The 127,696-nt window shown below is 36.3% G+C and overlaps 2 protein-coding genes and 1 long non-coding RNA gene across 9 annotated transcripts; 1 reads left to right on the top strand and 2 right to left on the bottom strand.

Moving 5' to 3' along the window:
* Window positions 1–26,147: 26,147 nt before the first annotated feature.
* LOC131160628 (uncharacterized) lies at window positions 26,148–29,301 on the bottom strand. Its single transcript, XR_009138113.1, has 2 exons — window positions 28,223–29,301; window positions 26,148–26,620 (listed from the first exon to the last, which is right to left on the bottom strand). It is a non-coding gene; the product is annotated as an uncharacterized LOC131160628 (long non-coding RNA).
* Window positions 29,302–29,979: 678 nt separating this feature from the next.
* Window positions 29,980–111,599, bottom strand: LOC131160625 (DNA repair protein XRCC2 homolog). Of its 7 annotated transcripts, none has more exons than XR_009138111.1 (11): window positions 110,517–111,599; window positions 86,935–87,082; window positions 82,060–82,223; window positions 77,524–77,594; window positions 62,009–62,071; window positions 47,911–48,044; window positions 41,882–41,949; window positions 33,154–33,190; window positions 32,940–33,040; window positions 32,763–32,836; window positions 29,980–30,185 (listed from the first exon to the last, which is right to left on the bottom strand). XR_009138111.1 is itself a non-coding variant. In XM_058116471.1 (11 exons), exons 1-10 carry the CDS (start codon window positions 110,691–110,693, stop codon window positions 32,816–32,818), a joined length of 984 nt encoding a protein of 327 aa, XP_057972454.1. In that variant the 5' UTR covers window positions 110,694–111,599; the 3' UTR covers window positions 29,980–30,185; window positions 32,782–32,815. The 7 variants fall into 7 exon arrangements, 3 of the variants coding, with proteins under 3 accessions (XP_057972454.1, XP_057972453.1, XP_057972455.1); XR_009138109.1 differs by having other exon boundaries at window positions 41,882–41,997; window positions 110,517–110,693; XM_058116471.1 differs by having other exon boundaries at window positions 32,782–32,836.
* On the top strand, window positions 111,408–111,700 carry LOC131160626 (large ribosomal subunit protein eL39-like). The gene has a single exon (XM_058116473.1). It carries the CDS (start codon window positions 111,408–111,410, stop codon window positions 111,537–111,539), a length of 132 nt encoding a protein of 43 aa, XP_057972456.1. The 3' UTR covers window positions 111,540–111,700.
* Window positions 111,701–127,696: the final 15,996 nt, after the last annotated feature.

The raw sequence follows: 127,696 nt of genomic DNA, 5'->3' as shown, positions 1-127,696 counted from the left end.
ATCATCTCTACTTTGTTTGGAAAATTGTTTATTTCGTTAAAACTGTATTATTGAGGTGACCATAATCCATATTTGCATAAACTGTATACTTGAATTTGTAAACGACATGATTTTCTTTAAACCAAATAAGTGTGGTATGTATGGGTGTATGTATTTGTTCCAGGTATTTGTAAAACAGTTATGTGGCGGCTAATTACCGTACGCTGAAATGTATAAGAACGTGAGTTCCAAAATGATTCCAGGGATTTGTAAAACATTCATGTATTGGTTAACTACCGTGGGCGAGACTGGCCGGCTCTATATCCGGGGTGTGAAATATCACCAGTATGTTCCAGCTGGTCACCAAAGGGTGTGTTCTACACCGTATGTAGCAATGTAATCACTATTGGGCCTAGGTCGTTGCAGCGTAGTTGTGCATGAGGCAATGTAATCGTTGTGAGACTAGGTGACCTTGTGTAGTTGCGTATGTAGCAATGTGATCACTGTGGGCCTGAGTCGTCGCTTTATAGTTGCGTGTGTAGCAATGTAATCACTGTGAGACTAGGTGACCTTGTGTAGTTTCATATGGAGCAATGTAATCACTATTGGGCCTCGGGCATCGCAGCATAGTTGCGTATGTAGCAATGTAATCGCTGTGAGACGAGGTGACCTTGTGTAGTTGCGAACTAGTGTGACGACACTGACAGTATGTTGTGGGTATCGTATGTACTAGAATGGTTTTTTGTGAAAATACTGGAACTGTATGGAACTGTATGTATATGTATGAAACTGTATGGAAATGTTTCGAACTGTACGGTTAGTGTTATGAAGTATGTAAAATAACACTGGTATGTCACACACTGATATAACCTGCTTTCTTCCTTACTGAGAGGTGTCTCATCCCGAATGTACGTACAATGTTTTTCAGGTCCCTCAAGTAGCCGTAAGTAGCATCCTAGTATCTGGGAGCAAGGGTGTCGTAGCTACTACTAGTACCTACTAGGTACGAGTTTTGGTATCCAGGTTGTTGGGATAGTTTTGTGGACACCTGGAGTATGTGTTGTAATTATGGGAATGTATATCCTAGTTTGTATAGATTATAGTATGATACTGTTTATGTATAAAAAACTATATTCCGCTGTGTATTATGGATGAGTATGGATGTTTGTATGTATGTATGTGGGCATCCGTTCACCCCACGGGGTCGGACCCTCTATTTGTATTGTATCATGTATGTTTAAATTGATATAGAGACAGGTTAGGTTACTCAAATTCACACCTAGGACCCACCTACGGGTTCGGGCCATGACAGCTTGGTATTAGAGCTAACCAGGTTTTTAGGTCTTGTAGACTTAGTTAGGAGTATTGATGTGTACATACCAGAGTATAGGATGTAGGAAATGGGTAGTGTTGGTCGAGGGTCGTTCTGTTACCAGATTGGGATTTGTCGGCAGTATTCCGTGTTTTTCCTGGAATGACGATTCCAGTAAAGGCAGGGCGGACCATTGATGGATTCGTGTCGTTGTGACAGGACAGGCTTAGACCAGTGAGAGTAGTAGTTGACATGATTAGGTCTATGATTGTGTTAACTGTGTACGATATAGGGATTCTAACCGATTCCTATTCTGTTTTTAGAATGAAGCCCAAGGATAATAACTTGGAGAGTGGCTCCGAGGAGACGGCGAGTGATGAGTCTCCTTCTGTGTCTCGTGGTTTAGCGAAACAGGTGATCCGAGAGATTGGGCGGAGTATTAGGAGACGCGAGAGCTCTCCTACTGATGCGGGGTGTACCTTCAAGAGGTTCACATGCATGCACCCTCCGACATTTACGGGAGGACCAGATCCGATAGTGGCGGAGGACTGGGTTGAGAAGACCAAGAGGATTTTGGAAGTTCTCCACTGCACTGAGAAGCGGAAGGTTTTGTACGCTACCTTCCAGTTGACTGAGGAGGCAGGGCGATGGTGGACGACGGTGAGTCTGCTTGAGAAGCAGAGAGCGGATCCATCTGGTATGACGTGGGGCCATTTCAAAGAGGTATTTTTTTAGAGATACTTTCCGGCCTCCACTCGGGATGCAAAGGCCGACGAGTTTTCGGGCCTAATACAGGGGACTTTGACGATGCAAAAGTAGGCTGCCAGATTTATCAAGTTTTCTCGATTTGCGCCATACTTGGTTCCGAAATGAGCATGAGAAGTCTCAGAGGTTTGAGAGGGGTCTGAGGAAAGACATCCGCCGTCTTGTGGGGATGCTACAGATCCATGAGTTCTCTGTCCTAGTGGATAAAACCACCATAGTTGAGACTGACCTTCAGGGAGATGAGGTAGTGCAGGTTCAGGGGAAGAGGCCAGTATCTTCTGGCCCTCAGAGTGGTCCTCGACAGAGTTAGTGGAAGACGAAGAAGAATTACAGCTCTGGTTATCGGCGGAACACCAAGTGGCCGAGTTCTCAGGGGGATCCATCCTCCGCACCGTGCGCCAAGTGTCGTAAATGGCACGATGGCGAGTGTAAGCCATTTTGGAGTGTTTGCTATAATTGTGGCAAGTCAGGTCACATGGCGAAGAGCTGTCAAGAACAGAGGAGGATTATGCCTGCACAGAGCCAGAACCGTGGGAGTAATCAGATGCTTCGAGGGAACTACCAGGCAACCATGGATCCGGCGAGAGTATATTCACTTATTCCAGCAGATGCAGAACACGCTGGGAACGTGATGACATGTACCATGTTATTGCTTTCAAATAGAGCTGTTGTTTTATTTGATTCGAGGGCAACCCATTCATTCATATCTACTAGTTTTGTGAAGTTGTGTGAGGCGAAAACCTGTGTAATGAATGAAATGTTGTCTGTGATTACAACGACTGGGAGTGTAACGATTTGTAGTAAGATATTAGGAAACTGCCCAATGGTGATTCAGGAGAGACTGCTACAGGTGAATCTTGTAGTATACGACATGTCGGGTTTCGACGTCATACTGGGAATGGATTGGTTGTTCTCCAGTTATGCGGTGATTGACTTTCGGAAGAAGGTAGTGGTGTTCAGACCTCCTGGGAAGCAGGAGTATGAGTTTGTAGGATCGTGTGTGCGTTCGGTGCCACAGATTCTATTAGCATTACAGGCGAGGAGGTTCCTCTTGGATGGTTGTTAAGGATTACCTAGCCTGCGTGAAGGAGAAATGAGTTGAGACTCGAGGATATTTGGGTGGTCAATGAGTTTTCGGATGTGTTTTCTAAAAAATTACCCGATTTACCACTAGATCGGGAGGTGGAGTTTGCGATAGAGTTGCTGCCTGGTAAGGCACCGATCTCTAAAGCTCCGTACCGGATGACTCCAGCAGAACTTCAAGAGTTGAAGGAGCAGTTGCAGGAATTACTGGACAGGGGATTCATTCGACCTAGTGTTTCGCCTTGGGGAGCTCCAGTATTATTTGTAAAGAAGAAGGTCGGGTCGATGCGGATGTGCATTGATTACCGTGAGATTAACAAAGTGACGGTGAAGAACCGTTACCCTTTGCCTCGTATAGATGATCTCTTTGACCAGTTGGAGGGACATGTCTTTTCAAAGATCGACCTATGGTCAGGGTATCATCAGGTAAGGGTTAGATCTAAGGATATAGCTAAGACTGTTTTTCGAACCAGATATGGCCACTATGAATTCTTGGTTATGTCGTTTGGGTTGACCAATGCACCGACAGTGTTCATGGATCTGATGAACAGGGTGTTCCATGAGTACCTAGATCGATTCGTAGTGGTATTCATTGATGACATTCTGGTATACTCGAGGAGTACGGAAGAGCATGTGTAACATTTGAGGTTAGTGTTACAGACTCTGCGGGAGAAGAAGTTGTATGCTAAGTTGAAGAAATGTGAGTTCTGGTTGAATTAGGTCGCGTTCTTAGGCCATGTGGTGTCTTGGGGCGGTATCTCCATTGATCCCAGTAAGATTGAAGCTGTGGTCGACTGCGGGCGGTTTCACCCCCTTCTTCGTCAATCGTGTTAGAGGTCTAGACAATTTAGAGAAACCCTCTACGAACCAACGATAATAACTCGCGATGGAGCTACGTATAACTGGCTATCGTATTCTCTAGAGTATGTATGTATGTATCGTAACAGGGCTACGTATAAATGGCCGCCGTATTCTCAGAGTATGTATGCATGTAGTAGTATGAATGTGTTTGTAATGAGAGATTGCAAATTTCGAGGACGAAAGTTTTTTGTAAGGAGGGGAGGTTGGAAGAACCCGAACCATGATATAAGGGTTAATTATGTAAAATAGGGGTAAACATGGAATTTCACAGATTTCGTCGACGAGGCCTTAATTCGTCAACGAAGGTTGAAGGCTTCTCGTTGACGAAATTCAGAAGCTCGTCGACGAATGAATGCCGAGAGGTCCAGGAAAATTTGAAATATCTGGCTCGTTGACGAGGTTGCCGATTCGTCGACGAGGCTGCCGATTCATCGACGAGGCTAGTGGAGAATTCGTCGATGAGGACCCCAATTCGTCGACGAATCTACTCGGGTCAAAGGCCTATAAAAGATATTTTTGGGTTGCTTTGGGGCTAAGTTTTCCCAAAACTCTCTCTCTCTCTCTAGTTTTCTTTGCTGATCGTTGCCCAGTTCATAATTCCAAAGTTACTATGAGGATTAGTGAAGGATTCTCTACGTTTCTAGCGGATCGAAATCTCATTTCAAGCGATTTCGGGTTTCGGGCTAAAATCAAGGTAAGACTCGGTTTTCATTTTTGATTCAGTATATGTGCAGTAGTACGGATTGTAAGCATGTACTGTACTGTGGTTTGTAGGTTTTAGAGTCTCCGTTCATAGTTTTGAGGACTGTAGAGTTCGTAGTTGGAATTCGGGTTAAGGTAAGGGGATTCAGTTTATATCAGTTTATTTTCGAAATCATGATCGGTAAGCTTGTAGGCTACAATCGTATGTATGTTTTGGCTACTTATTTAGGAAAATATATCGAGTAAAAATACGGGATTTTTGGGTTACAGTTTTTGGGAAAATTGGGGATTTTCGGGTTTCATCTCTACTTTTTTTGGAAAACTGTTGGTTTCATTAAAACTGAATTATTGAGGTGACCGTAATCCATATTTGCATAAACTGTATACTTGAATTTGTAAACGATATGATTTGCCCTAAACCAAATAAGTGTGGTATGTATGGGTGTATGTATTTGTTCTAGGTATTTGTAAAACAGCTATGTGGCGGCTAATTACCATACGCTGAAATGTATAGGAACGTGAGTTCCAAAATGATTCCAGGGATTTGTAAAATAGTCATGTATCGGTTAACTACCGTGGGCGAGAGTAGCCGGCTCTATATCCGGGGTGTGAAATATCACCAGTATGTTCTGGCTGGTCACCGAAGGGTGTGTTCTACACCGTATGTAGCAATGTAATCACTATTGGGCCTAGGTCGTCGTAGCGTAGTTGTGCATGCGGCAATGTAATCGTTGTGAGACTAGGTGACCTTGTGTAGTTGCGTATGTAGCAATGTAATCACTATGGGCCTGAGTCGTCGCTTCGTAGTTGTGTGTGTAGCAATGTAATCGCTGTGAGACTAGCTGACCTTGTGTAGTTGTGTATGGAGCAATGTAATCACTATTGGGCCTCAAGCGTCGCAGCGTAGTTGCGTATGTAGCAATGTAATTGCTGTGAGACGAGGTGACCTTGTGTAGTTGCGAACTAGTGTGACGACACTAATCGTATGTTTTGGATATCGTATGTACTGGAATGGTTTTTGTGAAAATACTGGAACTGTATGGAACTGTATGCATATGTATGAAACTGTATGGAAATGTTTCGAACCGTATCGTATCTTTTATAGTTTCATGAAGTATGTAAAATAACACTGATATAACCTGCTTTCTTCCTTACTGAGAGGTGTCTTATCCTGAATATACGTACAATGTTTTTTAGGTCCCTCAAGTAGCCGTAAATAGCATCCTAGCGTCTGGGAGCAAGGGTGTCGTAGCTACTGCTAGTACCTACTAGGTACGAGCTTTGGTATCCAGGTTGTCGGGAAAGTTTTGTGGACACCTGGAGTATATGTTGTAATTATGAGAATGTATATCCTAGTTTGTATAGACTCTGGTATGATATTGTTTATGTATAAAAGATTGTATTCCGCTGTGTATTATGGATGAGTATGGATGTTTGTATGTATGTATATGGGCATCCATTCACCCCACGGGTTCGAACCCTCTATTTGTGTTGTATCATGTACATTTAAATTGATACAGAGACAAGTTAGGTTACTCAAATTCACACCTGGGACCCACCTGCGGGTTCGGGGTGTGACAGGTTGTGCGACCCGTAGACTAGACTTAACACTGGCTGGCCTACCAGGTTAAGTCAAACATAACATAACTACGCACAATTGCTCACCCAACCTAGTCTGCTCATCCTACTATACCGACAACCTCTAGGGGTCAGTAACACAGTGGGTATCCTACTACACCACCTACACTTCCGGGCTAATCAGCCACCGACCCACACTTCCTGAACAGTGTGGTTGCACTGTCAGCTATACCTTAACTAGTCCGCCCAACCTACTCACTGACAACCTCTGGGGTCGACACTCAGTAGGTATCCTACTACACCGATCTAAATAACTAGCTATGATACCGTGCTCTTAATATACGCAATCATCCGGGTTCTATTACTAGATAATACATTTAACATAATATATCCCTGTTTGTAAATGACATTTTCATATTTCTGCAATAAAATCTGGCTTTTACATATTTTCTAAATAGAAACTTCATTTCATAATTTCTGAATAAATCATCATAATAAAACCGTTCACGGCATCTACGCCGGCTATCATATCTCAGCATTTGTGCCAGCTATCATTTCTCAGCATATGCACTGGCTATCATATCTTAATATACTGAAAATATCATTAACATATGTACTGTCTATGATCTTCTAAAAATTATTGAAAAAATCATGCATATTCTTTAAAATAATTACTTTTTTAACATACTGATATTATATTAAATTTATAGTCATGCCACACGAGTGAGTTCTACTCTGGATAATACTATAACATACTATAAAATCTATTTTCTCTTTTCAACATTAGTATTCCCAAAAATATATTAATCATTAGTATTCCCAAAAATATAGTAGTTCATAAATAATTTTCTGAAATACCTGACTTAATCTATTCCCTTACCTGATTCCTGCGAAGCCTGTTAAAAGCACTGAATCACGCCTATGGCGTTCAAAACTCCAAACCTTGAAATCACATTTATCCCAGTTCACTTAACTCAAACCCCAATATATTAACATCTAACACATTTTATGGGTTCTGAAATTCCAAATAAGCACCCTAAAATTATTTACTTACCCAACCTGATTTTGGGATGGTGCCTAAAGTTCTCAAACCAAAATTATGTTTCAGCTAAGTTGTAGAGAATCTCCCAAGGATTATCATGGTAACTTCTAATCGTCAAAATAGGGAAAATCGAGGCTGGAATCGTCGAGAGAAGGTAGAGAAACCATAGGTAGAGTGAGAAAGAGAGAGAGGGAAAGTTTTCCTCGCTAAAAATGTGATTTTTGCATAAATATATATATATATATAGAAAACTGGCCACGTGGCTTCGTCGACGAGACACATGGACTCGTCGACGAATCGTAGAAGGGAGTTCGTCAACAAACCCATGAACCTCATCGCCGAACCTGAAAGTTCTGAAACCCTGCTCTCTGTATCTCTTCTCAAACCAATTTTCCCTAGGAGTGGTACCTACGCCACTCCCACGACAAATCCGCTCCAGTAGAAATGTCGGTGGCAAAGTTAGAAATCCAACGGTACCTTCAATTATCTGATCGACCGAATATTGGCCGAGAAAATGAGGAGAGTGGGAGAGGAGACAAGGAGAGTACACACAGAGAGGAAGAGAGAGAGAGAGAGAGAGAGAGAGAGAGAGAGAGTGACGTTCTACTTATTTCCTAATAAAGATTTCTTCCTCAAGAAGATTTGGTATGAATATATATATACATGCACATCACTTAATTCAATTTTTTTCCATATCATTTATTTAATTACTTTAATTAAATAATTAATTTAATTTATTATTTTTTTAATTAATTAATTAATTCTTTTAATTAATTTATTATTATTATTATTATTATTATTATTATTATTTTAAATCACTACATCCTCCTATAATAATTATTTTTGGGGCATTACAATGACTGTGGGGGAATATACGACTAAGTTCGTTGAATTGTCGTATTTTGCTTCGTTCCTGATCTTGAACGAGGCGAGGAAAGTCAGAAAGTTTGAAAAAGGCATGAAACGAAGGGTTTATGAGCTTGTAGTACGGTTCTAGGTCCAGAACTTTTATGACTTGGTAGATAAGGCTTCGGTGTTGGAGAAAAGCATTCAGAGCGGTACAGAGCCGACAGGTCAGAGGAAGAGGTCTGCACCTTCCAGTTTTCAAGCTGAGGGTAGTCAGGGATTGTGGAAGAGAGAGAAGGATATTGTGGACCCGAGATAGGAGACGGGACATCAGGGTTATTCTGGTTATCAGGATAATCTGTCTTACTTTTTATGTCAAAGATGTAATAAGAGGCATAGGGGTGAATGTCGGATCGGGAGTCCTAACTCCTATAGGTGCAGTAAACCAGGGCACATTAGGAGGAACTATCATGAACTGTTGCCTATTGCACCTACACCAAACCAAATTAAGGGAAATCAGCAAGTACCCCAAGGTGGAGGTGGTCCGGCACATGTGTATACCATGATCCTAGACGAGGCAGATAAAGCCAAGGGAGCAAGTATGAGTTTATGTTTAAAATAATGAAGATTTTATTTTATTGTAGTTAATATAGAATTTCAAATTATGGTATATATTGAATGGTATGAGATATAGTGAGTTAACAATTGTAGGAATGTGGAAATGAATAATTAGCAAAATTTCAAAATAATTAGGAAAGATAATAAATAGAATAGATGTTTGGGTCCTATCTCATTTTTGATAATGACAAATACAAGGAATTTAATGTTTGCCGATTTTGTGTGTAGGATCAATTAGCAAAATCATATGGTGGCACATGATGACTCAAAGGAAAAATGAAGACCCAAAGTGTTTTAATTTTTGTAATTTATATTCAATTCATCGAGTCCGTATTAATTATCTATCGGTCTGTAATAATTAATGCATGGTAGGGACTATAAGCTCAAGACCATAGATGGAACTCAGGAATCGGTCGACTGATGCCGGATTTTTGGGACTAATTAAAAAGCTCAAAGACCATAGACTGACTTTAGGTCCCAAATTATCACATGAAAAGTCCTCTATAACTTAGAAATAAGAACTATGTGAAAAGGGGTGACTTTAAATAGAAATCTGGACTTAATTGCACAAGTTAGTGTGTTCGGTCAACCAAACCCTAACATACAAAATAACTTCAGTCGACCGAACTTCCCCAAGTCAACAGTTGACCATTTGGTCGATTGAACCAAAACATACTAAGACCTTCGGTCGACCGAACATCCCTAGGGTCAAAAGTTTGACCATTTGGTCGACCGTCCTTAAAATGAACATCAACGCCCTGGTCAACCAAACTAGCATGTGGGGAAATCCCAACGCCCTAGTCGACCAAACTTGAAGTTGAAAAATGGCCTAGTTGACCGAACATCCAAATTTGGTCAACCGACCTTAGCTTGGTCAACCAAACCTCGGAGGTTCAAAAATCGCCTCAAGTCTGGTCGACCAACTCCTCAATTCAAAAACACCCTGGTCGACCAAACCTTAAAAATGATCGACCGAACCTCTCGGGTTGCTCAAATTTTAGTGAGATTAAAATGGGGTTATTTTTTATTAACCATACTCAATCTTTTCTAAAATTCCATTTATGTCCCCCAACGTTTTTTTTTTTTGGTCTATATATATGGGTTCATTTGCAAAGATTAAGCCAAGATTAGGGAGTTTGATTAAGAAATTTTTTCTCTGAATTTTTGCGAGCCCTTTCTTCATACACAACCCATATACTCTTCCATTGATCATTCCTTTGAAAAATAATCTTGAGTGAGTGTATCCTACATCATCCTACATAGCTCACCATTGCTAAAACTCTTATTGTTGTGATTGTGTGATTGCTTTTCGATTGAGAGTTTAGCCCAAAGTCCCCCCCCCCCCCGATTTAATCAATAAATCCATTGTGTGGGGAAAACTTGGTAGCTTGTGAGTCTTAGCATTTGTATTGCAAGACTCCTAAGCTTGTATTGTGATTTATGAAGCAAAATATTTTTTACAATCTTATACTCAAATATCTCTTGTGCATAATATTTTCCAAAAATCATTTTTGAGATATTTGATCATTATATTAGAAATCTTTGAAACCCCACTTGTAATTGATACATACCGATATATTGTTTCAAAGATAGTTTGATAATACACTATTGCATTAAACTGCTCATTAACATTGGATTGAGTGATATTGCATATATCTGCATTGAGCTTATAGTTCTATTATTTGACGTGCATTGATTATTGGTTGTGCGTATTGATACATAATCTGCTTATATTAGAAGCAACTTTATTTGTACACAAAATTGCAATTGTCTGTTGTATTCCAAGCGTGGGCCTAAAGAGGGTGACTTGCCTTGTGAAAAGTCCCAGATTGGCTTTGACCCTGTTAGGAAAGCTAGGTGCACCATCCTGGTAAGGTGTTGTAAACGGTGCCGCTCCACCGTTAAGTGAGCCGTAGTGGAAATCCTCTTGCTTGTGAACTCGAGACGGGGACGTAGGCAGTATTGACCGAACCCCGATAACATTTTTGTGCCTGCTTTTAATTTCCAAAATTTAAATTTCAGCACTTAACTGTTTGTGATTTATTATTGTGAATAATTGGGTTTAAAATTTCATAGACAGACCCTAGGTTGCATAATACTATTGACTTGGATAAACCTAGGAGGAGAAATTTTAAATACCCAATTCACCCCCCTCTTGGGAATACACCAGTTCCAACAATAGATAAATAAATAATAAGGGGAAAAGGGAAAATTTTAAATGAAAAGACAGTAGACCTCGTCGGTGAATCTCATGTCTTCATTGACGAGTGTTCTTTTAGAAATCGTTGACGAAATTCAGTCCCTCGTCGACAAAGAGATCCCGAGTGAGTGAATTTTAGATTTTAGGTTTCGTCGAAGAATGCATCTTCTCGTCGACTAATTTCCTTAAGTGGTTCGTCAATGAACCCAGTCTTCTTGTTGACGAAGCCACATGGCAACATCGTGTATAAATTGATTTAAGGTTGCTTCTCCGCGAAGAAACTTTTTTTTCTTCATTTTTCTCTCTTTAAAAACGTCTCTCTATGCCTTCTCTCTAAGATTCCAGCCCGCATCAACAAATGGGAACCGCTACGATGTTCTAGGGGAGATTCTCTACATATCTAGTGGGGTAGATTTCTAAACTGGGCTTTCTAGGCATCGCTCCAAAGTTGAGGTAAGGGTTAGGATTCTTAGTTTGGGGGTTTAAAACATTTATTCAAGGTTTATGGGTTGAGAAAATGTTGAAATAATAGGTTATTTAGGATTTATTTGATTAAACTAGGGTTTTTGATTCAGAGTTTGGGTGAGCGCCGCAAGCATCATTTTGAGGTCCCTGCCGGCGTAGTTCAAGAAATCAGGTAAGGGGAATATATTAAACCAAGATTTTTGAGGAAATAATTAGTGAAAAATGGAAATTTTATGTATATATGTATATGATTTTCACGTGAGTTCTGAAAAGCTGACCGTTTGAATTATAAATTTATAAGCCTAGGGCTATGCTACTAGATATTATTTGCAAAAATGGAAAGTTAAAACGACATATTTTCTTGTTAATTGTGTAAGAAATTAAATGTATATTTTCAGTATATGAATGATGAATGTGGGTTGGCTTATTTTACAGTAAACGTATGAAATATGTTGTTAAATTGTGTGGCATAAGTAAAATGAAGTTTCTGTGTTAAACTATGATATATGTATGAGATGTTGGAAATATTGGAAATGTATTGAGAATTAAAATGTGTTATGGTTTATTCTGCATGTTTTTTAGACTGTTAAATTACAATGTATGGTTTGAGAACTCTGGTGGACCAGAAAAAGGGCACAATACTGTTGCAGATATGTATGGTAGCACTAATGCACCTACACGTCTTAGATAGAGTGTGGAGACGGGATGGTCGATTGTGTTGGGAAGGGTAGGTTCCCCCTGGAGTCTAGACTAGTATGGGAATATCCAATCGGACCTACATACTGTAGAATGTGGTTGATTTAGCTCTAGTGGGCCGACTACCAGCAGAAGCGCGAAGGCAGCAGATTTTTTGCACTTAACACAGGGGCATATGATGATACAACAGTATGCTGCCAGATTCATCGAGTTGTCCCAGTTTGCCCCGTATAAGGTGCCAGATGAGGAAAATAAGGCGAGGAAATTCAAGGAGGGTTTGAGACAGAGTTTGTATGAGCAGGTTGTGGGCTTTTAGGTCCAGACCTTCTCAAAGCTGGTAAATAAAGTTACAGTGATTGAGACCAGCTTACAGAGAAGTGCCCCAGTGCAGAGCCGCAGCCAAGGACCTTGGAGGGGACAGGATAACAGAGGAGGTCGGAGACAGGGGATGGGAGATCGAGTGGTACAGGGCATACTGATGCCCCTCTATGTCTGAGATGTTATAGGAAACATCCAGGAGAGTGTCGAGTTAGAGAGATGGTTTGTTCTCTATTCTATCGGCCTGGCCACCCGGTGCGAGTCTATGCTTTGACACCAGGAGATGCTGAGGTGGCACGAGATGTCGTGACAGGTATTTTTCCAATTATGTCATATAAAGTAAATGTTTTATTTGATTCAAGAGTGACTCACTCCTTCATAACCTGAGAGTTTACCAAGTTTTGTGGGTTAGAAACTCAGCCTTTAGATGTCAATTTGTCAATGGCTACGCCGACTGGGGCTGTAGGGTTATGTAAGAAGGTACTCACGAACTATCCAATCAGTATTCAAGGGAGGTCTTTACCACCTAACTTGGGATATGCATGGATTCGAAGTAATTTTGGGAATGGACTGGCTAGCCGCCCACTATGCTAGTATCGACTATTATCAGAGAGAGATAGTGTTCAGACCTCTAGGAGAGCAGGAGTATAAATTTGTGGGGTCATGTGTGCGCACCCCACCACAGTTACTATCCGCCATTTAGGCGAGGAGATTGTTGCTGGAGGGTTGTTAGGGATATTTGGCTTGTGTGAAGGCAATATCAGAAAGGGAGTTGAGGTTAGAGGATATCCCGGTAGTGAGGGATTTTTCTTATGTATTCCCCGTGGATTTGCCGGAACTACCTCTTGATCGTGAGGTAGAGTTTTGCTATTGATCTAGTTCCGGGGACAACGCAGATTTCTAAAGCACCGTATAGAATGGCACCGGCGGAATTGAAAGAATTGAAGGAACAATTATAGGAACTGTTAGATAAGGAGTTAATTCAGCCCAGCGTGTCGCCCTGGGGAGTGCCGGTATTATTTGTGAGGAAGAAGGATGGGTCGATGAGAATGTGCATTGACTATAGAGAAATTAATGAAGTAACTATCAAGAATAAGTACTCCTTTCCCTGTATCGATGATTTGTTTGATCAGTTACAGGGAACACAGACATTCTCGAAGATAGATTTTCGATCTGGGTACCATCAAGTAAGGGTCAGAGCAGAAGATGTTTCGAAGACAACGTTCAGAACCTATGAGTTTCTAGTTATGTCATTTGGTGTGACGAATGCTCCTACTGTGTTTATGGATTTGATTAACAGGGTCTTCCACCAGTATTTGGACCAGTTAGTAGTGGTGTTTATCGATGACATACTGGTGTATTCAAAGAGTCCAGAGAAACACAAGGAACATCTGAGGATAGTGTTTCAAGTGCTGAAAGAAGGAAAAGTGTACGCGAAATTTAAGAAATGCGAGTTATGGCTGGAGCAAGTTACCTTCCTTGGACACGTGGTATTCAGGGGTGGTATTTCGGTGGATCCAAGCAAGATCGAGGCGGTAGTAGACTGGGTGCGGCCTAAGAATGTGCAGGAAATCAGGAGCTTCTTGGGATTGGCTGGGTATTACCATAGATTTGTTGAGGGTTTTTCTAAACTGTCAGGCCCACTAACTAGATTGACCAGGAAAAGTGTGAAATTTGAATGGTCTGATGAATGCGAATAGAGTTTTCAGGAGCTGAAGCGGCAACTCATCATTGCACCGATTTTGATGATTCCTTCAGGAGAAGAGGGTTTCATGATTTACAGTGATGCATCACATAAAAGGCTCGAATGTGTTCTGATGTAGTAGGAGAGAGTTGTAGCATATACCTTCCGACAGTTGAAAGAATATGATAAGAATTACCCTACCCATAATATGGAGTTAACAATGGTGGTCTATGCGCTGAAAATTTGGAGACACTATCTATACATGGGTAGGTGTGAGATTTTCACTGTTCATAAAATCCTGAAGTACTTCTTCACGCAGAAATAATTAAATATGAGGCAGAGGAAATGGCTGGAGCTGATAAAAGATTGTGACTGTACCATCAGTTACCACCTGGGAAAGGCTAATGTGGTGGCTGATGCTTTGAACCGGAAATTAGTGGGTTCATCAGTATCTATAGTGGTGACTTAGCATCATGTCCAGATGGATTTGGAAAGACTTGGGGTGGAACTCGTAGAGGGTGATCATCAAGCATTTATTGCCAATCTGGTACTGTAGCCGACCCTACATGAAAGAATTAAAGTTGCTGAGATGAAAAACGCGGAACTAGTGAAGATTATGGATAAAGTACAGAATGGCCAAGAGACAAAATTCAGTATCTTAGATGACAAGGCTTTAAGGTTCCGTACCCGGTTATGTGTGCCTACTGATGTCGAGATTAAGGAAGTTATTCTGAAAGAAGCGCACCGATCTGTAATGCCTCGAACCCTTAAACCCGGGTCTAGCGCGTTATACGTGATAAATTCCCTGATAATTCATAATCCCAAATCCAGATATACAATATTCCATACCAATTAAATCATCTGCTACACGATTTTCCACATTTTAATATATACATATAAACAAACAAACTTTCCACTGTTCATTTTATTCAAAATTATCATACCATATATCCAAAGTTTGTAAAATCAATTTCGAACTGTTGGTTTTCAAAATAACCTTTAAATTCCCAAATGAATAAATAAATAAATATATTTACATAAACATAACAATTAAATTGATTCACATTTCATAAAATTACTAACTTAACTTAATCCTCTTACTGCTAATACCATAATACATTATTCTTTCTATCATTGTTCAACCATTCACCTATGTTCATATTCATAACTTTAACCTTTCACTTCATTTCACTTTAAGTGACTCTTTCCCATTTTACATTGTTCACATTTCACATTTCATTTCCATTTCATTCATTTCCCTTTCATTTCATTTCATTTCATACCCAGCATCTTTTAACTATTTTACCCAACATTTTTCAATTGTCATACATTTATCCAGCATCTTTCAGCTGTTTTACCCAATATTTTTTCAGCTGTAACACATTTACCCAGCATCTTTCAACTGTTTTACCCAGTATCTTTCAGTTGTTTTACCCAACATCTTTCAGTTGTTTTACCCAACATTTTTCAGCTGTTTACATGGTTGTATTAACACACACAAGCAACAAAGTCCATATCATGTTTTATTCACAATGCATTACTTACTTAACTTGCATCTCATACATTTAACATATATTTGCACAGAATCTCATGCCACACAGTTTAGCAATAAAATTCAAACATTGCTTGTAAAATAAGTCAATCAACATTTAATGTTTATATACTGAAAATACCTGTCATTTCTTACATAATTATCTTGAAAATATTTTTCACTTTCATCAGTTCATTTTTGCATATACGTATCTAATAAACAGCCCTAAACTCGGAAAAACATAATTTAAATGGTTGACATTTTAAGCTCATACTGAAATATATACACGTATATATAACACAATTTATTTTCTATTAAATTCATAAAAATTCTGATTTAATATATATTTTTTCCCTTACCTGATTTCTTGAAAAACGCCAACAGGGACCCTAAAAAGATGCATGCGGCGCTCACCTGGACCCTGAAATTAAAAATTCTAGTTCCATGTAATTAATCCTAAATAAAATATTATTTTAATATTTTCTAAACTCATAAATTCTAAATAAATAAATATACCCTTAAATATAGTCAAATTACCAAATTTCCCAAATCTCACTCTCGCTTTGGAGTAAGGTCTAGAAAACCCTAATTAGAACTTTATTAATGTCAAAATGACGACGATCACGACTACGACCCCATGGTGGTACCTGATCGACGATTTAACAGCAGATTTAACAATAAATTGAGAAATTAGGAAAAATATATCTTTCCTCAGGAGTGGTGCCTACGCCGCTCCCACGATAAATCCGCTCCAATAGAAATGTCGGTGACGGAGTTAGGAATCGAACAACACCTTCTGTTTCTCGATCGCCGCTCGTTAGGCCGATGAAATTAAGAGAAAGAGAGACGGAGACGGAAGAGAGTAACGAAGAGATGAGAGAGTGAGAGAGGCTAGAAGAGATGAACGCAGACTGAAGATGATAAAGATGGAAATGGATTTCAAATTGAAATCCAATCCATCTTATTACATTTAATATATATTATTTTAATATTATATATATATATATATATATAATCACCATTTTACTTAACTTAATTAATTCAATTTAATAATATTTAATTAACTAATTAATTAATTAATAATTACTCTTAATTTTTTTCATACTATTTCTTTTTATTTTTTTATTTAATACATTAATATAATAGTGTTTAACCAATTAATTAATTAATAATTTCAATTAATTTTTTTTCGGGTTATTACATTTTTCCCTCCTTTAGAAAATTTCGTTCTTAAAATTTCCTTACTAATCAATCATTTCCTCATTTAAAAAATTTCACACATTTCCATATACTCCAATTTAAATATCAAACACCCAAGTTGATCACAAATCATTTAATCAAATCACCTAAATTATTCTTTTTCAAAGGTTTTTCTCCCTAAATCAATCAACCTAACCTTCGAGTTCAAATCTCAAGTTCTTATTTCTCTGCTCGTAAATATCACCATCGATGGATTTACCATGATTTTCTGAAGCTAGCTACTTCTTTAGAAAAACACAGAAGACCATCAAGGGATTTCTGCCCCCAAACTTACGAAACACAATTCAGAATTCCTAACGATATCTTCATCTACCCATTCCTACCCTTATCACAACTCAATCATATACTCTGGTATAAATCATTCCTAACTTAATACTCTAATATTTCCATATCAAGACGATGTGAAATTAATCATACTTCCTGCTAGACATGACTCTGATACCATAATGTAACGCCCCGAACCCTTATACCCAGGTTCGACGCGTTATACGTGATAAAATACCTGATAATTCATAATCCCAAATCCAAATATACAATATTCCATACCAATTAAATCATCTGCCACACGATTTTTCACATTTTAATATATATATATAAACAAACAAACTTTCCACCGTTCATTTTATTCAAAATTATCATACCATATATCCTAAGTTTGTAAAATCCATTTCGAACGGTTGGTTTTCAAAATAACCTTTAAATTCCCAAATGAATAAATAAATAAATAAATTTACATAAATATAACAATTAAATTGATTCATATTTCATAAAATTACTGACTTAACTTAATCCTCTTACTCAGTAAGCCCTCAAATGATAAATTGATCTTATACTCACACAGTTCATACAAAAGTTTACCGGCAAAGGCGTCCAAGAATAGGGAAATCTACCTGCCCATACAAGTAGTTTTCCTCTGCCCTAGCACATTATGCAGCCTACTGCTACACTTGATACAATCAGGGCACTCGCCTTTCTCAGCAAGCCCTCGGACGAAGAGTTTGCCTCGTCCAAACGTAACATATTCTACTAGCATAAATACTGCTAATACCATAATACATTATTCTTTCTGTCATTGTTCAACCATTCACCTATGTTCATGTTCATAACTTTAACCTTTCACTTCATTTCACTTTAAGTGACTTTTTCCCATTTTACATTGTTCACATTTCACATTTCATTCATTTTCCTTTTATTTCATTTCATTTCATACCTAACATCTTTTAACTGTTTTACCCAATATTTTTCAGCTATCATACATTTATCCAACATCTTTCAACTGTTTTACCCAATATTTTTCAATTGTTACACATTTACCCAGCATTTTTCAACTGTTTTATCCAGCATTTTTCAGTTGTTTCACCCAACATCTTTCAGCTGTTTTACCCAACATTTTTTAACTGTTTATATGGTTGCATTAACACACACAAGCAACATAGTCCATATCATGTTTTATTCACAATGCATTACTTACTTAACCTGCATTTCATACATTTAACATATATTTGCATAGAATCTCATGTCACACAGTTTAACAATAAAATTCAAACACTGTCTGTACAATAAGTCAACCAACATTTAATGTTTATATACTGAAAATACCTTTCATTTCTTACATAATTATCTTGAAAATATTTTCTACTTTCATCAGTTCATTTTTGCATATACGTATCTAATAAACAGCCCTAAACTCGGAAAAACATAATTTAAATAGTTGACATTTTAAACTCATACTGAAACATATACACGTATATATAACACAATTCATTTTCTATTAAAATCATAAAAATTTTGATTTAATATATTTTTTTTTCCTTACCTGATTTCTTAAATTACGCCAACAGGGACCCCAAAAAGATGCCTGCGGCACTCACCCGAACCCTAAAATTAAAAATTATAGTTCCATGTAATTAATCCTGAATAAAATATTATTTTAATATTTTCTAAACCCATAAAGTTTAAATAAATAAATATACACTTAAATATTGTCAATTTATTAAATTTCCCAAATCTCACTCTCGCTTTGGAGTGGGGCCTAGAAAACCCTAATTGGAACTTTATTTATGTTAAAATGACGACGATCACGACTAGGACCTCATGGTGGTGTGTGATCGTTGATTTAACAATAAATTTAACGCGAAATTGAGAAATTAAGAAAAATATACCTTACCCCAGGAGTGGTACCTACGCCGCTCCCACGACAAATCCACTCTAGTAGAAATGTCGGTGGCGGAGTTAAGAATCCAATGACACCTTTTGTTTCTCGATCGGCGCTCGTTAGGCCGACGAAATTAAGAGAAAGAGAGACGGAGACGGAAGAGAATATATATTATTTTAATATTAGGGATTATACTTAACTTAATTAATTCAATTTAATAATATTTAATTAGCTAATTAATTAATTAATTAATAATTATTCTTAATTTTTTTTCGTACTATTTCTTTTTATTTGTTTATTTAATACATTAATTTAATAGTGTTTAACAAATTAATCAATTAATAATTTTAATTAATTTTTTATTAATTTTTTTTAGGATTATTACAGATCTCTGTGTACTGTACACCTTGGTAGCACTAAAATGTATTGGGATCTTCAAGAATCTTTTTGGTGGAGCAATATGAAGAAATAAATTGCTAAATTTGTGAATCAGTGTTTAACATGCTAGCAGGTGAAAGCTAAGCATCAGAGACCGACGGGATCATTATTGCCACTTCACAATCCTGAGTGAAAGTGAGAGCATATAACAATGGATTTTGTCACAAGATTATCGCCGGCACTTCATGGACAGGACGCCATTTGGTAGTCGTAGATCAACTAATAAAAATTGCTCATTTCCTTCATATCAGAGATAACTACTCCATGAGCATATTGGCGTAGTTGTATATTTAGGAGATAGTTAGATTGCATGGCGTGCCAGTGTCCATTGTATCGGACCAAGACTCACGGTTCACATATCATTTATGGAGGAGTTTGCAAGGAGCCATGGGTTCTCAATTGTCGTTCAACACAGCATTTCATCCTCAGACAGATGGGCAAATGAAGAGGATGATACATATGCAGTTGGATACAGTTCATACCACTTGTCGAGTTTGCTTATAATAACAGCTACCACACCAGCATTGGGATGACACCATATGAAGCGTTGTATGGTTGGAGGTGTCGATCCCCGTTATACTAGGATGAGATTGGGGAAAGATAGATTTTGGGGCCAGAGCTAGTACAGCAGACTCATGATAAGGTCAGGCTCATCAGAGACGGGATCAAACCAGCATAGATTCGGCAGAAGAGCTATGTAGATACTCGCCGGCAAGAGTTGGAGTTTGATGTAGGAGATCATGTATTCCTGAAAGTGGCACCAATGAAAGGAGTTATCAGATTTGGGAGGAAGGGTAAGCTGAGCCCTAGGTATATTGGACCATTCGAGATTCTTGAAAGAGTGGGTCCAATTGCCTACAAGTTAACCTTACCACTGATCTTATCCAAAATCCACGACATATTTCACGTTTCCATGCTGAAGAAATATGCCTCAGATCCCTCCCATGTGATCAGTTATGAGGCACTGGAGTTTGGTAATGCCTTGTCTTATGAAGAAGCGCCAGTGCATATTTTGGATCGGAAAGAACAGGAACTACGCACAAAGAAGATTTCACTGGTAAAAGTGTTATGGCGCAATCATGCAGTTGAGGAAGTTACGTGGTAATTAGAGGAATAGATCCGCCAGGGATATCCACACCTGTTCAATGGAGCTTCGAACTGAACTAGTAAGAATAAAAGTAAAAGACAGTGTATGTATTTTGACTTGTATAGTGTAGGATAAAGTAGATAGTGTTTTTGGTTCTAGGATATGAATAGTTTTGGGAGAATTTTAAATAATTATAATCTCCCAGAATCCTCCCTTATAACCATGGTATGCCTCCGCCATAAGTGAGGGTAATTAATAAAATTGGGATGTTTTCTTTAAGGATGAAAAGGTGATGAATAGTAAATTTTGAAGACGAAATTTATATAATGGGAGAATGTAGAGACTCGGGATATTTAAATAATAAAAAAATAAGAAAAATGAGAAAATTTGATTTGGTGAAGACCAAATCGTCAACGGTTTGGTGGGAGACCAGAAAAATCGTCGACGATTTTATATTTACTGCGGGTCGATTACAGGTAAAACGATAAAAAGGGCGGGTTAAAGACTCAAACCGTTGACGGTTTTGTGAGGGGTGTAGAAAATCGTCGACGGTTTTATCTGCAATACTGTATTTAAAGGGCATCTGCGAGCTTCATTTGTTTTAAACAAACAAAAATCTCTCTCTCTCGGAACCCTATGGCAACCCTTCCCTTCTCTCTTCGATTTCGACTCCATTTTAGCCCAGATCAACAATCAGCAACCACCATGAGGATCTATGGAGGATTCTCTTCAACTTAATCGGAGCGGAATCGCGATTTGGGGTTCTAGGGCACCACTCCAAAACCAAGGTAAGTAAGATATTTTAGGATTTAATTGTTAATTTGGAGTATATAAGGCCTAGGAAATGCTAAATAAGAAATATTCTGGGGGTTGAGTTGATTAATTTGGGAAAAATGTAAATTTCAGGGATTTGAGTTTCGAACGCCGCGAGCGTAGGATTTGGGATTTAGCAGGTCTCTCAGTAAATCAAGTAAAGGGAATAAATTATAATAGTTATTTTTGAAAAATTACTAGTTGAATAAATATGTGAAAATGAAAAATATGATATGTTCATGATGGTTATTATATTATGAATATCAGGTGAAAATTGTGTGGCATGAGGAAATATGAAAATGATTGTTTAATACTGGGAATGTGATTGAAATCGAAATATGTGAATTGTACTTAGAAATGAGATTATGATATGATTATATCGAAATATTTTATACAGATATGAAGAAATGGAAACCCAGTAATATTTGCATATATATATAAGTATGATCATACAAGGTTTATATATAGAATTGATGAAATGTGAAACGTAGATGTATTTTTACTGGGAAATGATGAAATATGTTATACAGACATATTTTTACAGTCTTATGATAAAAATATGAGATACAAATGTGTTTTCATTGAAAGAATGATATATGTGATAGAAAGATATATTGGTACAGAAATGTTTTATACAGAAATATTGAATTGAGTTTTATACTGATATGAGATGAAATGTGTACTGGAATGATGAAAATGATACAAAAAATGATGATATTATTACTGATGTGATGAAACGTACCAACATGTTGAAATGTGAATACTGAAATGCGAATGCTGAAATGTGGAAATGAGAACCCTGATGGACTAGAGTTGGATAGAGAGCACGGTACCGCTGCTAGTGAGGTGTTAGTGCAACCACACAGTCTCGTGGAGAGTGTGGCGTGGCAGTCGATTAGGCCAGTGAGAAGGGTAGAGATGCCCCTGGAGTTCGAACTAGGTGTAGGCAGGCCAATCGAACTATAGACAGGCAATTTCATTGTTTTGATCTAACCGGGTAGGCCAACCGCAGTTAGGTCCAACCTTCGGGCCGCACAACCCGGTCATAGGGTGAATCATGACAATGTGAATATCCTCAGGGCAACCATGAGTTATAGACAGAATATGTATGAGTTACCGAGGACACTCATGAGCTAGATTATGAAATGAAAATGAGAAATGACAGAGTGTATATTTAATGGTATAAATAATTAGGGCGAAGTAAAACTCTTCGCCCGAGGGCTTACTGAGGAAGGTGAGTGTCCTAATAAGTATCAGTTGTTGCCGCACTCGAATTAATCGGGCAAGGTTACAAGTGACATCAGAGCAGAGGGGCGTTACATGTATGGGCGTGTAATCTCCCCTATCCTCGGCAACTTTCGCTGATAAACATAGGTTACATATATATGAGTATGAGAAATGGTATCAAAACTTATGAAATTATATTTTATATCTATATGATTATGCGTACATATCTGTATATTTTCTCAAAAGATATAATCATTAAAATGAGTGTATTATGATATAACTAAACTCATGTGTCACACATTGTAAATAATTTATTCCGTCTAACTGAAAGGTGTCTCACCCAAATATTTAAATATTTCAGGGAACTGTGATAGACCAGGAGATAGAGCTCCGAGATAGAGGGGAGTTGGTACCCTGATAGTCAGGGTAAGTGTTTTGTGTTGGAGATCTGTTTGTGTAATCCCCTAGAGAATGTTATGGATTTTTGGGTTGTGTATGGATGTATAGAACTCTAGTTATTTGTATTCTGGATGGTTTGTAAATATTGACTTCCGCTGTGAGGTTTGTTTGTATAAGATAATCTGATTACCTGGTACCCTATTTTGAGTCGGGTTATGTTGATATGGTATCAGAGTTTGTGACATGACAGATGATTGACTTATTGATTATTGTTTATATATATAAAAAATGGTATGAAAAATTGGGGCATCACAGATACCATATATCAAGACAACCTGACCCGAAGTGGGGGTATCGGGTAATTCGTCTATCACATACAAATATACCTAACAGCGGAAGTTAATATTTACATATCATCCTGAATACAAAATACCAGAGGACTATCCATCCATATATACACATGTTTATCCACATCTCCAAACTCAACAAAATACTCTAGGGGATTACACAAACACATCCCCAACACAAAACACTTACCCTGACTACCAGGGTACCAGCTCCCCTTTATCTCAGATCTCTCTCTACTTGACGGTCCTAATTACCTTAAATGTTTAAATTTCTGGGTGAGACACCTGTCAGTGAGACGGAATAAATTATTCACAATGTGTGGCAGTATGAGTTTAGTAATATCATAATACACTCATTTAAATGATTATATCTTCTGTGAAAATATACATATATGTACTCATAATCATATAGATATAAAACATAATATTATAAGCTTTGATATCATTTCTCATAATCATATTTATAAGCTATCATTTCTCATAATCATATACACATACTTTCATTTCTCAAATCATATTCATATATTTTCTTATCTCATCTTTATATTCATACTCTTCCATTTCTTACATTCATTTTCACATTCTAGCCCATGGGTTTCCACCAGTATATTGCACAACATGTCTATAACCCATGGCTACTCATTTCTCATTTTTATAATCTAACTCATGAGTTTCCACCAGTATACAATTCACTATGTGTCTGTAACTCATGGTTGTTCATTATCGTGTCTGTAATAAGTAACCATCCTGAGGATATTTCAATCTCATCGTCATGTATCACCCCCATGACCGGGTTGTGCAGCCTGAAGGCTAGACCTAACCGCGGTTGGCCTACCCGGTTAGATCAAAATAGGGAACGTGTCTGTAGTTTGATTGGTTTGCCCACTCTTGATCCGAACTCCAGGGGGCAACACTACCCTTCTCACTGACCCAATCGACTGTCTCGCCACACTCTGCACCAGACGTGTGGTTGCACTATCACCATGCTAGCAACGGTATCATGCTCTCTGTACAACTATGGTCTATTAGGGTTCTCTTTTTCACATTTCCATATTCACATTTCATTACATATGTATATCTCATCATATCAATATTATTCTCATCATATCTGTATTCATTACATCTCATACATGTATGTACCTCAATTCAACATTTTTGTAGAAAACATCTCTGTGTGCATATCACATTTATCATCATTTCAATAAAAACATATTTGGAACTCACATTTTACCATTTCTCAAAAAAGCATATCTTTATACCACATTTCATTATTTCCTAGTAAAATACACATTTGTATATCACATTTCATCGTTTCTTTATAAAACAATTATGTATTCCACTTTTCATCATTTCCATATAAAAATCTCATAACATTTCAAATATGCATATAAAATATAACTGGGTTTTCCATATCTTCATTTCTGTATAAAACATTTCAATATATATATATATATATATATATATATATATATATATATATATATATCATAGTCTCATTTTCTCGGTGCAAAACACATATCTCAATTTCAATTACATTCCCAGTTTAAATCTGTTATTTCATATTCCTCATGCCACACAATTTTATCTGATATTCATAACATAATAATCACATGCAAAATATCATAATATCATTTTCACATACATTAAATCAATCAGTTCATTTCCCAAAATAGCTGTTATAATTTGTTCCTCTTACTTGCTTACTGAAAATCCTGCTAAAAACCCTATATCCACGCTCGCGGCATTTGGAACTCTATACCCTAAAATCGCATTATCCCCAATTCAATCAACTCAACTCCAGAATATTTATCATTTAACACATTCCCTAGGCCCACATACTCCAAATAACCAATTAAACCCTAAAATATCATACTTACCCTGGTTTTGGAGTGGTGCCTAGGAACCCCAAATCAACAATCTGCTCCGATTAATTGGTAGAGAATCATCCCTAGATCCTCATGGTGGTTCCTAATCGTCGAATCGGGTAAAAACTGAGCCAAAATTGAAGAGAGAAGGGGGTTGAGCCGTAACCTAGAGAGAGAAAAGGCTAGGAAAGGAATTTCTCGATGAAAAATGATTCTAAGCCTTTATATAGATAGTTGTCCACGTGTACTCATCGACAAGTACATAAGATTCGTCAACGAGTCAATGAAGAACACTCGTCGACGAGAGAAACGGGGGTTCATTGACGATCCTTAAATACTCTGAAATTCCTAGACTCTCGGAATCTCCTCGTCAACGAACGCCCTTAGCCCTACAAATTTTCTTCCTTTCTTCTTTTCTTTCCCTTTCTTTTCTTTTTCTTTTTTCCTTGTTTTCTCATAAATTAAATTTTCTGGGTCTCTACAGTAATGACTCGTTTGGGCTCCTTTATTATCTAAATGAGTGAGTTCCAAGCCCAATTTTTAAGCTCGAATTGTAAATGATCCAAGTGTATGTACAGCCAAACTCAGCTCATTTCGACTCGTGAACGGCTTAATAAATGGCTCAAATGGGCTCGTGTATTAGATTCATTAAGGTGCTTGGTAATGACCTCGTTAATAGGTTCGTTAAGTTGATCCAATCCCAAAGTCCAGTTTGGTCTAATTGCCCAAGAAGAAAGACACAAATTTTGACCCAAAAATAAAGTGTGGATGAAATTATTATTATTATTAGGTCATATATAAAATTTCAGTTAAACCTGAAAAAGCGAATCAGGTCGGATAATCCATGGCAAATTAGATAGGTTATCGATAAGGATATTACAATCAATATTCAACTCAATTAAGTTGCGAATTTATTGTGGTTCAAATTGAATAATCTGTTGTAGATGGCAAATAATCCATCATTCCCATAAACAATTTATTTTTTAACGTAATAATTGAAGTTATTTTCAAAATTATAATTTGGTAAATGTTAAACATTTAACTCCGCCTGTGATGCACTTAATGTCCTAATTTTTTCATACACAGTCGGTCCCAAGCCTGGGTTAAGGAGGAGGGTTCCGTTAGGTAGCTGACAGCCAACGTAAAATTTGTCAGGTCACTATGATATGAATCCTTACCAAATATTTGTTGGGACGTCCCCTACGAGCGACGTGTTGCACTTGAACCACCCGGGTGTAGTGAAAAGTGGGCGAGGGTGGGCTAGGTCGTCACCCCGAAGCAACGCACCGTGTCGGCGCCCGGGTACGGTGTCAAATATGCAAGGGTTCCTGCATCATTCTGGACGTGGGCTGGTAAAGACATTAGTTCAGGAAACTAGGATTAGATTAGCAACTTGAAATATAGGGACACTTACGGGTAAAAGTATTGAAATTGTGGATGCAATGATTAGAAGAAAAATTAATATAATTTGCCTTCAAGAAACTAAGTGGGTGGAGGAGAAAACTAAAGAAATCGATAAATTAGGATTTAAACTTTGGTACACTAGAAAAGAAAAACATAAGAATGGAGTAGGCATTATTATAGACAAAAACTTAAAAGAAAGCGTTGTGAATGTAACTAGAGTAAGGGATAAAATTATAAAAATCAAGATGGTATTAGGACAAGAGACAATAAATATCATTAGTGCTTATGCTCCTCAAGTTGGCTTAGCAGAAAATCTTAAGAGACAATTTTGGGAAGATATGGATAGTATTATACAAGGCATACCAGGGACTGAGAAAATATTTATAGGAGGATATCTAAAAGGACACGTTGGAAGAGATAATAAAAATTATGAGATGATACATAGAGGATATGGATATGGAGACAAAAATGAGTCTGGGAGATGATCTTAGACTTTGCTATATCATATGATTTTAGTATAATGAATACTTGCTTTAAGAAGAGAGAAGAACACTTAATAACCTTTAAAAGTGGACAAAATAGAAGTCAAATATATTTTTTTTTTACTAGGAGGGTAGATCGTTTATCATGCAAGGATTGTAAAGTTATTCCAAGTGAAAGCCTAACCACACAACATAGAGTCTTAGTGTTAGATATATGTATTAAAAAATGAAAGAAAAACGATAAAATAAACTAGTGTAAGAGAACTAGATGGTGGAACCTAAAAGGAGATAATATAATAAAATTTAAAGATAAAATGATCAAAGATGAGGATTGGACCTTAGAGGATGGGATAGATACAAATACTCTTTGGAATAGATTAGCTAGCTCTATTAAAAAGATAGCAAAAGAGATTTTAAGTGAATCAAGGGGAAGATTCTCGAATAGCAAAGAAAGTTGGTGGTGGGATAAAGATGTACAAAAAATCATAAAGACAAAAAGAATTTGGTATAAAACGTGGCAAAAATGTAGAAACAGAGATAACTTTGAAAAATATAAGGAGGTAAGAAAAGATGCAAAAAGGGTCGTTAGTGAAACTAAATATAGATCATTTAATAGTTTGTATGATAGATTAGGTACAAAAGAAGGGGAAAGATATATATTTAAACTTGTTAAAGCTAGAGAAAGGAAGAGCAATGACTTAGGAAATGTAAAATATATACAAAGTGAGGATGATATTGTCTTGGTTAAGGACAAAAATATTAAAGAAAGATGGCGAAGTTACTTTAGTAAGTTGTTTAACGAAAACCAAATATAAGGCTTAAACTTAAAATTGTCAAATGAGGAAAAAACTAAAAATATAAGATTTATTCGCAAAGTTAGTGTTAACGAAGTTAAGTTTGCACTCAAAAAGATAAAAAATGGGAAAGCTATGGGACCAAATAACATCCCAATTGATGTTTGGAAATGCTTGGGTGATAACGGAATTATATGCTTAACTAATTTATTTAATACAATTGTAAAAACTAGGAAAATGCCAGATGAATGGAGGAAAAGCACTTTAATACCTATATACAAAAATAAAAGAGATATTCAACTTTTACTTTTTGGATATTATGTTTCTTCATCGCCCAACATTCCGATCCATATAGCATAGCTGGTCTTATAGCTGTCATATAAAAGTTGCCGAGATGAGAATGCTTAGATAAATGAGTGGTATAACATTGAAAGATAAATTAAAAAATGAACATATTCGTGGTAAGTTAGGTATAACTCCTATAGAAGATAAGATAAGGGAGGGACGACTCAGATGGTATGAACACTTGCAACGTAGGCCTTATAGTACACCTATGAGGAAGAGTGATTTAGTTACTATGGGGGGGCAGTAGAAAGAGTATGGATAGATCTAAAATAACTTGAGAGGAGATAGTAAGTAAGGATTTAATATCCTTGAATCTATCAAAAGAAATGGTTCATGATCACATAAATTGGAGAAAAATGATTCATATAACTGAACACACTTAGTGGGACTAAGACTTGGTTTTGTCGTTGTTTTGTTGTTGGTAATTGTTAAACATTTAATAATCAATCACAAAATTATAATTTTTTATAAAAAAAATTTCAGATCATGAATTATTAGGCTTTTGTTCTAATCATGAGAAAATTGAATAATTAGGCTTGATTTTGAATGTAGGAATGGGGCAAACCAAGAGATGCATACAATAGTGCAATAATTGGGAGTGTGGGATTAAGCATTGACCAAGAGAACTTATGCTAATTGAATTGATGCCTAATAAGCATAAACATATAGAATTATCAATAAGTTTAAACATAAATTGTTAGTGGATAAACAGATATCCATCGAATAAAATCCTAAATCCGTCAACCTACTCATTTAGAGATAGGAAAAAAAAAAATTAAACCATATTTGACTTATTTAATATGCAGATCGGTTATGAATCGATTTAGGCAAGTCAGATTTGGTTTGGATTAACGAATTTTTCTCAATTTTATTATGTCTAAATTTCAATTCGCACTTGAACTCGAGCCTGCAAATAAGTCGAGCTTGAACTCAAGCTTGAGCCAAAAATTTTAATCTCAAGCCGAGATCAAGCCCAACTTTCTAGGCTCGAACCTAACTGAGCCCAAGTTTGAACAGAGCTCTGGCTTTGCCATGCCAAGCTTGAGCATATTGAAGCTTGGCATGGCTCATTTATAGTCCTACCAATTTCTAGTGTGAGGGCCATGGGGGGGTCCATCCAAAAATCTAATAGCAGGCCAAAGAAAGAAACAATGTTGCAAAAAGGCATGGTTTGATTACAAGTAGTAAGTCGAAAAAGATAAGAGCATTTGTTCGAAACACTACATCTATAGACGTATTCCATACTACAATTAGAACAGGATTTACATTCACTAGGTTCCTTACACTAGACTTCATTCACTTTATATCCTATATGTCAAATCAGTTAGATTTCTTACTTTTTGGACCAAATATGCTCACCAATAAAATGAGTGCTTTATGTCTTTTAAGCAATTTGTAGTACATGTAAAAAATGCTAAGCTTTTGAAAAGTTCAACCTTTCATTAGGCCAAATAGAACCAGAAATTGTCAAGGTATAGGGTGAGCAATCACAAGCTCAACCTTAGTTCATACTAGGGTTTCATCATGTTTAGATGTGATTCTTACATGCTTGCATTGTCATATTCCTATTTTTGGCACGTGACCAGCTGTGATCCCATCCAAATTCTAATGAGGCGTCTAGGCCAAGAGAAAAATTTGTTTTGCAAAATCATTTGAAAGCAAGTAACTAGTTAAGAAAGAGTATTCATTAAAACGCAAGATATATGCATATATTTTATAATGCAACCAAAATAATTTCATTGACAAGCTCTTTACATTGAGTTGTATTTCATATACAACATTTTTCACACTTCCCAGACTAAATATGTCCACTAGCAAAATATAAGGCTTTGTTTCTTCTTACCAACCTGTAGTACATGTCAACAAGGGGGCCTTTCCTTCAACAAAACCTGAAATTGTTGTAGAAGTAGGGTAAGCAACTACGAGTTCAATAGACATTCTTAATTCCCCTTCATTCATACAAGGATTTCACTATTTTAAAAGGTGGTTTCTTCATATGTATAAGATAAACATATTGTGCATGAATGCAGTCCTTGGGAAAATTCTTCATCTAGGATTATCATCACAAGACATTCAAGTAGTACGCATGTCAACATCATTTCAACATAGTAGAGCTGTCTCAAGATTTTTTCCATCTCAAACAAGTTCCAATTTCCACTTTGGCCAACCACCGCTTAACGTGAAAATGTCCTTTAAAGGTTTAGGGACTTTCACCCAAAGGATGCACGGTCCCTACTTGCTCAAAATTTAGTATACAACAGCCACAACAACACACATAGTGCCAGCTAATTCGCACAATGGCAATTCATTCAATACACACACACAAAAGCTATGCCATAGCAAGTAAAACCATCATACAGACAAGATCAATATCCATCACATGTAAATTTCCCAACTAAACCCAAAATATGCAGCTATTAAAACTCAAGAGAACATTTGTGCAACCATATCTAGTAATTAGAAATAACAAGCTCGAAATCTTTCCTTAATAGGATTCAATTTTATACAAGTTTCCACCATTCTTCTTGAATACCCAGAATCCTATGAGAACGCCTACCAGTCTCCGGTTTACAACAAAAATTTATTGTATCATTGTGTTGTTGCTGCTATTCATGTCTAGAAATGCGACAGGATAACAGCAACTCGCATCTAGCTATCTGCCAAATGTCCCCTTCTAGGTCAGAAACATGGTAGGACAGCAGTAGCTAGTGGCAAAAAGGGGCCTGCAGTGCTGCTACTTGTTTACCAGTTTTCCCCTCTTGGTTTCAGCATGCTCTTCTTTCTTTTTCTTTTTCTTTTCTGTTTCTGCCCCAACTGCTATGTTATTATGTTTTTTATATGGATCACTAATAAATTTGAATGACAAATATAAATTAACATAACTAAATTAATGCAGAACTTGGTTAATAACAACTCATTCAAGACAAAAGCAAAGCAACAACCATAAAAATTTCTGAAATTAGTTTAAACCTACTATGGTTTAAAGGGTATGGTTATCACATGTGCATACATTATTGTCATGAACATATTCCTTGTTCTAAGTAACCTCCTTATCTAGACCACCATCATAAGACATCCAAAAAACATGTGCTCCAATATTATCTCAACATGGCATTACCCCATCAAACAAATGTCAATTTCCATCCCAAACAAGTGCCAGTTTCCAACTTGGCCATCCACCACATAGGTGACAATAACAAATGAATGCCAAATTTCAACTTGGCAATCTACTGTGCAAGTAGAAATATCATCTGGACATTTAGGACTTTTCACCCAAAGGAGACATAATCGATACTAGCTTAAATTTTACAATATCACAAGCACAAACAACACACAAACACATCAAGCTATTCACATAATCACACTCCAATAGATGCACAGACAAGGGTTGTGCCATAGAAATCAAACACCATTTCAAAATAATATCTTTGTCAAATATATTTTCCAACACACACAGTGCTACCACACATCAAAGGGATTCAATTGATGCAATTACACAGGTTATGCCATAGCAACAAATAACCCTCTTTCCTCCTGAAACCAATAGTCATAGGAAGCGATCTTCCCAACTAAAAAAGAAGAGGAAAAAAAAAAAAACGCAGCCATGAAACCCAGGAAAACACATGTATTACTATATCTATAAATTAACACATAAACAAACATACGATCCTTCCCTATTAGGATTCAATTTCATGCAAGTTCCTAACCTTTTTCCTTGAGAAGTTCCAATTTCATGCAAAATCCCTAGATGAATAAATGAAGATTAAGTATACCTACCTTGGTTATCAATTTCTCCATTCTTCTAGATGCTCCCCTGAATATTTTTTACATTTTTCCTTATTTTGTTTGATTCTACAGAATTTTCTCTCTGCTCCTTCCTCTCTCCCTCTCTCTATAACTAGGGTTTATAGAAAATGGTAACAAGTGCAGTGCATTGTTGCCGGTATTCTTAGTGCTGGAAACATATCACGACAGCAGCACCTTGCACCAAGTGGACTACGCAGTATGCTGCCAACTGTCTGTCAGGTGTCCACTCCTAGTTTCAGCATACCTCTGTCGGGTGTCCACTCCTAGTTTCAGCATACCCATACTTTTCCTTCCCATGTTTCTACCCAAAACTCCATGTTAATAATGTTTTAACATGGACTCTCTTATTCCATTTTATTCAAGCCTCTACTATGACCAATAAATTTAATTAACTTAAAGAAAACAAACTAATTCCCACTTAACTGATGCACAATATGCTTAGCATAAACTCATTCAACACAAAAGCAGACAAAAACAACCATGCAATTTATGGAATTAATTTGAATTTACCATGACTTAAAAGGGGTATATTATCACATATACCATCTTCAAGACATGTTTGGGGGAAAATTCCCAACCATCAACCTCTGCAAACATAACCTAAATACACATCTTCATGCAGAAATCTAAAATATGACGATATAGATGAAAAAAGGAACCTTGGATGGATACTTTGACCTGATCATTTCATTGAGGTCTTCACAGCATCACTTCATGAAACAAATATCCCAGCCTGCAGTGACAAATGATAACATAGTGCTCAAGAGGCAATAACTATTAATAAATTCATCTGAAAATTTGTTCTCAAATAATGAGAAGAAGCTGCAATTTCTTACATCTCTAACAATAAATTTATCCATGAGACTCAAAGGTGGCAGCAACCATTCTACGGAATAGACTGAACAATTTTGATGTTTGTTTTTAGTCAAATCATCCTCTGCAATGCAATAGAAGCATCATAAAATCCATGTTCATTGCTGAGCCATGAATCTAAACAAGGTGACAAAAAGCATTGTTAGATCCAAGCATCCAGCAGCAAGAAATTCAAACCTGAAACTCGTATAAGTATCCTGTGCGTAACAAAGGACTGCAACAACATAAAGGAATAATTTTAGGTTACAATCACACTAAAAGAAAGCTTGGACCCTCAATGACCATAAACCTCAGGAACTATGAATTTGTTGTTTGTGCTATGGCTAATTTTGTGAAAATTAAAATTACAAGAGCATCAACATCACCAAAAAAAAAATAATCATCGTGGTTCAACCCCTTAATTTACCCCTAATATTCAATATAAATGTTATAAACCTAAGAAATTATTTAGACAAACAATACATGAATTAGTGTTTCAACAAGAGAACAGAAGTGATGTGGAGGCATCCAAGTCCAAGGGGAAGGCAAAATGGGTGTGTTAAAGCTTGATATACATTGTTGACCCACAACCTAACAGCTTAATCTTTTAGGTAAAGTGGTAATCTAACATGGTATCAAAACTGGTTACCAAAAGGTCCTGGGTTCTAGTCTTGTTGCCCGCATTTATTCTATGGTGTTTAAAAAAATTATTGTGCTCTCTATCATGGGTATTATTTATCGTGTGTTTATCTCTTCACGTGCTGTCAGGCTGCATGTGCGAGGGAATGTTAAAGCTTGATATACATTGTTGGCCTACAAACTAACAGCTTAAGCTTTTAGTTCAAGAGGTAATCTAACAGGGTGATTTACTGCTTACTGTGGTCATTGTTTCTCTCGTTACTGCAGCATTTCATTCTTTTTAGAAACTTTAATGTTTTTTAAGCCTTTCGTTTGAGTTATTTTGTCCTAATCTTTCACAAACAAATAGAGAGCTCAGATAAGAGCTCATATATGCTTTTTTCTAAGGATAAGAAAAGAAAATTTTATTAAAAGAATGAATGTACAAAGCAGAGGACCAGAAGTCCATGCATCAAAGAAAAAACAACAGTACAAAAGAACACATCAATAGTCAATTAAAAAAAAAAACTTCGAATATGAGATGGTGTAAATCTTTGAAAAGCACCAGAAACTGACAGCAAAAGAGAGGCATAAAAGACCACTCTCTCCCAAAGCAAACACCCTGGGAGACTTTCATCTCAAAAAATTCTTGAATTCCTCTCTAACCAAATGCCCACATCATAGCCATTAAAGCACAAACCCATAAAATTCTAGCATCTTTCCTTACGCTAAAACCACTAAACATAATAAGAAACAGATATTCCACAAGCTTGGATTAACATAACATGAGTTTTTTCCCAATTTGTCTTTATTTTAAAATAATATATTAAATAATACCCTATTCGGGAAAATATTTCTCAAAATGACTCTGACGTAATCTCGCTACTTGGTCCAGCGAGATTTAAGCAAATCTTGTTGGACCAAGCAGCGAGATTTGCCACGTGTCACTCAATCGAATGGATGTCATTTAAAATCGCCATTTGAGCTGCTCCTGACGCGTGGCAAATCTCGCTGCTTGATCTAGCGAGATTTACTGTGCATTCAATTTTTTTTGGTAATTAAGAGAGATTTGTGGGCAGGCAAGATTTTTGACAAGATTGTTAAATTTAAAATAATTATGTACGAAAAATATGTAATTACTATACTTGGTTAAATTCAAATTAATTAACATTTAAAGTTTTAAAATTATGGTGATAGAGTAGCATATGAGCATTCACCGAAGCTGACGCTAAAAAGACGAGCATGTTCGTGATTTGATTAATTTTTATTTTTACCTTTTGAATTAAGAATAATTTTATTAAACAATTTGAATTAAACTAAATTGTTTGACTTTAAAATTTTTTATCAAAATTTAATTAACCTAGTCTAAATAAATTTGTAAAGCTAACAACAAATAGAAATTTTGCTTTCCTTCTTGAGTGTCAAAGAGTGAATGTTAAATATACTTCAATTTTTTAAAAAGATTTTTTTTTTGTGAACCCAAATTTCTATTTTCTTCTAAACTCAATCACATTTTTGACAATTAAAAATTTACTTTAAATACTCAGGTGAGTGTTATAAATATATTTTATTATTTAATTAAATTCATAATAAATAAGAATCTTATTGTATGTAATTCAACCTAATCAAGAAGTAAGACTATTTTTCAATAATCAAGTGATTGATTTAAATGGGTACTATTCACATTATCAATTATAAATTTAATCTATAGTAAATAACGTAGCTAATTACGTAGCTAATTACTGAATTATTAATTTAAATTGATTATTACTATCATATTTTACTCAACTAATCATTTGCTGTAAATAATTTAATCAATTGACTTAAATTATTTTGACTAATAAAACAATTTTACTAAAAAGAAGTTAAAAGTTGAGAGTTGAACTCTTGCTTATGGTGTGAAATTTGGGTTCACAAAAAAAAAAATCTTTTTAAAAAATTGAAGTATATTTAACATTAACTCTTTGACGCTCAAGAAGGAAAGCAAAATTTCTATTTGTTGTTAGCTTTACAAATTTCTTTAGACTAGGTTAATTAAATTTTGATAAAAATTTTAAAGTCAAACAATTTAGTTTAATTCAAATTGTTTAATAAAATTATTATTAATTCAAAAGGTAAAAATAAAAATTAATCAAATCACGAACATGCTCGTCTTTTTAGCATCAGCTTCGGTGAATGCTCATATGCTACTCTATCACCATAATTTTTAAAACTTTAAATGTTAATTAATTTGAATTTAACCAAGTATAGTAATTACATATTTTTCGTACATATTATTTTAAATTTAACAATCTTGTCAAAAATCTTGCCTGCCCACCAATCTCTCTTAATTACCAAAAAAAATTGAATGCACAGTAAATCTCGCTGCTTAATCCAGCGAGATTTGCCACGCGTCAGGAGCAGCTCAAATGGCGATTTTAAATGACATCCATTCGATTGAATGACATGTGGCAAATCTCGCTGGACCAAGTAGCGAGATTACGTCAGTCATTCCGGGAAATATTTTCCCGAATAGGATATTATTTAATATATTATTTTAAAATAAAGACAAATCGGGAAAAAACTCAACATAACATTCTTTCTCAACAATGTCAAGAAGATGAATCCAAAATCTCCAAGTAAAAGAACAATGTAGAAAAAGGTGGGCAGCAGTCTCACTACTCTGCTAACATAATTTAAAGATCACATGATAAAGCCTTATTAGTATTACCTTATTCAAAATAATGCACCAAACAAAAGCCATATGCTTAAAAGGAACCTTCACCTTCCACATAAAATTATTCATGAGGAAAGGACGATCAATTGGGGATAAGATTTTAGGATATTCTGTAACTTGGTACAGAACCCTCTCCTAAGGGATTTAGTTTCAGCTTTTCTTAGATTTTTTTTTTATATAAAAATAAAATATATTCATTCTAGAGGAAAAAACATATAAAGAGGAGAATAAGATCCTCCATGAAAAGAAGAAACCAAAATAGACTAGAAAATAATTGTTTTTTATAGAAAAAGAAATTCATTAGATAGAGAAAGAATGTACAATCTGCAGAGAAGATGTCCCCTTCACAAAATCTAAAAGACAGCAAAAGAAAATCAGCACACCCTTTAAAAAAACTGCCAATCATGCTGAACATCTGAAATACTCGTCACCTGGAAATGTCCGTTTTCCACACACCATAAAGAAGCCATAAAAATAATTTTTCCACACCAACTAATATGGTAACTTCTTCCCTGAAAAAAATATGCAAGTTACATTCCTTCCACAAGCACCAGACTACTGCATATAAAACACAATTCCATAGTGCAATTCCTTCCTTCTTCCTCCCAAACCCCACAAAAAATATTACCAAGAACTCCTCCACTGTTCTAGAACAAACCAAACCTTCCCCAGAAAAAAACTGAATAGTAGACTAGAAAATAATCAAAATAAAATCGCTTTCCAATCTCTCTAAAGATCCAAGAAGACACCTGTTTAAAACAGCCAACAGCAGAAGATCAGAGAGAAGACAAGTATTGAATCCTATCCAAAGCAAAGTACCATAATTTCTCTTCCCTAAAAAGACATGAGCATTCCATTCGATCCAAATTCCCCATAAAACTGCAAAGATGCCACAACTCCACAAGACTAAACCATCACCACTATTCCTAAAAACATATAAAAAAGAAACAATAATTCTCAGACCCCATTCTCCCCAAAATCCAGATCCCCCAAGAAAAAGAGCAATGTAAAAATAGATGAGACAGTGCTTGTTGCTCTGTCTGGTTCAATAATACCACTTATCCTTGTGAGTTTTATAGGCCCACTGCACCTGAAGCTTCCCAAGCTCAAGCATTTACTTTTCTAATTAGAGACCAGCATCTTGGGGCTAACATGAGATCTGTTCAAGAACCAACTCATTTAGGTAAACGTATAATGCATTTGAGTTCCTCAATGGGATAAACTCACTTATTTCACACAATTCTTTTGGTCATGCCTTCCCTTGTCATTCTCTTGAGGTGGATTTATATTAGGAAGTATTATCACGTGGGAGGAATAAAAAACATCTGGAGATAACGCCTTCAAAGGCCTCCAACTCAGTGACAAATTGTTGGTATTAACTCTATTAAGAACAATCAACCAAGTAGACACCTGTATCTTAGAGGGGCCTTTAGCTTTCAAGATAAAAATGACGAAGGAGAAAGGATTTGAAGGATCTGCTCAAATTCTTAAAGAAAGATTTTGAAAAACAGAAACTTGAGGAATCCAAAACACAACTCCAATTATCCCTCTAACATGATAGAAAGCAGTCCAACAAAAACTAACAAAGAAAAGAGTTCCTCCATCTTCCTATCATTTAAAGGCCTACAGAAGTGGAATTCCTAAGAAAAAGGAGTCCTATTTGAACTAAGGGACTAATGACATTATTATGCACTAGAGAGAGACGATATAAATGAGGAAATGAAATGAAAATTGCATAATTCCCCACCCAAGCATCTTCTTAAAAGAGGATGTGAGAGACATTGCCCACACCACATTTTATTTATGGAATAATAAAAGGATAAAACTGAGCAATACTTTTCCAAGGACCCCATATAACATCTTAAACCCCAATTAGTATCCCACCCATTAGAATGTAAGCCAAACTTCTCTTTACGACTTTATGCCAAAGGGATTTTTCCTCAAAAGGAAGATGCCACAATGATTTACCCAGTGAGGCAGTGGTTTTAGATACCAAATTTCCAAGACCCAAACACTCCACTATCTTCTATCTACACACAATCTCTCAAGTCCCAACTAACCAAACGTTCCCTCTTCTTCTCTACCCCTGACCAAATGAACTCTCATTACTGTCTCAATTTTCCTAGCTAACACAGTCAGAATTCTAAAAATGGACAAATAATAAAGAATAAAGAAGGATACTAGAGAGACAAACTAGGATAAGGGTGTATGACCCCTAGAGAAAATAAAGCACCATTCTACAAACCTAAAAGCTCACCCTATCCATCATCCATCACTGGATCCAATACCCCCCCCCCCCCCAAAAAAATGGAACTCCCAACAAGGGCCACTAAAGAATGTCAAACCTAGCTAAGGAAGCCAACTCCAAGGACTTGATACTACTAAGGTTAATAGTAGCGATCTCCACTCTTTTCCAAATCTATTTTAAACTTGAAAACTTCTAAAAAAAAAAACATTCAGAAAAGACTCTATGATCATCTAAGAAAAACATAGTATCATCTGCAATCTGAAGATGAAACAGAGTCACCCCATGACCACCCACCCCAATCCTTTTCACATAACCAGTCCTATACATCAACCTAGTCAAATTATCAACAACTAGAACAAAGAAAAGAGATAAAGGATCCCCTTTCCTAACCCCTCTCGAAGCTCTAAATTACTCCTTAGGCTTCCCATTTATAATCACTTAGTACAAAGCAATTGACTAACACCCCCTCTTTCAACCCTGCCACTTGTCCCTAATATTTTGTAGCAAAGATTTTATCTAAGAAATTCCAGCTAACCCTATCATAAGCCTTTTCAAAATCCAATTTATATATAAACCTTTCTTTGTTCCTCCTATAAACATCCTCAACTACTTAATTAGCCACCAAAGGCATCCACAGACTGTGTTCGCCAAATGAAAGCACTTTGAGACAGGCTGAGATATACTATCACTTTATTCAACCTATCTGCAAGCACTTCTGCAACAATTTTGTACACATTTGTCACCAGACTTGAAAATCAGGCAACTTTCAAAGTCCAATCCTTCTTAGGAACTAAAGCAATAGAAGTAGAATTAATGCTTTTGCCTCAAGACTCCATTAAAATAGAGTTCATTAAAGACCTTCATCACACCATCCTTAACCACATCCCAACAATGCTAAAAGAAAGCCCATGGTCAAACCATATGGACCCAATGCCTTATCCCTATCCATTCCAAACACTATATTCCTAGCTTCCATCTCCTTAAAAGGCCTTTTCAACCAACTCATCTAATTGCTAAAAATAGGACTCCACTCTGATCTCTCAATCATTTTTTTTTATAATAAAAAAAGAATTCATTAATAGAATAACAATATACATCTAGGAGAATAAGACATCTCCTTAACAAAGTCTAGAAAATACAGATAAAAAACACAAAGGAACAACCTACAGACTAAAGACTAAAAGAGAAAAATACCATCACAAACTAACACTTCAACACATAATGCCAATCGAGCTAAATATCAGAAAAGTTCACCCCCCTTAAAATTCCCTTGTCCCACACACCAAAGAGAAGCCAAATAATGTATTTTTTCCCAAACCAGCACCTAAGCCGACTTCTTCCCTAGAAAAATGCGCACATTATGCTCCATCAGCAACCCCCAAAAAACTGCCAAAAAAGCACATTTCCAAGGCACGCCCTTTCCTTTTTCCTGCCAAATCCAGCAAAAGTCACTGCAAAAAAATCCTCCACCGTCTTAGAACTCATCTAACATTCGCCCAATATACCAGATAGCTTATTCCAAACACTCCAAGCATAGTCACAATGAATGGACAAATGCAATGATGATTCTGAACAATTAAAGCTGAGAACACGTCTGGGGATATAGCCTTCTTAGGTCCCCTAACTTGCAGCAAGTTACTGGTATTAATTCTATTAAGCACAATCAACCAGATAAAAGCTTTAATTTTACAGGGGATTTTGGCCTTCCAAATGGAACTATACAGCAGGAAAGATAAATTTTATCTACTCAAAAAATCACAAGAAGATTTACACAAACAAACCCCCAAAGGATCCAGAGACCAAGACCGCCTATCCTCCTCTAAAGAAAAACGACAGTTATTCAACAAGACTAGCAAACAGGATAGCTCTCCCATCTCCCTATCTTTTAACGATCTGTGGAAGTGAAAATCCCAAGGCAAAGGACCATCTGAATCAACAACAAAAGATGAAATGGACTCATCCTGCACGAACTTAGGCGAAAAAAGCGTGGAAAAGAAGTGGACAAAACTACATTCCCCAACCAAGGATCTTTCCAAAACCGGATATTACTACCTCCACCCACCAGGAATTTAATATGGAGAATGAAGAGACAATAACTCTGAGAGACAGCTTTCTGTGGACCCTCCAAAGAACATCTAAATCTCACATCAGTGTCCCGCCCATTCTCATCTAATATATACTTACTTTTAGCAACAAAATGCTACAGATATAAATTCTCTAGTGGAAACCGCCAAAGCCATTAAGCCAAAAGGGCTGTGTTTTTTAGACACCAAATTTCTTATACCCAAACCACCCTCCTGTTTAGACCTAGCCATCACTCCCTAACTAACCAGATGATCCCTATTACCCCCTGCCCCCAGCCACAAAAAATCCCTCATAATCTTATCAATCTTATTAGCAACCCCCACTGAAATCTTAAAAATTGAAAGGAAATATAAAGGGATACTAGAAAGGCAGGGCTGGATAAGAGTAATTCTACCACCAAGAGAAAAAAGAGCACACCCATCCAATCTCTTAGAAACCCTTTCCACAACAAGATCCCAAAAATTAGTAGATGTAGGTTTACCCCCAAAGGAACCCCAAGATAGGACAGTGGCCAATCCAAAACAATACACCCTATCTTCACAGATAGCTCCCTAACATTCTCAACAGCCATATTGATAGCTACAATACCGCTCTTACCTGTACTAATCTTAAGCCCACAAAGCTTCTCAAAAATGCTCCGACCCCTCAATCATTCATCTACTCTCATCCTCCTTTAGCGAACTAAATTCAAATTCTGCAATGTTATTCCAAACTCAAACATGCTTTCGCATTTTTGCCATTCTAATCACCATATAGCCATTGTAGACAATTGGCGAATAACACAAAAAAAACCCATGCAAAGAATTCAGCAATCGAAGTTCTTGAGTATTGGGGAACATCCCACTTCACTATCTTCAAACACCTTAGGAATCCAAACATTGCAGAAGGGCAAAAAAGAGGTAATCAATGGCTTGGTATAATAGTCATTTTATAGAATTTGCATTATCCAATGAATGTAGCATTGTTGTTGATTCATTGTTTTTCATTTTCTATTTTGCTACTCTTTTTTTTTTTTTTCTGGCAGTGATATTAGGCCATCATTTGGTTCTAACTTGGGGTTCTTTTTCAGACAATTGTAATTTTTGTATAGCCAAAGAGAAAATGCAAAATGGAAATTAAGAAAAAAATCCCTATTTTGATAAGATGAAAAGAAAAATAAATAATAAAATGATAAAGGGTTATGTCACATATGCGCTAGTCCATGAAATATTACTTTATAAAACAGATGCCTAAAACACATCTAAAGATGAAAAAGTTACCTGCCAGACGGAAGGCATATACTCGCGATATGAAAGCTTCTGAGGAATACCTGTTGTAGCTCCAAAATCTGAGGTATCACGTGAAGAACAATTCTTTAAACTCCTGACAAAAAGAACTGTTCTGACCGAAAACTTAAGCTAGAAATTGATCTACAAACTAAAAAGCATAGATCTGAATTTACAATGCTACCATAGACCAATATATTGGCACATTAAACATTTTATGGCATAAGACCTTTCATCTAGTAGAAGTCATCACAAAGACCAGATGACCTGTAGTAAGCTTACGATAATGCAAATATAGACCCTGATTATTATATTTATTAGAAACCAATGTATTAAAAGGGCAAAGGCATAAAGAGAGGCATGTGATATCTGAATATATCAACTGGCTGATTCCTTTACTAAGTCCTAAGAGGATATTTGGGATAAATTCATTTGTAAAAAGGGCATACGATAAATATGCTCCAACTTGAGAGGGAGTCTCACAAGGTTATTGTGGTATTAAGTCTACTATAATCTTCTTATGTACCTGCGAGGGTGGTATGTGTTAGATAGCAAAATTAAAACTTGAAGGGGGGACAAGAAGTCCTCAAATGAAAAAATAAAAACAAAACAAAACTCAAAAAAACAAAACCGAAACAAAACAAAAGAGACTAACCCAAACTAATTCAAAGAATCCCCCCTTTAACCCCTTTCCATCATAACTTATTTAACACTTCAAATTATCTAACTCACATCATCCTTTCTTCTCCTTATTCTAACCACAATCCAACTGAACTACTTGTCCTTCAGGTTCATAAGCCCATCTAATCAAGCAACTATTGAACTTCAATATCCTACCCATTAATCTCCTTCCCATGAGGTATAATATATAGAGAAGGTTAAAATGGAATGGTTTGGGCTGTGTGTCAATAATATCGCACTACATTTGGGTCAGATTTTGGGTAATATAGAATCAGATCCGGTTAAGATTGATGAGAAGCCCATGGCAGATTCACTCAGTCTATCGCTTCCTAATTGCACCCAAAATCTGAACCAAACATAGACCATTGTTTTTTTTTTCAGAAACCAGGCCTCATATCCAAATAAAGCACTATTTTGAGGTGTTAGACCTAAACTTAGAACCTCCAAATTGAATCATTGTGTAGTTCATCAAGGGACCATAATGACGAAGTGGCCCATCTTCAAAAACGAGTGCAAAAGTGTCAGTGGGCAGACTCAACAAGGTTCAAAGATGAAAGGGAATACATGTCGTCCTACTAGGGCTGCTTCGTAGTTGGAAAAGGAAAGGTCAATTGCATATTCATCAATGTTGTCAGAATCGGGATTCTACGTAGGATCGTTGGAGGGGTATAAGGATCGGATCGTAGAATTGGATCGAGAATCGTAAGAATCTACTTTTAGTGTAAAAAAAATATTTAAAATAAATGTATATGTAATTTTATGACAATTCTTAAGACTAAGCTTAATTAATTAGTCAATCAGGTTAAAAACATAATTTAGGAATGTAGCTCAAGTGGTAGAGCCCTCGTACAATGGGGAGATCAAGGTTCAAATTCTTGCATCCTATTATCTTTGGGAATGTAGCTCAATTAAACCAATTTATGATAAAATCATAAAAAATAAAGAGATCATCATCAACAAAATTCCAAACCATCCAATTCATTGCTAGTGGCCACTTGCCACACAACAAAATTCTCAGTTCCCAACTTCCCAAATAACACAATTAAAACTCATTATTCAAACCATCCAAATATCCAATTCATAAGGCATAACCAATTAACCATTCAAACTTAAACAAGTTTTAATAATAACCAATCAACAAACAAAACTAAAAGCCTAAAACCATCAAGCTAGGTCATCAATGTTGGGACAATCTAAGCCATATGCATCAAGATCATCATCAATGTCTTCAACTAGTTCATCATCAATATCATCATCAACGTCGTGGATCTCATCATCATCAAATGTATTGGATGCTTCATTTTTTGAATCAGTCATGGGTTCATCAAATTCGTTGTCATTATCATCAACTTCATGAATTTGTATTTCATCTTCGTTTTCTTCCCAACATCAATATTTGAACCACCTATTCAAAACAATGAACAAATGAAGACAAATTTATGAGTTTATAATTTCTTTATGTCAAATGAGGTTTTGCTTTAAAAATATATATATTTACACACAAAGTTTTGTAAACACACATGCTTCTTGTAGAGTTCTTGTAATGAATTCTCTATCATCCCAAGATTCATCACCATTGGAGGCTCTTTTATGAGCTGCCCTATCAAGAACATTCAACCATCTTCCATTGGGTGGAAGAGTAGGATTTTCTCTTTCTATTATCCATTCATCATCAGATGGGATATCATCAAAAACAAATTGCCAGCTTTAGGATCAGCCTCCCTCCTAGCTTGCCTTTCTTTTAGGTTCAAATTATACATAACAAAAACCAAATCATTCATCCTCTTCTAGTGCAAACGATTTCTTCTCTTTGTATGCACCTATACAAAATGGTCAAATACACAATACTATTAGTCTATTATAATTTATACGTAACAAGTTTGTAATTCAAAAGTTTCATATTTTTAAATATTATGTAAATTTTAATGCAAAGAAGTTCAGAAAGTTAGTATCATCTCAAATGCACTCCAATTTCTCTCGCATCCAGACGAACTACATGTTAAGCTTAATATTCAGATTGCAAACCTTTTCAACTCAGGACACTCATCACCATAAGATTCCCATCAATCAGCTGGAGATTTTCTATTTCTTGTCATTTTTGCTTGTTCAATGCCAAAGAGTTCAGCAGCATTCCTAAATTTATCAAGTTGCATATCTATTTTGACTCTTTCTTCAGGATCATGCACCATTCTTTGCATGCAATTGTATAGGCCAATCTTAACCTCCGAATCTACCTTAAAATTTGGGCTATAATGATAGTGGGGATTCAAAAAGTAGGCTGCAGCATGTAATGGCCTATGGAGTTGAAGCTCCCATCTCTCATCAATGATGTCCCAAATTGGTTGATGACTAAAACAAAAGTTAAAACAAGAAGAACAACTAAAATTAGAGACTTTACATTTTAAAAGTACTCTAGTTGCATATTAATTATTAAACCAATTTTAAACAAGCTAAGAGATACTTGAGTTACCTCTTTTGAACATTATTGAAGTTCAATTGTATTTGTTCTTTTGCACGATGCATTTGCTCATAAATAAACCCCATTGCCAGTGTTGCAGCTGAATCTACTATCCTCAATACCTTGATTACTGGTAATGCAACTCCTAGACAAGTAGTGACATGTGCCAAAAACCTCAAGTGCCCAACACAATCCTTTGAATTTTCTTCCCTTTTTGTGAGGCTGCAAATCGACTGGAGGTCCACTTGTTTGAGGAAAACAAAGAAATCAAGGATCTTTTATGCTCAAAAAGGCAAGATAAAGTCAAGTATGTAGTGGCCAAGCGTGTCGCAGCTGGTCTAATGAGATCCCTCCCTTTAGTGACCTCCTTCAACCAAGTAATGAACATGGTCCTAGAGTACATATATTTTTGTAATGCTTCTACCCTTTGCAATAATCACATGATGCACTTGAAGCTTCTTCTCAAAGTCTTCCAAGATCAAGTCAATGCAATGTGCTGCAAAAGGTGTCCAAAACAATTTTTTCCTTTGTTCCATTAGCATCACACCATCTAATTTGTAGTTTGAAGCAGTATCTATCACTATTTGGACAACATTCTCTTCTCCAACCTTTTCTACAATCTCATCTAGCATTTCAAAAACCTTTTCAGCAGTTTTTGAAATTTCACAAGTATCAATTGATGACAAGAAGACTGTTCCCTTAGGGCTATTCCCCAAAAAGTTACACATGGAACGTATTTTTTTATCAGTCCATCCATCAGACATAATAGTGCAACCCATTTTCCTCCACTCTAACTTATACTCTTCAATCAAATTCACAACCCTCATTACTTCACTTTTGAGAAATTTCACCCTAATTTCATGATGGTAAGGTGGTTTAAGTCCAGGATCATATTGTAAATCTGTATTCTGTAAGCACTAAGCAGTAAGTACAGCTGCAAGTCTGCAACACAAGTCTTAGTCTCTTAGAACATAGAAGTTTGAACAAGTTGTCAAGTTTATAAAAAAAAATAACCAAATCAATCATCAATCAAAAAGAGAATTTCAATGAAGTTAAATACTTAAATAACTTAAAGAGATTGCTGATTCTTTCTTGAAGAAATAAATGAACAGCAAGTCAGCAAAAAGAAGAGGAAGAAGGATAAAAACAGAGCTCAGTGGTAGCAGCTGGCCATAGCTCACTGCTGAGTGTTGACTCTGCTGAATGAATGGTTCTTTCTTTTCAAGACTCAAGCATACCTAGAAATTGGTTGAATCCTGAAGAGTGCTGACACTGCTGGCTGCTGAGGTGTTTGATAGAGAGAAGAGGACTGAAGAAAGGAGTCAAACACCAAAGAACGATCAGAACTGAGTGCCGACAGAAGAGTCGACTGTGGAGAGTGCTGAACTGCAGATTGAACACGAACAGGACTGTTACAGGAGTAGTTGACTAGACTACAGGAGAGCCAGAGAGAGAAGAGAGTGTCCAAAGGCTTTGCTGGTTGCTGCCTTGCTGCTGATTGAAGTATCGAACACCAAAGCTATCGAACGACGCAAACAGAGCCGCAGGGAGCTATTTTGCCCTATATTTCAAGATTTTGGGCTTAATGTTAAAACTTTGGACCCTCTGGTACAGTAAAAACAAATATTGGGCCTTACCATTCAAGCCCAAAGAGGGAAACGACCCAATCCAGGCAGCACTGTAGGATCGTAATGATTCTACTTACGATTTCAATTCTACGATTCCACCGATTCTGCCACAGTTTTACTGCTATGCAATTTTCCTTGGGAGTTGGATCATGAGGGTGAATTTGAATCATAGCATCGTACGATTCTACGAATCAAGTCACAATTTTAACAACCATGATCTTCATTTAAGGCAGTGGGTAATGATCTGGTCGGTCTTGAATGGCCCAGATCCAGAAAATGAGAGAACCAGACCATGCAACTCTGGGAATTTGGTTGATGGTGCAGCACCATTAGTGGGAAAGGACAGCTGTAGTGATGGGAGGCAGTCCAGTAAGCAACCTTCAGTGAATGTTGATCCCCGGGGAGGGGGGTGATGGTTAGAAGGTTTGTGTGGAAGATATCAATGGTAAAACTGATGGTGCATGCAAAAAGTCTAGTGGTAAGGGTAATAGCTCTAATAAGGCTAGGTTTAGTAAGGTATATTTTCTCATTGGATGGCAGTGCAATCAAGGGTTAACATGAAAACATTTTTATGAGGAGAAGCAAATTAATTCTGATGGGATGATTACAAAAATTTCAAGATGAACTAATGAAATGATGCAGGCAGGAATTTTGTGTGTTGTGGAGTCTTCGAATGTTCATAAGATAGATGAGGAGGTACTGAAGGAGACAAAGAAATGGGGTAATGTGTTGGACACAAAGAGTAATGCCACAATGGTACTATAATATACAGAAAGTGCCACTCTTTTTTCCTGAGAAGGCTTTGTGGAGTTTCACACAATCATGCCAAGAAAGAAAAGAGACTTCAGAGTTTCATGACATAACCATTCAGCCTTTTTTTGGCTAAGCAAGCTGTGTGCCAGATTTTGGGTTCTTGTTACATTAACACCACAAAACCTGAGGGATAGTTGGAGAAGACAATATCACAATACAGTGCATGGGTATATGTGATGAATGCCAGCAGATTTTGATCTGAAAACCAAGAACATTAAAAATTAAAGAGGAACCTAGAATCAAATTATGTACAACAGACACTATACAAATCTTTTTCTGTTCCAAATTTGATATCAAGAATCTCATATACATGAGTTGCCTAGAGATTTAAAAATTGGCTTACACTGAGAACTGTATGTGCACACATTTATTGGTAAACAATTCAATATTGAAAAGTACGACACTGAAATTGTCAAAACCATTCAGTTGTGCAAAATACTCACCAGCTGACCCCATTTGTTGACCTATCCCCAAAATGGTTGCTTTAGTAGTTAAAATAAGCATGGGATGCACCAGCAGAAGCTTCCGAATCTCTTGAACTACAGTTTCTGACACACTTTGAAGTGAAAGCCTTTTCCTGCAGACCATCCAATTACCAACTTTTTATGCCAAAACACATTCTGGCAAGTAAACAAAATTCATAATATGGCTACATAAGTACACATTAATTACGCCCAACAATAAATGAGTACGTGAGTGCAGTAATGTAATGAAGCAATGTGAATAAGAAAATCTAATCCAATTACACAAAGATCCAACTCAATTCTCATCATTGATTACCAACAATCTCACAAGCCCTACAGTGTAATGGGGGAATCCGGCCATTGGAAGGATCAATTTGATCCAATTTGGAGGCATTTCCAAAGAATAGTCATAGGCTATTCTTTCCTAAACTCAAATGTGATTTAAATAATTACTAGGCTTATATTTACATGGAGGTTTTTTTTGTAAAAATATGTTATTTCAGGAATGAGTTCATAATTTTCTTAATTTTAGTTTCCCTTATATATATATATATACACACATATATATATATATATATGTAATATTTGTAGATTGCAACATACGAGGTTTGATTTTTGAATTAGAAATTATGTATATTTTTAGTTTGCAACATACAAGGTTGGTTATTTTTATTTCGAATTAGATAGTACGTGATTCAAAAAATTGTCTATGTGAAAAACAAAAAACAAAAAACAAAAAACAAAAATGCAAACATGTACTTTGCTTAAGTAACACAAATTCTTTGTCCACACTGCCAGTTGCAAACCTAGATAAAGGAGCAAGGTCGTGTTAGGTAGCTGACAATCAGCGTAAAACTTTGTAAGATCTTATAATCATGAATTCTTATCAAATTCACCTAGGTCAAGGGAATAAACCACGTCAATATAAAAGGGAGAGGATAAATAAGTTAGCATAAGAAACTAAGATTAGATCAGCAACTTGGAATATAGGAACTCTTACAGGAAAAAGTTATGGAAATAGTGGAAATAATGTTTACGGGGAAAATTAACTTCATTTGCCTTCAAGAGATGAAAAGGGTAGGAGAGAAAGCTACAGAAATTGAAAAATCAGGATTTAAACTTTGGTGCACTAGTATAGAGAAACATAAAATGGGATGGGTATTCTTGTAGACAAAGACCTAAAAGACAACATAGTAGATGTTAAAAGAATAGGGGATAGGATCATTAAAATCAAGATAGCTTTAGGCTTGGAGATAGTGAACGTCATTAGTGCATATGCTCCCCAAGTAGGATTAACAAAAAATCTTAAAAGACAATTTTAGGAAGATATAGATAGTATTTTACAAGGAATAACTGTGAAAGAAAAGACATTCATAAAAACTGATTTGAATATTCACATTAGAAAGGATAATATCGGATATGAGAGGATACATGGAGGCCATGGATATGAAGACAAAAAAGAGACTATAATAAAATCTTAGATTTTGTCATGTCTTACAATTTGGTGATATTGAATACTTGCTTTTTAAAAGGAGAATAACACTTAATAACCTTCAAGAGTGTAAGTATTAGATATCCATATTAAAAAATGGATGAGGGAAGGAATAGCATAAATCAATGCAAGAGAACTAGATGGTGGAACTTGAAGGGAGATAATATAGTAAAATTTAAAGAAAAAATGTACAAAGAGTGTGATTGGATAGTAAGGGCTAAGGTTGATGCAAATATTGTTTGGAATAGAATGACAAATTCTATCGTAAGGATAGTAAAAGAGGTTTTAAGTGAGTCCAAAGGAAGATACTCAGGTAGTAAAGAAAGTTGGTGGTGGGATCAAGGAGTCCAAAAGCCGTCAAGACAAAAAGAAATTGGTAGAAAATATGGAAAAATTGTAGAAATATTAAAAATCTTGAAAAATATAAAGAAGCAAGAAAAAATGAAAAAAAAAGACTATTAGTGAAGCTAAACATAGAATTTATAATACTTTATATACAAAACTAGATACAAAAGAAGGAGAAAAGACGTTTATAAACTTGCTAGAGCTAGAGAAAGAAAATGCAAAGATTTAGGTGATGTAAAATGTATAAAGGACGAGAATGATAATGTCTTAATTAGACAAGAAGACACAAAAGAGAGGTAGCGGAGATACTTTGATAAGTTGTTTAATAAAAACCAAAATGAAAGATTGAACTTGGAAGTGACAAATAAGGAGAAGACTAAAAATAGAAGATTTATTTGCAAAATTAGAGTCCTTGATGTTGAGATGACATTAAAAAAAATGGAAAGTGGAAAATCTATAGGACCAGATAATTGTTTGGTTAACTAATTTATTTAACACTATTATAAAAACCAAGAAAATGCCAAAAGAATGGAGGAGAAGTACATTAGCACATGTGTACAAAAACAAAGCGACATTCAAAACGGTAATAGCTATCGTGAAATTAAGATTATGAGTCATATAATGAAATTATGGGAAAAGGTAATTGAACATAGAATAAGATAGAAACGAAGATTTTAGAAAATCAATTTGGTTTTATGCCTAGGAGATCAACGACAGAAGCTATTCATCTTTTAAGAAGTTTAATGGAAAAGTTCAGGGAAAAGAAAAGGGACTTGCATATGGTTTTTATTGACATAGAGAAGGCTTATGATAGAGTATCTAGGGAAGTTCTTTGGTGGGTCTCAGAAAAGAAGGGAGTTTGTAGGAGATATACGGAGGCAAGGACTTAAATTTTGATTCTCGAGGGATCTCAAAACGAAATTTAGATAGAAATTCTATTTTGCAAAAATTTGACCGAAATTTCAAAAATTTCAGTTCTTCTTTTGCAATTTTCTGGAAATCATGGGGGGGAAAAAAAAGAGAAGAAAAATGGAAGGGGAAATTATAGTGTTGTTCTCTGCCTTTGTTTTGTTTTTCCCACGTGATTTGTTGGCTCTTTTTGTGCAACCTGTGAGTATATAGTGGAGACCGGAGAGATTTGAGTCAGATCTCAATTCACTACTTGAGTCATGACAAAGAAAAAAGACATCTTGAAGAGATGCTCTATAGATGCAAGCCAGCTATTCCACAAATTCATCAAGAGGATGAAGACCCTAACCGGCTACCAATGAAAATATCTACACAATAATGCAAACAAAAGGAAATTTTTTTCTATAAATTAGCTTGTAGCATACATTAGGATACATACCTTAAGGTCCTTGGCAAAAGGCTTCTTCTTCTTGCATCTTCCACTTTCAAACTTAAAAAAAAAACCCTAGATTTCAGCTGCCTCCTGCCTCTACCTTCGAACTCTGAAAAGCCCAAGCCTTTGGCTCCCCTCCAGTTCTCCAACCCTTCGACCCTCTCCCTCTAGCCTTCGGCTTCACCTTCCACCTCCATCTCCCAAGTTGCAGCCAGCAGCATCACCTCCTCCCATCGCTGCAATCTCCCTCTCGCAGAGCTGCGAACACGACACGACCAAGTCAAGAGACTTGAGACTCGAGTCCATGAGTAGCAACACAAAAAAAGAAAGGCAAAGTTGGCTACTTGGTTTTAAGTTTTAAGTTACTTATATATATATATATATATTATTTACTTAAAATCTCCCTTCTCCCCAATATATTTACGAGATTGCCCCTCCTTAGATACATTTTCCCTGTTAACCTCTCCCATTTACCTCCTTAATCCTAGACTGCTAGTAAATAGTAAATTTAGCAACTAAATAAAATTAGAGTAATTTACTATTGATTAGCTTATTATAGTATAAATTATTTCATTTATTTGAATAATTTAATTTCCAAAATTTATTACTTAATAGTAATTTTGTAAAAATTATCATAAATTGTGTAATTTTAATTTAATAATTTAATATTTCTCTTAGTTATTAATTTATCTTGATTTAGCATCTAAATATTTTTCTTTTAAAATTGTAGAGTAACATTCAGATAATTTTATTTTAAAATTTTAGAGTAATTTAACACCTAATCATTATAGCCTAGTAATTAAATAAATTGAAGTAATTTACTACTTATTAGCTTATTATAGCTTAAATTATTTCATTTATTTGACAAATTTAATTTCCATAATTTATTAGTAATTTTTTTAAATTATCATTAAATTTTGTAAATTTAATTTAATATTTTAATGTTTATCTTATTTATTAATTTTATATTGATAAAACATCTTAAATAATTTCCTTTTAAAATTGTTGACTAATTTAACACTTTTTTATTGATTCATTGTAACCTTGTAGGAAAGCAAAATTATCTGCAAAACTGTCTAAAGGAAAAAAACAAGATCCAGCATGAAAACATGGGTACTCAATGCCCAACATAAAGAATGGATTTATTTGCAAATACTGCAGAATACAAATCAAGAGCAATGGTGCAACAAGATTAAAAATGCACTTAGCAAATTATGACCCACAACATAATATAAAATTCTACGACAAAGTACCTCCAGAACTTAAACAGGAACTGAAATTGTTTTAGAAAGAAAAACATAAGCTAAGGCAAATAAAATAGAAAGAACGGAGGAAATAAAAAATGAATTTCGTGGGAACTTGATGAAACCACAAGAAATTGATGAAGAGGACGATGTTGATATATTGCATACCCGTATGTCATTTCTCCCTATGAAAGGTCTGCATACCGTCGAGCATTCTATGCTTCAAAACAAACAGAATGGGAAAGAGACCAATCTCATAGGTTTGCATGTAGCCAACAAGGAGGCAGTTCTGGAGCTGGTAGTAGTGGAGGGCAACCTCCGATAAGGTGATCTCAAAGTGTGAAAGAGTCGAAAACAGAACCATATATTTCAAAGCCTTCTCAATATTACAAGTCAGATGCAGCAAAACAAAAATGCTTGAAAATTTTATTCAAAGAAGGTAAAATAAAAGAAGAAATGAATAGGTTGATTTCGAAGTTTTTTATATATGATAATGTTCAACTTGAGAAGGGAAAATCACCTCATTTTAAAAACATGGTGTGGGGTTGTCAAGCAGTTGGAACGGGAGTCAATCCATGGACACGCTATGAAATTAGAACAAAATACCTTGATTTAGAGGTAAAAGAAATGGAAGGCCACGTAGAAGAAGTGAAGAAAAAGTGGGCCACGTATGGCTGCACTATAATATGTGATGCATGGACAGGCCCTACAAAATTATCCATCATAAATTTCATGGTTTACTCGAAAGGAAGCACAATTTTTCTAAAGTCACTAATTGCTTCTGACAAAATAAAAGACCCTGAATACATATATTCCCTATTAAAACATGTTGTGCAAGAGGTAGAAAAGCAACATGATGTCCAGGTGGTGACCGATAATGGCAGCGCCTACAAGAAATTGAGTCTGAAATTAATGAAAAAATTCAACTTGTATTGGACTCCATGCGCTGCCCATTCTATTGATCTCATTTTTGAAGAGATCGGAAAAAGACGAGCAATTAGCACAATCATCTTGTAGGGAAGACAGATCACTAATTTTATATATAACCATGGATGACTGAGTGCAAAAATCGACATTTATTAGATGTTGCTAGGACCTTGTTACTTGCATCTTCTATTCCTCCTAAATTTTGGGTTGGAGCTTTAGCTACAGCAATATATTTGATTAATAGGTTGCCTTCAAAAGTGCTAAATTTTGACTCTCCCTACTATCATCTGCATAAGCAGTACCCTAGCTTTCTTGACTTACACACTTTTGGCTATGTCTGTTTTGTGCATCTACCTCTGCATCAACGTCATAAACTCTCTGTGCAATATGTGAAATGTGCCTTTATGGGATATAACTTATCTCAAAAAGGATTTGTGTGCTATGATGCTTCCTCCAATAAATTTCATATATCTCGTAATCATGGTCTTAAATTTCCACGAAATTGTCGAAATTTCCGATTTCCGTCACCCTCAAAATCGAAATGGTAGTCGATTTCCGTCTTGCATAATTTCCGTCAAAATCTCAACGAATCATCCGAAATTTATCGAAACCTCGGAATTTTAGCGAAATTTGTCAAAATTTGAACTATGCAATGAAATTTTGTCGAAATTCAAACGAGAGATTCAAGAGTGAAGTGAAATTTCTCTTTTAATTTATTTTATTGAAACAAAAGGTTATCACAAGTGCTTTTGAAATTATATGAAAAAATAAACTTATTGTAATATTTTATTTAACCATTCATGTCTAAATTATCAATATTTGTATAATAAATAATTTTTAAATGATTTATGAATTTCATTTGCATTAACTGAATATGTTTAATGTACATTATCTGTCAAGCATGTTTGATACACATACTATTGTACGACTTTTCCACTTCATACAAAACATAGATGTATTTAATTTGTAATATATTAGTCTTAAAACTTATATTATTATGTTTGTTAACCATTTCTAAAGTTTCACAAATAATTTCAAGCTTTACTACTAGTTTCCGTTATTTTTTCAAATCGAAATCGAAATTGACATCAAAATCGAAATTTTCGTACTTTTGGAGCTTCGAAATTTGAGTCGAAATCGAAATTTAAGACCTTGCTCGTAATGTCGTTTTCTTTGAGCATCAATCTTTCTTTCCTAGTTCTCTTACATCATCTCCTGCAATTTCTGTTCTTCCTCACTTTGATGATTTGATATGCCCTTTTGAACGCTTCAAGCCTGGTTTTTTGTATGAACACCGTCGGCCAACTCTACCCCTTCTTGAGTCTAATCTTCCACCTGATCCTGATCCTGATCCTGTTTTGCATCCTCTTCGACGATCTGGCTATGCTTCTCATCCACCGGATAGGTATGGTTTCCTTCATACCTCCTTCACAGCTACCTTATCAATTGTGTCGATTCCTAATTCCTTCTCACAAGTTGATAAACATGAGTGTTGGAGAAAGGCTATGTAGGAAGAACTTCAAGCTCTTCAAGAAAATCGAACTTGGGACATGGTCCCTTGTCCTTCTCATATCAAGCTAATTGGGTGTAAGTGGGTTTTTTCTATAAAACTTCAGCCTAATGGTCTGTGGACCATTATAAGGCTCATTTGGTTGCTCTTGGTAACCGCTAGGAGTATGGAGTTGACTATGAGGCATTGGCTCCTGTCGCTAAAAAGACCACTATGTGTACTATTATTGCCATTGCAGCCTATCAGGGATGGTCCCTTTGCTAGATGGAAGTGACGAACGCATTTCTTCACAACGATTTACAGGAAGATGTTTACATGACACCTCCCCTTAACCTCTACTCATCGCCGACGTCGAATGTGTGTAAGATGAAGTGCTCTCTGTATGGTTTGAAACAAGCTCCCTAGGCCGGGTTTGATAAGTTTTGGGCTACCTTACTTCGGTTTTCTTTCATCCAAAGCCAGTATGATTCCTCATTGTTTCTTCATACGACTTCTGTTGGTATCGTTCTTCTTCTAGTTTATGTTGACGACATTGTCATCACTGGGATTGATTCTTCTCTTATTGATCAGCTCAAGCATCATCTTCATGATTCCTACCATATGAAGGATCTTGGTCCTCCTTGGTATTTCCTCGGTTTGGAAGTTCAGTCCAATTCATCTGGGATTTTCCTACATCAGTATAAATACACGAAGGATTTGATTTCCTTGTCTAGTTTGCACAACTCCTCTTCAGTGGATACCCCTTTGGAAGTGAATATCAAGTATCGATGTGAGGAGGGGGATCTCCTTCCTGATCCCACGGTGTTTCAACAGTTAGTTACACGGCCTGACATCTCCTTTGCTATCTAGCAAGTCAGTTAATTTATGCAGTCTCCTCGTCACCTTCATCTTGCAGCGGTCTTCCGAATTGTTCAATATCTCTGGAGTTCCTCTCACCGTGGCTTGTTCTTCTCTACTGGTACTCCTCTTCGCCTTGTGGCATTTAGTGATGCTGACTGGGCAGGATGTCCTGATACTCGCCGATCTATCATCGGGTGGTGTATGTTTCTTGAAGATTCCCTTATCTCTTGGAAGAGTAAGAAATAACATCATGTTTCCAAATCTTTGACTGAGTCAGAGTATCGTGCCATGTCGGCAGCCTACTCGGAGATTGTGTGACTCCATGGCTTACTAGCTAAAATAGGTTTTCTTCAGTCTACTCCCACTCCTCTTCATGCTGATAATACAAGTGCTATTCAAATCGCTATAAATCTCATCTATCACGAGCGTACCAAACATATCGAGGTGGACCGCCATTCTATTTGGGTAGGTGTTGATACTCGGGTTATCTCTCTTCCACATGTCTCGAGCGACCTTCAGATAGATGACTTCACCAAAGCTATGACACAACTAGGTCATCAGGCTCTTGTTGGCAAATTAATGCTTCTCGATCAACCAGCATCAATTTAAGGGGGAATGTTAGTAGGATAGACAACAAACTCACCATATATTGTTCTATATTTATTTAGGAAACAAATCTGTCAAACCTACCATAACTTGTTGTAATGGTCTTAAATTTCCACGAAACTATCGAAATTTCCGATTTCTGTCACCTTTGAAATTGAAATTGCAGTCGATTTCCGTCTTGCATAATTTCCGTCGAAATCTCAACAAATCATCCGAAATTTATCGAAACCCCGAAATTTTAGCGAAATTTGTCGAAATTTATCGAAACCTCGAGAGTGAAGTGAAATTTCTCTTTTAATTTATTTTATTGAAACAAAAGGTTATAACAAGTGCTTTTGAAATTATATGAAAAAATAACTAATAGTAATATTTTATTTAACCATTCATGTCTAAATTATCAATATTTGTATAATAAATAATATTTAAATGATTTATGAATTTCATTTGCATTAACTGAATATGTTTAATGTACATTATCTTACAAACATGTTTGATACACATACTATTTTACAACTTTTCCACCTCATACAAAACATAGATGTATTTAATTTGTAATATATTAGTCTTAAAACTTATATTTTTATGTTTGTTAACCATTTCTAAAGTTTCACAAAGAATTCCATGCTTTACTACCAGTTTCTGTTGTTTTTTCAAACCAAAATTGAAATTGACATCGAAATCGAAATTTTCGTCGAAATTTCCGTACTTTTGGAGCTTCGAAATTTGAGTCGAAATCGTAATTTAAGACCTTGATTGTTGTATAGTTATATAGGAAACAGATCTGTAAATATCTTTCCCGAATTAGGGGTCAATGCTTAATGTTAGGAGATGCTGTAATTAGAATGCTTAATGCTAGGAGATGCTATGATTAGGAGATATTGTAATTAAGGGATATATACCATTGCTATAATTAGGAGATATTGCAATTAAGGACATTGTAATTAGGAAAAATGACTTCTATATAAGGAAAGGACCACTCGATTGAGAGTCATCAAGGAAAAAATCTGACAGATCACAGTCCTCGGAAGTTCCAATTGGAGTTGGAAATTAGTAATTACAGTCAAGGTAATTTACCTATTTAACAATTTTATTCTGGTTTTATTAATCTTTGCAGTGAGTATTCTATTATTGTCCATGCTAAGGTTCCCCCTACGGCACCCGCGGCTCTTCAAGCAGTTCATGCTAAGAGTCAATGTGATCAGTTTTTGATGAAACTTTGACCTGAATTTGAGCCGGTTCGAGCCAGTACATTGAATCGTAATCCGATTCCTTCTTTGGATATTTGTTTGGGAGATTTATTGCGTGAAAAACAGCGGTTATCCACTCAGATGGGTATGACTTCTGAGATGGTATTTTCTGAGGCTATGAATGTAGCATATGCAGCGCAAGGGAGAGGGAGGAACAAGTTACAGTGTTTCAGTTGCAAGGAGTTTGGTCATATTGCTTGTAACTGTCCTAAGAAAGTTCATAACTACTGCAAGAAAGAAGGCCATATCATCAAAGACTATCGAGTGTGACCTCAAAATTGCCAATCCCAAGCTTTTTAGGCTATTGTTGTTGGTAATTTGGGCTCTTCATTTCGCGATGTTTTTGCCTCTCCTGGATTGTCTACCAATTTGATTTCTGTTGGACAATTGGTAGATAATAACTGTGATGTTCATTTTTCTCGTGGTGGTTGTCTTGTGCAGGATCAGTTGTCGGGGACGGTGATTGCCAAGGGGCCAAAAGTGGGACATTTATTCCCTTTACATTTTTCTATTCCTAATGTTGTTTCTCTTGCTTGTACGACTACTACCAATAATAATAAAGTCTGGCATAAGAAATTGGGTCATCCTAATTCTGTTGTCTTGGCTCATCTTATGAAACATGGTTTTTTGGGCAATAAAGAGTCCTTTTCTTCTTCTCTTGTATCTTTTGATTGTGCTACTTTCGTCTTGGTAAAAGTAAAACTTTACCTTTTCCTACGCATGGTAGTCGTGCTTTTAATTGCTTTGAGATTGTGCACACTAATGTTTGGGGGGTGAGTCCTATTATTTCTCATGGTCACTATCGTTATTTTGTGACGTTTATTGATGATTATAGACAAATCACTTGGATATATTTTCTCCACTCTAAAGCTGACATGTTTTCTGTCTTTCAAAAATTTGTTGCGTTTGTCAAGGATCAGTTCATTACTTGTATCAAAACTTTATGCTCCGACTCAGGGGGGGAGTAAATGTCTCATTCTTTTCAAACTTTCTTCAGCAAAAGGGGATCATTTCCCAGCGTTCTTGTCCTTATACCCCTCAACAAAATGGAGTCGCTGAGCGTAAGAATTATTATCTCTTAGATGTCGTTCGTACTTTGTTGATTGATTCTTTTGTACCTTCTAAGTTATGGGTAGAAGCTTTATCTACTGCTGTCTATTTGATCAATCATTTGCCTACTGCCACTTTAAATTATGATTCTCCCTATTTTCGATCACTTGGCATATCTCCTGAGTATCAATCCTTTCATACTTTTGGGTGTGTTTGTTTTGTTCATCTACCACCTGTTGAGCTCACAAGCTTGCTGCCCAGTCTGTCACGTGTGCCTTTATGGGACATAGTCCTACTCAGAAATGATTTGTTTGTTATGATGCTCATGCAAACAAATTCTGGATCTCCCGGAATGTGATTTTCTTCAAAAGTCAATAGTTCTTTCAGTCTCAGGTTACTTCTGATACTCCTATTACTCTTCTTCCCGCTTTTGATGATGTTCCTTCTTCCATTGAGCAATTTAAACCAGGTGTAGTGTATCATCAACGTCCTCCTCCTTCTTCAACGCCCCTTCCAGACACTGATCCATCATCTGATTCTGCGGTTCCTCGGCGCTCCACCCGGGTTACACATCCATTGGATAGGTATGGTTTTCCTCATACCTTGCTTACTGCTACTCTCGACACTATTTCTATTCCTCACTCATATACCCAGGCAGCCACCCAAGCATGTTGGCAGCAGGCCATACAAGAAGAAATCCAAGCTCTTCAAGATAATCACACTTGGGATCTTGTCACTTGTCCCTCTAGTATCACAGTGGTGTCAAACCTATTGGTTGTAAATGGGTGTACTCAATCAAGTATTGATTTGATGGGTCACTAGATAGATGTAAGGTCTGTCTCGTGGCTCTTAGGAACCAGAAGGAGTATGGTATTGATTATGAAGAGACCTTTGCACCTGTTGCCAAACTTACTACTGTGTGAATTATCTTGGCACTTGCTGCGTCGCAGGGGTGGTCTCTTCTGCAGATGGATGTGAAAAATGCTTTTCTACATGGGGATTTGAAGGAAGCAATCTATATGTCTCTACCTCCTAGCATGTTTGCTACACCTTCCTCAGAGGTTTGTCGGCTACGCCAGTCCCTGTATGGACTGAAACAAGCTCCGCCTGCATGGTTTGATAAATTTCGCTCTACCCTACTTGCTTTTCATTTTACCCAGAGTCAGTTTGATTCCTCTCTTTTTCTTCGCAAGACTTCTGGAGGAATTGTATTGCTTCTGTTATATGTTGATGACATTGTAATCACTGGCTCTGATACTAAGTTAATTAAGAAATTACAACAGCATCTCAAGACCTCTTTTCACATGAAAATCTTGGTCTCCTGCAGTACTTTCTTCGCCTTGAGGTGCAGCATACACCGACTGGTATGTTGTTACACCAGCACAAATACACGCAGGAAGTGATTTCATTGGCTGGTCTCCAATAGGGTAATTCTGTTCTTACTCCCTTGGAGGTAAATCTTAAGCTTCGTCAAGAGGAAGGCAAGTTTCTATCAGATCCATCCTTGTATCGGCAGCTTGTTGGGAGTTTGAACTACTTAACGATTACTCGTCCTGATATTTCTTTTGCAGTGCAGCAAGTCAGTCAATTTATGCAGGCTCCCTGACATCTTCATTTAGCCGCTGTCCGCCGCATTATCCAATATCTGAAGGGCACCTCTACACACGGGTTGTACTTTCCTAAGGAATCTTCCTTACAGTTGGTGGGATATAGTGATGCTGATTAGGCTGGATGTGTGGATACTAGTCACTCTGTTACTGGCTGGTGCATGTTCTTAGGCAATGCACTCATTTCTTGGAAGAATAAGAAGCAAGACAAAGTTTCCAAGTTCTCCACTGAGTCTGAGGATCATGCTATGTCTTCCGCATGCTCCGAGATCACATGGCTTCGTGGGTCATTAGGTGAACTTGGTTTTTCTCAACTTCATTCCACTCCTCTTCATGCTGATAATACCAGTGCCATTCAGATCGCAGCTAATCCTATCTTCCATGAGCGAACAAAACATATCGAAGCCAATTGCCATTCCATACGTGAATCCTTTGACAAACGAGTGATTACTCTTCATCACATTTCCACCGAACGTCAAACTGCAGCCATATTCACTAAAGCTCTTTCTTGGCACCAGTATCAGTTCTTGGTTGACAAATTGATGCTTCTTTTTGATTTACCAGCATCAATTTGAAGGGGGATGTTAACGGAGATAATTCAAGCAATTAGGCTGTAAATAATGCTGAAAATCTGGCAGCATTTAAGTGCTGAAAATCAGGCAACAACTATGTAAATCTCTTCTATATAATGAAAGCAAACCTGATGCAAAGGGCATTCAGACCAAAATTAACAGGATTAGGGTAGAGTAATGGAGATCAAGTGCTTTTTAGCAATAAAAAATGTTCCAGAAAATCATTAGTCAAAATCAAAACACATGCACAGTTGCACAGACTAGAAATAAATTAAAATAAAATAAAAGGGAGATTTCTATGCAATAGGGATAATTTTATTAAAAAAATTTATAAGCACAAGAATTCAGTATTTAGATTCCTTTTTCTGAAATAGGTCACAATTAACATTTTGTAAAATGTTCTCAAACTTCAATTGACATTCTTGTTATTCTAATTAATGCAACTATACAATTCTATGAATTATAAAATTATCAGCATCTGTTTTTGGATAAGAAAAATTCATTATAAAAAAGAAATAGAAGTACAATATGTGGAGAATAAGACATCCTCCAAAAACCAACTAAAACAATTATAGTAGTGCTGACTTCGAATCCCTTTTAAGGTCAAACAACATCCCCATAAACCCAACAGGATGAGCCCAAAGTGAAGCCAAAAAAAAGTACTCTATCCCAGAACAAATGAAAGTTGATCAAGCCTTAAAAATTCACACAATCCCCTTGATCCAAGGGTTCCAGGGTATAGTAAAGGCTGCACACATCCATAAAACTCTTCCTTTTATACTGTTTCCAAGGTCCCAATATCACACCAACAAGAAATCATCCATGCTCTGAGAAACTACCCATTCTTCACCAAAGCAAGAAAATAAATCACTCAATAGTTGGCTCACCACCCAACATTAAAGTTACTAGCATTATGGACAGCAATAACAAAGGCATCCAAATTTCAACAGAAATTATGACAATTACTGTTTGCTTTTTGTGAGGCATGCACAAGGAGTATATGCATAATGGCTTCAATGTGTAATTGAAAAGAAGCACAAACAAACATAGCAATGAAATGTTACAGCTAAACAAACAATGATCTTTTGAAATATGTTAGACTTTAGAAGCTGGTAGTATTGCAATGATATACTTCCAGCAATTTCAAAGCAACTCTAAACAAAATTTCAATGTAAAAGTTGTAAAAAATAATTAAAAAAGCATACACACCCAGAGCATGACAAGCTATTAGAAAACTCCAGCATTGAACAAAAATAATATTTTTACAATTTTAGAATACCATAGCAAGTAAATACCTGTTACTAGCCCCCATTAGTAGAGATGTTGAGGCACGATCTACCCAATAAAAAGCTCCAATGCTGGTAGAAAGGCAGAAATGTGAATCCATAATATTACTAATACTAGAAAATTAATTTCACTCAATAAAAGGGAAGACTTTGTTAAAGTTTGATATACACTGTTGGCCCACAACCTAATAGCTTAAGCTTTTAGGTAAAGCGGTAATCTAACATAGTAAGAGCTGGTTACCAGGAGGTCTTGAGTTTTAGTCTCGTTGCCTGCATTTATTATATGGTGTTTAAAAGAATTATCGTATTCCCTATCATCAGTGTTATTGATTGTGTGTTTACCTCTCCACATGCAGGGGAGTGTTAAAGCTTGACATACATTATTTGCCCACGATCTAGCAGCTTAAACTTTTAGGTAAAGTGGTAATCTAACAGATTTTATCTGTTATTCTTTTAGAAAACTCCATGTTCACCTAAATAAATGCCTTCTCTCACCTAATTTTTTATATATATTAAAAAAGAAGAGATTTTATTCAAGAGAAAGAGAATACAAAAAGGAACATAAGAAATCCTCTCACCTTATATGATCTCATGCATTCCCAACCAAGTTTTTAATATCAATTTCAACTAGGATATCAAGGATTCAAAAGAATGGAAATTTAACATTGATGTCCAGGTCAATTTCGATTATTAAAAATGATAAAAAAAAAAATAGTAGTAAAGCATAGAATTTTTTTTTTTTTACAAAATTTTAGAAACTGTTAATAGACATGATGATGCATGATAGAGAATCAGAAAATTATAAACAAAATACATTAATGGCAAGTGTGTGGTGTACAAGGTGCAATAATTGTAAAAAAAAAAAAAAACATATATATATATATATATATATATATATATTAAAGAGAAAAGAAGAGATTTCATTAAAAAAAAAAATTACAAAAAGGAGAACAAAACATGCTCTTATGAAACAAAGAGAAGGAACTACAACAAAAAACAACACTACTTTCTAGTTTCGCTTAAATCCATAAACATATCCCTCTAAAACATCCAGCTGCAAAGGACCAAAGCAAAGCCCAACAATAAGTCCTTTCCATAACAAAGAAGAAAATACCTTCAACCCCATAAAAATGCATGCATTTTGTTCCAACCAACTTCCCACAAAATTGCTAAAAAACCACATCTCCACAAATTGGACCTGTCCCCCTCCTTCACAAAGCCTGTAAAAAAAAAAAAATAGTCAACAAATCCTCCACCTTCTCTAAGAAAACCCACTCCTGTCCAAATATGCCAAAACACTTACTCCATATCCTCCAAGAGAAAGAACAATGCAAAAACCATGAGATGTGCAAATTCTTAGCTATCAAAACATAAGGCAAGTACAGTTGGAGATAATGCCTTGAAAGGCCTCCTACTTCGCAACAATTTGTTGGTGTTTAACTCTATTAAGAAAAATCAACCATAAAACCCTTTCTCTTAGAGGGGACTGAAGCTTTCCAAATACTATAGTAAAGAGGAAAGAAAACATTAGTTCTAGACAAAAGCTCAAAGAAAGATCTACAAAAATAGACCCCTGAAGAACCTAAACCCATAATTGAGTGTGCCTCCTCAAAAGATGGAATCCCTCCAAAAAACCAACAAAGAAGAGAGTTTCTCCACCTCCCTATCATTTAGAAATCAACAAAAATAGAAATCCCAACAAGTGTTAAACCTGCTTGAGACAAGAAAAGAAGCAATGACTTCTGCACTAAGGAGATATGACAAGACTCAAGGAACACCCAACTATCTTCCCAAAAGCCAAGACTCATTTCATGCAACATATTTCATGTTAGGAACAAGGAGAGAGTATGTCTGAGAAAGACACCTCCATGGATTTTGAGCAAACATCTCAATCCCAAATTTGCATCCCACACATATTATCCTGCATGAAATTTACTTTTTATAACTTTAAGCCAAAAGAAGTCCTCCTCGAATGGAACTACCATAGCCATTTTTCAATAAAGCAATGTCTCTAGACACCAATTCACCAAAACCCAGTCCCCCTCCAACTCTTATCTATAAACTATTTCCCAACTAATCAAACGGTCTCTCTTTTCCCTTGCTCTCGACCAAAGAAAATATCTCATAATTTTTTTCAATTTTACTAGCAACCCCTATAGGAATTCTAAAACTAGACAAAAAATACAAAGGAATTCTAGAAAGGCAAGCCTGGAATAGGGTGATATGACCACCTGGAGAAAATGAAGAACCCTTCCACCCATCCAACAAATGCCTAGACACCTTTACCACGAGATCCAAAACCCAACATTCTTGGAATTATCCCCATAAGAAATCCCTAAATAAGCTACAGGCCACTCTAAAATACCATTTGGCGAAGATGAGACATGACTACTACACACCCCAATCTCTCTCACTAAATCACTATTTTCTTAAAACAAATACAACGCAACAGAAATGGAAAGGAGATAACAGATGCCCTTGCCTACCTCCTCTAGATCCCCTTGCCTATCTCCTTTGGAGACCCTAAACCATCTCACCATAGATAAACTAAAAGGAAAGCATTTAACAAAGACCCTCTTATCCAAGCATGCCACCTATCCCCAAAACCCTTTCTAGCAAAGATATTATCCAAGTAATTCCAAACTCCAACTAACCCAATCATAAGCCCCATCAAAATCCAATTCAAGATTATCCCCTTCTCTTTTTGACATCAAACATCATCCTCTACCTCATTTTCTATGATATGTATTCCCCTAACAAATGCACCTTGGGCCTAAGAAATAGTTTCCTCCATCACAAAACTCAACCTAGCAGTTAGAACTTTTCTACTAATTTTGTAGATACAAGACACTAAACTCATAGGTTGAAAATTAGCAACCTTACTAGATTGATCCCTCTTAGGCATCAAAATGATGAAAGTAGAATTGATGCTTTTGCCCAAAATGCTATTAAATTAAAGCTCATTAAAAAAATCTTCATCACCCTTAACCCCATCCCAACAATCACGAAAATGCCATATCAAAGCCATCTAGACCCAAATCTTTATCCCTATCCATCCCAAACACAATAGCCCTTACTTCATTCTCCCCAAAAGGCCTTTCCAACCACCTCACGTTTTGTTACTGGAAATAGGGCTCCACTCCAACCCCTCAATCATAGGCCTGTGCTCATCCTCCTTAATAAGTAAATTGGAAAATTCTGCAATCTCATTATCAATCAAACAAGGAGGAACAAAAGTAACTTTTCCTTATCAAATTGCTTCTCTTCTTGTCATTGGCGGACCAGCAAAAGAACTTTTTTTTTGTCAGCCTCTCCAACCTATAACTTTTTCTTTGGCCTCTAACTCTTCACTTCCCCAAAACCTTTTAACTCATTTTTTTGACCACACTCTCTTTGCCACCTCAAACTCTATACGACTTTCTTCTTCCTATTTCTATCCAAATAATCAATCTCCCCTAAAATGCTTGCCTTATTCACCCTAATATCTCCAAAAAATTCAGCATTTCTCTTCTTTAAAACGCTAACATGTTTGAGCTTTCTCATGAACTTAAAGCCCTCCCACCCTATTTTTAACCAAAGAACAAAAAGATTTATGATCAAGCCACATCCTCCCACTTACTACAAAACAAGAACCTATCTACAAGTGATATCCCTCAACCTATATCCTATATTCCATAATTCTGCAGCTCAAAGTAATCCTCCCTCCCCCTTTTTTGCCCTGTGAAATCTCACTATATTAACCAACCTAAACCCCACCCCCAGTCCACCTAGGGGAACAAAAAGCCAAACATTGCAGATGACTCAATCCAAAAGTAAGACCTTAAAGCAGGCTTAGTACAACATAGACTGAATTAAACCACCACTGACCCATCTTACTTCCAAAAAAAATGACAAGCAAAACACAAAGTATCGAACAAGTATCCCACAAAAAACGAATGTGCCCCCATATGTTCCCTATGAAGGGATTCCTTCCTATTCCTTAGACCTACGCTCCTAAATACTCATAACAATCCCCTCCCAAACTTTTCAAGTTTAGTCTCTCAAAGGAAAACAATTTCAGGAGAATTTCTAACCAAAACTTCCTTAATCAACCCTCACTTCCACAAATCCCCAAAACCCCTGTTCCAAACAAATTTATAACTCAATGGCCACTGTCCCCCAACCTATATCTCCTGCCCTCCCCTCACCCCCCTCCCAAAAAGAACTTAAATTAAAAAATAAAATTACAAAGGTTGCCAGCTTATTCAATTCTTTTTGGATCCTCTTTTTTTCCCCCTCTCATATGTCTCTGGAGACACAACCACCTTCAATTCTTTTCCTAAAGGAGTCACAAATTTAATACTCATTGCCTTTAAAAAGTCAAGTGCATCATGCTTGTCTCTCTCACTCCCCCAAGTGTCCAATGGCTATGGTAGTTCCAGTATTTCCTTCCTTTGGCATTTCGAAGTATAAGTAGACATAGGCATTTTTTAAGTGGGAAGAAGCGCTTTTTGAGGCTGAGAGTTCTCTAATCCTCCATTGAAAGCTATTGATCACCACTGCCCATATCAATATGTAAGATTGGAATAGATGAAAGAGTATTGGCACAGCAGTCACGAACTGGACAATAGCCAAAGTATCCTCCTTAATCAGATTAGCATTATTCTTCAAATGGTGAACACCAACCTGCAATTCTTCAGATGACTTCATTAGACCATCATCTCCCACTTCAAGCTGCCATACAAGACACCTTTCCAAGTCTACCAAATAATTTTTGCTTCCTGACAATGATTTCGGGAAAGGGAAATAGACACAAAGTCATCAAACTCATTTTCTGTCATCAACTGATCCAGCGATAATCCCTTGTCTGACTTGCAAAAATCTCCCCATCTCCTCATCTGATCATTCAGGAAAACAAATCCTTGAGAGCCAAATTGCTTGTCTCAAAAGAATGTCATACTCTTGCATGCTCTGTTAACTTTTGACATTAAAAAAGGTTGAGACCCTCCGCCTTTTGAAGTCAATACTGTCCCTCGAATTTCCTTCAATGATACATCGTCCTTCGTAGCTCCCTTCTTCTCTCCCCAATCTGTTTCAAACCCCCACTGCTTTGACAGGTCTGTTTGCAGGACATAGCTGGAGAGTTCAAAACTAGACATCCTGACCCTCGGAGTCTCCGCAATGATCTGATTCTACCAGCTTCTCCAATCCTTCAAATGTTGATCAACCCATGATCACTGCAAAAACAAAAAAAAATAGTCATCTTCCTACTTCCTGCTTTCTTCCCTACATATAGACTTTTCCTTCAAGACCACAAGAAACAACCACCACCCCGAAGCCACAACCATGATCTTAAATTTCCACAAAATTTCCATTGAAATTTCCAATTTCCGTCACCCTAGAAATCGAAATGGCAGTTGATTTCCGTCTTGCAAAATTTCCATCAAAATCTCAATGAATCATCCGAAATTTATCGAAATCTCGAAATTTTAGCGAAACTTGTCGAAATTTTAACTATACGATGAAATTCCGTCAAAATTCAAATGAGAAATTTAGGAGTGAAGTGAAAATTCTATCTTAATTTATTTTATTTATTTTATCGAAACAAAAGATTATTACAAGTTTTTTTCAAATTATATGAAAAGATAAACTTACAGTAACATTTTATTTACCATTCATGTCTAAATTATCATTATTTGTACAATAAATAATATTTAAATGATTTATGAATTTCATTTGTATTAACTAAATATATTTAATGTACATTATCCTACAAATACGTTTGATACACATACTATTTTACAACTATTCCACCTCATACAAAACATAGATGTATTTAATTTGTAATATATTAGTCCTAAAACTTATAATATTATGTTTGTTAACCATTTCTAAAGTTTCACAAAGAATTCCATGTTTTATTACAAATTTCTGTTATTTTTTCAAATTGAAATCGAAATTTTTGTCGAAATTTCCGTACTTTTGGAGCTTCGAAATTTGAGTCGAAATCGAAATTTAAGACCTTGGCCACAACACCTTCTGGAAAATGAATAGAGATGTTTCAGCCCCCTGGTCTGATTTGCTGCAAACACAAAAAACTTCCCCAATTATTTGCAAGATATTTCAGGCTACAGAAACCCCCCTTCAACCCTCAAGATCAGTTCTCCAAATCCCTTGCCTGGCCCAGACCAAATAGAAACTACTGATTCAGCGCCCATTTAAATTCTTCATTTCTCAACACATAACAGACGTACTCTCTTCTCAAAAATTCTGAGATGGGAACAAAACCCCTTTCCAATCTATCAAAGTTAAAGACCTTCCTATCGGTCTTTTTCTTTAAAAGAATGAAAATAGCCCATTTTTTCTAATAGAGAGGCTTTATCTGCCACAAATAAGTTGGCATTGCAGGAAAACAAGAATCAAACTTCAATATCATCATCATCTCTCTCAAAGTCCTTTCCTATTACCATACATGAAAATAATGATGGTGTTGATGATGACGCAATAAGTGATTGTTGAGGTGAGTGGTGACAGGTAGTGGTGGAAACGCCAAGATGATGCTGATGACAGCAACAGCAAGTGGATGTGGTGTGGTGTGGGTGGCAGAGGGTGGTATTGCTGTTGAAGGGTGGTGGCAAGGGTGGCAGAGTTCAACAATAAAATGAAAATCAGAAATCAGTTAAATATTAGTTATTATGTAAATACACTTAGATGTGAAAGGCTGAATAAAATGTTGTAGCCTTTAGGTAATATTACGTTCCATTTTGCATAGTCTGAGAGTTATCGCTCACATGCTTCTTGTACTAATCTTTATTTCTATTAAGGTTATTTAGTATTCTAGCATTATTATTTTTATGTATTAGAGTTTTGTTAGTAATAAGTGTGAGTTAGTAAGGGTATTATGGTCATTCCAATTGTACTTACATATATTATAAATAGAGGGAGAGACCTATCATTGAATTTAGGTCATCCATTTTACCCAATTACTCAACATGGTATCAGAGCGTGATCCAAACTAAACCCTACTCTCCTCAGCCATTTCCGGAAAACACCATTCCCGCGGCTGTCCTTCCAAGATTCACCTCCATCCCATATTATTTCACAAAACCAGCCATAGACCCAAAAACAGAACCCCCGGACAACTCACCCCACAAAACCCCATCGCTGGAGGAGCCCTCACGTGCCGGCCAAATATTGGCAGGTCCAACCCCACACCCCGGCGTGTAAGTGAATTTCCGATCACCTTTTTCTTTTTCTTTTTTTCCTCAGCCAAGCTATGAATCCTTCTCTAGACTATACTATCAAGCTGTTAGGTCAGTTTTTTGCTAAAAAATTCAACCTTTTCCAACTATGCACTTGCAGCATTCCGTTAATGTTTGTTCAAGGCTTGTGAAGGCTTCTTTGTGAGTTTTTTGGGAACCATGGCAGCACTCATATGTTCAGTTGTGAGGCTGTGGCAGTGCTATATCCGTCAGTGAGTTGTTCAGCTTGTCCATGGCAGTGCAACACCCAGGGAAGGGTTGTTTGATGCTTCATGAAGCTGTTTATCAATTGTTAATGAGATTATTGGGTCTGAAACAGTGGGGTTTGCTGTTTTTTTTTATTCACTATTCTAATTCCTTCCATATAACATAATATCAAGCTGTTGGGCGTGTGTTTTTGCTCCAAGACCCAATCTTTGTTGTGATAATGCACTCATGTAATTCGCTAGTTGTTGTTCAGTATTAGTAATGGTCATTGGTGACCTTCTTGGGGCAGTGGCAGTGCTCATAAGCTGTTTTTTTCCATGAGGCTGTGGCAGTGTTGCTTTCTTGAGGCTGCATCTGAGGTTGTTGGTGATTTGTTCATGGTAATTTCGGTGGTTCACCTCTCCAACTGTTCCAGTGCTGAGTGTTGCTTTCTTGGGGCCGCGTGTGAGTTTCTTGGTGTTATGTCAGCCTTGTACTGATTTATCTGTGGCTTGTTCATGGTGGGTCACCTTGTTCATGGTTGTTCCAATTGTTCCAACAATTAATCTTATGATCATTGGTCTGAGTTTTTGAATGTTGGGATGGCGTTTGGAAATCCCAAAAGTATGATTCCTTCGTTAGTCACTTGTTTGAGTGAACCGCGTATAGTGATTATATCAAAGGAGTATTCTAGGTTTCTACACTATCAATTGTCTCAACAAGCATCTTATCACATTGCTTCTTTCGCCCAGAAAGGTAATCCTACAGTTTGCATGTCATCTGGTATCCTTCCTACTAGTCCTTGGATTATCGATTATGCTGCCACTGACCATATAACAGACGCAACCAACTTCTTTTCTGATCTCCAATATCCTAAAAATCTCCCTCAAGTTACCCTTACTGATGGGTCCATTATTGCTGCTAAAGGGATAGGAACAATAAATCCTACTCCTTCTATCTCTCTTTCTTCAGCTTTATACATTCCTAAATCTCCTTTCAATCTTATGTCAATTAGTAAGCTTGCAAAAGTCACTAAATTGTTCTATCACATTCCTTCCTGATTCTGGGGTGATTCAGGATCTAAAGATGGGAAAGACAATTAGCACAGGACGTAAGGCTTGTGGACTACACTACTTTGAGTCGCCTTCTCCACCCATTGCCTGCACAGCCCCAGCTACACCACTTCAAATCCATTGTCGTCATGGTCATCCGTCCTTGGACAAGTTGAAACAGCTAGTTCCTACATGTCTATGTCTAATCTTGAGTGTGAGTTCTATCAATTGGGCAAGCATCATCATGTTCCCTTAGCTTCCCGTATTGACCAACGGGTGATTAGTCCTTTCATGCTTGTCCATTCTGATATTTGGGGTCCTAGTTGTGTGACATCAAAACTAGGGTTTTGGTACTTTGATACATTTGTTAATGAATACTTTAGGATGACTTGGTTATATTTAATGAAAGATCATTCCGAGTTGTTTGATATCTTTTGTGCTTTCTATTCCCAAATAAAGACTCAATTTGACATGTCAGTCAGGATACTTCATAGTGATAATGCTAAGGAGTACTTCAGTACCCAATTCAGTACTTATATGAATAACTCTAGTATGATCCATTAGTCCTCTTATGCCTATGCTCCACAAAAAAAATGGAGTTGTAGAGCTAAAAAACAGACATATTCTTGAATGTCCCCAAAGTCTTTTGGAGTGATGTTGTGCTCACAGCTTGCTACCTCATCAATAAAATGCCATCCTCTATCCTTGGTGGTAAAATTCCATATTCAATTATCTTTCCTGAGGCTCCTTTGTTCTCCCTTCCTCCTCGTATATTTGGTTGTGTGTCCTTTGTCCATCAGTTATCTCTAGGAATGGATAAGTTGCATCCTCATGCCATCAAATGTATTTTTCTAGGCTATTGCTATACTCAAAAGGGATATGATGTTATAGTCCTACTTTACATCGATTCGTCCCTATTGATGTCACCTTTTTGAGTCTACACCATACTACTCTGATTCCTTTAGTTTCTTTGACCTTGATGAGTCCCTTTCTTAGCATTGCCTTCCAGATCCAAACCTAGTATTTGTGCCCAATCCTCCTACATCTTCATCCAGTTTGAGTCCTTCTCGTCATTTGGATCATCCCAATTTGCAGGTATACACAGAGCGACTCAAGGGGGAAGTGCTTTCCTCTAGCTTCTACTACCATACCTCTAGTTCACTCATAGGATGATCTTATTTCTTGCGATGTTGATCCTCCAATAGCTATTTGAAAAGGTAAACACAGTTGTACCCAACATCAGATTTCTAATTTTGTTTGTCAGTGTAAAATTTGTCAGATCACTATGATACGAATCCTGACCGAATATTTGCTGGGGCGTCCCCTACGAGCGATGCGTTGCACTTGAACCACCAGGGTGTAGCGAAAAGTGGGCGAGGGTGGGCTAGGTCGTCACCCCGAAGCGATGCGCCGTGTCGGTGCCCAGGTACGGTGTCAAATATGTGAAGGTTCCTGCATCATTCTGGACGTGGGCAGGTAAAGACGTTAGTTCAAGAAACTAGGATTAGATTAGCAACTTGGAATATAGGGACACTTACGGGTAAAAGCATGGAAATTGTGGATACAATGATTAGAAGAAGAATTAATATAATTTGCCTTCAAGAAACTAAGTGGGTGGGGGAGAAAGCTAGAGAAATCGATAAATCAGGATTTAAACTTTGGTACACTGGAAAAGAAAAACATAAGAATGGAGTAGGCATTATTATGGACAAAAACTTAAAAGATAGCGTTGTGGATATAACTACAGTAAGGGATAGAATTATAAAAATCAAGATGGTATTAGGACAAGAGATAATAAATATCATTAGTGCTTATGCTCCTCAAGTTGGCTTAGCAGAAAATCTTAAGAGACAATTTTGGGAAAATATGGATAGTATTATACAAGACGTACCAAGGACTAAGAAAATATTTATAAGAAGAGATCTGAATGGACACGTTGGAAGAGATAATAAAAATTATGAGAGGATACATAGAGGATATGGATATGGAGACAAAAATGAGTCTGGGAGATGATCTTAGACTTTGCTATGTCATATGATTTTAGTATAATGAATACTTGCTTTAAGAAGAGAGAAGAACACTTAATAACCTTTAAAAGTGGACAAAATAGAAGTCAAATAGATTTTTTGTTGACTAGGAGGGTAGATCGTTTATCATGCAAGGATTGTAAAGTTATTCCAGGTGAAAGCCTAACCACACAACATAGAGTCTTAGTGTTAGATATATGTATTAAAAAATGGAAGAAAAACGATAAAATAAACCAGTATAGGAGAACTAGATGGTGGAACCTAAAAGGAGATAATATAATAAAATTTAAAGATAAAATGATCAAAGATGAGGATTGGACCTTAAAGGATGGGATAGATACAAATACTCTTTGGAATAGATTAGCTAGCTCTATTAAAAAGATAGCAAAAGAGATTTTAGGTGAATCAAGGGGAAGATTCTCGAATAGCAAAGAAAGTTGGTGGTGGGATAAAGATGTACAAAAAATCATAAAGACAAAAAGAATTTGGTATAAAACGTGGCAAAAATGTAGAAACAGAAATAACTTTGAAAAATATAAGGAGGCAAGAAAAGATGCAAAAAGGGCCGTTAGTGAAGCCAAATATAGATCATTTAATAGTTTGTATAATAGATTAGGTACAAAAGAAGGGGAAAGAGATATATTTAAACTTGCTAAAGCTAGAAAAAGGAAGAGTAAGGACTTAGGAAATGTAAAATGTATAAAAAGTGAGGATGATATTGTCTTGGTTAAGGACGAAGATATTAAAGAAAGATGGCGAAGTTACTTTAGTAAGTTGTTTAACGAAAACCAAATAGAAGGCTTAAACTTAGAATTGTCAAATGAGGAAAAGACTAAAAATATAAGATTTATTCGCAAAATTAGAGTTAACGAAGTTAAGTTTGAACTAAAAAAATGAAAAATGGGAAAGCTATGGGACCAGATAACATCCCAATTGAAGTTTGGAAATGCTTGGGTGATAACGGAATTATATGGTTAACTAATTTATTTAATACAATTGTAAAAACTAAGAAAATGCCAAATGAATGGAGGAAAAGCACTTTAATACCTATATACAAAAATAAAGGAGATATTCAAAATTGTAATAACTATCGAGGAATTAAACTTATGAGTCATACAATGAAACTATGGGAAAGAGTAGTTGAACAAAGATTAAGGTTAGAAACGAAGATCTCAGAAAATCAATTTGGTTTTATGCCTGGGAGATCTACCACAGAAGCTATTTATCTTTTAAGAAGATTAATGGAAAAGTTTAGGGAAAAGAAGAGGGACTTGCATATGATATTTATTAACCTTGAGAAAGCATATGATAGGATACCTAGGGAAGTTCTATGGTGGGTTTTAGAAAAAAAGGGTGTATGTTGTAGGTATACCGATGTCATTAAGGATATGTACGATGGAGTAATGACTAGTATAAGGACTATAGATGGAGAAACTAGAGAATTTCCAACTACCATAGGTGTACATCAAGGATCTGCTTTGAGTCCTTATCTTTTTGCTATAGTGATGGACCAATTGAATAAGAGTATTCAAAAGGAGGTTCCATGGGGTATGTTGTTTGCAGATGATATTGCATTAATTGACGAAACTAGGGACTGAGTAGAGGCTGAGTTTGAATTATGGAGAAAAGTTTTGGAATCTAGAGACTTTAGGACAAGTAGAAATAAAACAGAATATATGAAATGTAATTTTAGTAATGATAGAGGGAATATTGGAGACAAAGTTAAACTTGATGATGAAGAAATAAATAGCACTTGTAGATTTCGATACCTTGGATCTATTATGCAAGCTGAAGAAGAAATTGAAGATGATGTAATGCATAGAGTTAAAGCAGGTTAGGTAAAATGGAGAAGTGCTTCAAGTGTGCTATGTGATTGTAGAATACCCTTAAAATTGAAAGGGAAGTTTTATAGGACAGCTATAAGACCAGCTATGCTATATGGATAGAAATGTTGGGCGACGAAGAAACATAATATCCAAAAAGTAAAAGTTGCCGAGATGAGGATGCTTAGATGGATGAGTGATATAACATTGAAAGATAAATTAAGGAATGAACATATTCGTGGTAAGTTAGGTGTAGCTCCTATAGAAGATAAGATAAGGGAGGGACGACTCAGATGGTATGGACACTTGCAACGTAGGCCTTATAGTGCACCTGTGAGGAAGAGTGACTTAATTACTGTGGGGGGCAGTAAAAGGGGTAGAGGTAGACCTAAAATAACTTGGGAGGAGATAGTGAGTAAGGATTTAATATCCTTAAATCTATCAAAAGAAATGGTCCATGATCACATAAATTGGCGGAAAAGGATTCATATAGCCGACCCCACTTAGTGGGACTAAGGTTTGGTTTTGTTGTTGTTGTTGTTGTTGTATGATTTCTTGTCACCTTCTTATTATTGTTTTGTTAGTACTCTGTCTCCCGTTGCTCTTCCAAGACCTATTTCTGAAGCCCTATCCCATTTTGGGTGGAGGACAGAAATGGTTGATGAGATGCATGCACGACATGATAATGATACTTATAATTTGGTACCTCTTCCTACTAATAAGTCTATGGTTGGTTGTCGTTGGGTGTACAATGTGAAAGTCAATGCAAATGGTACTGTGGCTCATCTGAAGGCCCACCTTGCTGCTAAGGGGTATACTCAAGTGTATGGTTGAATTATTCAGACACATTCTCCCCAATTGCTAAACTTGCCTCAGTACGTTTGTTCATTTCTTTAGCCACCACTTGTCATTAGCCTCTACATCAATTAGATGTGAAGAATGCTTTCGTACATGTTGATCTTCATGAGGAGGTATATATGGAGCAACCCCCTAGGTTTGTTGCTCAGGGGGAATAAGGCTTAGTATGTCGGCCCAAGAAGTCATTGTATGGATTAAAACAATCTCCAAGAGCATGGTTTGGCCATTTTAGTGTTGTAGTACTTGAGTCTGGCCTCATCAATGTGCAATAGATCACTCTGTATTTTATCGCCATACTCCATCAGGCAGTATTTTGCTTATTGTATATGTGGATGACATTGTGATCACTGGTGATGATGATCATGGCAAGTAGGACCTAAAGCTTTTTCTACAGAGTAAGTTTCAGACCAAAGACTTGGGACCATTGCAGTACTTTTGGGTATAGAAGTATCGAGATCTCGTACGAGAACTGTCTTGTCACAGAGGAAGTATGTTCTTGATCTTTTAAATGAGACGGGGCTGTTTGGATCTAAACATGTTGACACACCCATGGATCCCAATAGTAAGTTAATGCCAAATATGGGTGATTTCTTGCCTAACCCAGGTCGGTACCAGAGACTTGTTGGAAAGTTGAATTATCTCACAATCAATTGAGCAGATATATCCTTCGCAACAAGTGTTGTGAGTCAATTTCTCGATTCCCCAAGAACAAGTCACTAGGATGTAGTAATTCGTATTTTGAGATATCTCAAAGGTGCATTAGGGAGAGGACTCTTATATCAGGATCGAGGTCACACTCATATTCAAGGATATACATATGTAGATTGGCCAAATCACCATCCAATCAAAGATCCACGGGTATTGTATCTTTGTCGGTGGTAATTTGGTGTCTTGGAAAAGTAAGAAACAAACAATGGTTGGCAGGTCGAGCGTTGAGTCAGAGTATAGGGCTATGGCACACACTACATGTGAACTTGTTTGGCTGAAGAACATGTTGAAAGAACTAAGTTTTCCACATTCTCAGCCTATGGAGTTAATGTGTGATAATCGAGCTGCTACTCATATTGCCTCCAACCCTATCTTCCATGAGCAAACAAAGCACATTGAAGTTGATTACCACTCTATTCGAGAGAAACTTTTACAGAAGCTCATCACGACCTCTCATCTGAGGTCTAAGTTTCAGCATGCCGACTTGTTCACTAAAGCCTTGGGAGGTGCTCGTGTGAAATTCATTTGTAACAAGCTAGGAGCATATGATATATATGCTCTAGCTTGAGGGGGAGTGTTAAGGTTATTTAGTCTTTTAGCATTACTATTATTATGTTAGAGTTTTTTTAGTAATAAGTTCGAGTTAGTAAGGGTATTATGGTCATTCCTATTGTAGTTATATATATTATAAATAAAGGGAGAGACCCATCATTAAGTTTAGGTCTTCCATTTTACCCAATTACTAACAATTTCCAAGCAAAAAGAAGATTTATTAAGAATAATTTCAATTTAAATTTTAAAACTCAAATTTCAATTTTAAGGGAAAAAAAATTTTCATGGTCAAATTGTCAAAAACAAATTTTTCTGAGATTTCAAGATTTCACTAAATTTCTATAGTTTATGGAAATTTCAACAAAAATTTTGTAAGAGGAAAATTGACTTCTATTTTGATTTCAAGGGTGGTGGAAAAGCAGAAAACTTTAAGACCCAGCTCTCAAGATTTCCAACTAATGAAGCACGGATGCAACACCTGGGCCATAGGAAGAAGTGTTGATTGTTGACGCAAAACAACAACGCTAACACACAATACCAAGGAGGAGAAGAAAAAAATAAATAAATAATCCATGTTTTTGCTGTCATCTTCACTGATTATTGTCAAGTTCTTTCCTATGCAGTATAATAATTCCTCCTATGATGGCCTCCTTTCCCTGACTAAACAAAGTCAAGTTTTTTACAGTGAGGGAGAATTGATGTAGGATGAGAAGCCACAGGGTAGATGAACCAATCCAATCTTCTTTGGAGGTTGATTCTGAAGAATAGGGTCAGCCTTTGCTGTTCTAAGGTCAGTAGGGTTGCATTGAGGGAGTTTTGGGGCGTTTTATTTAAAATAATAAGTCATAGGGGCATTGACTTCGAAGGGGTTAAGTTGCAATATTTTTAATTTTGATTTTTCTTATAAATCAGTACAGTCTAGTAGGATTAGGTTGATTATTTGGCAATGAAATACAATCCCTTCCAATTCCCCTTCCCCAGACCACATCAACAACAAAATTAAAAATCAATGTAATAATTACGATGAAGCCCCCCAAAAAACTTTAAATTCATGATAGTTCAAGGATCAAAGCATACCTGTCAATCATAAGGAAATAAATGCTTACACCTTGTTCTTCTCTTTCCTTCCGAAGCTGATAATGCAAAGTCTGCAATTCAATAAAATAAACAAAATAAATAAATTTGACGATAATTTCAACAATCTAACTTAGCATAGTGCACAAATTCAATGAAGCCATTATAACAAGGTTGCACCAAATTGATGCTTCCTAACTCTGGGGCATTTGAACTTTACTCATTTCTTTATAGAGTTCCCAGAATAAATAAACTTAAATACCATCTGGATGTGTATAAATTCAATCGCATTTTTTTAATAGAAAAAGAAACTTTACTAAAAGAAGAAAGAATGTGCAGAGAAGGTAACAAATCCTCCTAACCAAAGCAAAAGATACAAAATAAAAAATATAAATATTTAAGGAACAAAATGACAAAAAAGATCAGCTTAATAGAGCCAACCAATCTCACTGTATATCAGAAAAACCCACATTCCCAAAGACAATGAGTTCAAGGGAGCTAACATGGTATAAGAGCTTTTAGTACTGTTAACGGTTATTTTGGTCATTTAGCATTATTTATATGTGCTAGTGTTATGTTGGTAGGCATGAGTTAGTAAGGGTATTATGGTCATTGGAATATACTTGACATATATTATAAATAGAGGGAGAGACCTATCATCATGATTAGGACTTCCATTTTACCCAATTCTTCAACAGCAGAGCATGATTATGATACCTAAACCCTGATTTCCAAAGCCTAAAACCCTAAATCCGCTGCATGTCTACCATCCTAGGAGAATTGCCAGCACCAACATAGGCCTGAAAAACAGCCAGCAGTTGCTGGAAAGCACAGCATTCGCAGGAAATTTCCTGGACGACACTGCCAGTTTAGGAACACAAAAACCTCTTTAGATTTCGCAAAACCAACACCAAGCCACCCACATATTGCTGATCATCCACCACTGGATTCCCATCACCAGAGCTCCTCCCATGCGCCCTCACACACTGGTCAAAGGCAAGCAGGGCCGACTCCACACGCCAGCACATGAAGGTTATACAGGCATGTTTTTGGCCTGAATTCCTTCTACAGTCTTCGAATCCTTCTGTTAGTTGCTCATGGTCAGCACCCAGGTAATGATTGTTTGGTACTGCCTGAAGCTGTTTGTCGATATTTATTGAGTCCATTGGGGCCTGAAACAGTGGTATGTTCTGTGTTTGTGATCCATTCGTCATGTGCTTGTGGTTTGCTCCGGTTGTCGAAGGTTGTGTGTGTTGGGATGGAGTCCAAAAGCATGTTGCTCCCTGTGTATTGCTGATTTGCTGTTTGTATCAAGGATGTATGTTTGTGTGTTGGGAATGGAGTCCCCAAATCTCAAAAGTATGTTTCCCTTGTCAATCACTTGTTCAAGTTAACAAAATACTATAACTGTCTCAGAGGAGTATTCACAATTCCTGCAGTATTAGGCATCCCAGCAAGCATCTCATCACACTACATCTTTTTTTCATAAAGGTAATCCTACAATGCCATTTAGTATCACTACCACTAGTCCCTAAGTTATCGACTCTGCAGCCTCCATAAGACAGGTGTAACTTCTTTTCTGCCCTCTAGTATTATGAAAATCTACCTCAAGTTACCCTTGCTTATGGGTCTGCCATGACAATTAAGGGGATAGGAACAATAAATCCTGCCCCCTCCATCTTTCTTCCTTCTGTTTTGTACATTCCTAAATCACCATTCAAACTTCAGTCTAATGTCTACTAATAAGATTACGAAGAGAATAAATTGTTCTGTAACCTTATTTCCTGATTTTGTTATTCATGATTTGAAGACAAAGAAGACAATTGGCACAAGACATGAGGCTGGTGGACTTTATTACTTTGAGTTTCTCTCCTCCTATTGCCTGCAGTGCCATCGAATCCATTGTTGCCTAGGCCATCCTTCATTCAGCAAGTTAAAACAGCTAGTTCCAACTTTGAGTTCTATGTCTAATCTTGAGAGTGAGTCTTTGTCAATCGAGAAAGCATCATCATGTTCCCCTTGCTTCCTGAGTGGATAAATGGGTGGTCAGCACTTTCATGTTAGTCCATACCGATGTTTGGGGTTTTAGTCATGTGCTCGTGTCACATGAAAGTTGTGGTTTTGAAACTTCGTTACATTTGTTGATGACTGATCTGGTTTATTCAATGAAAGATTGTTCCAAGTTGTTTAAGACTCAATTTGATATGCCAGTAAGCATACTTCATAGCAATAATGTGAAGGAGTACTTCAATACCCAATTCACTACCTATACAATTAACTCTTGTATGATCCATTAGTCATCTTGTGGCCACACTCCACAACAAAATGGAGTTGCAAACCAAGAAAACAGACATTTTGAAGTTCGTCATACCCTTTTTTTTTTCAAAAGTAAAGCTAGTCATACCCTATTGTATATATGAATGTCCCCAAAGTTTTCTAGAGTGATGCCATGCTCACTACTTGCTCTCTCATCAATAAAATGTCATCTTTTGTCTTTGGTAAATCCCATATTCAGTTATCTTCCCTAATGCACCTTTGTCCTTGCTAGTCACTTCTTCCTCGTATATTTGGCTCTATGTCCTTTATCCATCCATTAAGTTCAGGAATGCATAAGTTGAATCCTCATGCTGTCAAATGTATTTTTCTGGGCTGTTCCTGAACTCAAAAGGGATATCAATGCTATACCCTACTTCACATCAATTCTTTGTTTTGCTAATATTCCTTTTTGAGTCTACACCATATTATTCTAAGTCCTCGATTCCTGTTAACGAGTCCCTTCCACTTCCTGGCCTTCCAACTCCTAATCTATTATCTCCACCCAATCCTCCTACATCTTCATCCAATTTGAGTCCTTCGAATAGCTTGGATCATTCGACTTTTGTAGTTGTACACACGCAGCCCAAAGGAAGGGAGCCTCGTCCAACTTCCACTTCTACACCTCTAGTTCCCTTGTCAAATTATCCTATTTCCCAAGATGTAGATCCTCCAATAGCTGTTTGAAAAGGTAAATGCACTTGTACCAAACATCCAATCTCTAATTTTGTTTGTTATGATTTCTTATCACCCTCAAATTACTGTTTTGTTCATATCTGTCTTCTATTTGCTCTTTTAAAATCTATTTCTGAAGCCATATCCCATTCTAGGTGGAGGACTGGAATGGTTGCAGAGAAGCATGCACCACAAGATAATGATACTTGGGAGTTAGTACCTCTTCCTCCTGATAAGTTTGTGGTTGGTTGTCGCTAGGTGTATACTATGAAGGCCAATCCAAATGGTCAGACCATTGAATCGGAAGGTTGAACCAGTAGTTGAACTAATAATAATAATTATTATTATTATTTTTTTTTTTTATTATTATAATAATTATAATTATAACAATCAGCGGTCAGTTGCTTTTTCTGTATGTTGTGTTTTCTGTTTGTTGTTAGTTCAGCAGGTTGTTTTCTGCTGCTGTTCTCCTTGTCTGTAGTTTTGTCTGGTGTTTGTGTTTTAGGAAGGTATTAATAAAATTTCCTTACATCCATTCAAAATAATAACAATAATAATGTTAGTGATATGCCCCTGGACATAAGCTCAGGTGGTAAGGAGGTTCACCAGACGACCTTGGACAAAGGTGAAATCTGGGGTTCAAACCCTGCCGCCTGCAGCGCACATCTGCGATTTACCTCCTACGTGTTGGCTGAGGGCACAGCTGGCATAGGCGTGGGATTAGTCTGGCGCGCAAACCCAGGAAACCCGGCGTATCCAAAAATAATAATAATAATAATGCTAGTGATATTTTTTACTATATAATTGATTTGCAGGTATTTTATTATTTATGAATACTACTGATCTACTTCAGAAGCAAAGACCCTACAAGACCATATCTCCCGAAGATTGCGTCCTCTGCTACAGGAACAAGGAACCTACGCGCACTTGTTTCTACATTGTCCTTTCTCTTGAGGACTAGGGAATAATTTATTTGGGATTTTTGGAGAAATTTTGGGTTTGCCCAGCTTCTTTGGATTCTTTTTGTACTACCGCGCTTGGAGCCTTTGGTAAGAGAAAGGAGAGGAAAGTTCTATGGAGGTGTACTGTCCTGGGTATTATTTGGTGCATCTGGATGGAAAGAAATGCCAAAAAATTTTAAGGGACTACCCCTTCCAGTAATGCATTGGAGCAGAGTGGTTTTCTTTGCATCTCACCAGCATTCGGATAATGGATTCTTCCTGCATTCTTTGGAAGACATGCAGTGGGATTGGCTGGCTAATTGATGTGTTTCTACCTTCTGAATTTACTTCTTGTTTAGTTGCTTTCTTATTGTAAAGAAAAGATATCTTGTCCCCCTGTTTTCTCTTTTTCCCTTTTTCTATTTTCTTGATTGTAACCCTTCTTTCTTCCTTTAATATAATTATTTGTTTATCAAAAAATAAAATAAAATAAAACTTACAAGTTACAACAGTAGAAAGCTTAGAGCAACATAGAACAGAATCTTTCACAAAAAATATTTAAAATAGAATTTTCTTTAGGTAGCCAACATTCAAGTAAATATTTGTGCACCTTCAGCGTGGAAAGAAATTCAAAGCTATCATAACATCGCATGTATAAGAACCGTCTCATGCACGCTGCAAATAATTCTTCATTGTAAATGACACAGGACTCCTCCTTTGTCTCATAGTTCCAAACATCATTGTTTTTGTCCCCATATATTTCACTGTATGCTCCTGTACATAATTAAAGCAAATTTAAATACATCCCACAATTTGTTGCATTGAGTCAAGAAAGACATCATCATCTCACCTTGGTACATAAAAGCATTAAACAATAAGAAGGAATATATATATTGCATTTATATTGATCTGTGATAGATGAAGTATGGAAGGAACACACTAAAAAGTTTCCAAGTAAACGAGCAAACACGAAGCCCATTTTAACATACCACACAGGAAGGGAATGCATCCAAAAAAAAGGAAAAAAAATGAATCTTCATCAACCACATACAAGTTTCCAATTAAAAACCCCAAAATCACATGGTTGGGACCATACCATCGACTCAATTTTTTGCACCACACATAGTTTTATTTTTTTTAAATAAAATTATTTTCACTAGTAATCATATAAATGCCAACATCTGTTATTCCCATTCATGAGAATAGGCATACTATATAGTCCATAATTTCAAATATACAACAATTGACCTTAGTCACATGAAAGCAAATTCCAGCATCCTATTTTCATAAAAATGCAGGAGCAAATATGAAGCAAATAAATCTTATAGGAAGGAAAGCTATTTCCTGGAAATAAACTTCAATTTCCACTTTTTCAAGCAGCACAGAAACTAATCCCCTGTTTATCTAGGAAACTAGCTATTTCATTTTCCTAGAATGCATAAAAAGTAACATAACTATATTGCCATTAGTCCAGAAACTCAATGACATTGCACACTCTTATGAATGTTTTTTTTTTTTTCCAATACACATTACCATACACATATATAAGTTTTCGAATTGAATATAGCAATTAAAAGCCAAGAACAATAATTTTTTGTATATTAAGTGTAATATCTAAAGTTCTAGCACTATTTGATGGGAATAAATTGCAATTTCAAGAGCACTACCACTTAACATTAACAAAGAACAAAAAGAAGAATGTCATAATATGTGCTTTAACAATCAAAATTACAAGATTACATATAAAAAATTAGATATTTTCCATTTTAAAACACAGAAGGTGAAAAAATTCAAAGAGAATAATAAGAGGCATTTTAACAATGATAGCTCCTAAAGTATAAGGACAATTGCAAATAAAAAAGGAACGAAGGCATTTTATCTAACTCTAATTCTTAATTAATAGAATTTTATTGGCAACGAAAAGGTAAACTAAATGGTCAATGGTACACAAAGCCATTTCAATAGAAGATTAAAAGATGCGCTCAACACTCAACACGTAGCATGGGCAACTGTGTGGGAAAATCAAGTCACGAAAAAAAGTGGCCAAAAATTAAAACAAGCTACTTTCCACAGATGTTTGGAAAGTTGAGAGAAAATAAAGCTTTTAATTTCCAAACGATGCATTTTCTAGCTAAAGATGTTGGAAAGCTTTCACTTCATTTTCATCAATCAATCAAAGTTTTAAGGGTTTCATGAGACCTTCCTCCTTGGTAGATAATATAGTACTAGACACAAAGATCACATATCTACAATATTCATCTCAAAACAATAATGTTACCCTTTGTACAATACAAGGTCAAGGACCCTGACAGACAAATAAAAGCTTGAAAAGAAGCATAACATGAGCTAAAAAGAGAGTAGTATCATGGTTGGATTACACATTGAACAACAACTAAGAATATATGAGATAAAGAAATGAAAAAGGAATTGACATACATGCATTCAAGGCGACATGCTCCAATTTCTAACTAAACAACATTCCTCCTGGAAATGACAATTTATTGAAGTTAAACAAACACCACGTACTTAAACCACGGTTTATAAACCATGACATGACCAGCCGGCCTGATCAGACCCGATGGCTTGGCTGGTCCAGACAGAGGCTCATAACTAGATTTGAGTGGAAACAGAATCAACCCAACTGACTCAGCATGACTCTAAGTGAACGGGCTGAACCCAGTGGGTCAAGCAAATTGACCTGTTAGAAAATTGTTAAGAAGTGAGTATACTGTACAAAATAAGAAGGGGCAGGAGTTTGAACTCTGGTCTTCTGGAGAGTGAAGAAGCATCCAACCAAGGAGCCATCACCTTGTGTTAGAAAAATGATATTATATTTAAACGCTTCTTGATATTTTACATATGTTATTTGCTTAATAAAAACAGTAAAAATATTAAATTCCTATTTTTTAAGCTATTTTTACACAAAGACATATGCATACAACATAAATATTACGCCTTATTTCATAACAGCAGTTTAATAACCAGGTTAACCTAATTTGACTAGTCCAACCAACTCAGTGACTTCACCAGATGGTCACTGGTCCAGGTTTAAAAACCACGACTTAACCATTTTGACACTTTTCTAAAAATCAAACAAGACTCAATAATTATCCAAACTGACATGCCCCAAATATCTAGAGACAATTAATTTGCCATAGTTTAGAATGCACAATAGACAAGATGAAGAAAATGACCATTTTTTTTTTATAAACAAAGAACTGTATTAGAAAGAGAAAGGAAAAGAACAAAGAAAAGACAGGGAGAATAAGAAATCCTCCCTTTACATCAACAGAAACTAGTTACAAAGAATGCAACCTAAGCCAAGAACCAAAATCAATGTAACAGGGCCCACCAATCCTGCTGCAAATCTTCCAGAGAAACATGATAAAAAAATCCATTTGCTGACACACACAGCAACGTGGGATATACCACTCTACTCCAAAGCAAATTTTTAGCAGTAGCCACTCCTTTGAATATTCTAGCAATCCTTTTCAACCAAACACACCAAATAATAGCCATAAAAATGCAACACCATAGAGCTTTCCTATCCTTTCCTTTGCCAAAACCCCTAAAAGCAATGGTATAAAAGGCCAATGAAAGAGTTGTAAATGTAAATTGTATAAAAAAAGAAAAAACAAAAACAAATTAATTATGCAAAGCATGTGATAACCATACTCTTTAAGCCATCGTAAATTTAAATTCCTTTCATAAATTGCATGATTGTTGCATTTGCTTTTGCATTGAATGAGTTTATACTAAGCATGTTGTGCATTAATTAAGTTTAAGTTAATTGATTTGGAGATTGAATTTATTAATCATAGGAAGGGCTTAAATGAAAGGAAATAAAGAAAGTACATGTCAAAACATAAATAACACAGGTTCGGGACAGAAACATAAAAAATGAAACAGTAAAGTGGCATGCTGAAGCCAGGAGGAGACGGCTGGCAGCACAGCAGGAGCCCATTTGCTGCTGTCCCAATCTGTTTCCAGCATTGGAATACCAGCGACAGCAAATAAACCTGTTACCAATTGTTTACAACCCCAGTTCCAAAGAGATAGATAAAGAAAGAGAGAGAGGATTCTGCAGAATATTAAGCAAAATCAAGAAAATTCAGGGAAAATCAGGAATACAGAAAAATCAGAGGAATATCAAAATAAATTGGAGAAGCTGATTACCAATGTAGGTGTCCTTAATTTTCATTTATTCATCTTTGGGTTAGGGTAGAGTTGATTTTTTCAAGGAAAAAATTAGAAACTTGCATGAAATCAAATCCAAATAAGAAAGGATTTTAAGCTTGTTATTTTCTATTAAATAGATATGGCAGCACATATGTTCTCCTGGGATTTCATAGCTGCCTTTTTTTTTTGCTGTAGTTGGGATATTTACATGTGATGGATATTGATCTTGTAACAAAGATAGTTTGTTTGCCATGGCATAGCCTCTGTGCGCATTTATTGAATTGCTACTATGTAAAATAGCTAGCACTGTTTGTTGTTTGTGGTTGTGATATTGTGAAACTTGAGCAAGTAGGGATTGTGTCTTCCTTGGGTGAAAGGCGCTAAACCTCCAGAGGGTATTTTCCACTTCAAGCAATCTTGGCCAAGCTGAAAATTAGTGCTTGTTCAAGATGTTGCCGCTATGCTGAAATGATATTGTATTGTGTATAATTTGGGTACCTTGTAATAATACTCTAGATAGAGATTGTAAAAATGTGTTCATGACAATATGATTAAGCATGCATATATTGAAATCACATCTTAAAATAGTGAAATCCTAACTTGAATAATGGGGGATTAAGAATGTCTAGTGAGCTTGTGGTTTCTCACCCTACTTCCAACAGTTTCAGGTTCAATTGGACAAAATGAAAGCTCCATTTATTGAATCTTTCCAAGAGATTGCCACTTTTTGACATGATGACATGTACTAGAATGTTGGCAAGAATACAAAAAGCCTTTGTTTTGTTGGTGAACATATTTAGTCCAATAAGTGTGAATAATGTTGTATATAAAGTAAAATTCCAATCTAAAGAACTTGTTGGTGAAAGTAAAACTTGCTTGCATTATGCAACATATGTATGTAACTTGTGTTTTAACAAATACTCTTTCTTAACCAGCTTATTACAAAAATGATGATTTTTGTGAAACTATTTCTTCCGTAAGCCAGCCTCCACTGGATTTTGGATGGAGCCATGGCTGGTCACGCACCAGAATAGGGACATGATAAAGCTTGTATATGTTGCACTAAAAGAAGAAACATTATTTATAAATAAATTTAAAAGAAAAAAGATATCTGGTGCCAAATTTAAGAGAGGCACATTTTACAAAACAAAAGTTTCCAAAAGAATGCTTTTTTACTTGATAACAACATGAACATGAGAGAAAGAAACTAGACCAAAATACTAAGCATTCAAAAGCATATATTTTACAAAAATATAAAAGGAAAGTCAACAAAAAGAAGCACTACGGTGAAATATAGTATAGTTACCATTAGCCTCCATAATTCGATGCTTCAATGATTGTGAAAGTCGTAATATATCAAAGTTACAATCTAAGTCAATGTAAAATACTAGACACTCCAATCCTCCATAGTGCACACCGTTCCACTCTTTCGGAAGAATGCAATTGACTGAAGCCTACATGAAACAAAACAAGCATAAATTTATAGTTCATAATATAAGGGTGTCAAATTTAGTTGTTTTGGATGCAAAAAATATATATACAACCCAAATATTTGGCCACTTAAGCTCATTCATTTGGTGGGACAATGGGGATTAAGGATAGGATGAGACATGATATCATACCCCCTCTACCCATGTTTAGTTGTGTCATCAACAAAAGGATAATTTATCTCCAGCCCGCTTTCTATATAGTATACATCAAAAATTAAAAAAATAAAATAAAATTATCTTAGGGGATGAGTGCTTAAATGTTAAGTATTTTGGGCACACTCCTAATCCATATATTAGGAATAAATTTGTTTTCTTGTGTTGTACCCAATTGAGAATAGGATAATATATGACATATATCACCAAATATCGTATGTAACATGAACATGTTTTAAAACTTTACACCAAGATGAATCATCCCAAGATAACATGTCTCCTTATATACCATCAATGTTTAAAACTGTTAGAGGTTATATATGTCTTTTAGTATTATTATTATTATTATTGAGTGTGTTAGTATGTTAATTAGTGAGAGTTAGTAAGGGTACTACTGTCATTAGAATGTATTTAATTTGTATTGTAAATAGAGGAAGAGACCTATCTTCAAGTTGGGTCATTCATTTTAATCAAATCTTAACATGGTATCAGAGCATGACCCAACCTAAACCCTATTCCCTTAAGCCACCGTTGAAAAACATCATTCCCGCGGCTGTCCTTCGCGGATCCACCTCCATCCCACATTATTTCACAAAACCAACCATACACCCATAAATAGACCCCCCCCCCCCCCCGACAACTCACGACACAAAATCCATCGTCGGAGGACTTCCCATGCGCCCCCATGTGCCGGCCAAATGCTAGCAAGGCCAACCCCGTGCGCCGGCACACAAGTGAAGTTCCGGCCACTTTTTTTCTTCTCCCCCCCCCCCCCCGCGCCATGCTCTGATTGCTTCTTTAGACTATATTATCAAGCTGTTAGGCCCTTTTTTTTGCTCAAAAATTCAACCTTTTTTGACCATGAACTCGCGGCATTTTGTTAATTTCTGTTCACGGTTTGTGAAGGCTTCTTCATGAGTTTTTTGGAGCCGTGGCAGCATTCATATGTTCAGTTGTGAGGCTGTGGAAGTGCCATCGTGAGTTGTTCACCTTGTCCGTCATTGTGTCGGTGCTTCACACAGTTTGCGATTGTCCTTTTTAGTTTTGATTGTTCTTGTTTTTGGTGTAGTTGTTGATTTGTGAGTGTTGGGATGGAATCTATGAATCCCAAGAATTTGTTTCCTACATCGCTGCCACAAATAACAACTCAAAAGTTGGATGGAAAGAATTATGTTCAATGGTCTAAAACTGTTCAAATTTATTAGAAATCTAACCACTTGCTCCAATCTGAATCTTTTGATAAGAAGAGAAAAGTGTGGGTTCAGGTAGATGCCTTGATTGTTTCCCTTTTATGGAATTCGATGGAGCCACAGATTGCTCAGATGTGTATGCATCTAGATACGTGCACGGAGACTTGGGATTATGTCAAACTTCTATACTCCAGTAACATTACACGTATGTATGATTTATCCCAAGAGTACTTTCAGTTACAACAAGGAGATAGGAGTATTGTAGATTATTTTGGAGAGATAAAGCGAATTCAAGAGGAGCTTAACGTCACGCAACCTATAACTGCCGACGTTCGTGAGAAACAAAAGCAAAGGGAGCAGATGACAGTTCTTCATGTTCTAGCAAGCTTAAAACCTGAGTTTAAGGCAGTTCGGTCCAAAATATTTAGTAGTGCTGATCTACCATCATTTTACAATGTTTATTATTGTGTCCTTCGTGCTTCCTTTAGCACGCATTCTCCTGCTCTTACATTTGACTCTAAGAGGACAGCCCTTGTTACACAGGGTGATTCTAGTTCTCTACCAAACAACCGCAAAAGTTATCGCGATGGTTCGAGTGGTCCTAGTGGTAAAGACAGGCGAAGAATAGGTATTCCTCGCAAGTGCACTCATTGTGAATGAAATAATCATACTATAGAGCAGTGTTGGGGCCTTCATGGCCGACCTTCACGTGCTGCCAATGCAGCCACCACTAACCTCACACCTTTTGGGGCAGCCAATTGAACCACCACTGACTCCTCATCATTGGGGACGAGTGGGGGGCAACATAATGTATCTATGTCACTATGTCAGAGGAAAAGCATTCCAAGTTCCAGCAGTATCAAGCGTCACAGCAAGATTCTCTTCCCATTGCATCTCTTGCCCAAACACAAAATCAAACAGTATGCCTATCATCCAGTACTTCTCATCCTAATCCTTGGGTCATAGACTCCACTGCCATTGATCATATCACAAGTATACCTAGCTTTTTCTCCGCTCTTCAATATCCTACAAATTTACCATGTGTTACTCTTGCTGATGGATCCACTGCTGCAGTCAAGGGAATTGGGACTATAAATCCCACTTCTTCTATTTATCTCCCTTCGGCTTTATATATTCCCAAATTTCCTTTCAATTTTATGCCCATTAGCAAAATTACTAAATCCATAAATTGTTCAATGACATTCTTCCCTAATTTTGTGGTTTTTTAGGATTTGAAGACGAGGAAGACGATTAGTGGAGGGTGTGAAGCTGGTGGTCTATATCACTTTGAGCCGCTATCTCCTTCTACTGCCTGCACTATGGCTGCCACACCTTTTCAAATTCACTGTTGCCTAGGTCATCCTTCATTGGAAAAGTTAAAATGCCATGTTCCTAGTTTGAGTTTTATGACAAGTCTCAATTGAGAGTCTTGTCAATTGGGAAAGCACCATCATGTTTCTTTCGCTTCTCGAGTCAATAAACGAGCCGCAAGCCCTTTTATGTTAGTTAATTCAGATGTCTAGGGTCTTAGTAGGGTTGCATCCAAGTTGGGTTTCCAGTACTTTGTAACCTTTGTGGATGATTATTCAAGAATGAGTTGGTTATATTTAATGAAAGATCGTTCTAAGTTATTTCATGTATTTTGTGCCTTTTGTTCTGAAATAAAGACTTAATTTGGTTTTGCCAATTCGAATACTTCAAAGTGATAATGCTAAAGAGTTTTTCAATACACAATTCACTACATATATGACTCAATTTGGTATTGTTCATCAATCATCCTATGCCCACACTCCTCAACAAAATAGGGTTGCAGAACAAAAATAGACATCTTCTTGAAATAACTCGCACCTTACTTTATCAAATGCATTTATCCAATTTGTGTTGGAGTGATGTTGTACTTACTGCTTGTTATCTGATCAACATATTGCCATCCTTTGTTTTTAGTGGTAAACTCCATCCTCTTTCCTAATTCACCTTTATTTTCTCTTCCTCCTCGTATATTTAGGTGTGTGTCCTTTGTTTATCGACTAAATCCTTGGGTGGATAAGTTGGATCCTTGTGCCTGTGTCTTTCTAGGCTACTCATATACTCAAAAGGGATATCATTGTCATAGTCATGTGCTACATCGCTTCTTTGTTTCTGCCCGATGTTACATTTTTGGAGTCTACACCTTACTAGACCTAGTCACTGAGCGCTTCTGAGTTCAATGAGTCTATTCCTTTGCCTAATCTTCCAGATTCTATGTTGTTGCCCTTGTCCAACAAACCATCTGAGCCTCCATATAGTTTGAGTCCTTCTCACCGTCTTGATCATCCTAATTTGCAAGTGTATTCACGACGGCAACTCCAAAGAAGAGAGTCCCTTCTAGCTTCTACTACCATGCCTTTGGTTTCCTCGTTTGATGATCATACTTCCTATGATGTTGATCCTCCTATTGCTATTTCAAAAGGTAAATGCACATGTACTCAACACCCCATTTCCAATTATGTTTCTTATGACTCCTTATTACCCTCCTATCACGACATTCCTGGACGCGAACTTGGACGAGGAGGTAAAAGGTGGTTTTAAAAATATTTTCGTGGAAAGCAAGGTGTGATGGAGTCGCCACTAACCTTTTAGTGTGGTTAGAACACTTTATTACTACCCGATTAAGGGTAGAATCAGTCTGCGTTGCCAGAGTCGGGATCGGGATTTCGGTTACGCAAGGGGAAGGTATTAGCACCCCCTACACGCCCGTTCTTACGAATGGTACCTAATTAATTGAAAATTATCTCACAAATTAAATTTAGTAAGCCTTTGAAATTACTCCCTTTCAAAAATTGTGAAGAAATGCACAAAATAAATACTATAGAAGTATTCCCTCATAACCGGGGCATACTGTACTCCGAAGAGCTCATGCCTCCCTTTGAAATCATTGGGATCGGAAAATCAAGAAAATAATTTGAAAAATACACTCCCAGATTTTTGAAATTTTTATAGAATTTTCTAAGTATGAAAAATAATATTCCGGGAGGTTTGGGAACTCATTCGGGATGAAAAGAGTGTCAAAAATGATCTTCAACTTCAAGAATATTTTTCTTGATTTTTCTTCCATTTTTCTGAATTTTTTATAATTTTCTTGAAATTTGAAATAACAAAAAGACAACTAGGGCAAAATCATGAAAATCAAGTCCAAAAATATTTTTAGATTTTTTTCTTAATTTTCTAGCATTTTTCTTGATTTTTATGAATTTTTCTGAATTTTTAAGGTGCAAAACATTTTTTTAAGCTTCAAAATATTTTTGTGGACTTTTTTATAAATTTTTATGAAATGTTTGGAATTATTCAAGTGCAAAACAGATTTTAAACTTCAATATATTTTTTCGAGGATTTTCATGAATTTTTCTGCATTTTATATAATTTTTGTTGAATTTAATTGAATTATTAAAACAAATGAAATAATCAAAATAAGAAGAACCGCTGGAAACCTGTTCAGGGGGGAGAACCGCTCAAACTTTGACCGGTCTAGGGGGAACCGGTTTAAGGTCTAGTCAAGACCGTCCGCGCCACGTGGCATGCGGTGAGTGGAGCTTGGAGACGGATCGTGGCTTCATCTCGGCCGTTGATATGAGGGGGGATCCGACGACTACAGGGGAGGCGAGCGTGCCTCTGCGTGCATGGAGAACTGGAGTCCACGCGGCGTCATCCGAATGGTTGGGAACACTTGGGTGGAGATCGGTTAGCTGGGACGATCATAACCGTTGATGGGAATGCCGATCGGACAGTCCTAGAGGAAACACGCCACTCCTATGCATGTGGGAAACAAAACAGCCCGCGTGTCACTCACCGGGTGAAGGAACGAGGCTCAAGGAGGCATCTGCCCTAGGGTGATCTCAACCATTTTTTAGGAGTGGCGATCCAACGGCGGAGATGAGGCATGCACGTATTGCTGGGATGGTTGAATCTGGACCGTGCGGAGTTGTTCAAATCAAACGGTGGGTTATGGTTTTGCGCGGATTGATGATAGGCGGGATCTTAGACATTCGGAGGAAGCACAAGATAAACGGCTAGGATTTGGCCGCGAACAGTTCTGATCGTGTGGGGACGGAAGCGCCAGGTGTCACGCGGTGAGTGGGGATGCAGGCATCATCAATGCTTGCAGCGAACTTGGCCGTTGGTGGAGATTAGAGATCCAACGGCTGCAGAGGCACCTCGTACACCACTTGATCAAACGGACCAAAACACATCATGTGTTCGAATCCTGCGGTCCCGAGACTTAACATATTTAAACCCCAAAAAAATGTCTCTCATTTTTCACATTTTTCATTTGAGCGCTCTCTGCTCTCTCTTTCTTCCTTCCTCTCTCCTTCTCTCCTTCTCTTCCTCTTCCTCTTTCACGAACACTCCTCCGCGAGTGAAACCCCAGGCTGCAAGTTTCTGTCTCTCACAAGACTCGATTCGCAGTGATTCTCTCCTTCTCTCTCAAAATCCTTGATCGAATAGAAACCCTAAAGCATCATCTTCTCCTCTTCCAAAATCTCAGCAACTCACCAAATCCCTAGATTTCAAATCCTCTCGGTTCTCTCCGTTCATAATAAAGCAAAATTGAAAGCCTTGACTGGCTCCAACTCTGATCTTGGAAGATCTGAGGTTCGAGGAATCGAGGTGAAGGAACGGTCTGAGCATTTGAAAGAGGTTTCAATCCGGGGGCTGTTCGTGTTGTTGAAGACAACAAAAAGCCAAGTCTCCTTTTTCTTTTTATTTTGATCCTTAGTAGTTTTTTTTTTTTTTTTTTCATTACTGAAACATGATGTGTGCGTGATTCGACTATTGTGACGAGGATTTTGAATGTCGTTATGAGTTTGTGGTTTGAATCTATTAGAACCAGTGTTCAGGGTTTGAGTTTGGGTTGAAGATGAGCTAACTCATCTCACCCAGTGAGTGGTATCAACCCAGGTGTGTTGTGTGACTCAGATTGCCCCAGGTGAGCCACGAGGGCTCTATCATGTGCCTGGGGTCACGTGGGGGTTTTGAGGTTCGCAGCAGTGGGCCTCGGGTTTACAAAGGACCGGGGTTAGATTTTAGAAATGGGCCGGGGTTATTTTTTCTTTAAAATGGGCCTGGTTAAGTTTTGAAACCATGGGCTACGGGTCATTTTCCAACGGGCTGGGTTAAATTCTAAAACCATGGGCTGCGGGCTAGGGTTTAAAACGGGCTTGGGGTTAAAAACGAAGATGGCATGTGACTCAATTTGAACTGGGCCGGACATTTTAAAACATGGTGGTTGCGGGCCAGTATTTTAAAAACTGAGAGTTGGGCTTGGTTTTATTTTAAATGGGCCGCAGTTTTAAAATGAGAACTGGGTCAGGGGTGTTTAAAGAAAACTTGGGCTAGGGTATTTTAAGAAAAGGGTTCGGCCCGGTTATCTTTGAAACAAAATGGGCTTGGGGGTGACTTCAAAACGGGTTTGAACCTGATTACATTTTTAAAACAAAATGGGTTTGGGGGGACTTCAAAACAAATCTATGGGTCTGGTTTGAGGGGGTTGAACCCAAACTTAGATTCGGGTTCGGGGAAGCAGATTTGGGGTCCGATTCCTGCCCAACCAGAATTCAGATTCAAGCATAAACATGAAACTTAAGAAAGATGATGCACATTCACACACAATTACCAACTGAAATGAATGATTGCAATAAAAGTAGTCTCAGATTTTACCCTACTTCTTTTCCTCCTCCGGTCTTCCTCTCCGATGGGTAAGCCTGGGCTTGTCTGTTTCTACGTATGTTCTGGGTTCCTGGGGGGCTCTGGGTATTCTGCTGTTCTGTGTGGTGATCTCTGAGTTTTTCCGCTTCCCTTCTCTTCTTCTCTGCTCTCTGCACTTTGGCAGAGCTTCACCAACCTCTGAGTTTCTTTCAATTTCTGCAGAATCCCCCCCCCCCCCCCTCATTCTCTTTTCTCTCAGTTTCCGCAAAGTGTAACTATGCTCTCTGATGGTGTCCAAGCTACAATATGAGGCTCCCTATTTATAGGGAGGTTGGGCAATCCTTTTGGCGCCAAATTCTTCCTCTCAACCGAATTTCTGCGCTGGAAGGGAATATTACTAGACAGGTGTCATTCTCTTCATGCACTTGTGAATTTGTATTTTTATTTTCTTGAATTTATGCTCTAACTAACTGATTCCCTCTTTAGTGCTCAGGTGTCTTTAGGAGATGCTCTGCCTAGCTGGCGTTTGAGGACTGGAGGGCTTTCGATTTTTTTTTTGTAATTTCATGCATTTTCTGTATGTGGATGTACCCCCAGGCTCTCTTGTATTGCGACTTATCTTTGTACCATGTAACATTCCTGTTTCCCTGTATTTTACTTTCCGCATTATTATTTTTTGTTTTCTGTATTTTCTGTATGTACCCCCGTGTGGCTTTGTACTGCATCCTCTGGTTGTAACATTCCCTGTATTATTGTAACTTTTGCATGTACATTTCGAATTTTCTCTGTCCTTGGTAACTGTAGCACACTCATGTGCTATGGGCACGTGTACCCTCCTCCCCCTCTTTGCCAGAAATTTGACATCATGTTTGTGTTTTACTGACCATCCGAATTTACAGTTGACCAATTTTTCAAAGGAAAATCCCGGTAATAAAAATGGCTTTGAGACATGATTAAAACCCAATTTTAAAAGTTAAGGGACTTATTGGGAATTTGAAAAGCTCGATTTTAAAAATCTAAAAGCTCAATTCGAAAATTCGAATGATTTTATTTAAAAATTCCTAGACTCAAACTAAAGAAATGAAAAACTGACTTTCAAAACGAGGACAAAATTTACAACTTGATGGACGGGATTAAAAATTTTGAAGACCTTAATTACGGGGGTTTGATAGAAGAAAACTAATTTTGAAATCAACCTAAACTTAAAAGGACTCAATTTTGGGATTTTAAAACTCAATTCCTAGCCTAAGTTAGTTTTGAAAATTATAGGACCTTAACTAACGAAAAGGATTAATTTTGCAACTAAAAGAATCTAAACCCAAAAATCAAAGTAACTCAATATAAAAATCCAACAGCAATGGCTTAAGATTCAAAGGACTCTACAAAACTCTGTTTCAGACCAATTCCTTTTTAAGGAACTCAACTACTTGAAATCAACGGTTCAATTATGAAATTATGGGGACTTATTCTATGAAAGGAGATTAATTTTGCAACTAAAGAAAATTATGCTGGAATTACACAAGTTGGGCTTTAAACTGAACTTAATGAGACTTGAACTACTTAAAAGGGACTCAAATTTTTTCAGAGAAGGGAACTCAAGATCTTAATTTTGAAAAAGGGGTTCTACCCAGGACCCAAAGCTAGGTCTTATTACACTGGTTTTCCTTGGGGAAGGGGCCTGGTTAAAATTGTGGTGTCTACACCTCCTATTATTGCTTTGTTACTGCTCTATCATCTACTACCCTTCCTAAATATATTTTGGAAGCCTTAGCCCATTCTGGGTGGAGGGATGCTATGGTTGAAGAGATGAACGCTTTACATGACAATGGTACTTGGGACTTTGTACCTCTTCCTCCTGACAAGTCTATGGTTGGTTGTCGCTGGGTTTACATAGTGAAAGTCAACCCTGATGGTTCTATGTCTTGTCTAAAGGCCCATCTTGTTGCTAAGGGATACACTCAGGTGTATGGTCTAAATTATTCTGATACTTTTTTCTCCAGTTGCCAAACTTACATCAGTACGTCTGTTCATCTCCTTGGTTACTAGTTGTCACTGGCCTCTGCATCAGCTAGATGTGAAAAATGCCTTATTGCATGGTGAGCTTAAGGAGGAGGTTTATATGGAGCAACCACATGGGTTTGTTGCTTAGGGGGAGTCAGACTTATGTGTCAGCTCAAGAAGGCTTTATATGGTTTAAAACAATCTCCCAAAGCATGGTTTGGTCATTTCAATACTGTAGTACTTGAGTTTGGCCTTTGACGGTGTGCTGTGGATCATTCTATATTTTATCGTTATACTTCATCAAGTAGGATACTTCTTATTGTTTATGTGGATGATATTGTTAGTAGAAGTAATGATGATAAACATATTCAAAGTCTCAAACTTTTTCTACAGACTAAGTTTCAGACCAAAAATTTGGGATCATTGAAATAATTCTTTGGTATAGAAGTATCTAGATATCATATCGAAATTTTTGTGTCACAAAAGAAAGAATGTTTTTGATTTGTTGGATGAAACTGGCTTGTTGGGAACTAAACCAGTTGATACACCCATGGATCCTAACAACAAGTTAATGTTGGATATAGGTGATTTTCTACCAAATCCTAGACAATACCTGAGATTTGTTGGAAAGTTGACTTATCTCACAATTACTCGGCCGGATATATCTTTTGCAACAAGTGTTGCGACTCAAATCCTAGATTCTCCAAGGACAAGTCATTGGGACACGGTAATTCACATCTTGAGATAACTCAAAGGTACACCTAGGAGAGGTCTTTTATATCATGATCAAGGTCACACTTATATCCATGGATATACAAACGTAGATTGGGTTGGATCGCTTTTGGTTAGTAGTAATTTGGCTTCCTGGAAGAGTAAGAAACAGACTATGGTGGCAAGGTCAAGTGCTGAATCAGAATATAGAGCTATGGCTCACACTACCTGTGAACTTGTCTAGTTGAAGAACATGTTGGAAGAATTGGGTTTTTCTCACTCTCAACCTATGAAGTCGTGTGTGATAATCAAGTTGCTCTTCATATTGCCTCCAACCCAATCTTTCACAAGTGGATGAAGCACAATGAAGTTGATTGCCACTTTGTTTGGGAGAAACTTGTGCAGAAGCTCATTACAACTACTTATGTGAAGTCGAACATGCAACTTGTGATTTGTTTACCAAAGCATTGGGGGGTCGTGTTAAATTCATATGTAACAAGCTAGGAGCATATGACATTTATGCTCCATCTTGAGGGGGATTGTTAAAGGTTATATATGTCTTTTAGTATTATCATTATTGAATGTGTCAGTCTCTTAATTAGTGAGAGTTAGTAAGGATATTATTGTCATTAGAATGTATTTAATTTGCATTGTAAATAGAGGAAGAGACCTATCTTCAAGTTAGGTCATTCAGATTAATCAAATCTTAACAAAAACTATTACTATGCCTCCAATTATGAAATTGTCCCCCATTGAATTTGCATGCACGTAATTATAAACTAATTGCTAACTATCTTACATCACAAAACAGGTCAAACTCAAAGTGAGCACACTTGAAAATGGATGGGAAAGCACGTGGCAAGTTCTCCTTACCAATCTCCATCCCATGATATATTAAAAAGTCTTGGCTTGGTGGGCTCAAGCTAGGTAATTAAGGGAAGTTTCAACCCCCATTATTTTTTTTAGACTGCTAAAGTGTTCACCACGTGTCAGTTGTGACATGTCACTTGAACTCATGCAGCATTCTCTAATTGGAGGATGACACCTTAAACACATTTGCCCAACCACTACATGCCTATCTAATCCCAACCCCCCCCCCCCACCCTAAAATAAATAAATAAATTTGGGATCAAAGTTTGAGGATTCCCTCCAAGCTCCAATTGTTAGACTTTCGCTACCTACCTCTTGCGCCTAAGCTTCCTAGGAATTGCCTAGTTTTCTTGGCCATCTATAAGACATTTATTATTTTTGTAGAACATACATTTGTCCCCCTTTTCAAGAACCCTGCTAAATTCTTGTAAAATGACTAAAGAGACTGTGATTGTGCAAGGTAATGGCTAAGATAAAATCAACCAAAAGCTTCAACCAGTCAACCTACCCAGGAAACCAAAAACAAGAAAACTCATGTAGTCATCCTACCAAATGCAAAAAAATGTAAAGACTTCACCACCTACATGACCTATATGATATAGATGCTCCACTCTGCTCAAAAGAAGGTGTATTCTATATAAGAAAGCTAAAATATTTAACCAAGACACAACTGGAATACTTAACCAATACATGGCCACCATTAACTAGATGATTCCCTTATCCTTGTTTATTTGACAACCTCTAGTGACTAACTCAACATCTCTAGAAAAACCCACCTTGACATGGGTTTGGTAGACATGATAATAGCAAAGTACTAGCCCAAGGAGATCCTTTTACCTCAAACCCCATAATGATCTCTCAAACAACATCTTCTAGGAAGATGATTCCTTCCATGCATCCTACACGTACTGCCCTAGACCAATAAGGAGTCCATTTCACATGTTGGTCTGAATCTATACCCCCCCCCCCCCCAAACTCCTATTATATACAATTCACTCTTTAGACAGCCGAGGAATTGAACAAGATTTTGGAACGAAAGCAAAAGAAGTAATCATCTCTTAATTTAATTCCATTTTGCTCATTACTTCCGAGCCTTACTACAGAAACTACATTCAATGTCTCCAATTGCAAGAACGAAAATGCCAAGGAGGATCTAATAAAGTTTGTGGAAATGTTCGAATGCATATAACAAGTATGTTAGCCCAAGGCCTTTGCGTGAAACTTGAAGTTAGATGTGTCACCTTTCCTGGAAAAAATATATATATATATATATATATATATATCTTTTCTATACTATAGAAGGTAACTTGAGTGGACCTCATGTCAAAGTCTAGAGAAAATTCGATGGATTGCGAATAGCACTTGCGCATGGCTTAAACATCAAGGAAAACATTAGAAGCATGTGAAGGTTTGTGTTCATCTAAAGGCAAAGGACTATCAATGCCACTTTGGGACCTCCCACTATATGCCATAAGGCAAGGAGGACAAATTCAATAAGAAGCCTCAAATTGTGAACCTACTCAACCAACATTTCCTTGTAACATTGACAAGGTGCACACTCTACTTTATAAGTGGGTCAAGAATGGAGTGATACAACTCCCTAATGTCTAGCGCAAGCCCAAACTAAAGATAAGTCAATCCAAAGTACCATGGATCCCATAGAGTTGTTGACCATCCTACAAAGGATTGCTTGAGGAAGGTTGTTCAAAGAAAAAAGAAAGAAAGAAATCTAATGGTGAGCTCCTAGTTAAGGGGATAATATTTAGAATAATAATGCCTTGGTTGGATTCCTATAACTCTCAAGAGTGAGCTTACTTCAATAGCTAGAACGTCTTATGGCTTGGGCGTTCAAATAGAAGGAACAGATGATGATTTTTCCACATGTACTTTAATGAAGATGTATGGTTTCCAACATTCACTTAGAATTCTTAAGAGTACAAAAGAGTTGCAAATATGTCTCTCATCCTAATATGCATCTTCCAATATGAAGAATGTAATTTGGTAATTCATCCAATAGGAAAGATGGCAAGGAGCTATGATAATGCCGTGACGTTCACAAAGGCAACCATGTATACCAAGTCCGCTAACTACAACTACCCGCTATATCAAGCATCTCTACATGGGTCATGAGTGAATCTCAAGCATCTCTCCATATTAAAGGGTACAAAAATTTAGAATCATCATTTGTTAAAGTGGCCCATATGGACCATGAGTTCAACAATTTCGCCATCAAGACCCTAAGATATGTGAATTGATGCTACAATTGAACTATCAACAGGGTTAGTTGCTAAAGGTATCTATCCAATAGTGGATCCTTTAGATTCAATGTCAACTATAGCCCACCCAAGGGCAAAAGGCATTGTTATAGATTAAAAGGTGAGTAAGGGGACTAACCTTAAGGTTCTCAAACATAGGTACAGGGACAAAATCCTCCAAAAATGGAATGAGTTCACAAATACGACCACAACAAAGCTGCCCCTAGATCACTTATTGCTATTTATCCTTCGATTCACGCGGGGAATTCACAATTTGAAGTTCTACTAGGTTTTATGTGATTCATTCTCATGCCGTCCACCATCTATATATTGGTAGGAAATGATGTTCGGGGAGACTGAGTTCATGCTATCATGTACCCATTCCTTCTTCACAAAAGATTGATGAGAATTAGGGATAAAGCTAGAGGAAAAAGAATATGAAGAGAGATGGAATGAAGAAGAGGACAAATTCAAAACCCTAATGAAAGACAAAGTAGGACACCCATTTTGATGACAAGCCAATTTTGAAGAACAGGTCCCCATCCCTCAAATGAACTAAATGCCCAAGAGAAAAAATATATTCTTCCAAGGTACCCCCAGCTTGGGGTGGCAAAACGGGTGGGCGGGCTGGGTCCGGGCAGGTCGCCAACCGGCCGGGTCATAAACGGGTCAATATTAAATGGGTCACATACATGCCAACCCTAACCGGTCACGGGTCACCCGTTTTAAAAAATATAATTTATTTATTTTATAGTTTTAAAAATTTTCATGTAAAATGACTTTTTTTTTAAAAAAAAAATACTACATTTTATTTATTAGACACAAAATTCGAAAATGAAATTTCTCATTGTCACCGGAACCAACCAAAGCCTCATCCAAACAAATAGCCCAAAAACAAAATTCAAAAAAAAAAAACGTCAATTACTACAGATCCTCAAGCAATACAATAAGCTCAAACAAAAACACTACCACTCCGAACGCAGTGGAAAGCGAGAGAGACATAGAAAGAGATAGAAAGAGGACCAAGATACAAGAGCTTCTGAGCGGTTTCGTTGGGATCCATGTTGCACTCCTTGAGCATTGCGTAGATGTCTTGATTGCTGTGGTCGCCAAAAATCTCCTTGATGTCTTGAATCGTCCTTCGAACGGTGCCGGGGATCGAAACCCTAGAACCGCCACTCATGTTCACAGAAGGAATAGTGGTAGGAGAGGAGAGGAAAGCCGAGAGCCGCGGCCCGCATGAAAGCCTAAAAGGAATTAGGAGGATTAGGGTTTTTTGTGAGTGGGTGGGTAGGTTATGAAGTATATAAAGGATCCAACTAGGTGACCTGACCCAAACCCGGTTGAACCGGTTTATAAATGGGTCAACATATGACCCGCCCATTTATTAAACGGGTTGACTTCCCTAAACCCAATCCTGTTTTAAACAGGCGGGTCACGGGTGACCCAACGGGTCATGACCCGTTTTGCCAGCCCTCCCCAGCCCAAGACTTAACTCCTACACCCAAGACCCTCCAAAACCAACTAAAACTTTAAAGAGAGGTGTTGGAGAAAATAGATGTAGCAAAGGATGTTTGATTCTAGGCCTCTTCTCATAAATAACAAATTTAGTAAGATGTAATTCACCAAATTTATTCAGCTCCTTTATGGAGTGTAGGGATATGTTTGTTAGGAAGATATTGCCCAATCAAGCAATCCCAACGAGTCTTTCAACTTAGTGGGAACTCATATTAAAATAGAGATTGAGAAACTTCTTAAGGCTGGATTCGTCAAGCCAATCCAGCACTTAGGATGGCTAGTAAACATTGTTTCAAACAAGAAAAACATTCAAATTCAGGTGTGCATGGATTCTAGAGAGGCTTTATGTGTTGGGAAGGTTTCTCCAAACAAAGTCTTGGTTACAGTTTCAAAGTGGCACAGCTGCTGCATGCATGACAAGTTGAAGAATCATGAGAGGCTCTATGTGTTGCTACATAAGGTCCATGGGACTGCTGACTGGATCTGCTCCCTCAAATCTCTCCTCTCTTCTCCCTCACTAGCCTAAGTGCTGCATTTTCTTCATTGAAGCATCAAGTTATTTCATATTTGCAACATGGTATTAGAGTGCTAAACTTATTTAAACCTGATTAATCTGATTTAGTTGCAGCCACTTCTCTTCCTTTCTTCCTTTCTCTCCCTCATCGATTCTTAAAATAGAGATCTCTTCTCAGGCTTGAGGGTCATTTAGGGTTTTGTCTCCAATTCTAAGCCATGAGAAACTCTTGCAGGTATTGTGTGGCTCATGGTAGTCAGCCAGATGTAAAGACAGCCACATATTGTTTCCCGCAGCCTGCTTTTGCTGTTCTGATGCTTTCTCTCGTTGGATTTCTAGTGTGATACTGTTATGATGTTGAGCTCCTGGTCATACCTGCATAAGCTTCTAGCTACCGTCAGCTTGTTTATTGTCTGCCATGCTGTTCCAGGGCCTGCGGTTCAACCCTGTTCTGTGGTCAAAGCCAACTTTGGCAGGATAATTTAGATACTATTTTTGTCTGTCATCCTCATAGAATACTGTAACTTAAGTTCTTTGATTGTAGCTGCCTCTTGAACTTCTAGACCTTTAAAGTTCTGGAGCCCTATCTGTGCTAGTGTGTGCTGCCCAATTCTGCATTATTGCTGTGTCGTCCATTCCTGGTACTGATGCGTGCTGATTGTGGTGTGTTGGAGGTATCTCTGCATAGAAAGCTTCCACTAATACAGTTAACGTGCAAATCACAGCCATCAAACCTGGTTGGATCCTCTGACTACTGGTTTTGGTCTCACAAAGTGTTTGTGTGTATATTAACACAGAAGGGAAGTCCAAGTATCTATTAGCACACTGCCACAAAGCTTTCCTATCCTTCCCCTTACCAAAACTCCCAAACATAACAGTGCAGAAAACCTCTAAAAAAAAAGGCGCAGAGCGAGTCTTATTGTTTAACCCAGCAGCCACAGTCTTACTGTTTATTTTTCTTCAGTTGGTGAATTGTTAGCTATTTCTTTCACAAGTTTTGGTTGGAGAAAGGATAAGGCAGTCTTATGGAAGTGTCGAATACTTGCAGTTTTATGGGGGCTATGATTGGAACATAATGCAAGGATCTTCAATGGGAATAAATTAAACTGGGTGTGGTTTGGGATAAAATTCAGTATTTGGCCTGACGGTGGTACACTGGTTTGGGTTTTTTCAAAGGAATTTGTTACCACTAGTTACACAGAGATTGGAGGAAAATTTTGGCATGTTGATCTTTTATCTTTCGGTATTTATTAGTTTTTTACAGGATTGTTCTAGGCCTTTTTTGGGAGATGTCTCATCCTCCATCGTGTAAATTTTCTTCCTAGTACTAAAATATTATTGTGCTATCGAAAAAAAAAGGGGGGCAAACCCAGTTTTCGCCAAAAAGATGGAACAAATTATTCCAAAGAACCCAAGTGAAGGGACAATATGAAACAAATATGAGCAGGTCTATACACTCATAAAGCAAAGGACACAAAGATTGGGCAATGGGGCCTTATTAGGTATTCACTTCTGAAGCAAGTCATTAGTATTGATTTTCTCAATGATTGCAGTCAAAATAAAAGCATTTAACTTCAACAAACTTTAGCTTTAAAAATTAAAGAATAAAGGGCACAAGGACGAACATTAGGATCATGAATCAAATGAGGAAAGAAAGACATGCAAGAACATTCCCCAAAAGAATCTAAGCTCCAAACCCTTTTATCACTCCCCAAAAGAATAAGAAAATCCAAGTTGCTTGCAAAAGAAAGACATGCAAGAACAGTCCCCAAAAGAATCTAAGGTCAGATTTGAAAGACAGCTGCCCCCAAAAAATCTGCCTTTCTTGCCTGGGAGGTAACACATGGTAAGATCTTGACTTTGGATAACTTGCAAAGGGGGCTGTTCATCGCCAACAGATGTCCCATTTGCATGGCTGATGCAGAATCAGTAGAGTACATCCTCCTTCGTTGCACTTGGACCAGGAATCTTTGGAATATAGCATTGACTTTGATTGAACAAAGGTCGGTTATTGCCAACTCTGTGGGAGGGGAACTCTAGGCCTAGTAGGGGATTCAGGCAACAAAAGAGAAGAAAAAGGCTATGTCTCTCAGTCCCCTTGCAATTTTTTGGTGCATTCGGAAAGAGAGGAATAGGAGAATGTTTAATAATTCAACCTCAGCACTCTAGATCAGCAAAGAGCAGTTGTTTACTGCAGTCAACAGCTGGCATAGTGGGACCCTTTAGGGTGGTTGACTTTCTATTGGCTGGCATCCCCTTGATGCCTTTTCAGTAAATATTCCTTTATTTATCCAAAAAAAAAACTAGGCGTGAAAGAGTCAAGCACATTAATCGAAAGGGCTAGCTCATTACTCTCTCTCTAATTATGGTTCCTCACAAAATGGAAACTGAAGAATGCCCACCCTCTTGCAGAAGGAGGAAAACAAAAATAGGAGTTTCATGAAACTGAAAAAAGATGACGGTACGAAAAAGCCAAAGCCATCTTCCCCAATGCAATGATCATCCAAAAAACAGACTTTCTCCCCATTACAAACATTATACCAAGCATTAGGAACGAAAGAACGATAAGTCTGAGTTAAGGATCAACTATTTCATGATTGAACCTCCTTTATGTCAGGAATATATTCAATCACCCATCTAAACTTTTTTTCATAATTTGTCTCCCTACCCACTGATGCTTGAAGGCTCATTATCAACATCAAAACCATGAAAATTAACTAATTTTGCAGAATTGAAGATAGGGCTGATTTGAAGATCATCTGGAAATTCCACGACATTCGCATTTGAATAATCTTCTTTACATCTTACAAGGACCAATCATTCTTGACATCAATTTAAGAAAAGTACTTTTAAGGTGCATTTGAATGGCTAAGTTTAAAGGAATGAGATTTGGATGAAGTGTTTGAAATCCCATTTTGATTAATTCAAAATTTGGGCAAATTACAAGATGGAATGTCACAATAATTGGGAATTTAGAGAGGGCATTTGGACCATCAAACCCTTCCTCGGACAACCCCTTCATAGATGTTATTTGGAAAGCATACCGCTACCCTCACCTCTGTCAAGTCCTTCACATGCAACTTGGGCTGATCCTCACAGAGATAGCCATTGCTGGTCAAAATTTCCTATTTTCTCCTGCAATACTTGTTAGTGCAGAAGAGAAGCTGCCAAGTTCAAAAACAGTACAGTCCACCATCATTAATCCTATATCTTCACCCTTCACTCCAGACTTTACTAAGAACATTACCACCTTGAACTCAATCCTAACTTGCCCTGGATATGCAGAGGCTTGAGCAATCAGATCCAAAAGCAGTGCCTCTAGAGCAAATTTCAAATCAACAGGCCAGGCCTGATTTCTCCAAGAATTTCACCAAAAACTCCAGCAACTCCTTCTAAGAAATTGTGGTAAAGATGAGCCTATATTCTAGTCAAACTTGATTCGAAATAACATGACATCATAAAACTTGAGCTCGGCTCTTAACCAACATATATTAAAATGCCTATATATCAATACTATACAATCAATTAATTGATTGTACACTGTACAGATTATAATTCTAATACTTCTATACAAATATAGTAATAATATTTTTTTTAAGCATTAAAAATAATGAAGTTCGATTAAGTTCGCAACCTACAAGTTGAGTATCATGAGTCCAATTGAGCTTGAAGTTGAACCGAGCTTGAGTAGCATATGAGCTAGCTCAGGTTAAAAAGACCCTAAATTTTTTTGGTCCACGTTTAGGCATCACTTGATGATTTCTAACATGAGAAAATCCAACAAGTAAACTCTGCACAGAGGATTTGTACAGCACTTGGGATTTGCATCCGTTTTAGAAAGAATGATCATGACCACCAGGGATTTGTATCCTTATTAAGCTAGCCAACCAGTGTATTAAAAATTTTTGGATTTTTGATGATTGGATTTAAACTCCTATCATTTCAAAATAGTTGATGTATTATTAAATGCCCTATTAAAACAGCTTAAGAAATCTCACTTCCTAAAAAATGCACCAAGACTTGATCACCTTCCTTGAATTCTTAAATCGTCAAAGTGAGCCTTGCTCCTCTTTATACTGTTCATATGCTTGCTCTAATTGAAGCATGCTGCTCATCATGAATGCACTCAATAAGAGGTTCTCTATCTTCACAAATTCCTACCTCATTGGCCCAAAAAACAAGATCCAACACATGTGACTTTCTTTTTTCTTATTTAAAAATGAAATTTATCAAGCAGGGAAAAGAATTATAAAATTCCTATGCTGGTAAATAACTTCAATAAGGTGTCTGAAAAATCAGCATATGAAAACTCACATTCCTCTACCAAGACTCTTATTAGTAGCCTCTATTTGATCATCTGTTCGTGAATTGTGGATGACAAGTACTAAAGTACCTATTGAATAATTGGGTAAAATGGAAGACCTAGCCTCAATGACAGGTCTCCCCCTCTATTTATAATATATGTCAAGTTCAATACAAATGACTATAATATCCTTACTAACTCACATTTATTACTAACAAAACTCTAACACATAATAATAATGCTAAATGACTAAATAACCATTAACACTCCCCCTCAAGCTAGGAGCATATATATTGTTACAAATGCATTTCACACGAGCACCTCTCAAGGCTTTAGTAAAGAAATCAGCAAGATGAAACTCAGACTTCACATAAGCTGTTGTAATGAGCTTTTGTACTAGTTTCTTCCAAATAAAGTGGCAATCAACTTCAATGTGCACTTACCTTTTCAAACAACTATAGGAAGATCAACACCATGGGAAATAAGATCATCCAACGGGGGAACTAGAGGCATAGTAGTATAAGTTGGAGGAAGCACTTCCCCCTCGAGTCGTCATGTGTATACCTACAAATTGGGATGATCCAAGCGACGAGAAGGACTCAAACTGGATAAAGATGTAGGAGGATTAGGCATAGATAATAGGTTTGGATCTGAAAGGCAAGGCAAAGGGAGGGACTCATCAAGGTCAACAAAACTCAAGAAATTAGAGTAGTATGGTGTACACTCAAAAAAAAAGGTGACATAGGCGAAGACAAAGAATTGATGTAAAGTAGAACTATAACACCGATATCCCGTTTGAGTAAAGGAATAGCCCATAAGAACACATTTGATAGCATGAGGATCTAACTTATCCATTCCTAGAGTTAACTGATGCACAAAGGGCACACAGTCGAATATACGAAGAGGAAGGGAGAAGGAGAACAAAGGAGCCTTAGGGAAGACAATTGAATATGGGATTTTACCACCAAGGATAAAGGATGGCATTTTATTGATGATGGAGCAAGCTGTAAAACAGCATCACTCCAAAAAACTTTAGGGACATTCATTTGATAAAATAGGGTACAAGAGACTTCAAGAATATGTTTGCTTTTTCACTTAGCAACTCCATTTTTTTGTGGAGTGTGGCCACAAGAGGACTGATCGATCATACAAAGTTTAGTCATATAGATAATGATTTGGGTACTAAAATACTCCTTAGCATTATAACTACGAAGTGTCCTGACTAGCATATCAAATTGAGTCTTTATTTGGGAACAGAAGCCCCAGAAGATATCAAACAACTCAGAACAATCTTTCATTAAATATAACCAAGTCATCCTAGAGTAGTCATCAACAAATGTAACAAAGTACCAAAACCCCGACTTTGACATGACACGACTAGGACCCCAAATATCAAAATAGACTAACATGAAAGGACTAACTTCCCATTTGTCAACCCGGGAAGCAAAAGGAACACGATGATGTCTGCCCAATTGACAAGACTCACACTCAATATTAGATAGAGAACTTAATGTAGGAACTAGCTGTTTCAACTTGTCCAAGGACGGATGACTAAGGCGACAAAGGATTTGAAGTGGTGTAGCTGCAACTGTGCAAGCAATGGGTGGAGAAGGCAACTCAAAATAGTAAAGTCCACGAGTCTCACGTCCTGTTCCAATTGTTTTTCATGTCTTCAAATCCTAAATAACCACAAAATCACAAAAGAATGTGATAGAACAATTTAATGACTGTGTAAGCTTACTGATTGACATGAGATTAAAAGAAGATTTAGGAATGTATAAAGCAGAAGGAAGAGAGATGGAAGGAGTAGGATTTACTGTTCCTATCCCCTTAATAGTGGACCCATCAGCAAGGGTACCTGGAGGTAGATTTTTAGGATACTGGAGTTCAAAAAAGAAGTTGGTTGCACCTATTATATGATTAGTGGCAGCAAAATCGATAACCCAAGGACTAGTGGGAAAGATACCAAATTACATATAGACTGTAGGATTATCTTTCTGGGCAAAAGACGCAATGTGATAAGATGCTTGTTGAGACAATTGATACTGTAGAAACCTTGAATACTCCTCTTCTAATATAGTCACAGTATGCAGTTCACTCAAACAAGTGACTAACAAAGGAAGCATACTTTTGGGATTTGCAGCTCCATCCCAACATTCACAAACTCAGACCGATGATCACAAGAATAATTGCCAGAAGAATTGGAACAACCATGAATGAGGTGACCCACCATGGACAAATAAATCAGTACAAGGCTGCCACAGCACCAAGAAACTCATACGCAACCCCAAGAAAGCAACACACAGCACTGGAACAATTGGAGAGGTGAACCACCGAAACTGCCATGGATAAATCACCAACAAACTTATATATAACACTACCACAGCCTCACAAAAAAATAAAAAAAGCAGCAGCTTATAAGCACTACCACTGCTCCAAAAGAGTCACCAATGATTGTTACTAACACCGAACAACAACTAACAAATTACCACGAGTGCATAGTCTCAAAAAAAAATTGGAACTTTAAGCAAAACACATGCCCAACAACTTGATATTTTGGTATATGGAAGGAATTAAAACATTGAATCATTAAACACAAGAAACCCCACTGTTTTAGACCCAATAACTCAATAATCATTGATAAACAGCTTCACAAAGCATCAAACAACCATTCCTTGGGTGCTGCACATGAGCAATTAAAAAATGTGAGATCTTTGGACAAGTCCAAAAAACATCACAAAAAACTCCAATAACATGTTAATAGAGGGATTGGATCACTGCTGGATGATTTCAAGTCAAAAACATACCTAAAAGTAGCTTCATGCATCAGTGCATGGTGTAACGGTCTTGGGCCCAACTTCGATGGAGCATTGTCTGCTTTGACCCACTATCCTCACAGGTTTGCCCTATAGAAAGCGCCTCATTTAGTTGGAACCTAAACCCTCCTTATAACCCCAAGATCTCCCTAATACACATCCGATGTGGGACTATGACAGGCTCTCCCGTCCAATCCCTAGTATACATCTAATATGAGACCATGACACGTGGGGTCGACCCTGGCAGCCTTCGACCGATGCATGAGAACGCGTGGAACACTTCCTAGAGATGGGATTTTAGTGGGGGGCAAATTGGTAGTGTCTGTGGGTGACTATGGTGTTGTTTTTTGCAAAATCTATAGTAGATTTTGTGCTTTTGAACTGGCAGTGTCACCCAGAAAATTTCCAGCAACTAGTCTGACTTTCGGCTGCTGTTGGCTGTTTTGTAGGGCTATAGTGTTGCTGGAAATTCTTCTATGATGGTAGACAAGCAATGGATTTTGGGTTTTAGGCTACGGTTTTGATGGTGGTGGTAACAATTAGGGTTTAGGTTTCAAAATCATGCTCTGATACCATGTTGAATAATTGGGTAAAATGGAAGACCTAACCTCAATGATAAGTCTCTCCCTCTATTTATAATATATGTCAAGTACAATTAGAATGACCATAATGTCCTTACTAACTCACACTTATTACTAACAAAACTCCAACACATAATAATAATGCTAAATGACTAAATAACCATTACCAATGCATCAAATAATAATAATTGCCACTGTGTGTAGGCACGAATTACATGCATGCTCCAGGCTCTCAAATTTCTTATTTTTCAACTTCAAAATATATGTGTATTGCTATTTTAGTATTATAACGTTGTCTAAAAATATGAGCAGTTACCAAGATATTTTTCAGAAATCTAAAAAATGGAGACCGAAAGTAAAACAGTAATAATAATAATAATAATAATAATTTTTCATGCGCCTGGTTGCACAACTAGAAATAGTCCAGCTATTCCATCTCCTTCCCACCCGTTCCAAGTTCCAAGATTCGAAATTGAGGAGGTATCAAGCTTTAAACGTTGGAATGTCCATATGGGCATAACAGTAATACTAAATGTAGTAAAGATCCTCCAAAATTATAGGATGAGGCCGGACAATCGATTTGAAAAAGGAAATCCAGCACGTGCACAAAGCACTTCCAGTACAGAAAATGGGAACACTAGGACGAATAGAGGACGATGGGGGAAGAAAATTAAGAATTGGCAGACAAAAATGGAATTAGTATATACAACTGTACAAATCTGTCATATCAATTTTTCATTCCATCCCACTATCAATCCATTCCATTCTAGTGTACCAAACATAGCGTTAGGAATCTAATAATACCTGAATCAAGATATCAGTCTTTGCGGAAGGAGACGGGCCAACGATCTCGACGACATTGCCGACGCGGAGAGGGAGCCTGTGAAGGGGAGGAAGAAGGAGGAAGGGACGCTCAGTCATAACCCTCGCTAGCATCTCTTTGGCGCTCTCGTCTCCGCTAATCCACCCTTTTACAGCCATCGGTGATGCTAGCGATGATTCATTTCGCCGCAGCGTAGAGAAACAGTGCAGCTTCTTGCTGTTTCAGAAAATCACACCCTCCCTCTCGCAAAAATTCAGGATGCTTCTCCAACTCTGCCCCGTGAATGCTTATCGCCGATTGCTAATTGCTGAAGCTTGCGGCGAAGTTATCCGTTCGAAAAGAAATTTGCAGCCCTGTGTCTTGGCGCCAAGACAGTGACGGGGTTGGTCTAGCGCTAACTTCATCAACCAGTTTTTATTTGTTTATTTATTTATTTATTGAACTTTCCAACACGGATATGAAAATCAGACCGTCGGGTGACCCGTTTATTTGAATAATTTATAAATCCACACAGCCACACGGTCAGTCCAACCACACCACATGGTCCACACGTCACACAAAAAAACCCTAAATCCTAATCCGTCTCCCGCGGCTCTCCTCTGGTATGGTGTGCTGCTGCCTCGGTGCCTGCTGCGGTGCTCCCTGCTATGTGCTGCTGCGAATGATCCACTCGGATAGCCAGACCACTCATCATCCTAGAGGTCGAGTCGTCATCTCCTCCACAAGTGTTAGCCCTCCTAGCTCCACAGACCACTCGACTACACACCTCTAGCTCCAGCTACTCCACGGTAGGATCAAGCTCCCTCACGATCCCGTGTCGCTAGCGTTTCCCTTGACCGTTCGGCTTCCTCTCCGATCGTGAAGAATTGAAGATGTCATCACACAAGACCTTCAGGATCAAGAAGAAGCTGGCCAAGAAGATGAGGCAGAATAGGCCTATTCCTCACTGGATCTGTATGAGGACTAACAACACCATCAGGTACAATGCGAAACGCAGGCACTAGTGGCGTATGAAGCTAGGGTTTTAAGGTCGAGGCATCTGCTTGTTCATGTTCTAATCAAGCATTTTTTGTTTACTTGTGAGACTCCATTTGTAACGCCCCGAACCCTTAAATTCGGGTTCGGTGCATTATACCTAATAAAATCTCTGAAAATTCATAATTCATATCATACGTAGCGGAAAACATAAACATAATCTCCTTAATCTATAATACAGTAATACCACAATTCTACAATATACCAAAGTTTATTAATTCTAAGTAAAATCCATAAAATTCATCCAACACTTGCATTTCCACAAAACATATACATCTCCAACATTTCAATATTTTCACAACCATTCATCATTCAACATCTTTAAAATATAACAACATAAAACATAAAACATAAATATTTACATCCAAATTGTCATCAACATATACCTTATTTCTTAATATTCCTCAAAACTAAGTACCCTCGAGCTCCCTAAGACCAACCTCGAGGATGTCCTGAAAAAAAAACAATCATATTCGGGTGAGACACATTTCAGTAAGAGGAGAAGAATACATATTAAAACAGTGTGTGGCTAACATGAGGTATATAAATGTCATTTTAGATACATTTGCAAATCATTAACGTAACATTGAAAACATTCTCTGAACTTAAATAATCATATGCAAATGTTTACCCACAAGATCACCCAAGGATAGGGGTGGTTACCCGCCCATACAAGCAACACCCCTCTGCTCCGATACTTAGGTAACCCTAAGGTCACGACTAAAGCATACCAGAGCACTCACCTTATTCAGTAAGCCCTCAAGAGTTAACTTGATCTCATACTCACACATTCAATAATAGTTTACGGCAAAGACCCTAAGGATAGGGAAATCTACCCGCCCATACAATTAGGTTCTCTCTGCCTTAGTACATTATGCAGCTACTGCCACATCTGAAACTACTAGTGCACTCGCCTTTCTTAGCAAGCCTTCAAGCAAAGAGTTTGCCTCGCCCAATGGTAACATATTCTACATACATAAATACTTCTGATAACATAATACATTCTTCCTTTCTGTCATTATTCATTCATACACATCTGTTCATATACATAGCTTAAACATTGCATTTCATTTCACTTTAAGTAACTCTTTCCCATTTACATCGTTCACATTTGTCATTTCATTTCATTGTTATTCCATTGTCATTTTATTGCATAACATTTCATTTCATTCCTTCGTACTACAGCTGGTCTTTAGCCATCATTTGTCAGTTTACATAGAAATGCACTAGAATCTGTTACAGTTAGTTCACATAGAAATGCACTAGAATCTGCTAACATGGTTGTCTTTCAGCTGTCTTATATTTACATGGTTGCATTTAACATACACAAGCAATATTGTCCATATCATATTTTATTTTCAATACTTCACTTACTTAGTTTGCATCTCATACATTTAATATATATATATTAGCACAAAATCTTATGCCACACAGTTTGACAATAAAATTCATATACATTCCTTACAAAATAAGTCAACCCATAATTAACATTTATATGTTGAAAATACATTTTATTTCTTACTTAATTCCTCAGAAAATTCCTTTCACTTTCATTCGTTTACTTTCACATATACATAACTATATAAACAATCTTAGGCTCATAAAATATAAAATTCATGGTTGGCATTTTAAACCAACGTAAAAACATATATACATAAATAACACATGATCCTTTTTAATTCATGAAAAATCTGATTTAATATATAAATTTCCCCCTTACCTGACTTCAAACTACACTGGCAGGATCCCCGAACCGATACCCGTAGCGTTCACTTGGACCCTGAATCCAAAAATCCTATTTTAATTAAAATAAATTTCAACTAACTTAAATCTTCAGGAAAATACTTATTTACTACTTCCTAATCTCCAAATAACAACATTCCTTAAGAAAATCCCAAAATAACTTACTTATCCTGATTTTGGGATGTTTCCCAAACCCCTCAAACCAATAATCAGCTCCTACAGCCTTGCAGAGAATGATCCTACGAACCCCGTGATGGTTTCGGATAGTCAAACCAGGTAAAAATCGGCTCGAGATCGAAGAGAGAAGGTGGGAAAATCGTTTTTAGAGAGAGAGTGAAGAAGGTTCGTAAATTTCACACTGAAAATGAAGAACAACCTATTTATAGGCAGGGCTTCGTCGGCGAGACACTTGGATTCGTCGACGAGGCACTGTAGAATCTTCGTCGACGAGAAGATACCTTCATCAACGAAATTTAGGGTTTTCAAAATTTTCTCTCGAGATTTCTTCGTCAACAAGGAATAGACTTCGTCGACGAGCTTAGAAGGACACTCGTCGACGAATACAGGACATTCGTCAACGAGGCCTACTTTTCCTTCTAATTTGTTTCCTTTTTCCTTCATTATCCATTAATCCATTTCATTTATCATATCTTCTAATTATTTTAATTTTCGGGTCATTACACCATTTGTTGTTTAATTAGTTGGGAACTCAACCGAGTCCTTTAGCAAAGATTTTGATGAGACTGATGTTTATCTCATAGTTTATATCATATTTTTATTTAGATATTAATAAAAAAATGCAGTACTTTTTAAAAAAAAATATCATTTTATATGAAAATTTTTAAAAATTTAAAATAAATTTTATTTATTTTTTAAACGGGTGACCTGTGATCCGCCCGTTTATTAAATGAGCGGGTTATAGTTGGCATGTACATGACCCATTTAATATTGACCTGTTTATGACCCGACTCGTTTATGACCGGGTCCATTGATGACCCGCCCAAACCCCGCCCGCCCACCCGTTTTGCTAGCCCTACATAAAACCACTAGATCAGTCGGATAGGTTGGACCGATGCGTCAATCGGGTCCCGGTGATTGAACTGATGACATTAGCATGATGTCATATAATTATGGATATTTTATGTTAATTATTAAAAATAAATGTATAATTAAGGACGTCAAAAATGTAATAATTGAGCACAGCCAATTAAAGATATAAATTTATTATTAATTATTACATTCAACAATTTTAAACTAAATGAATTTTGAAAATAATGACTCATTGTTTTTAGGTTCCATTTAAATCTCAAAAAATATAAAAAAAAAAAAAAAAAGCAAAGGAAATATCAAGAAATCTATATTTTCATGTTTGGTTATTAAGAAAAATGAAAAAAAAAATAAAAATACCAATTCTACAAATAAAATTTTGATTTTACACATAATTAGTATTGTTATAAAAAAATGCAGAAAATAAATAAGAAAATAATTAAATAGAGACGAGACAAAAATTTACGTGATTCGGCTATGCCTACTCTGCGGGCAAATGGAATCAAAACTTCACTATCATGGGAAGAATTACAATATGGATCTAGCATTACACAAGAATATCTTTCTCACTTCTTTCCTATTTCTCCCTATTCCACTCTTTTTCTTCTTCTGCTTTCTTTTGAATTTTTTTTTCCTTTTTCTTCTTTTTCCCATACGTATTGTCCATCATCTCTTCCTTCTTATATAACCGTGGGAGGAGCAGTAGATAAGGGGTTTATTCTTTAATGGGGTAGATGGATGGACATCCATCATAATGATGGCATAGGGAACATGAGGGGACAAGTGCATGGAGAGTGGCAGACACTAATTATTCATAACACTCTCCTTTGGTTGCCACTCATATTTTAACTTCTTTTGCTAAGATTTTTAAGATGTCTCATTTCGATAAGATGAACCAATTTCTTGAATGTCGTTGTAGGCAAAACTACTTGATCAAATCTGTTGAACATTCATATCACCATTCTTTTAGAGTTCATGTGTATAGAAGAATTTTGGAGAGATATGTTTTGTTCTGTCACCCTTTATATATCCTCCTCTTAGTTAAGTTATACATGCAGCGTTGTCTTCATATAAAATTGTTGAAATATTTTTGATTGATTGAAAACCACAATTTGCTTAGATATAAGAAATCATTGATTTGAGTCATACGCATTTTCTACTAACTTCATGGAGAACTAGTATTTCATAATGATTAGAAGATGTTGTTGTAATCGTATGTTTTACTGATTTCCAAGAGATACCAGTTTTTCTATAAAGAAATACATATCCAGTTTGAGATTTAGCATTGCGAGGATCAGATAGATATCTAACATCTGCATATCCTACTAATTGAGATTTGAAATCAAATGAGTAGAATATACCCAAATCAGATGTACCTCTCAAATAGTGTAGAATGTGCTTAATTCCATTCCAGTGCCGCCAATTAGGAGCAAAGTTGTATCTTGCTAGTAGATCTACAGCAAATGCAATGTCGGATCTTGTACAATTGGCCAAATACATTAGAGAGCTAATAGCACTTAAATATGGTACTTCAGGACGAAGTAATTCCTCCCCCTCATCATGAGGTCGAAATGGATCCTTTTTAACATCAAGTGATCGCACCATCATTGGAGATCCCAAAGGATAAACTTTGTCCATATTGAATTACCTTAATACCTTTTCGGTATATTTAGAATGAGGAATAAAAATTCTGCCATTTACATGTTCAATTTGTAGTTCAAGACAATATTTTGTCTTTCATAAATCTTTCATTTCAAATTCCGCTATTAAATAATTATCAACTTTAGTGAGCTTTTCGGGAGTCCCAACTAAATTCGAATCATCAACATAAACAACAATTATAGTTAATCCGGATTATGATCTTTTAATAAAAATGCATAGACAAATTGGATCATTTATGAATCTCTCTTTCACAAGGTACTCACTTAATCGATTGTACCACATGCGTCCAGATTGCTTTAGTCCATATAAAGAACGTTGGAGTTTAATTGAATATAAATTTTTGGGTTTTGCTTCAGGCAATTTAAATCCTTCAGGGATTTTCATGTAAATTTCATTATCCAACAATCCATATAGGTATGATGTTACTACGTCTATAAGACGCATGCTTAGTCGTTCAGCAACTGTTAGCCCAATTAAGAATCTGAATGTGATTCCATCCATTACAGAAAAATATGTCTCCTTATAATCAATTATGGGTTTTTGCGAGAAACCTTGTGCCACAAGCCTTTATTTATACCGAGTAATTTCATTAATTTCATTTTACTTGGGCGCAAATACCCATTTGTATCCAACAAGTTGGACATCTTCTGGTGTTTGGACTACAGGCCCAAAAACTTCTCTTTTTGATAAAGAGTTTAATTCTGATGTGATAGTCTCATTCCATTTTGTCCAATCACTTTTATATCGACATTCATTAACAGATTTAAGTTCAGGATTCTCATTACTTCTGGTAATGTCAGTAGCTACTGCATATGCAAATGTGTTGTTAACAACAACTTTATTTCTATTTCACATTTCTCCTATGTAATGAATTGAAATCTCATTATTATTTCCAGGTACCAATTCATTTTCAAGGGATGTCTCTTCAGGAGTTTTCTCTTCAGGAGATTCCTCTTCAGGAGGTTCCTCTTCAGGAGGTTTTATATTAGGGATTTCATTCTCAGAAGAAATAGGTTTGTGAATGTCGAATGAATTATCCACCACTATAACGTCTTCTGAAGTGTTTACAGATTTCAATCTTCTCCTTCTGGGAGTTTTATCTTTTGCACTAACAGGCCTTCCACGCTTAACTTATGGTTTAGGTTCATTAGCCGGTTGTTGTCCTTCAGGGACATCAATATGTGCTAGAATATTTGCAGTAGGTATATAAGATTTTAGTATGACCTTGGTATCTACAAAAGAATCTGGTAAATGATTTGCAATCTCTTGCAAATGGATAATCTTCTGAACTTCAAGTTCACTTTGATTTGTGCAAGAATCTAAATGAGATAAATTCATGACATTCCATGTGACTTCATGTTATGCTTCAGGCACTGATTTAGCTCACCCTAATGTAGGGAATACTACTTCATCAAAATGACAATCTTGAAACCATGCTTTAAACAAATCACGTATTAAAGGTTCAAGATATCTAATAATAGAAGGGGAAACAAAACAAACATAGATATCACACTTACGTTGAGGACCCATTTTAGTTATTTGAGGAGGGGCAATAGGAACATATACTGCACAACCAAAAGTTCTTAAATAAAAAATATCAGGTTGTTGCCCATAAACTAATTACATGGGTGAGAGAGTATTGTAAGCAGTGGGCCTTATACGAACTAAACATGCAGCATGAAGAATAGCATGTCCCCAAATAGATAAATGCAATTTAGTTCTTATAATAATAGGTCTAGCAATGAGTTGAAGTCTTTTAATAAAAGATTCAGCTAAACCAATTTGTGTATAAGTATGAGCAACGGGATGTTCAACATCTATTCCAAGTGACATGCAATAGTTATCAAAAGTTTGGGATGCAAATTCACTAGCATTATCCAAACGAATTGATTTAATTGGGTAATCGAGAAAATGAACTCATAATCTAATCAGTTGAAAAAAAAAAGTCTAGAAAATGCAATATTATAAGTAGAAAGTAGAGAAACATGTGTCCATCTAGTAGATGCATCAATTAAGATCAAAAAATATCTAAATGGTCCAAATGGTTGATGTATTGGTCCGCATATATCACCATGAATTCTCTATAAGAAACTGAGTGATTCAAGACTTACTTTTGAAACAGATGGTCTGACAATTATTTTCCCTTAAGAACAAACAGTACACATGAAATCATTTGATAAAATAATCTTCTGATTCTTTAGTGGATGACCATGTGAATTCTCAATGATTCTTCACATCATTACATCTCCAGGATGTCGAAGACGATCATGCCAAAGTGTAAATAACTTTGGGTCATTGCATTTATGGTGCAAGACATTATATGATTCAATTGTTTTATTTTTTATATAATACAATCTAGAAGATAAAGTTGACAGCTTTTCTAAAATTTGTTTCTTCCCATAAACAATAGAAGTAATATAAAGGAATTCTTTACTACATTCATTTGTAGTTTTAATGTGATATTCATTAAGTCTTAAATTTTTAAAGTTTAACAGATTTCTTATGGATCTGCTAGAATAGAAAGCTTCGTCAATTTGTAATAAAGAACCATTGGATAACTTTATATTAGCTCTTCCAGAGCGTTCAATCAAATTTGAAGAACCAAATATTGTATTAACATCTATTGAAGATATATTCAAGGTAATAAAAGTATTTTCTATCTCAAAGAATTGTGCATGTTGTAGCATTGTCATCTAAATAAACTTCTTCCAAAGACAACTTAGAATCGATCAAAGCTTTAAGACAATTCACACTACAACAAATATTTTAAAAACTCAATACTATAATTGATCATAGCAGCAATTTATCAAAATACAATTTTACTTACTATATATTCTAAAATATTACATTATTATTTTCATCTTGATTTGCAAGAAAATCAGCAACATCAAGAAAAACAGAATTAGATGGCCTAGTATATATTGAAACAACATTATTAGCAAAATTTGTTTCAACCTCTTTAGTGTTTTCCTTTTCTTTTATAGATGCTTGGTATAGATCTACCAAGTGCTTAAGCGTACAACAGGTACGCGACTAATGACCTTTTCCTCCACATCTGTAACATTTAGTTTCATGCTATTTGGATCGCTAATTTTGATCATTTACCCGCTTCTGTGGGTCATCCCCCTTTTGGGGGTTATCCCTCTTCTAGGGGATTGTAGCCTTATATTGATGCCAGTAATTATTTCGACCATGGCCACGACCATGTCTGCAGCCTCGTTATCGACCATGAGATGTATTCATATTCACTTTAGGGAATGGGATCGAACCAGTTGGATGAGTTTGGTGAGTTTTCATCAAAAACTTGTTATTTTGCTCAACGACAAGAAAACATGATATAAGTTTAGAAAATTTAGTAAATTTCCCTTCCCTATTTTGCTGCTGTAGGAGCACATTAGTGGGATGGAAAATAGTAAAAGTTTTTTCTAACATGTCTTCATCAAGAATATTTTAACCACGTAATTTTAGCTTCAAGCTAATCTTATGCAGAGTTGAGTTATACTGGCCAACTGTTTTAAAGTCTTGCAACCTCTGGGACAATCATTAATATCGAACTTTTGGTAAAATTACAGTTTTCTGGTAGTCAAATCTATCCTTTAAATTTTTTCATAGGATAAGGGAGTCTTTAACAGTGAAGTATTCAGTCTTTAATTCTTCATCTAAATGATGACGGAGGAAGATCATAACTTTTGCGCGATCCTGTAAGGATGTGGTATTTCCATCTAAAATAGTATCTCCTAAGTTCATTGCATTTAGATGAATATCAACATTAAGAATCCATGATAAATAATTGTTGTATGTGATATCAAGGGGAACAAATTCAACTTTGCTTAAGTAAATTAACAATAATAAAGCAATTTAGAAAACAAAATGTAAAAATTAAAATAAAACTGAGATAATAATATAATAGTATTTCCACCATTTTGGGGTACTTAAATATGTTTTTTCAAGAACATTCTTTTATTTTATTTTCAATTTGTACTATTCAAGACTATGATTTAAATTTACAATATTAAATTGAGTAATAATTTAACACTTCTTCCAGATATTAAATATATTATTTCATATGGAGAATAAATGTTTCACCTATTTAGGAGGTCAAATTTAACATCACTTGGGAAGATTTAAATATGTAAATGAGAAATTTAAATATATTGCTTCTTCAAGAGGACTATATCTTCGGGAGATATATATACGGAATATTTAAATATATAGCCTCTTCAGGAGGACTATTATACCATCTCTTCCGGAGATTGGTAGTTTATATATATATATATAGGCGATATCGAAATAAAATCGACCATTAAGGCGGTATAAATATATAAAAATATATTAGTCAGTTAGAGTCTCGTGAATTAAATAAGAATTAAATAAATATGTCAATTGGTTAGAGTCTCATGCTGATAACGTGTTATAAAAGATATAGAAAATAAATAGGAAAATAAATAAATAGAGACAAGATAGATGTGGTTCAACTATGCCTACTCCATGGGTAGATGTGATCAAAACTTCACTATCACGGAAAGAATTACAATATGGATCTGGACTTCTTTTCTATTTCTCCCTATTCCTCTTTTTTCTTCTTCTGCTTTCTTTTGATTTTTTTTCCTTTCTCTTCTTTTTCCCATACGCATTTTCCATCATCTGCTCCTCCTTATATAACCAAGGGAGGAGCAGTAAATAAGGGGTTTATTCTTTAATGGGGTAGATGGATGGACATCCATCATAATGACGGCATTGGGAACATGAGGGGACAAGTACATGGAGAGTGGCAGACACTAACTATTCATAACAGTATTTAGTTTTTCCTATTTTTTAGTCATATTAAAGTAAACTTTCACTTTTTATAGTATTTAATGGAGAAGCAAAATACAAGGAAAAATAAAATTTCTTATTATTTTCCTTTCCTTCCTTTTCTCCTAACAAAAATCTTTAATCAAAACAAATCCTTAAAGAAAAGAAAACTCCTTATTGTCATAAAAAGAAGAGATTTTCTCTCTTTAAAAGTCATCTTAACAAATAAAAATTGTAGAATTTTTATATATTATTAAATGCATTAAGGGACCAATTAAGGAGATCTTCCATTTTCCTAGGCACAAAAAACTCTTTCCAATCCCCCTTTTCATAGTGTCTACACGTGTAGCGCCTTGAACCAAGTGGGACCCAAAGTGCTATTATTCCATACATATATATATCTTTGATACCATATCTATAACGTTAGCGACCCGAACCCGAAAGGGGGTCTTGGGTGCTCCAGTCCATACACTCAATATAAAACATACAGCAGAAGACAATTAAACTTCAAACACTTTACCAGAGTTCTAAATCATCCCAGTTACTTATATGTGTCTCCATATCATATATTACATCCCAAAATAAACAAAACATGATAAACAAGTGTCTCACTTACACTTACAATAACTACAAAATCTAAACCTAACCCCGTAGCACGCTAGGCTCGATTCCCTGTAAGACTTGAAATATGAGATGGATATTGGGGTGAGACACTTCTCAGTAAGACGGATTAGATTATCATTAGTGTATAGCTAACATAAGTTTTAGCGTGAACATAATACATTCTTTTATTTAATTGTACGTGAAATAGCATTTTTAAACCTATACTCACACCTTTATAATTGAAAGTACATATATTTTCCTTCATAACATAGTTTCGGCTCAATATAGCCCATTTTTCGTAAATTACATATATGAATAGAGAACCTTCCTTATTGGGCCATCATATAATATCATGAATAACACCCATGATCGGATTGTGCGGTTCGAAGACTGGACCTAGCAATCTAGACAGTCGACCACTGTTAGGTTAACATAACATGCTCTGAAGTACGATTTGCCTACCGCGGCCTGGTCCGAACTCCAGGGGCGATCCACAACTCTTCGCAAGCCAAATCGAGTGTCTATGGGCCACACTTTCACTATAGTGTGGCTGCACTAACACTTTCACTAGCTACGGTATTGAGTTTCCATAAGAGCTAGTCTATTAGGATTCATAAACCATATATATAATTTACGTAGTAAAAACAGCAACATTATCTCATTTTCATAAATCAGTATAAATTGTCATATTCGTAAATCTATATAAAACCTGTCATATCATAACTGGGTATAAAACCGTCATATCATATCTCAGTATAAAACTGTCATGTTCATAATTCGGTATAAAACCGTCATATCATATCTCGGTATAAAACTGTCATGTTCATAATTTTGTATAGAACTTCTCATATCATAATTCGATATAAAAATCGTCATTTCTTAATTCTATATAAAAACTGGTCATATCATAACTCGGTATAAAACCATATCTTTCACTGTATAATACCATAAAAACCATCAGGTTTAATTATGTAATAATAATAACCATTTTAATGCCACACGATTTGAATGATATACCATAATATAATAAACTAGCCGAGGAAAATATATTTTACTGAAATAAAGTTATGATCATCTTTAGGGTTTAATTTAACTCAATACATATGTTTTTCAAGAAGAGGAGATGATCACCCCACTCACTTTAGTTTTCCCCAAATACGTATATAATACCAAAACCCTCATTTTCATATGCTTGATTCATTCATAAAATCATATATAATATTCATGTATCCATATACTCTAGTTTAATCGGTTCATATTTTGAAAATAATTGACATAATCTAATCCCCTTACTTGTTCCTAAAAAACTACCTATAGCTTTGGAGAACGAAACCCTAGCCTCTTAACTGGCCAAGGACGAGGACCGACAAGCCAAGAGGAGAGATAGAGGACCGGAGAGCACGTGTGGAGAGATCCTAGGATAGAGAGAGAGTGAGAGACTTGATTTAGGGAAAAAGTGAGTGAGTGAGAGAGAGAGAGAGAGAGAGAGAGAAAGAACCCTAGGAGAGAGAAAGAGAATTAGAATGAAAAATAAATATAAGATCTTAACTTATAAGCCCTTGGCCTGTAGGAAACCATCGACGATTTGGTCACTTACCAAACCAGTTTTCCCGTGTTCTTATATGAAAACTCTCGGTTGTTTGAAACCATCGGCGGTTTTTAAACAATTTTAATAATTCCCTTTATATCCTAACGATCATATTTTTATTGGAGGCTATATATATTCCCTCATTTGCAAAGATTAAGAATTAATTAGTGCCTTGATTAAGAAATTTTCCATCTAAAATTCTTTGAGCTACACTTTCATATACAAGCCTATATACCTCACCTTTTACTCATTTCATTGCACAATCACATTGAGTGGGAGTATTTTGAGATTACCTACACTTCCATTGCAAGCTTATACTCTCATGTTAGTGATTAATTATTGATTTTAAAGAGAATTAAGCTCAAAAGTTTTTTCCCATTGATTTAATCCATAAATTTATTTTGTAGGGAAACTTTTATAAGCTTGTGAGTTTTTGCACTTTTATTGCAAGACTTTTAAGCTTGTCTTGTGTGTTAAATAAAATATTTTTGACAAGCTTGTGTTGCAAATATCTCTTGTGCTCGATCTTTAGAAATTAATTTTTGAGATATTTGATTATACTCTTGAAATGTTTGAAACATTATTTGTGGTTGATATATATATATATTGTTTCAAAAAATCTTTACTAACACGCTCTCTCATATAAATTGTTATTATTGCATATAATTGAGAGTTGACATTTAGACTTCACTAAGCTTATACATCCATATCATACTGAAGTGTAATTGTTTGTGCGTATTGGTACATATTTGCTTAGTTAAGAAGCAATTGAAATTGTACACAAAATTGTATTGATTATCTGTTGTATTCCAAGCGTGATCTGAGGGGGTGTTGATCTAGCCCGTAAGGATCAGTTGTAAAGGTTGAGGTCAACCCTGGTAATTTAACCTGGTATTGTAAACAGTGTCGCTCCACCCGTTAAGTGAGCAATAGTGGTAATATTTGGGCTTGCGAGTTGAGGCGAGGATGTAGGCAGTATTGGCTGAACCTTGATAACATTTGTTGTGCTTGCTTTTAATTTTCGCATTTTAAATTTCAACACTTGAATGTTTGCGTTTAATTGTTTAAATATTTGATTGGGTTTAAGATTATATAGAAAGACCCTAGGTTTGTGCAAGACTATATTACTGATATCTGGTTTGACCTAGGAGAAAGTTTAAATTTCCAATTCACCATCCCTCTTGGGAATACACCAATTCTAACAATAGTAATATCGTCATCACATGACATCTCTGATACCATACTGTCACGTCCCATTTTTTTTCATAACAATTATAAAACATATATTCATAATATTTCAAATATTACATTTATATCCATCCACTGTCTGCGGAAGCAAAAATAGACCTTTCCAAAACTATACATACAAGAGTACTACTTCCTAACCATTACTATACAATTTCCCAAGACAAAGCTATAACCCCAAAATTACCAAAACATTTATATACGCCGATTTATATCAGTACTTACCCTATCTGTAATATTTACACCTCGACCCTGAGCTCCTAGGTTTGCTTTCCTGGCGATCCTAAAATGTTGAATTATTTATTGGGGTGAGACATCTCTTAGTAAAACGGAATAAATTATTATCAGTGTGTGGCAAAAGAATTTTAATATAAGCATAGTACATCCATGAATGAAATAACATTTATAATCTGTACTCACATTCATATTATTGCATAAGACATATTTCTTTTCAGTTTATAATTTGGCTCAAAAGCCCCATTCATAAAAGAAATCTACAATTTACACGATCCATACATATCAAGCACTCGTTGAGATTGAGGTGTTTCGTATCGTCGTCCCCCAATTCAGCAATTCTTATCAAGCACTTGCTAAGATTAAGGCGTTTCGTATTACCGTCCCCCAATTCAGCAATTCTTATCAAGTACTCGCTAAGATTGAGGCGCTTCGTATCGCCGTCCCCTAATTCAACAATTCTTATCGAGCAATCGCTGAGATTGAGGCGTTTTGTATTGCCATCCCCCAACTCAGCAAGCCCTTGGGCTAAAATCCCAAGAATCGGGGCGTTTCATATCAAACTATCAAATTCGCAACTCGGCATCAAACCGTCATTATTATAACTCGATATAAATTCACATTTTTGTGTGTAATTACAACTCAGTATAAAATCTCAACTTTGTAAATAATCATAACTCAGTATAAAACCTCAACTTTGCATATAATCATAATTGAGTATAAAATCTTAATTTTGCATATATTCATAACTTAGTATAAGATCTCAACTTTGCATATAATTATAATTCAGTATAAAATCACATTTCTGCATAAAATCACAATTTCTTTGTATAATATCACAAAGGATTCCAACCAATTTATTTCTGCAATCATAACCATTTATTCTCATGCCTTACAATTTAAATGCTTAAATCATGATCTGATAAACTTCTCGGGAAAAAATATATTTTGTTGAAAAATAAGGGTATGATCATCTCCACAATTTTACTTTAACCTGTAATATACATTTTTTCAAGAAAAATGAAATGATTACCCTACTAACTTGATTTTTCTCAAATACATATATAATAATCAATTTCCATATGCCTAAATCATTTAAAAAATCATATACAACATTTCTGTACTCATGATCTCAGTTTTAATCGATTAAATTTGAAAAATAAGCTGACATAATTTATTACCCTTACCTTATTCCTAAAGTGGTACCTACAATGCCCAAACAACGAAATCACTTTGGTTAAAATGCTGAGGATCGAAGTTAGGACCCCGAAACAATGTTTATTTATCAATTTTGCTGATGTTTGGAGAGAAATTGAAGAGAGAGAGAGAGAGAGAGAGAGAGAGAGAGAATTCTAAAAAAAATGAGCTTCTATCTATTTATAGGTTGTTGGCCCAGACGAAACCATTGACGATTTCCCTGAAACAGTCGACGATTTTCTTGAGCTCCACCAAACCGTCGACGGTTTGGTCCTGCACCAAACCAAATTCTCATTATTATTATTATTATTATTATTATTATTATTATTATTATTATTCAGGTTTCCATAGCAATGATTTAGGTTTATAGGTTATTTACCATTAATAAATAAGTCATGTGAGTCCGAACCCATTTAATGCTCAGTCATTTATAACCTACCCAAACTCGACCCTTATGCCACCCCTACTAGTGAAAGAACCCTAATTTTGAATTCTAAAGAAGGGAAGGTAAGGAAAATGTGATAGGATGGACTGCTCATTGTATAGTTAAAACCAAAATATTAACTTCTTATTAATGAAAAAAAATCTACTTTTACTTTTGTAAGGCAATTGCCCACTAATTCTCATCTTCAGAGCCTAAGTATAAACTGAAATTCCCATTTAGGAAGAAAAAGTATTGCTATTAATAAGTGAAGAAGTGCTGAGAATAGTTTACATACTTGAACTCTTCCCATGTTATAGCAATTTTAACAATGCATATAGATTATGTAACCCAAATATTATTGAATTGGCTTTATATCCTTGCAAATTATAATAGATTGACTCTCAAGTACCTAAAAGCAAATAAATTATGTTTCATGAATCAACATTACCACTAAAAGGGTTGTTTGGAACTATTGTAAAAAATTAGAGAAATGAAAATAAAAAATCAGAAATAGAAACTAAAAATTATAAACCAACAACTTGTTTGGTTAACATTTATAAAACTAATACAAATTAAAAATATAATTAAAAAAAATACTCATCTTCATCTCTAAATCAAAATATTATAAAAATATAATTAAAATAAAATAGTACACATTAAAAAATTACTATAATAAAAATAATATTTATTCTGATTATTTTACTTAATTGTTCTATTTTCAAATTTTACTTTACAATAAAAATTTTAATTGACATGACAATTGAAAAATAGCAAAAGTATTTTGTAATAGGCTTTATTTTTTTTAAAAAATTTATGTATATTTTTATTTTAATTATATTTAAATTCATACGATCATTTAAATTTGATTTCAATTTAAAAGTGTATAAAATGAATAATTTAATTCCAAACAAATATTTTTTGATATTAAAATTTTTGGCAATAGGTTGCCAAAATAACATAAAATCATAAAATGTGGTTTTTAGTTTTTTGACGAATAACTGAAAATTAGCAATAAAAATAAAATACTAACAAAAGAAATAAACACGTTATTTATTTATTTATTTATTTATGATATGTTTTTTCACTATGGAGAAACATAAACAGAATAGAAAACAATAATGATACCATACAGACTATAAGTGTATGAGCAAACCCTTTCCCCTCATCTCACATTGACTTAATAGGCATTAGCTTGTTATGTTTGCTCTGCACAATAAAATTGAGTAAGAGGAAATTGGATATATAAAATGAAAATTTGAATTTTAAACTTGAAAATTTAGAATGATAGATTAGATTTCATTATATTTTTATGTATCAAATGTGTAATAAGTCAATTTCAATGTCAATAGTTACATTGACCGATGAGGTAAAAATTTAGTGACTTTTACGGATTAAAGCAAAAAATATTATATTTGAAATATTCTTTGATAAGGCTAGCTGTAATATTGAAACATTGCTCTTAATTGAATTTGTGTTTAAAAGATTTTCAAAAAATATATTGCATTCATAAATCAGAAGTTGAATTAAAGTTCAAATATATTTTTATTGTATATTTAATTTGGTGTAAAAAAATATTAATCAAGTTAAAT

The sequence above is a fragment of the Malania oleifera genome, chromosome 7 (assembly GCF_029873635.1).
Source record: "Malania oleifera isolate guangnan ecotype guangnan chromosome 7, ASM2987363v1, whole genome shotgun sequence".
Classification (NCBI taxonomy): domain Eukaryota; kingdom Viridiplantae; phylum Streptophyta; class Magnoliopsida; order Santalales; family Ximeniaceae; genus Malania; species Malania oleifera.
Note: the sequence above shows the minus strand (reverse complement) of the source record. Positions and strands in the feature narration are given on the sequence as shown.

Bases quoted from the DNA above. Each gene is read 5' to 3' on its own strand.
- LOC131160625 (XM_058116470.1), bottom strand. From the start codon at position 110,693: ATGGCTGTAAAAGGGTGGATTAGCGGAGACGAGAGCGCCAAAGAGATG. The intron at 87,083-110,516 runs GTATTATTAGAT...TGTTTCATGTAG, and splicing joins AGACTGATATCTTGATTCAG to GCTTCAGTCAATTGCATTCT. The intron at 62,072-77,523 runs GTATGCTTTGAT...CCTTTCTACCAG, and splicing joins TATTTCCTTATGATTGACAG to CATTGGAGCTTTTTATTGGG.
- LOC131160626 (XM_058116473.1), top strand. From the start codon at position 111,408: ATGTCATCACACAAGACCTTCAGGATCAAGAAGAAGCTGGCCAAGAAG.